The sequence below is a fragment of the Ostrinia furnacalis genome, unplaced genomic scaffold (genome assembly GCF_004193835.3).
Source record: "Ostrinia furnacalis isolate ACB-3 unplaced genomic scaffold, ASM419383v2 OfSCF7044, whole genome shotgun sequence".
NCBI lineage: Eukaryota > Metazoa > Arthropoda > Insecta > Lepidoptera > Crambidae > Ostrinia > Ostrinia furnacalis.
Window position 1 is genome coordinate 187,830 of NW_021137283.1, and position 122,574 is coordinate 310,403.

The following is a 122,574-nucleotide window of genomic DNA, read 5'->3' on the forward strand; positions in this document are numbered from 1 at the left end:
TCAACGTAAAATTATTAAAACATTAATGTTTCGCAAGTTCGCGTCAAAAATGACCAACAAATAGGATTTGGGTCCAAATTGCTATCACGTGATTGCTCAACCTTACTAATTTCAGTTTAATTCTTTGGACATCATCCCTAAATTTACAGGCACAGGGTGACTGTAGAGGGATGGATTTAGGTTTTTTATTTATACAGGGTGCGATTGAACATCCTTGTAAGGGATTATGGTACAGGTAATTTGCAATCAATTTAGCTATAATAAGTGGATGTTCACTCGTTAAAAGTCACCCTGTATCATACTAGCTCTTGCCCACAGCTTCGCTCGCGAGAATATCGACTTGTCAAAAAAAGTATTTATCTCAGAAGTGTCGTATTTTCTAAACACTGCCTATTCTTTTACTAAAAATGAGTTTTTATATCGCTGCCATGAGAAATTATTAGTAATATANCTAATTTTAGTTTAATTCTTTAGACATCATCCCTAAATTTACAGGCACAGGGTGACTGTAGAGGGATGGATTTAGGTTTTTTATTTATACAGGGTGGGTGACGTATAACGATTGAACATCCTTGTAAGGGATTATGGTACAGGTAATTTGCAATCAATTTAGCTATAATAAGTGGATGTTCACTCGTTAAAAGTCACCCTGTATCATTCTAGCTCCTGCCCACAGCTCCGCTCGCGAGAATATCGTCTTGTCAAAGAAAATCTTTATCTCAGAAGTGTCGTATTTTCAAAACACTCCCTATTATTTTACCAAAAATGAGATTTCATATCACTGCCATGAGAAATTATTAGTAATATACGAGTAAACTTAAATTATTTCTTCGCCTTTGTCTTCAAGTTCAACGCCTGAATCTTTGATTCTGGCATTCCATATACCTGTGAAATGTTGCTGGAAAAAACGTCCAGGCATAAAAAATAGTCTTGTTCACTTAGTAGGTACTTTACTTATACTTAATTAAGTATACGTACTTCATCCTTTCAGCCATAGGACGTCCACTGCTGAACATAGGCCTCCTCCAATGATTTCCTTAATGAACGGTTATTCGCGACCTGCATCCAGCGCCTTCCTGCTACCTTCATGAGGTCGTCGGTCAACATTGTGGGTGGAACTTACTTTAAACTTATATTTACTTTGCAAATAAAACCCTTGTTTACCACCAATTCGAAATTAACATGACACCATGATTACCATGGCATTTCTCTTCAAACACATTCTATTCCAACCCTTCGTAAAGACAATGAAAACTTTTGATAAAATATCAACACGTTCAGCTCTATAGTTAGTCCAATTAGAACGTTTTTTTCATACCATAAAATTTACTACAGGTCAGTCGCATGAGAAGTAAAATAGATTTTTCATAGGGTTGGGGTCATTAAAAGGCACCTGCCTTAAAAATTCTACGTCTAAACATTTCAGTGAATTTAAGGGGAAAGAAGTAGTATTCCGACAATCAAGTAACATATAAAACGCGGTTAAGGGTGTCTTGTATGGTACTTTAAGGTTCCGTATGGAAAATAAGCATTTTCGGATTAAATACGAATACTATCTACGATGTAACTACAAATATCTTGCTATTAAGTAAATAATGTAAAACTCTACAAGAAAAATTTAACTTTACAATTTCCTTAATTATCTCAATTTGATCAATCAATGAACGTGTGATTTTATAAAAACCTTTTTTATATAAAGAATTTATCTATTATTTTTTATTGAATTTATATCGTAATACACATACATTTTGGGAACCAATGTCAGGATTTTTTTTGAGTTTGTTAGTTTGTCAGGAAAATAAATGTAATCAGTCTTTCATTGATACTGAAAAAAACATAATTTTGAGTTACAGCACTATTTTAAATCATCATCTCAGCCATACGTCGTCCATGCTTTCCATGTTGCCCGGTTGGTAGCGTCCTGCGTCCAGCGCCTTCCTGCTACCTTTATGATGTCGTCGTTCCACCTTGTGAATGGACGTCTCACGCTATTTTAAATATCTTGGTGTTATTTGTAAAATACCCACGTACCTAGCTACTATTGATATGATGTAACTAATGCCGTTCAGAAAAAGCCCTATAGAACCCTAAATAATAAAGGCAAGTTCCAAAGGTCGACCTCCAGTGTCAAGTGACATTTGCTAGGGACGGACCCAGTCGTGGGCGGCATTGAAATCGGGAATACTCCGAAATGCCTAGTTTTTAATTAAAGGTAAACAGAATCTGTTTAAAATGATCTACTTACTGAGACTCCGTAATGCCTTGTTTATAATTAAAGCCAAAAATAGATATAGCTACTTAGGCAAGATAAACTGTGTAGGTAGTATTTTTTAGAATTCTAAAAATAGTACAAAACAAGTTTTTGTTTTATTATGACCTGCTGTCTTCTTCAAGAAATGGTATTTGCTGAAACACTCACTTAATTCATCGATAATCTTATCATTTGAGGGATATAATTCCACTTAGAGCACCCGCCCAAATAGCACCTGGCCTATTCCACTTAGAGCACCTGTTGACATTTTGGGCAGGTGCAATTCTTGGCTTTTTTAAATCGCCCAAAAATATCGATAGGTGCTCTAAGTGGGATAGGTGCTATTTGGGTGGGTGCTCGAAGTGGACCCACTTAGAGCACCTATAGATCTATATTTAGGGTGATTTAAAAAAAAACACGAATAGCACCTGTCCAAAATGTCTATAGGTGCTCTAAGTGGATTAGGCCAGGTGCTAATCGTACAGGTGCCCTAAGTGGAATATGCCAGGTGCTATTTGGGCGAGTGCTCTAAGTGGAATACATCCCTCATAATATGTATACATCCAGTAATGCGGGATCCCGCAAAACGGGATTACCGTTGGAAAGGGCTCCTACTACAAACGTTAAAGTTAGAAAATTCTCATAAAACCCTATTTCACCGTGTCCCTGCAACCCGCAACCCTTCCTCGCCCTTTTTAATTCGGCAGGGGTGTTTTAGGCCCTTTATTAGCGGACATGCTGGGGCGTGTTTAAATTAGCAGCTGGATGTACTGGTAATTAGCTTGGAAACTGGAAAACTCTTTAATGTTTACCACACGTGAGGTTAACATGCAAGACCTGGGCCTGAAAAATTTTCGGCTGCAACGCGATTGGACGATGAACGAAATTCAACTTTTAGTAAATTATACATCAATGTTTTTTGACAAATCCGTATCGCGGTATCGTTTTGACAGTTAGTTCAAACGACGCTGAAACATAAACGGAGCGAACCTGTTACAGCCCTTTTACGTAAAAGCTGACAGACAGCTACTTTTTTCAAACGCAAGTCAATCTCTTTACGAACATTAATTTGCTATGGTTTAGTTTCAAAAATAAGGTGTACGGACTTTTAATGGAAAGGGCATAAATCTGTTGTTTCGTCTTTATTAGCGCGTGAACTTTACCGAATTGCACATCAGCTGGAATGTAATTGGAGCGCGACTAGAGATGAAGTGCGAATGGATTGGAGACAAATTACGAATAAATTAGCGTAATCTCTGTCCCATAATCCGATACATTATTTCGTCGTCTAAAATAAAATAAAAAACCATTGATGATAGGATTTAATCACGATGCGCATCCTAACCCTATATTGGTTGGATCTGAAAATATATGATTAAGATTTTTGCATTTAAAATGCTGTTTAAACTCATTTTAAACAATTTATTATTCAAGGATTTACCCCCGTTTCATCCCTACAGAGGGTGAATTTGGGAAAATCCTTTTTTCGCGGATGCGTCATAATAACTATCTGTGTGCCAAACAAGGTAATCCGTTCTGTGGTTTGAGCTGTGTATTGGTAAATCATTCAGTATTCTCTTTTATAAAGACTAAGTACATAAATCACATAATAAAAAAAACTTCGACGACAAAACATCATATTAAAATCCGACTGATCTAGTGGGAATTGAACCCACAATACTTCGCTCGACTGCTCTGACTGCTGAGCTAATCTAAGCTAATCTGATAGATCGCCCGGAGTNTTTCAGTTTAATTCTTTGGACATCATCCCTAAATTTACAGGCACAGGGTGACTGTAGAGGGATGGATTTAGGTTTTTTATTTATACAGGGTGCGATTGAACATCCTTGTAAGGGATTATGGTACAGGTAATTTGCAATCAATTTAGCTATAATAAGTGGATGTTCACTCGTTAAAAGTCACCCTGTATCATACTAGCTCTTGCCCACAGCTTCGCTCGCGAGAATATCGACTTGTCAAAAAAAGTATTTATCTCAGAAGTGTCGTATTTTCTAAACACTGCCTATTCTTTTACTAAAAATGAGTTTTTATATCGCTGCCATGAGAAATTATTAGTAATATACGAGTAAACTTAAATTATTTCTTCGCCTTTGTCTTCAAGTTCAACGCCTGAAGCTTTGATTCTGGCATTCCATATACCTGTGAAATGTTGCTGGAAAAAACGTCCAGGCATAAAAAATAGTCTTGTTTACTTAGTACCTAGGTACTTTACTTATACTTAATTAAGTATACGTACTTCATCCTTTCAGCCATAGGACGTCCACTGCTGAACATAGGCCTCCTCCAATGATTCTAAAATGACCGGTTAGTCGCGACCTGCATCCAGCGCCTTCCTGCTACCTTCATGAGGTCGTCGGTCAACATTGTGGGTGGAACTTACCTAATACTTACTTATACTTTATGTGCTTATATTAATTTACTTTGGAAATAAATCCATTGTTTAAGCACTAATTCGACATTAACGTGACACTATGATTACCATGACATTTCTCTTCAAACACATTCCATTTCAACCCTTCGTAAAGACAACGAAAACTTTTGCTTAAATATCAACACGTTAAGCTACACTTTATCATCATCATATCATTTCAGCCACAGGACGTCCACTGCTGAACATAGGCCTCCCCCAATGACTTCCACATCGCACGGTTGGTAGCGGCCTGCATCCAGCGCCTTCCCGCTACCTTTATCAGGTCGTCGGCCGTCAGTTCTGCGTACTATAAGCTATACTTAATTACTCCAATTAGAACGTTTTTTTTTCATACTATAAAATTTACTACAGGTCAGTCACATGAATAGTAAAATGGATTTTTCATGGGGTTGGGGTCATTAAAAGGCACCTGCCTTAAAAATTCTATGTCTAAACATTTCAGTGAATTTATGGGGAAAGAGGTAGTATTCCGACAATCAAGTAACATATAAAACTCGGTTAAGAGTGTCTTGTATGGTACTGTATGGTTCCGTATAGAAAGTAAGCATTTTTGGATAACATACGAACACTATTTACCATGATTTTTGTGATGACCAGTGTATTTTACTAAAGCAGAATGTGAAATTCTACAAGGAAATTTAACTTTATAATTTCCGTTATTATCTCAATTTGCAATCAATGAACGTGTGATTTTATAAAAACCTTTTTTAAATAGAAATTGCTATTATTTTTTATTGAGTTTACGAGTATATTACACATACATTTTGGGAACCAATGTCAGAATTTCTTCCAGTCTGTTAGTTTGTTAGGAAAATAATAATATGTAAGTCAGTCTTTCGTTGATACTGAAAAAGACATAATTTTGAGTTACAGCACTATTTTAAATATCGGTGTAATTAGTGAAATACCCGGTACGTCCCTAGCAAATGTATACCTAAAGTATCTTACTATTGATATTATAATAAAATAACATATAAACGTTCAGAAAAAGCCCTACAGAACCCTAAATAATAAAGGCAAGTTCCAAAGGTCGACCTCCAGTGTCAAGTGACATTTGCTAGGGACGGACACAGTCGTGGGCGGGCATTGAAATCGGGAATACTCCGAAATGCCTAGTTTTTAATTGAAGGTAAACAGAATCTGTTTAATATGATCTACCTACTGAGATTCCGTGATGCCTTGTTTTTAATTAAAGCCAAAAATAGATATAGCTACTTAGGTTGGATAAACTGTGTTGTATCTTTTAGAATTCTAAAAATAGTACAAAACAAGTTTTTGTTTTATTATGACCTGCTGTCTTCTTCAAGAAATGGTATTTGCTGAAACACTCACTTAAATCATCGATAATCTTATCATTTGAGGGATATAATTCCACTTAAAGCACCCGCCCAAATAGTACCTGGCCTATTAGAGCACCTATTGACATTTTGGGCAGGTGCAATTCTTGGCTTTTTTAAATCGCCCAAAAATATCGATAGGTGCTCTAAGTGGGATAGGCCAGGTGCTATTTGGGTGGGTGCTCTAAGTGGATTACGTTCACGTGTCGTGGTGATTAAAGAGTATTCAAGCTCCTAACTTCTTACAAGTTAATAATTACCAGTACATCTTGTTCACACGACAGTCCAGTTTTGCGGTATCCTGCATTACTGTATCTCGCTTAACTGGATTTCTGTGAGAAAAGGGCTATTACTAGAAACGGTAAAGTTAGAAAATTCTCTTAAAACCCTATTTCGCCGTGTCCCTGCAACCCGCAACCCTTCCTCACCCTTTTTAATCCGGCGGGGGTGTTTTAGGCCCTTTATTAGCGGACATGCTGGGGCGTGTTTAAATTAGCAGCTGGATGTACTGGTAATTAGCTTGGAAGAAGTTCGGAGCTGGAAAACTCTTTAATGTTTACCACACGTGAGGTTAACATGCAAGACCTGGGCCCCGATTGCGGTAAAAATTTTCGGCTGCAACGCGATTGGACGATGAACGAAATTCAACTTTTAGTACATTATACCTCAATGCTTTTTTTTGACAAATCCGTATCGCGGTATCGTTTTGACAGCTAGTTCAAACGACGCTGAATAAACGGAGCGACCCTGTTACTGCCCCTTTACGTAAAAGCTGACAGACAGCTACTTTTTTCAAACGCAAGTCAATCTCTTCACGGACATTATTTTGCTGTGTTTTAGTTTCAAAAATAAGGTGTACGGACTTTTAATGGAAAGGGCATAAATCTATTGTTTTGTCTTTGTTAGCGCGTGAATATTACCGTGATACCGAATTGCACATCAGCTGGAATGAAATTGGAGCGCAACTGGAGATGAAGTGCGAATGAATTGGAGACAAATTACGAATAAATTAGCGTAATCTCTGTCCCATAATCCGATACATTATTTCGTCGTCTAAAATAAAATAAAAAATCATTGACGATAAGATTTTATCACGATGCGCATCCTAACCCTATATTGGTTGGATCTGAAAATATATGATTAAGATTTTTGCATTTAAAATGCTGTTTAAACTCATTTTAAACAATTTATTATTCAAGGATTTACCCCTGTTTCATCCCTAAAGAGGGTGAATTTGGGAAAATCCTTTTTTAGCGGATGCGTCATAATAACTATCTGTGTGCCAAACAAGGTAGTCCGTTCTGTGGTTTGAGCTGTGTATTGGTAAATCATTCAGTATTCTCTTTTATAAAGAATAAGTACATAATATCACATAATAAAAAAACTTCGACGACAAAACATCATATTAAAATCCGACTGATCTAGTGGGAATTGAACCCACAATCCTTCGCTCGACTGCTCTGACTGCTGAGCTAATCTAAGCTAATCTGAATTCTTAATTACAGGCTCAACTTCTTAATGAACCAGTCGATTTTTTCTAGTTTCATTTGCAAGGAATTTGAGTTACTCATGTAATACGGGTTCATTTCCACCTCTTTACAGCTTGACCGCCAATACAAACCCAACTAATGAAGGTCAAGCGTATGCCATGGGAAAGTTAAACCGTCGGACCCGCATCGAAATTAATCAGAAGAAAAAAAGGACTTCCCTCATGACAAACAATGTTACTATAAGCACTGTGGACAGTAAACATTTACTTATGGGAACGAGTATTTTCCGGTAACATTAATTAGTCGTAAATCGAAAGTTTATGATTGTTTATTTTAATCTCAGTTTTGAAACTCTTTTCAAAACCTAATGTAGAGAAAATTGACAGAAAAAGTCCAAAAAAAAAACATACAGACGAATTGAAAACCTCATTTTATTTTAAAGTCGGTTGAAAAGGTTTGTTCCAAGCAATAGAATAAATATTTTAAAAAGTGCGTATAATTAAACTTTTTTCTTCTTAATTCAAAAACTAGCTGAATAATGTCACAAAAAAAAACAGTGTCACCTAAAAATCCACAGGAAAAAAGTACTGGCCGCATAAAATGTCATCAAAAAACAATGGCCGCAAAAGAAAAAGTTACCAGTTTGAAAATAGAATCGAAGAACCCGCCAGGCGTGTCGTGAACGTGCGGTGAAAAAGCTGATCCGTCGTCGTTAGGTGAGGTCAGTTACTTCGATTGTATACGCGCGATTTTGAGATGCTACGACCAATACTCACGACTAGATTCAATCCTAAGATTCAAATTCAAAAAGCTTCGAGGCAGCATTTTTTTAAACAGTCATCATTGTCATCACCGGGTTATTTAGTGTCCACTGCAAGAGCATGACGCTCAAGACTTGATTAAATCTTAACATAAAATTCACTCTTTGAATTTCCTGGACTTTTCTGCTGGAATTTTTATTACAGTCGAAATCGTCATCATCATAGGAATAGTCTCCAATGCAGAAGCACGACATTCTCTAATTACCCGACTGCGCCAGAAGGAGGGTTATGTTTTTCGAGTGTTGTGTGTATGTATGTTTCTTTGGCACGGCCTACAGCCTAAACGGCTTGACCGATTTTAGCGTGAGAGGTGTCGTTAGATTCGTCTTAATCGTGAGGGTGACACTGGCTATATTAAAATTGGAAAAATCAAAATGGCGGATTTTAGCGACATAATGTCTTAAAAAAATTTTTTTTTCTCAAAACCTATTGAGTGGTGTATCAAAAAAATAAAGGGCTTTTTAAGTAGCTTACAAAAATGTATGGTACTTAACTAAAAAGATTAAAATAAAATTATTATAGTAAACACAAAAAAAACCCAACTGCGTAAAAATGAACTAAAAAGAAAAAAACAAGACAACTCAGCCTTAGTGTTCACAAATGCAGTCGGAGGCATCAATATGTTGATACCATTTTAAATGCTGACTTAACACCTTATGTACACATGTTTGAATAAATAAATTTATCTTTATATCATGTTTGAACAAATAAATTTATCTTTATCTTTATCAATTAATATCACCAACAAAAGAATTAATCATTGTGGGCTTCATATACAAAATGTCCCATTGTTCTTTCGAATCATATTCTGAAACCATGATCAAGTAAGAATCTAAGCTGATGGAGGCTTAAGTATTGTTTTTCTCTGAAACTTTACGGAGTACTATCGCACATCTGTGTCGAATCAAAAACTTTGATCAGCAAGTGACAAGTGTGCGAGCGAGCGGCAAAACTTTAACGCTATGTTAGTAGGGGACGACAATATGCATTACATCATTGAGTCCTGCAACGCACTTGTTTTACAAATTGTGCGTAAGTACTTTTTTGACTACCATTATGGAGGTTTCGACCACGTAAATATAAATACATAAAAATAACCATGTTATATACTTGCCAAGTTTTCGTTAATTTAGCTAAAATACGTCTAATTTCCGAAAAAACTACTGGAAAAGTCACTCAATTTGAGTTGCAGCATTATTCTTCCAAAGCAACGAATCACCCAACTGATAGGGGCTAAGCAATAAAAAATAATGTTTCAAAAACGGGAAATATCATTCAAACTATTTTCACGCGTACGAAGTGGCGGGCACAGCTAGTTAAATATAAATAGGGCCCTATATTTTCCTTAGATACTGTGTACAATAGCAGGAAACCTTACACCGCCATTTTATCATTCCGAAGGATCTCTTAGCCAGCAATTTTTCGTACGAAAACAATGTTTCAACTTATTATGAAGTCATTATCGTATTTATTTTTCACGAAAAACGTAAAGCGTCTAAAAGGTGGTCGACAAAAGTCGTTTTTCTTTAGCAGAAAGTAATTAATCATATTTAATGAGATTTTACAGTCTGCCCGCCATTTTCTGGAAAAATAGGCGGCATTTAGAAGGTATTTTTATCTGAAGCATATTAATTTGACTATTTGGTACGGTCACCACTAAAATGTGACACTAATGCGTAGAATGAATTACACGAATACTTTAATTATTCTGACGGTTTAGATTTTAATGCACGTGAACAAAATACAAAAGTTTTGTGTTAGTAGGTATGCAATAACTGAATTTTATAATAATACCAGAAATATAGAGAAATGTACATTATTTGCCATCTTATTCATAAACATTGCTAAATAATTATTTAATTGTGTCTTTTAACAAAAGTCTGATGTACTGAAATCACAAGTTTTTATTTTGCCAATAGTTTATTCAGTACATAAGCCCTTTCCAGGGCACTTATGGGACTCTACTATTATCTTAAATTATTATTATTTCTGTTAACCTCAGTCTGGTTATCAAAAAACTGTATTACCTTAAACTACTACACTTATTATCACAGAAGTAAATGATGTGAATGATTATAACTGATAAAAAATTTCTTACAATNACTTTTCAGTTCATTTAATTAAGTTAACAATTTTTCAGTTTACACCGTCAACTTTTTAACTTAAATGGCAGTTTTATTTCAATGAAAGCTTTTCTTTCAATCTATACATCTATATATATAAAAGAAAGTCGTGTTAGTTACTCCACTTATAACTCAAGAACGGCTGAACCGATTTAGCTGAAAATTGTCAGGGAGGTAGTTTAGAGCCAGGAGAAGGACATAGGATACTTTTTATCCCGTTCGAAATTTAAAAAAAAGTCTGCTTATTTATGCCATTAAGGCGGAACAAAGTTCGCCGGGTCAGCTAGTAACTGATAAAAATTACTTTTCAGTTCATTTAATTAAGTTAACAATTTTTCAGTTTACACCGTCAACTTTTTAACTTAAATGGCAGTTTTATTTCAATGAAAGCTTTTCTTTCAATCTATACATAGTTTCTAAAACGAACTTGGCAATAAAATACAGAGTTAGTTACCACAAACAATAAAACTACAGTCCAGTTATTTTAACCGCGAATACCGAAGATTCTGCGAGTGCACACGGAAATATCCCTTCGAGGGCTGCGTGAGGACATTATTATGGAGTTATTAGCCTGCGGCCTTGGAAAAGCGGGGATTTTAATAATGCTACTTAATATGCGGAAAATCTGGATGCGGAAAGTGAGAGGAATGTGGAAATTCGTCGTGGAAAATTTTCAGGGAGTCATTTTTTGCGCAGGAAAGTGAAAATTCGTTGTTGTGTGAGTGCATTTTTCCAGGAGTAGGTAGATGTCATTTAGTTGGAAGAAAAAAATTAAAATTTCTTTAAACTGTTTATAAGATTAAAAAAAAAATGTAAATACTTAGGTATTTAGTTTTGTTTCTTAGCCAGCACATCATGAAAGTTCTACTAAACATCTCAGAACAAACATTATTTAGTGTGCTTGAGCATTATTAAGGTACCTACATTTGTTGATTTTGATAATCAAAATACGATCTATTAATTTCTCTCTTTCAAAATTTCAGTTTTAAATTCCTAGTTTTGATATCTGTGCTATTATTTTTCAGTAACTAATAATACGAAAACTCTTTTATGGGTCATTCCATAAAAATATTTTCGACGTCATTTTGNGAATAAAGCATATTGCGAGCTGTTATTTAACAATTTTGGAATAAAATATTAACAAATATTTCATGTGAAATGTGGCGCGGACTAAGAGTTGACATATTTTTGTGGAATGACCCTTATAAACCTTTATTTGATTCAAGCTTTTGTTGCCCGCTACGCTATGCTAAGGCCCCGGCTTTACATAGAACTTCACAACACAATCTATTATTAGACTGAAAGCACTGCAGTATCGTTAGAGCGAGATGCACTGATTGCGAGAGAGACGCAGAAATACTGCACATGTCACAATGACTTAGTATAGATGTGTTTATTTTAGAAATAAAGGTCTAGTGGGATTTATTTTTATCTGTACTGATGTTAGGGAGAGAATGGAGTTTGGAAGAATCCAAGTTGAGACGTAGGTGGTACATATTCTTTGCTTTTGTATATGTAGGTAAAAATACTTATACCTATTTGTATGCTATGTACCGACGATTGTACGTACATCAAACTAAATATTGTGACATCGTTGTTGTGTGGTAGATGTAATTTGACTACTGAACTGTATAAGTTAAGAAGTTATAGAGGCATCACATGCTCCTTATATCCTACTAGCTTTCCGCCCGCGGCTTCGCCCGCGTGGAATTTTGTCTGTCACAGAAAAACTTTATCGCGCGCGTCCCTGTTTCAAAAACCGGGATAAAAACTATCCTATGTTCTTTCCCGGGACTCAAACTATCTCTATGCTAAATTTCATCAAAATTGGTTACGAGGTTTAAGCGGGAAAGCGTAACAGACAGACAGACAGACAGACAGACAGACAGACAGAGTTACTTTCGCATTTATAATATTAGTTGGGATTAGAATAAAGAGTATAATAGGAAAAATAAAAAATGCTTTTCGCTCTCTAATCTTGGGCATTCTTGGGTTAAATACTCCATCCATCTCACTATAATATTTAACTTTACACAGACTTCTCTGAATCTGAAACGTAAAATTCATTACTTAAGTTTGATCATAGAATATTTTTTAAGTATTACCAATTTAATTCATAGAAAGGTGTACCTATTATCTTATAACATTCTGCCTAAATAATCTAGTCTTGTCTCCCAACAAGATTTTGCTGTCAAAACGTCGGCACACATGATAAATTTAATCAATGCACCTCTGTCCCTTTGTATGTGCGTTAATCTCAAAAAGCTGTTCACGAAAATGAACTTTATCTCTCAAAAAATACGGTGCGGCGGCATCTGTATGAAAAAACTCAGATCTCATTCGGTATTCGTCACCAGTAAACCATTTTCGCTGTCCAAAAAAAAGCCTTCAGGGGTAAATTCGGCTTTTAGGATGGCCACGACCCCTAGCAAATGGGGCGTCTTTAATGAACTCCTACAGTCGGGTACCAACCTCAATGCTACAATAAGCTGGGTTGAAACGTAGGGTAAATTAAACAGCCGGATAAAAGAGATACCTACTAATTAAAGGGAAAGTTTAAAAAAGTGTCAGTGGAAATACAGTTACTTCTTTATCAAATTTATCCAGAAATGCGACTCGAATTCGATATCTCTCAAAAGGGTGCGCAATGCAGGGACACCGGACATTATAACACGACGTGCATTTTAATTCGAGCTTTCTGTACTTCGTGCGTGACATAATTATTTTTGGTGTAACTGTAATTGCATCTTACTCCGCATTTTTTCCTAATGTTAAAATTAAGCAACCTTACAAGATTTCACGCAGCAATTTCTTAATTAAAGCAAAGATAAATAAAATGAATGTGATGCTGTTCTATTTGGACTATGTTTATTGTACGGCAATTCGAGGTTACGACAAACCAAATGTCGGCTTTGTTTTATGCATCAATAGTCAAGCAAATTATACTATAAAACATAGTATAATATTTTGATATTACCTTTATTATTGTCATAGACTTAAGACAAATTTTAAAAACATTAATTACTTAACTTTTTGTATTTTTTTTTAATTTTATAAGATCTTTCCTTTAATATTAAAAGCCATTATAATAATTTTATGTTACACTGGATAAGATTTTTATTTTTAAAAAGAAGTTCATTTAATCACACGAACAAAAGCTTACGAAAAGTATTTAAAACGCCTTACACAAAGTCATTACGTAGTCCTATTAGAAGCGATTTAAACATTATCAAATTATAATGTTATTAACTCAGAAATTGAGGCATCAAAGGTCGCGTCTGCAGGCGTATAATCTTTGCCACGAAGGGCGGGAAAACGTATATCGCCCTGACAGTTAGCGGCCAGCCTTCGCGCGTCGCGGTTGAGCGCGCGCTCCATTTCGAATTTCGAACGCGATTCGCCATTGTTTTGTTTTTATTTTTAATCTACGCCGATACACTTTTTTCTTTTCCCTGATATGTGATCCGAAAAGGTTTCGAGTTTTGACATTTAGGATTTTTATAAGCTGTGTTTTTTAATCTGTGTGCGATTGAAAACTGTTTTGGATTTTACGATGCTACAGATCGGTAAGTGGTTTTGTTTTGTTGAAAGTAGGTACTAACATAAATTGACTAAATTTTGAAATTGAAAATAGCAATTCTGCTAGCGATTTATTTTAATTCAATTGCTTTTGTAGTCATTGGACGCAATTTTGTAAAATTAATTAGCTGTTAAAAGATGTTTTTTAATGATAATAAAATATAGCGTTTTCGTAGAGCATTTAATTTTGATAGAGCTTTCAGTATTATAGCTACCTACATGAAATTACAATACATACATACATAGGTATTTTAATTACCTAAGTACCGTTAATACTTTTATGAAAGAGGAAGAAAATAGTATAGATGAGTGTAGAGAAAAGTGAGTAAAAACTTCGAGTTACTGTTTCACTATTATACACGTAGGTAGAGACTAAAGTTTTTCAGTAGCTACTTATTCAAAGCTGGTACATAGATCATTAAATAATTTTAAAACCAATTAGAATAGAATATACCTTGTAAGAGTAATTTTAATCTTAAGTTATAGGGTTTAATTTAACAACAATAGGTAGGTATACAGTTTTGAATATTATTATTATCAATGTTTTTTTTTATTTATTTTGAATTAAAAATTTAACATAGCTTAAATTTTACGAAGTCTATCAGTGTGATGGTTTTAAAAGCGTATTTTTTTGTTTGTGTATTTTTTATTTCTATCTACCTGAATTACCTTGACCGTATTATTTGCACCAGTTGACGCTGTTTTTTCTATAGATGGCGTTACGCGTCCATATTTCCAAGGAATATCACATTAAAAATATTTAAGCTGATTATTTTAAATATTTTACTCAACTGCGTCAGAAGGAGGTTATGTTTTTTGTGATAGTTTGCTTTGCAATTTATTTGGGACACATAATTTGAATTCCAGACGTCTCGCTAAAATGTTGTCCACTAAAATGTTATAAAATACATTTTAATACTTTTTGCGGCATAGAGGTCGGACTAGGTTAATAGAAAACGTAGGTAAGAAGAATATTTTATTCTGACGAAATAATTACTTTGGTTACTTATTATTCAGACCGCTACTTTTTATTTAATTGCCGATTTAACAGTCATTTTTGAATTAGTTACGTAGGAGTTAAATGATCATGAACTCTCCTAAGGATTCCAAGAAAATTAAATTTAAATACTTAGGTAATAAATGAAACGTGTCTTTTGTTAATTGAAGAAAATTTTAAAATGAATTTTTAGTTTGTTATTGTAATATTTATAAATTTTTGGTAAAGCTATTTTCGTATAACACATGGACAGAAGCAACTGGGTTTTCCTAGCGCTAATATTTTCACATTGACCCAAGGTTTTTAAATGAAAACGTTTTTGAAAGCTGACTGAGAGTCTGAGATACAAAAAGCATAGTTTCACATTTTATCCTTATTGTAAATGTTATTTATGTGCAGTACCTAAAGTTTTAAATTAAACAAACAATATTTAAATTAAGTAAGGCATCATTAACCGACGTCATACTTTATGATTTAATTTTACCGACAGTTTAACGCGCCTTTCAACGTCACAAAGGAAGTTTGTAAAGTTTTTTTCATATTAAATCACATTGGCCCTTTACCTTTACCACAATCTCGTTTAAAAAGTAAACAAGCAAAAAAAAACTAATTTCNCTAATTTCGAAATATCACACCAAAATCGATTTTGCCGGTTCCAAAATCAAAACAAACTCTTTCGTCACACGTTCAAAAACTCGAAAACACAAAAAGAAAGATTTTACGGTAGCACCTGTTCATAAGACCTTTCCCACCGAAACCCGTTTTTGGACAAAAACGCGCCAAAAAAACAACATGGCCGCCGCATTGGACCTGAATGGATTATTTTGTTTCTCATTTTAATGGTCGCAGGTGTATTCCTTGGATCGGTTTTTTGCCTGTTACGTGTTCACGATATTTTTATTGGATATTATAGGGATAACCTACATCGGTTTGGGGTCGACTGGTCAGATATGGCACCTTTGTATAGAATTCATTTGTTTGTGGCGCCGCAGATTCGAAATTTAAGTAAGTAGTTCTTGCTTTTCTTTTGTTCTTTTGAGTCTTAACATGTCTGATGTCACTTTTCAACCGACTTCAAAAAAAGGAGGAGGTTCTCAATTCGACCCGTATGTTTTTAGCGTCTTGGAGTTAATAGAAGCAGAGTGTGTACTTTTGTACAGTCAAGAGGCTATAAATTTTTGTCGCAAAATAGAACTTATAACAAGCACTTATGGTCTGCAGTGCTTGATGGGCTGTAATCTGTTCTACTAGTATAGCAAGTCTCTATTAGATGACTGAACTAGTACATACTATAATTAAATAAACGTTCATGAGTTCAACAGCAACGCGTAAATGCTCTTGCTTATTGAGAGTTTGCCCGGAGAATCGAACCCGCGACTGCAACTATAGCGTTGTGCAGTACGCGAACCCTCAGCCAGCTCTTATACAGGGTGTTAGGTAAATGGGTATATGAGCCGACACTAGCCCATGTTAACATGGGATATAAATGGTATGGTGAAGTCAGAAAATTGATATCTCTATTTTAATTATTTTAATTTTCATACAAATCAGATTTTATAAAATTTATTTTGTATGAAAATTAAAATGTTAGGCAGTTCGATTTTTTCAAGTTATTTATAATTTTCAAATAAAATGATGATATCAAATTTCTGACTTCACCATACCATTTATATGCCCATGTTAACATGGGCTAGTGTCGGCTCTTATACCCATTTACCTAACACCCTGTATAGGTATGTTTTCCTAATAAATAAAATTAAAAATTAAAAAAAATATAAAATAATTACAAAAAACTTAATCCGTGCTTTGGAGGATAAGGTTGAAAAGCATAAATATCAAACATATTAAGTGGCAAGATAATTTTAATTTAAACTTCATTATTGCACAAAGAAAGACAAGTGCAATAAGGTGGCTTAATGCCATACCTACAGCAATCCCAACCAGTCACCCTTTAAATACATCGTTAGCATTATAATTATCTATCAATCTACATTCAGGTAGTATATTTTTTTAATTTTTTGAATAAAAACTCGAGTTAGTTCAGAATTTTTACATCATTTTGATTTAATCTATTTCTTACAAAAAATCAAAATGACCTCATTCCTTCGGAAGAACAATCATGCGCAGGTAAACGGTAGCTTGAATATTACTTCTGAGAAATCATAGGAGAAATATGATACTAACATTCATCCAATATTCAACCTTACTGCATTGATTTAAGAACCATCGGAATTGTTTTTGTTAACCCGACTGTGCGACCTGTTGACGTTTAATGACTTCTGTGATAGAAAAATAACCACAAGCAATAATGGGCCTTAATTACGTAATTTTAAGGCAACTAGTAGCACAGCCGCTTTCAAATTCTTAACACGGGTTTTGTTTGGCACACTCCTCGGGGTTGGAGAGCCATGATGTTCTAAATTCAAAATTTAAATTTGAATTTAGAGTTAAAGATATTCGCATTTTTTTGTTTAGATTATGGCATCGTGCGACTTGCACATTTAAGCTAAGCGTCCACATGTCGATATCGTACGCATCGGACGTATCGCACGCAACGAATCGTAGTATTATTTATATGGAAACTCATATAAATGCGTCCACCTGTCCGCATCGTACGCATCGCACATCCGATACGATGTGTTTCGTACGATGCGTCCGTTCAAAATCAAAATCAAAATCAAAATCAAAATTCATTTATTTGCTTGATAAGCGGTACACAGCAGATGTCCATATAAAAATAGTTCGCACAAATCACCACAACTGGCATGCAAATAGCTTACAACTACTTAATCTACGCAATTTAATAGATACATGCAACAAAACAGGAAACATGTGGGTACATACTACTGAAACTTAAAAGCATCAAAGTATTCCTTAATGGTGTAAAAACCCTTCCCAATCAGCCATGATTTTAATTTTCCTTTAAAAATATTTAACGGCAAAGATTTCATTTCTTCGTCCAACCTATTATAAACCTTAATAGCCATACAGTACGCATTATTAATACATAAAGTTGTCGTCACGATAGGAAGGTTTAATTTATGAGGACGTCTTATATTAAAATTGCAAACGTCTTTTTTGGTTTGAAATAAGTTGAGGTTGCTTTTGACAAATACACATAGCNAACTGTGATTATTTAAAACTGAATTAGTCAAATTAATGTAATAGTTGTTGAAAATATTAGATATGTCAGTAGGATCATTAATTTCGTTATTGTCAATTAGCAATTTGTCAATATGTTTACCCATTACGTTATTATATGTCTTGTGTCTGATTAAGTCCCATGTAGCCTTACACCTACACCTTACGTTGCGTACGATACCGACAAGTGGACGCTTAGCTTTAGCCAGTGTCAAGTAAACGCATATTTTTCCCGCGCGTTTAACGACATCCACGAAAAGAGAGGAAATGATCTTCTATTCTGCCAGAACCACAAAGCAAACTAATAAAAGGTCTAACCAAAACTGACTCAGGGTGTTTTTGTGACGTCAAACGTCAGTGACACTTCAGATGTGATTCAGACTTGTATGCTCTGTCACGTCATATGCCACCTCTCCCGTGCCATTCCCATATCTGGCACTGACTCAGTTATGCGCTAGACCTGTAGTAAGAGTAGGCGCACACCGTTGATTTTTAGTTGGCCGATAGTTGTGCCCGATTTCAAATTGTATGAAGAATCGGCCAAATCGAATCGGCGTAGTGTCACAGAATAATAATAAGTACTACGTACAGAAGTTTTACTTCGCGAAATTATTTAAAAAAATGTATGCTCAATGTCATTAACAATATGGTGTAATTTAGCCTGTTTCAAGAGTCAAGCACCATTTTGTTGACAAACGTCAGTGATTGGCACTGCGCCGAAGCTATAGGGCTGACTTCGGTAAAATGATGTGACGTGAGGTGCCAAACTGCGGAAAATGGCGGAGGAAATAAATGATTTAGCATGAATTATCATGAATAATATTAACTACTTATTTACCTCTCAGTGTCTTGAGGCAACTTGAAAAAGTACATTCTGTATTTTTATTATTATTTAGGCAGTTAAATACTGCACAGTATTTAGTACACCATTTTCTTTATTTTCTTCCATCATACACAAGAATACGCGTGCGTGAGTCAATGTTCGCTCGTATGTGAGGCCTTGTCGAATAGTATCCTGTAGGTGGGCCATCGTGCGTGTTTTGTTTTTGATGTAAACTCGCGGAGATGAACAGGCCTGGTAGTGTGCGCACTCCCATACATGCCCATACTGATCAACTGCCCGACTAAACTATCGGCCGACGAAAAATCAACGGTGTGCGCCTACTCTAACTGACCAGTCTAGTACCCGTAAAAGTGTTTGTATCTCTTTTAAGTACTTTAAAGTTTCTTACAAGTAACAATAAAATCAAAATATCTAAATTATTCTGAGCTCTACATTAAAATGTATGAAAGAGATTTCTAAATTCCAGTCGTCATCAAATAGGTACGTAATAGCCCCGACCGTACCCCATGTTTTTTGTTAAAACTTTATAGTTTCCATGAACTATCGAAATCAGTTCAAACACCGGTAAAGAAACCGTGTCGACAGTTTAAAATAGGTTATTTTTAACTTTCGAAATAGGGAATAAGGGATGTTGGTAATTATTTAACGATTAGTTGTTGCTCAAAACCAACAATTTGTGCACTAGAATACAAAGAACTGCAGCCTAGAGACAGATGGATTTTGAGCTTTAGAATAGTCTTAAATCTATACTTCTATACTAATAATATAAATGCAAAAGTGACTCTGTCTGTCTTGCTTTCACGCCTAAACCACTGAACCGATTTTGATGAAATTTGACAAGATATAGTTTGAGCCCCGGGAAAGGACATAGGATAGTTATATCCCGGTTTTTGAAACAGGGCCGCGCTCAATAAAGTTTTTCTGTGACAGACAAAATTCCACGCGGGCGAAGCCGCGGGCGGAAAGCTAGTAATAAATAAGTAGACAACGAAGAGACAGACTTTCTTTCGCATATAGATACAAACATCGTAAATAACAGATTAAGTACTAATTAGCAAAAATAATAGTTCTGACACACGTCCAACTCCAACCAAAAGGGTCTGACCTAAATCCATGTAAAATCAACAAAATACTACTGCGCCATAAAAATCAACAAAATACAACAAAACTTACCTATAATTTACTAGCGGCCGCCCGCGACTTCCTACGCGTGGATCCCGTTTTACCTCCTTAGGGGTGGAGTTTTGTAAAATCCTTTCTTAGCGGATGCCTACGTAATAATAACATAATCTACCTGCATGCCAAATTTTTCAGCCCGATCCGTCCAGTGGTTTGGGCTGTGCGTTGATAGATCACTGTTAGTCAGTCAGTTTAGATTGAAAAATCTAGTAAAATTTATCGCCTAAATTGTGCGGTCTCATAAGTGTGTATTTCTTTCCTTTCTTGTTTTGTGTGGTGTTATTTATCTAAATACTACGAATACCTACCTACTGAAATAAAAATATATGTGCTCGTAACAGAATTCGGGCCTTTTCAGCGTCCAAAGGCGAAAATTCTAACTGGCCTGGCGAGTTCAATAAATTACGAACTCCACACGTGACCTGCGATGTAGTATGGCTAACTTTGTAAAACTGCTCCTGCAAGTTTTGGAACGTTTTCTAACTAAAACTAGTATTTTTAATACGTAAGTTAGATTGTATTTAGTTACTTAGTTAGATTTAGTCTAACGTTAAAAAGCAAATTAAATTAAATTTTCCCCTTTTTCTGTAGAAGATAGTAACTGTCATTTAAAACACAAATAATTTTACTCATCGTTTCATCCACGAAGACGCGCCCCACCAATTTTTGGTCGAGGTCGAGGGTGCGGGGAGTTTGATCCGAGCAAACCGAGCGTCATTATTGTAGTGTACGTGTGCTCTCATGGATTTAGCGTGTACCGATAACACTCAAACATTAGCGGAAGAATGGTGAGGCGCGTCTTCGTGGACGAAACGATCTTTACAGAGAATACTCGTACTTTTCCTACCAAAACGGGGGCGGCACCGAAATTATACAATGCCCATAAAAGTACCACCATTAATAACAACACCATCACATTTATTTGCGTTCCATTATTTTATACGCTCATCATTTTGATTTATGGCAACCCAGCCCCGCCTATGTTGCCAGGAACGTCTGCATTACATTCTAATTAGATTTTTTCATGGGTTTGTTTATGGCCATAAAGGTACATCACTTCAAGCTTGACACTGAAGTCTTATACAGTTGTGATAGGGATGAATTTGCAACTAAAATGTATTGTATGATGTGCTTTCATCTGTATTAGACGATGCGCTTTCTTTGACGGTTTGGACGAAGCATGAGACTGCAGTATTTGGGTACTTGACACCACCAATCCTACTAATATTATATCCGAAAGTTTGCGAGTATGGATGTTTGTTACTTACACGTGAAGCAGCAAATCGAACGCACAGCGTTGAATAGAGCTCTGTGATTGGTTCGTGTGTGGCCGTGTGCGTCCACGCGCACTATGAGACCTCATAGTAATGGTTGTAAATACACGCAAAATCTACAGGATGGATTTTGATGAAACTAAGTACTTATTATTCTATAAACATCAGAACGACAACGATCTTTGATCAACTGAATTGTATCGGCAAATAATAATATCTTGTATAATGTGATTTATGAAATTGCATGGCAAATATGACATTTCGGATCACTTTCATAATAAGCCACTCACATTCGTAACATAGTGAGTATCGAGTGACAGTAAGTGCGACTATGCAAAATAACAGGTGCGGTGTAACACTATACGTGTGACAACAAAGTATTGCGTTACTAAGAAGTGAGAGATATGAAGGTAGCATGCGTGTGGCATTGTACAGTCAGCCCCTGAATTATCAGTCGATTGCGGGTAATACCAACATACCCACATGCACGAGTCTTCCAGTGACTTGGCCCACTTTTAGCTTGGTCCACGGGCCAAGTCGCTGGTTTGAATATTTAAATAGTTTTTCTTTCAGTGACCACCTTCAATGTTTTATTAATAAATTAAACACCAAATCGACAAAAAACTAATCTACAATCTTAAAAGTGGGCCCGTTACAGTCGCTGGAAGAAAAATTATTAAAAATTCAAACCAGCGACTTGGCCCAAGCTAAAAATGGGCCAAGTCACTGGAAGACTCCCACATACTTCAGACTAGTCGGCCAATAGTTTGGTCGGGCTGTTAGTCAGTATGAACAAGTATGAAAGTACACAAATTACACCGATTTGGTATCAGTCGATTTTTCATTCAAATTCGTTCGTTCGTTCGTTTCAGCCAAATGACGTCCACTGCTGGACAAAGGCCTCCTCCAAGGTTTTCCACAATGCACGGTCCTGCGCTGCTGTCATTCAAATTAGAAAAAAATAAACCCTCATTCTGGCGCAGTCGGTAAATTAGAAGTCGAACGAACTGTCGGCCGATAAAGAGTCTAGTCTGTAGGATTCTAAAAAATATTAACTAGAGAGAACTTTCTCCATTAGTGGGAAGGAAATAGAAACATTTGATGTACCTAAGTATTTGTAAAAGTAAAATGTATTTTAGTAAAAGTTTTTCCTGATTTTTCTTACAATAAAGACGAAAAAAGATAACTCTGTTTAAAATGGAATTAATAACTATTCTAAAGTAAGTAAATAGAGCGAGCGAGTTAGGACTAAAGTATGACTTTCGAGTATTTTATTGTTAGTTTATCTGTTACAGACTGTACATTTTCTTTCAAAACAGTGTAAGTAGTTTAACCTCCACTAAAGTGTCAGTTTCCAACCATAAATTATCAAATAAGATCATAGCTTGAGAAAACTACTTTTAAATTAAGTTCCTTCTTTACTTTAATAAGTATTCTTATTTTTTAGCTTTTATACAACTTGATAAAAATATCAATTTTGCCTAATGATGTGAATGAAATTATCTGTTAAAGCAATAACAATTGTCCAACACTTTAATCGTATGTTAAAAAGAAATCCTGAAGAATAAGGTTTTTAGACGCCTACAGGCATCAGATCACATCAGATTTTATTTATTACTAAGCACATAATTATTTAAATGCTTAGCTTTACATGCCATTGCCTTTACAGTTAACTGAAATTATATTACTTACCTTTTCTAATAGCTTTGTAATTAAAAAATCTGTCATTGATTAGAGTTCGCTAACAGTATCTAAACTACTAAATAACGACCAGTAATCGTCGCGTCTAACTCAGAAATGTCTAAATTACTAAGAACTAACCGTTTTCTAGAAAGAATGTGCATTGATCTTACTAATCCTAGTGATCCCTAGCATCCTAGGCGCGGCAACTCGCCGGCGTCTTTGTAAGTGACAGGGCCGGCTGAAGGGCCTTTTGAGCCAAAAAATTACAAAATACTATTTGAGATGTTTGCCAATTATCACACGAACACTTTTATCACCGGAGCAATCTTCAAACTTCACCTTGTCTTTTTCACTAATCGACATTGAGTGGAGTAATTGTATTTAGGTCCACGAAGCTTGTAGTCGACAAACGTATACTCACATTGCTCAAGAGCTTGTTTACCTAGTACTCAAATCGAAGTGTTTGTTTTGAATCCCTATTTTTTGGCAAGGCTCAGGTAAACCTTATGAGGTTGAGGTGCTTATTTTATTTCAGTCGGACTGGTTTTCTCGGACCTTAATACAGTCCTGTGCGTATCTAGACTACGTAGTACTGACATAAGACCAAGCTTTAGTATTTAATGGATACGAATAGCGTTGTGGGAGCTCTAATGGTGTTTGATCTTTAAAAGGTTATTTTTCAATTGTTCCACGTTTATTGTAGAGTCCGTAAGTATTTGCACTAGCTTAATGAAGAAAGTTATATTTATAGCGTGAATGAACCGCTATATTCTAAGGACTAGCTGTGCCCGCGACTACATACGCGTGAAAATAGTTTGAATAACGTTTCCCGTTTTGCAACATTTGAATTTACTACTCCACCTCTATTGGCTATAGGGTGATGTTATTATAGCCTAAAGCTTTCTTCGATAAATGGGCTATCCAACACAAAAATATTTTTTGAAATCTGACAAGCAGTTCCTGGCTATTTCTCATCGCCACGGTTCTCATCGTCACCTTCGTGGCGAATTTTATTTCTAACTTATTTCAACTTTTTGTAAACAAAAATTGTAGCGCTTGATGTGAAGATTGTATTCTCAGTAAATCAGTCAAATAGTGAGTCTCGTTTGGAAGCTTTAACGTTTTGAATTTTTTGATGCCACGAAAGTGATTCTGTACTTCACAGCAATAATTTTTTCAAACTTTACTACTGTAAATGACTCTTAAGTGCTTATAAAACATATATTTTGTCTTATTTTCATAGATAAATAGCAATAACATAATATAAATAGGTACCTACTTAAATACAAGATAAAATTTTACCGATTACGTCACCTACTAAGTTACAAGATTCTACGCAATTGGTTTTAAGGGTGACACTGGTGGCATTCAGAAATNTTACGCATATTTTTCCGGCGTTTTTTACGACATCCACGGAAAGAGTGGAAATTAGTATCTTCTATTCTGCCAGAACTACACAGCAAACAAGGTTAACAGCGTTTACGCGAAGCGCGGCGTTTCAAGGGGCATCATTGGAAATGATTCGCGCGCGGCGTTTTTTAATAGTTTTCAAATGTTTATAGCAAAACAATAACAATGAATTAAATATCGTTTCAAAGTAAATATTTTAAAGAAGATGTTGTTTTATTATATTAAGCTGTTTTTATGTTGAATAAAGGAAGAATATTGGTGAAAAAATCACTTTGATTTTTGGGTATTTCACGTTCTTTTAATTTGTGATTTCTTATTGTAAAATGCTTAAATCTAAAAAATTTCTCAGATAACTATTTGCCCAAAGATCTATGCTATAGGATATAAATGTTTGTTAAATCATATTCACAGTATTTTTATAAAAATTTCAGCTTGTAAACTGACGCTAAAGTGGAAATTCGCTGACATAGCCCGACGGATCAGCAAGCTGAAGTGGCAGTGGGCAGGGCACATAGACCGATGGGGCAGCAAGGTTCTGGAATGGAGGCCATGTACCGGAAAACGCAGCGTGGGACGTCCACCCACAAGGTGGACCGACGACCTGATAAAGGTAGCAGGAAGGCGCTGGATGCAGGCCGCTACCAACCGTGCGATGTGGAAGTCATTGGGGGAGGCCTATGTTCAGCAGTGGACGTCCTGTGGCTGAAATGATGATGATGATGATCTGACAGTCCAGTAGTATAACCATAAAAGTATTTGTATCCTCTCTACTAATAATGACAAATTGTCAATTTTTTCTTAACTCTAGAGACTTCTAAATGCCGAAATTTTTATTAGAGATTTTTAAATGCCAGTCGTCATCAAAATACGTAATAACCCCGTCCGTACCCCATGTTTTTTGTTAAAACTTTATTGTTTCCATGAACTATCGAAATCAGTTCAAACACCGGTAAAGAAACCGTGTCGATAGTTTAAAATAGGTTATTTTTAACTTTGGAAATAGTGGATAAGGGATGTTTGTAATTATTTAACGATTAGTGTTGTTGTTCAAAATCAACTTGAACCGGACTTCAGTTTACCATGAAAAGATAAAGGATTTTGACCTTTGAGAGTAAGAAAAGGAGATTTATTTTTAAAAAACGCTTTTTCGTCTAAATGTGCCACTACCTATGACTTTAATCTTAGCAATGCTTAGTGCTGAGAAAAAGCAGCACAATAAACTCGAGTCATCTTTGGCGTAATAGACGCAATATGTTTCTATAGAATTTCTACTATATAATATTATTTAATAACAGATCACAATATAATAAAATATTTAATTTTATCAACTGAAAACCTCTCTATTCTTCACACATATTCAAGCAAAAAAGTCTGACATAACTCCGAGTAAAATCGACATCATAGACTAAGTACAGTGCCCCTGTTATTTCTCTAACAAAACTTCTTCTTCTTCTTTTCTTGTCGACAATAAACCTACACAGTGTCAGCCCAAAACTCTGCCACAAGAGTGGCGTTGTCAGTAGCACTCATCAAATCCTCCTGAGTGCAGTTGCTTGGGCACTCAGGGCACGACATCAGGTGCTTCATCGACTGGGGAACAAACACAAAACTTAATAATTGATTTAAAATGTACCTATTATTGTCTTTTATGTATTTATTTCCTTTATATTTCAACCAAATACTAAGAGTACCTATTGAAATAAAAATGTATGTGCCGTAACAATATTCGGACCTTTTCAGCGTCCAAAGGCGAAAATTCCAACTAGCCTGGCGAGTTCAATAAATTACTAACTCCACACGTGACCTGCGATGTAGTATGGCTAACTTTGTAAAACTGCTCCTGCAAGTTTTGAAACGTTTTCTAACTAAAACTAGTATTTGTAATACGTAAGTTAGATTGTATTTAGTTATTTAGTTAGATTTAGATTTAGTCTAACGTTAAAAAGCAAATTCAATTAAATTTTCCCCTTTTCAACCGACTTCAAAAAAGGAGGAGGTTCTCAATTTGACCCGTATGTTTTTTTTTTTCTATGTTTGTTACGCGATAATTCCGCCAATTATGAACCGATTTGAACAAATCTTTTTTTGGCGTATAGGTAATACCTCAAGGGTGGTCCCATTTAATTAAATAATAGAAAAAACAACAACAACTTTTTTATACGCAATATCTCCGCCGATTATAAATCAATTTGAACGATTATTTTTTTGTTGAATAGGTATTATCAAAAGGGTGGTTTCATGCGAATTTGAAGAAAATATTTCACCCCCAAGGGTGGAAAATTGGGGATGAACTTTTTTATACGCAATATTTTTAATTTTTAGTTTTTTTTGTGTTCACGCATTTGAAGTCGGTTTTATTTTTTTTAAAAGTTAATTATTCTGTAGAAGATAGTAACTGTCATTTAAAACACAAATAATTTTACTCATCGTTTCATCCACGAAGACGCGCCCCACCAATTTTTGGTCGAGGGAAGCGCGGGGTGCGAGGAGTTTGATCCGAGCAATCCGAGCGTCATTATTGTAGTGTGCGCGTGCTCTCATGGATTTAGCGTGTACCGATAACACTCAAACATTAGCGGAAGAATGGTGGGGCGCGTCTTCATGGATGAAACGATCTATACAGAGAATACTCGTAGTTTTGCTACCAAAATGTGGGCGGCACCGAAATTATACAATGCCTATAAAAGTACCACCATTAATAACAACACCATCACATTTATTTGCGTTCCATTATTTTATACGCTCATCATTTTGATTTATGGCAACCCAGCCCCGCCTATGTTGCCAGGAACGTCTGCATTACATTCTAATTAGATTTTTCATGGGTTTGTTTATGGCCATAAAGGTACATCACATCAAGCTTGACACTGAAGTCTTATACAGTTGTGATAGGGACGAATTTGCAACAAAATTGTATAGTATGATGTGCTTTCGTCTGTAATAGACGATGCGCTTTCTTCATTGATGGTTGGTTTGACTGCAGTATTTCGGTACATGACACCAATATTATTACGTACTTTTTATAAGCTGTCAAATCTTACCAATCTTTATAAATGCGATTTATATGGATATTTGTTACTCTTTCACACAAAAACTACCGAACGGATTTTGATGAAAATGGAAAGTATAAGGTATTATATAAACATCAGAACGACAACGATCTTTGACAAACTGAATTGAATCGGGCAAAGACGCGGGCAAAAACTAGTTCCATAATAATTTGAACAAAATAAAAAGAAAATAATTACTTGATTATTTAGATAAATATCTTGTATAATGTAATTTATGAAAATGCATGCAAATATGACATTTCATATCACTTTCATAATAAGCCACTCACATTCGTAACATAGTGAGTATCGAGTGACAGTAAGTGCGACTATGCAAAATAACAGGTGCGGTGTAACACTATACGTGTGACAACAAAGTATTGCGTTACTAAGAAGTGAGAGATATGAAGGTAGCATGCGTGTGGCATTGTACAGTCAGCTCCTGAATTATCAGTCGATTGTGGGTTATTACCCACAATTACCCACAGAATAATAATAAGTACTACGTACAGAAGTTTTACTTCGCGCAGGTATTTAAAAAAATGTATGCTCAATGTCATTAACAATATGGTGTAATTTAGCCTGTCTCAAGAGTCAAGCACCATTTTGTTGACAAACGTCAGTGATCGGCACTGCGCCGAAGCTATAGGGCTGACTTCGGTAAAATTATGTGACGTGAGGTGCCAAACTGCGGAAAATGGCGGAGGAAATACATGAATTATCATGAATAATATTAACTACTTATTTACCTCTCAGTGTCTTGAGGCAACTTAAAAAAGTACATTCTGTGTTTATATGATTATTTAGGCAGTTAAATACTGCACAGTATTTAGTACACCATTTTCTTTATTTTCTTCCATCATACACAAGAATACGCGTGCGTGAGTCAATGTTCGCTCGTATGTGAGGCCTTGTCGAATAGTATCCTGTAGGTGGGCCATCGTACGTGTTTTGTTTTTGATATAAACTCTCGGAGAGGAACAGGCCTGGTAATACCAACATACCCACATACGAGTATTCCAGTGACTTGGCCCACTTTTAGCTTGGTCCACGGGCCAAGTCAGTGGTTTGAATTTTCAAATAGTTTTTCTTTCAGTGACTGGGCCCATACAACGTTTTAATAAATTAAACACCAAATAAACAAAAATCTACTCTACAATCTTAGAAGTGGGCCCAGTCACTGGAAGAAAAACTATTTATAAAATCAAACCAGCGACTTGGCCCACGCTAAAAGTGGGCCAAGTCATTGGAATACTCCCAGTACTAAAGACTTTTGTCGGCCAATAGTTTGGTCGAGCTGTTAATCAGTATGAACAAGTATGAAAGTACGCAAATTACACCGATTTGGTATCGGTCGATTTTTCATACGAATTAGAAAAAAACATAAGCCGTCCTTCTGGCGCAGTCGCTTAATTAGACCGAACCGAACTGTCAGCCGATAAAAATTCTAGTCTGTTGGATTCTAAAAAATATTAACTAGAGAGAACTTTCTCCATCAGTGGGAAGGAAATAGAAACATTTGATGTATTTGTAAAAGTAAAATGTACTTTAGTAAAAGTTTTTCCTGATTTTTCTTACAGTAAAGACGAAAAAAGATAACTATGTTTTAAATGAAATTAATAACTATTCTAAAGTAAGTAAATAGAGCGAGCGAGTTAGGACTAAAGTACGAGTTTCGAGTATTTTGTTGTTAGTTTATCTGTTACAGACTGTACATTTTCTTTCAAAACAGTGTAGTTTAACCTCCACTAAAGTGTCAGTTTTCAACCATAAATTATCAAATCNAAGTGAGTGGATTTTACCTGAATAGCTCGCAATTATTACGTTTCATGTAAGCTAGAAATTACTGTATTGGATTGAAAAAGAGGCTGACAAAGTTGACTGAGTTTCTTCCGCCACTTCTTCTGAGCATCAGCAGCCCATAATTATGTTGTCCCGAAGTGGTGGTAGGGCAAGCTATATTTGGGACGTGTATAAGTGCCCTGGAAAAGGCCTACTATGTACTGAATAAACTATTTGAATTTGAATCTAACTTTCTTTTTAGCGTATGTGAAAAATAATAAAGCATCGTGGATGTATGAAAAGCAAAATAGCGAAGAATTGGAATGATATTTCAGTAGTTCTATCCTTAATAAGTAAAAATATTATTAGTCAGTAAAAACCGTAATACGGACAGTGAAACGTAATGTAGGTAGGCCACCAGGTGAACCAACGGTCTGATTAAGTTCGTGGAAAGCACCTGGATGCGGGTAGGGTAGTTATGGAAATTCATGAGGGATGACCTTATTTGGTTGAAAAAGGGAGGAAAAGAGTCATTTGAAACTTAATATTTTCTTTCTAGTAAGATGAAAGCTTAAAATGTTACATTTAATTTATTTCTTCTAGATCTCGAACAGCCAATAATTTCGAAATAGGTATTTAAAAAGTGTTTTATTTATCAGATTGAACCTTCTACATTCATGTTCTACTATGATTCAACACAAGGGTATCATTAGAAATGCCAGACCTTTGTGAACTCTATGGCGAAGAGAATAGAGTCGTAACTTCTGGATATTAGTTTGCGGTGACTCAAGGTAGTGTGGCGATGTCATATGTCTTACCGATGGTACTTCGGTGTATGATAGGAATGAATTTGTTGAAATGTGAGCGGAGATGTTACGGGTTAAAGAAAATTGATTAAAGATAGCTTGATATTATAAGGAGTAAACTATAATTTGTGCGTAGTGTGGGTAGACCTCCCATTAGGTGGTAAAGGTCGCGGGAGGTGCCTGGATGCGGACGGCGCAGGACCGGTCTTTGTGAAAATCCTTGGGTGAGGCCTTTGTCCAGCAGTGGACGTCATTCGGCTGAAACGAACGAAAGAACGAAACTAATATTTTCGATGAAATAGGAACTAGGGATTTCCATAACGACCGGTCCTGCGTTGCCCGCATCCAGGTTCTTCTCGTGACCTTTACCAGATCGTCGGTCCACCTAATGGGAAGCCTGCCCACACTACGTACAAATTTTAGATTACTCCATATAATTTACAGCTATCTTTAATCCTAGCTCCACCTAGTGGGGTAGGTTACCTAAACATTACACTATCGTTATGTGCATGTACACGTACCTACACGTAGGTACAAGTAAAGCTCACTCGCCTTCGTGAGTTGCAAGAACTATATCTATCTATCTAACCCTCTCAACTTTTAATATTCTGCGACCTTTGCCTTTAAATTTCTAGAAATTGTATGAAAACTAGCGCCACTGCAGCGCTTTCTCACTCCTCTAATTTGAAGGCACCCTTAAAATGTTTTCAAAAGATTTGCGCATCGAAATTCCTCAAAGACTTTGCTCCTTGAGACTAATAACAACATCCCATAAGCCTCGTTCACACTAGTCGAGTATTTTAGTAGAGTGAGTCGACTTTAGAAACTTAAATACTCGTTACTGATCAAAAAACCGTTACCACTTTTGCCGCGTAGAGTTTACAGATATTAGGCTAGTTTCCTAAAAAAAATTTTTTAGTCCGTCATGTTTAATATCAAAAAATTGGACACATATATTTTTATTTGTCAATCTAACAAATAATTACATAGTTATGGTGCGTTGAAGTTCCGCACGACGTCACAACGTTCGGCACTTTTATGCAAGCATTGACGTCACGGGCCTCTTCTTATGAACTTTGGCGCGCTTTATCTCTTTAAATATTCATTAGTTTGAAAAAGTGAAAAATACGTTTAGAGTATTTTTTGATAAGTTAACTGACGGACTAATTAAAACTCTTGCTTTTTGACCCAGGAAACATCCCTATTAGGTTTTTATATGAACGTCAACTAAACCATCCGGTTCGGGCTCGTTTAGTCTGTGAGTGAGTGACCAGGGATGCACCACGGACAATAAATTGATATTTATTTACCGTGGTGCATATCTTTTCTTAAAGGTTATTTAACCTTTGTTTGTCACCTGTCATCCGCTTTGTAATGGAGGGAAGTCGAACCTTAATTTCGAACTCCTATGTTCTTCTGATTAATTTCGTTGCGGGTTCAATGACAGTTTAACTTTCGCCCGGGACGAACTTGAACTTCATTGGTTGGGTTTTTATTTATTTATGGCGATCAAGCTGTAGATCCTGGCTACACAGGAGTTGCAGCGCTGGGAACGAGAGTTGGGAATAGTCCCTGACTAGGAATGCGCGATGGGAAGTGCGATTCGCCTGTCAAAATAGAAAATAGAATAAAATTGATTGGCTCGACTATTATAAAGTAAAACTAGGCAAACGTAGAACACCACATAACACTCGACAAAATTTTTGGTATTACACGTTTAGCTACTAACTTACTCGCCACTCGACTAAATTCCTCGACTAATTCAAACAAGGCTCTGCCATAACGCACCAGATCACGCCCTCCCCTCCGGGGTAATTATATCCTGACGGGTGATGCACAATAGGAAAGGAACAACATTTCCCCGGGGATGAATGGGGGAGGGATGCAGAAGAAATATAACGCTCGTAAAAATTCTAGGGCTGTAATTTTTTAGGAAGTTTGGCGCCTAATCTTGGCGACTTGATGAAACAGTAGAAAATGCTATTTATTAATAATTTAATATAAGTAATAGACTAGCGGCCGCTTGCGACTTCGTACACGTGGATCCCGTTTTACTCCCTTAGGGGTGGAATTTCGTAAAATCATTTCTTAGCGGATGCCTACGTCATAACACCTACCTGCATGCCAAATTTCAGCCCGATCCGTCCAGTGGTTTGCGCTGTGCGTTCTGTGCTGTAGGTATATCACTATGTCAGTCAGTCACCGTTGAGTTATATATTATTTAGATTAACTCAATTTTTGTTGATTCTCTAGCTTCCGGCAATTCGTGCCACCTATGTTCAACTGAAATAATGTGGCATTCTAATGGTGAAAGAATTTTTCAAATCGGTCCAGTTGTTTTGGAGCCTATACTATCTATACTTATATTAAGAAGCTGAAGAGTTGTTTATTGGTTCGATTTGAAAAAATCTTTTTGTATTGGATAGCCCATTTATCCAGGAAAGCTATAAAATTAAGCTATAAAACATCACCCTACAGCCAATAGGGGCGGAGCAGTAAAGAAAAATGTTGCAAAAACGGGAAATATTATTCAAACTATTTTCAAGCGTACGAAGTCGCAACGCAAGTATAAGTGTAGATATCTCACTAACTTAACCAGTAAGTCCTAAAACTCACTACTTATCGAGTGATTCGCAAGGCTTGAAACGGCCTTCGCATAGATGGCACGGTCCATATCGGGAACCGAACTGGGTATAAATAGGAAAACTCATAACCAGTACGCAACAGGCCCGGTAAATTGTAGTGGAGCGATACTATCGAGGGTTATCGGCATGTGGTCTAAGGCATAAGCGGTAAACGAAATTGGAGTGCCTTAAAAAACCTTAAAAAAATAAGGAGTCTGAGCAGTCACCCGAAGAGATGGGTTTGATTCAACTTTCAAGTTTTTAAAATAATATTTTTGTAGATCTCATTATTTTACAGACTACTAGCTTTTGCCTGCGGTTTTACTGCGGTCACAAATCGTCATAAATTATAACCTATATGTTATTCTGGGTTATAATCAATAATACTGCAAAGTTTCATCGAAATCCGTTCAGTAGTTTTTGCGTGAAAGAGTAACAAACATCCAGACATCCACACAAACTTTCGCATTTATAATATTAGTAGGAAGGATTTTTTTAATAACTACTTTAAAGGGCAATGTTGTATGAAAGATATTTCTTTTGATTGTCACTTTTTGTGAGGTGTGTCAGGCTGCTGTGGTTTTGGCAGAAAATAAAACCATTCTCACTCTTCCTTAGAATGTCGTGAATGGTAATCAAGGAACTAAATATGCGAACATCAGGTCAGGCCTCTACAACCCTGACTAATGTGAGAAGTTAGACTACCTTTTCTCTCGTAACTTAAAGAGAGTCGTGATAAATCATTAATTTTACTGGCAAATCTAATGCATTTAAACTTGTATTCTCTATGTTTCATGTCTTTTAAGATTTATTTTTGCCAATCGTCTGACATTCTCACAAACCGCATAAACGACTAAAATTCGTCAGAATTAGTCTACCAGTTGAAACGTTAAAATAATAACAGACAGAGTGGCTGGCTTTCCAATTACATTACTAAAGTAAGCTATCAGCGATTGATTCATAAGAACTACACTCATCAATCCGCTGCCTCCATGATAGACAGAGTAGCTTTTCCACATTACTAACTTATCAGCGTTTCATTCATAAGAATTACTCCTATCAAACCGCTGCCTCCTATCGCATAGCCCACCCACAAATCTACCACGCATTCCACAAAGCCAGGTGGTACGCCAGCTCGATTCACGTCTGGACTGCGGTGGGGACTGGGTTTTTGTACTGATTACCGAGAAGGTCGGATGGTTTGAATAATAATCTGGTATGGGACTGTAAGATTCCTAAATTGTTAAATAGAATCAATTATAAATGGTTCATATTAACCNAAAGTAACTCTGTCTGTCTGTCTGTCTGTCTGTCTGTCTGTCTGTCTGTCTGTCTGTTACGCTTTCCCGCTTAAACCTCGCAACCGATTTTGATGAAATTTGGCATAGAGATAGTTTGAGTCCCGGGAAAGAACATAGGATAGTTTTTATCCCGGTTTTTGAAACAGGGACGCGCGCGATAAAGTTTTTCTGTGACAGACAAAATTCCACGCGGGCGAAGCCGCGGGCGGAAAGCTAGTAAGATCATAAGCTTGAGAAAACTACTTTTAAATTAAGTTCCTTCTTTACTTTAATAAGTATTCTTATTTTTGAGCTTTTATACAACTTGATAAAAATATCAATTTTGCCTAATGATGTGAATGAAATTATCTGTTAAAGCAATAACAATTGTCCAACACTTTAATCGTATGTTAAAAAGAAATCCTGAAAAATAAGGTTTTTAGACGCCTACAGGCATCAGATCACATCAGATTATATTTTTTTTGTTGAAAAGTAGCCTTTATTACTAAGCACATAATTATTTAAGTGCTTAGCTTTACATGCCATTGCCTTTACAGTTAACTTAAATTATTTTACTTGCCTTTTCAAATATCTTTGTAATTAAAAACTCTGTCATTGATTAGAGTTAGCTAACAGTATCTAAACTACTTAGGGTGGGTTGCACCATCTTACTTTAACTTTGACAAACGTCAAACATCTGTGAAACTCCATACAAAAAGCAGCGGTTATCGTCATAGTTACCGTTAAAGTTAGGTGGTGCAACTCAGCCTTAATAACGACCTGTAATCGTCGCGTCTAACTCAGAAATGTCTAAATTACTAAGAACTAACCGTTTTCTAGAAGGAATGTGCATTGATCTTAGTAATCCTAATAATCCCTAGCATCCTAGGCGCGGCAATTCGCCGGCGTCTTTGTAAGTGACAGGGCCGGCTGAAGGGCCTTTTGAACCAAATACTTCTACAAAAAAACCATTACAAAAGCTTGACTATCACATACCAAAACACATTATCTCAATGAAGAAGGAAGGAATTTTTTATCACCGTAGAAGATTTGTCAAACCCCACTGTCTTTTTGAATAATCGACAATTTCTGCTTGCTCACCATTAAAAATCTAATTCATTCATATTAATTCGATTGCAAGATCGTGATAAGATTATGACTGTGCCACGAGGTCTACGAGGGCTGAAGTGAACAAAGTAATTTATTAATATAAAAAAAAAAATTCTAATGAGACCGAATGCGTACTCATTTTGTTGATAACCAAAGCATGTCCGTGAAGTGACTCAACTTTTAATAATTTACTATTAATTAGAAGTATTTGCTTTCAACCCCTACTTTTTGACAAGCATCTCGAAAATCTTAGTATAAGTTCAAACATTTCGCCTCAGCTGAATCTTGGGAATCTTAGGCAAAACAATTAAAATAATTTATTTTTCTTTTACTGTTTTTTTTTCAGTCAGTCTGGTTTTGTCGGATCTTAATACGGCCCTGTGCGTACCTAGACTACGTAGTACTGACATAAGACCAAGCTTTAGTATTTAATGGATACGAATAGCGTTGTGGGAGCTCTAATGGTGTTTGATCTTTAAAAGGTTATTTTTCAATTGTTCCACGTTTATTGTAGAGTCCGTAAGTATTTGCACTAGCTTAATGAAGAAAGTTAGGTATATTTATAGCGTGAATGAACCGCTATATTCTAAGGACTAGCTGTGCCCGCGACTACATACGCGTGAAAATAGTTTGAATAACGTTTCCCGTTTTGCAACATTTGAATTTACTACTCCACCTCTATTGGCTATAGGGTGATGTTATTATAGCCTAAAGCTTTCTTCGATAAATGGGCTATCCAACACAAAAATATTTTTTCAAATCGGACAAGCAGTTCCTGAGATTAGCGCGGTATCAAACAAACAAACTCTTCAGCTTTATAATATTAGTTTAGATATGAGCTTATCTTCATGTTTCATATTCATATTAATTTCTTGAGTAGGGTAAGCAAATAACTATCAGAAGTAATATCACAAATTCCAAGTATTTTAATATAGTCTTCTTTAAGGAAAGTTATCATATAAACAGTTAGAATATCCAATAATATGAAACCACGGCTTCCTCGAATCTGACCGTTGAACTTATATTATTACCATATTCTAAGATCTTATATCATATTCAAAATAAGTTGGTAGCTTGGTAGAGTGGCCACTATTAATAGATATTTATTGTGTGTGATGATAGCATATTGGTACGGGACTATTCCCACCTCACGTTCCCACCGCTGCAACTCCTGTGTAGCCAGTATCTACGGCTTGACCGCCAATAAATCCCAACCAGTGAAGGTCAAGTTTTCCCGGGGGGAAGTTAAACTGTCATTGGACCCGCAACGAAATTATTCAGAAGTACATAGAGGAGTTCGAAGTTATGGCTTCTTTTAATTCTTCGTACGCGTTTTACCCCCTTAGGGATTGAATTTTGCAAAATCCCGTCTTAGTGAGGAGCACTTATGTTCTAAAAGGAACCCACATGCAATATTTGAGACTCTTAGCACATTTCGTGTAGAGTGAGTCAGTCAATAACTGATCTTTCGCTAAGATATAGATATTATTGTTCGAGGATGATAAGCCGCATGGCATAAATCATTTTTTTCATCTGTTCCGGTGTTATTTGTTTAAGTTACTTACATACTTGCAGCTGCAGCTCGAATACTCCATTTTCCTAAACACGCATCATTTGAAAAGCATCAAGCGTTATACCAATAATTAAACTAGATGCAAACGGACTGGTTTGAAAATGACAGTGCGCTGTAACTCTAAGCTCCTAATAAACAGTTATTAGTGGCGGGTGACCGCATGTTAGGCTCGGTTTCCAGCAAGGCGGAGCGGAGAGTAGCGGAGCGGAGAAGTGTTTTGAATATCCAATCATTTCATTATTTCCACTTCTCTCTGGTCCGCACATCTCCGCTCCGCGCACTAGTATGATCACGAGGAAACGGGGCCGCGGTGCCACCGCTATCAAATTCTACAAAATTTGACTTCTCCGCTCTGATCCGCTCTGCTCCGTGTTGGTGCAAACCAGGCCTTAGGGTCGTAGCACTCGTAGCATTATGATACTCGCGTCGAAGAGGCGCGGGATATGTTGCTGCTACTTTATTGAACAATGTGCTTACCATGAGTTTACGTTAGGTGTGCTCGCTAGTGACTACGTAAAAAATTACATTAAATGAATGACAAATTGTACAGCACCCCTAGCGGCTACTTTTAAGAACTAAAATCTTTGTAGAATTTTTTTACGCACTCGCTAGCGAGCACACCTAACGTAAACTCATGGTAAGTACAAAGATGTTAGCTTGCTGGTGGTTTTAGTACTATAGTTAGTACCCACAAAGTTGTAAAACATCCTGTTTTGAGCATTGTTGAGCTGCATCCACAGTTAAAGACACAGAGCAACGTTGAAATAACAATTTGCAACTGTATTATTAACTAAAATATAGTTAATTATTTTACAAAACACAAAAATACGGGGTCTTTGGTTTGTAAGGGAACATGTTTGTTTAGCCTTTAGCGATTGCACCTCACTAAAACTAGTAAAATATTTTAAACCGCAATAGTATTCGGTTTAGTAAAATACACACGTGGTTAAATTAGAGAGATTAGATACTAACTTTGCTGCAGTATGCTGCATTGCGTGGAAAAGAGAATTTCAGATTTCATTTAACTTAACTAAAGTACGATAACTAAAATTTCACATTTGAAACAATCTCATGGATGGAATTATTTGAGTAGGTATAGTTCTTGCAACTTACGAAGGCGAGTGAGCTTTACTTGCGTGTGTACGTGTTCGTACAGTCGCGGAATGAAAAGGTTCGTCACCTTAGTGTCGGTTTTCGCTTGCACTATTTACTGTAAGAGTCAATCCTGCCAACATAACAGTCCAAGAAACAGTGCTGCTAACATTTAAATAAATATGACGTTTGCTAACGAATAAGGTTTTGCTTGTTTATTTTTCTATCCCATCAGTGCAATGCAATGATGACATTGACCAATTAACAATATTTTTTTTTATTTAATAGAAATAATAATGGCAGGTTGAACCAACAAGAAGGTTTTAGTTTATCAATCATAATAATCTTCTTGACAAGATAAATCGTCAAACAGTTTTGATCTGAATAATTTTGAACTTTACTGACGAACAGTTAAAGATTATTTTCTCTAACTCGAGATTATTCTGAAACATAGTTTCAAAAGGTAATATATTATGTGCTCGCGATTCGTTGAAGGAATCAATTTGAAAACTGACGAACCTTTTCATTCCGTGACTGTACAAGTGTACATGCACATAACGATAGTGTAATGTCTGTCAAAACTTTTGAAAAACGAACAGTAGCGAGCCATACACATGTAAAGCTCACTCGCCTTCGTGAATTGAAACAACTATACGTTGATAGAATTTTATCGCTTATCATATTATTAATTTAACTGTACGTTACATAAATACTGACAAATTATAAAAAATAGTATTCTACTAGTATTGTACTAAATTGTTCCTTATCCTATTTATTGTTTATCAGTTACATCATGTAAAGTTTTTTCACATGGTCTTTCTACGAACTGTCTTATTACTTTCAAAGAATCATACACAGTCAACACAAAGTATAGCAAATTGCTCACAATCATCTCTACATTACATTTCCCATCGGTTACTATGTTTACAAGTGTTTAGTAGCACGAAAGGTTTCGTCGTTTTTCTAAAATGTTAAACTAACAAGACTAAAACTACTAACAATTACTATGTATTATGATAAAAAAGAAGTTTTCTTTGCCACCCGCGAATTCGTACGCGTGGATCCCGTTTTACTCCCTTAGGGGTTGAATTTTGCAAAATCCCGTCTTAGTGATCACCTACGTTCTAAAAAGAAACCCCATGCAAAATTTGAGACTCATAGCACTTGTAGTTTCTGAGATATCGTGATGAGTGAGTGAGTAAGTGACCTTACGCTTTATAAATATAGGTTACAGATAAAAATGCATTTAATTTTTTTTCAACTTTAAAGTAAATTGTTAAACAAGCCGTGTGGTTCTGGCAGAGTAGAATAGAACCACCACTCCTCCCATAGATTTTGTAAAAGGCGACTAAGGGACAAATATGCGAAAATCAGGTCTTCCCAGTTTTTGTTCCCCAGTCGATGAAGCACCTGATGTCGTGCCCTGAATGCCCGAGCAACTGTACGCAGGAGGATTTAATGAATGCTGCCGCCACTCTTGTAGCGGAGTTTGAGCTGACACTGTGTAGGTTTGTTGTCGACACGATAAGAAGAAGAAGGCTTCCCCAACTCCCATTGTGGGAAGTGTATGCCAATTCCTCCATTTACCTCCGTTAAAATGGAGTCATGTTCTTGCTGTGGAGACAAAATGACCTGATGACGATGATTCAAAATCAAATTAGGAGCCATTTTGTCTGGCTGTAAAAAAGCAATACGAATAACTCTACTATAAAAATATCTTAAATTACCACCTGTTTTGTCCAACTAGGAAAGAAAATTACATAATTTAATTGCAGAAACAAAACCAACCTAACTAGTCCGGCGTAAATGTCGAACCAATAATAACTGTCATTATTATTTCAAAAAGTGCCGCGAGAGGCACATTGTAATGATTTCACAAATTACCTGTAATTATTACGAGTTATTGAAATAATTATAGTTAAGGACGATATACACTTTTCCGCAATTTTTCGCTGTCACGAGTCATCAAATTTATTTTTGGAGCTACATTTTGCTGTCTTCCTTTGTTTGTTTAGAGCTCACAGGATCATTCAGTCTGTCTGTCAGGGTAAGCATTGCAAGGCTAAACCCAAATTTCATTCGCCCAAGCGATCGGTTAAAGTTTTCATTTCAGTTTTCTCTGGTGATTTAAAGTTCCTTCAAAATGAGAGGATAATAAAATTAATGATAATTCCTTAATTAATATTAGTCAGTCTAGTAACAGATCTGAATCCACACCAAAAAACGGAGTCTGATCTTTATTAAGATTGTCTATATAAGTTAGTGCTAGTCAGTTTTCGTAAATACAATGTCCCATAATAATAATATTATTTTCCTGAGATACAGTCAAAGTTATATTGGGACGAATTTTTTACTCTCTCATTATCACAATTATTATAATACTAGCTTTCCGCCCGCGGCTTCGCCCGCGTGGAATTTTGTCTGTCACAGAAAAACTTTATCGCGCGCGTCCCTGTTTCAAAAACCGGGATAAAAACTATCCTATGTTCGTTCCCGGGACTCAAACTATCTCTATGCCAAATTTCATCAAAATCGGTTGCGAGGTTTAAGCGGGAAAGCGTAACAGACAGACAGACAGACAGAGTTACTTTCGCATTTATAATATTAGTTGGGATCCAATGCATTTTTATTCTACTTCTTCAACTTATGAGTATCTTTTTCTTAAATTGGCCGCGATTTGTACATATTTACTTGTTGCCAACTTATACTTATGTGCCACAATTTACCAGTCAATAGCTGTCAGTTACTTCTCAATGTAAAAGGCCCTTAACGCCACCCTTTAATTTTATCCGCGACCGTTTTGCCAAGCCTTCATTTGTATGACAACTATAAAACTTGAAACAAGGTTTTTACCTATAATTATTGTAAATTAATGTATTTAAGTGTTAATTTTGAAATAAAACAACGTTTAAGGGAGTTATGGAAAAGGCTAGCAACAATCTCAGATTTAAAAAGAATTTTGAAGCTTTGTACTAAAAAAATAAACTTATAAATATTCATTAAAAGTTTGCTTTGTGCATGATTTTTTTGTATAATTCATGAACTGACAATGCCTTTTTTATTGCTTTTAACTCATAACTCACTTATGATGTTAACTTTTGGCAACATTTGCATTAAAGGGTTAAATGGAAAGTCGCTGTCTCTATATAAATTTAAGTTTTGCATCATTTCATATAATACTAGACTGATTTTATACTTTATTACTCATCTCATTATAAACTCAAATTGCTAACACACTACAAATTATAAATATTAAAACTCTATTCCATACATTGTTAATTTATTAGTTAGAAGCTTTATTATAAAAACTCAACGTCAATTCTACGAAATAGTCAAAGCTCGTAATATTATTAATAAAACAAACAAGTTATTAAACAAACAACCAAACCGTCAGTTGGACCCATCACTAATCAAACACAAAATAACTCCACGCAATCATATAAAACCACAATTAATACTAAAAAACTAGTTTAACCGTTAATAATGACCCGTACGTAACTGGCAAGTCTATCCAGTTAGGGGTCTTATTAAAGTGGGTATCTCAATACATCAAAAATAACATGAGCTACGATTCCTAACACACTTGAGGGTAGGAGAGATCTCACGAAAGTGGACGGTACGGAGCGGGTATTTTTTGTAGAGGTTAACAAACTAGTGCGAGCGAGACAACGTTATCAATTACCAATACTGCATGGCGCTAGAAGGTACAGGTTGCTTTATTTTTGAAATTCAATCCTTTTTAGTTTTAGTTTTACTAGTAATTAGCTGACCTGGTTTGAAAAGTTTACCGCCAATTAGTGGTACTGGGAATTACCTATTATCGTGTACTTTGCGAAAGCTGGACTGATAGTAAAATAGCTAATTAGCCTTATTAGAACTAATTATAAATAAATGTGAGAAGAATCGTTCATGTGGAGTTTTAGTATAGGGGAGCTAATGATAGAGAGATGATTTCAATTAAAATTTCAATTATTTGTCCGTCAGACAGATAATTAGAAAATATTAGACTCATATTTTTTATTTTCTATAACAGTGCTACAGCGAGTTGAAATGGCGCGATACGTCACGCTTGAGTAGAATTTTTACTCAAAAGTGACGTCACGCGACATTTCAACTCAAAATAATACTGTAATTATTCGATTATGGAAAAGAATAAAAAATATGAGTCTAATATTTTCAAATTATTCTGTCTGACGGACTAAATAGAATTTCGATTTCATTACCCAGTCATCATCTATATTCACGAAGGCGAGTGAGCTTTACATGTTGGTGGCTCGCTACTGTTCGTTTTTCAAGTTTTGATAGAGACACTATCGTGATGTGCATGTACACGTACACACACAAGTAAAAAGCTCACTCGCCTTCGTGAGTTGCAAGAACTATTACAACTTGTCTAGGGAAGTGATAGAGAGATGACACATGCTTACGGTTAACCGTTTTTACTGTTTTTAAATAGTATTTTATATTATCACTAAGATGTCGTAACACCCTGTATAGCCACATACTAGTTTCAAGAGCGGAGCGGTCCATATCCGCACTAACACCTGTCTCTCCCTGCCAATAGATACTTGGCTATAATGCAGTTAGATTCAGTAGGTATCTCTATGAAAATTCTTATGAAAAAAGGATACTATAAAGTAAACGATTTATTTAAATGACAAGAGTGCGTGGATTTTACCTGCCTAGCTCGCACTTATTTCGTTTCATGTAAGCTATAAATTACTGTATTGGATTGAAAAAGAGGCTGACAAAGGTGACTGAGTTTCTTCCGCCACTTCTTCTGAGCATCAGCAGCCCATAATTATGTTGTCCCGAAGTGGTGGTAGGGCAAGCTATATTTGGGACGTGTATAAGTGCCCTGGAAAAGGCCTACTATGTACTGAATAAACTATTTGAATTTGAATCTAACTTTATTTTAAGCGTATGTGAAAAATAATAAAGCATCGTGGATGTATGAAAAGCAAAATAGCGAAGAATTGGAATTATATTTCAGTAGTTCTGTCCTTAATAAGTAAAAATATTATTAGTCAGTAGAAAACCGTACCACGGACAGTGAAACGTATTGTAGGTAAGGCTCCCCACCAGGTGAACCGACGGTCTGATTAAGTTCGTGGAAAGCACCTGGATGCGGGTAGGGTAGTTATGGAAATTCATGAGGGATGACCTTATTTGGTTGAAAAAGGGAGGAAAAGAGTCATTTGAAACTTAACATTTTCTTTCTAGAAAGATAAACAGCATGCTTAAAAAGTTACATTTAATTTATTTAATCTAGATCTCAAACAGCCAATAATTTCGGAATATTTAAAAAGTGTTTTATTTATCAGATTGATCCTTCTACATTCATGTTCTACTACGATTCAACACAAGGCAAGGGTATCATTAGAAATGCCAGACCTTTGTGAACTCTACGGCGAAGGGAATAGATTCGAAATTGTTAAATGTTAGTTTGCGGTGACTCAAGGTAGTGTGGCGATGTCATATGTCTTACCGATAGTACTTCGGTGTATGATAGGAATGAATTTGTTGAAATGTGAACGGAGATGTTACGGGTTAAAGAAAATTGATGAAAGATAGCTTGAAATTATGGAGTAAACTAAAGTGCGTAGTGTGGGCAGACCTCCCATTAGGTGGACCGACAATCTGGTAAAGGTCGCGGGAGGTGCCTGGATGCGGAAGGCGCTGGACCGGTCTTTGTGAAAATCCTTAGGGGAGGCCTTTGTCCAGCAGTGGACGTCATTCGGTCAAAATGTTTTGCAATATATTTTGTATAATGTAATTTAGACATTACACTATCACTGTGGTTATGTGCATGCACACGTACACACACGAGTAAAGCTCACTTGCCTTCGTGAGTTGCAAGAACTATAAAATATCTATCTATCTAACCCTCTCAACTTTTAATATTCTGCGACCTTTGCCTTTAAATTTCTAGAAATTGTATGAAAACTAGTAGCCGCTGCAGCGCTTCCTTACGCCTCTAATTTGAAGGCACCCTTAAAATGTTTTCAAAAGATTTGCGCATAGAATTTCCTCAAAGACTTTGNGAGTGCGTGGATTTTACCTGCCTAGCTCGCACTTATTTCGTTTCATGTAAGCTATAAATTACTGTATTGGATTGAAAAAGAGGCTGACAAAGGTGACTGAGTTTCTTCCGCCACTTCTTCTGAGCATCAGCAGCCCATAATTATGTTGTCCCGAAGTGGTGGTAGGGCAAGCTATATTTGGGACGTGTATAAGTGCCCTGGAAAAGGCCTACTATGTACTGAATAAACTATTTGAATTTGAATCTAACTTTATTTTAAGCGTATGTGAAAAATAATAAAGCATCGTGGATGTATGAAAAGCAAAATAGCGAAGAATTGGAATTATATTTCAGTAGTTCTGTCCTTAATAAGTAAAAATATTATTAGTCAGTAGAAAACCGTACCACGGACAGTGAAACGTATTGTAGGTAAGGCTCCCCACCAGGTGAACCGACGGTCTGATTAAGTTCGTGGAAAGCACCTGGATGCGGGTAGGGTAGTTATGGAAATTCATGAGGGATGACCTTATTTGGTTGAAAAAGGGAGGAAAAGAGTCATTTGAAACTTAACATTTTCTTTCTAGAAAGATAAACAGCATGCTTAAAAAGTTACATTTAATTTATTTAATCTAGATCTCAAACAGCCAATAATTTCGGAATATTTAAAAAGTGTTTTATTTATCAGATTGATCCTTCTACATTCATGTTCTACTACGATTCAACACAAGGCAAGGGTATCATTAGAAATGCCAGACCTTTGTGAACTCTACGGCGAAGGGAATAGATTCGAAATTGTTAAATGTTAGTTTGCGGTGACTCAAGGTAGTGTGGCGATGTCATATGTCTTACCGATAGTACTTCGGTGTATGATAGGAATGAATTTGTTGAAATGTGAACGGAGATGTTACGGGTTAAAGAAAATTGATGAAAGATAGCTTGAAATTATGGAGTAAACTAAAGTGCGTAGTGTGGGCAGACCTCCCATTAGGTGGACCGACAATCTGGTAAAGGTCGCGGGAGGTGCCTGGATGCGGAAGGCGCTGGACCGGTCTTTGTGAAAATCCTTAGGGGAGGCCTTTGTCCAGCAGTGGACGTCATTCGGTCAAAATGTTTTGCAATATATTTTGTATAATGTAATTTAGACATTACACTATCACTGTGGTTATGTGCATGCACACGTACACACACGAGTAAAGCTCACTTGCCTTCGTGAGTTGCAAGAACTATAAAATATCTATCTATCTAACCCTCTCAACTTTTAATATTCTGCGACCTTTGCCTTTAAATTTCTAGAAATTGTATGAAAACTAGTAGCCGCTGCAGCGCTTCCTTACGCCTCTAATTTGAAGGCACCCTTAAAATGTTTTCAAAAGATTTGCGCATAGAATTTCCTCAAAGACTTTGCTCCTTGAGACTAATAACAACATCCCATAAGCCTCGTTTACACTAGTCGAGTAATTTAGCAGAGTAACTTGACTTTAGTTACTAACCCTTCAAGTACCCGTGAATCGAGACACAATATAAATTAATTGTTACCGCGGCGCAATGCGACCACTTAGGGTTTGATGGGCTAAAACTACTCGCTACTGACCAAAAAACCGTTCGCACTTTGAGTAGGATAAAGTAATTTCTGATTTTATATTATGAACTTGAATAAATCTCACTCATTTAGGTGAGCGATTGAGCATCCCTGCATGGTGGGGAGTAATACTTGCCTGTCGAAATAGAATATAATGGATTAGCTCGACTAGGTGTACGATGTAGCAACCTACTCGACAAAATTTTTGGTGTGTAGCTACTAAATTACTCGCCACTTGACTAAATTACTCGACTAAATTTTTGTTGTTCGATGTTTAGCTAAATTACTTCTTCTTTTCGTGTCGACAACAAACCTACACAATCGCCTACCTACTCGCCACTCGACTAAATGACTCGACTAATTCGAACAAGGCTCTACCCTATAACGCACCATATCACGCCCTCCCCCCCGGGGTTAATTATAGTGTGGAATTAATAATCCACTCGACTAAGTTACAAGTTTAGCTACTTAATTACTCGCTACTCGACTAAATTACCAGCCACTAGACTAAATTACTAGCCACTAGACTAAATTACTAACCACTAGAGTAAATTACTCGACAAAATTTTTGTTGTTCGGTGTTTAGCTAAATTACTTCTTCTTTTCGTGTCGACAACAAACCTACACAGCTAAATTACTCGCCACTCGACTAAATTACTCGACTAATTCGAACAAGGCTCTACCCTATAACGCACCAGATCACGCCCTCCCCTCCGGGGTAATTATATCCTGGCGGGTGATGCACAATAGGAAAGGAACAACATTTCCCCGGGGATGAAATGGGGGAGGGATGCAGAAGAAATATAACGCTCGTAAAAATTCTAGGGCTGTAATTTTTTAGGAAAGTTTGGCGCCTAATTTTGGCGACTTGATGAAACAGTAGAAAATGCTATTTATTAATAATTTAATATAAGTAATAGACTAGCGGCCGCTTGCGACTTCGTACACGTGGATCCTGTTTTACTCCCTTAGGGGTGGAATTTCGTAAAATCATTTCTTAGCGGATGCCTACGTCATAACACCTACCTGCATGCCAAATTTCAGCCCGATCCGTCCAGTGGTTTGCGCTGTGCGTTCTGTTCTGTATATCTCAGGCAGTCACCGTTGAGTTATATTTATTTAGATTAACTCAATTTCTGTTGCTTGTCTAGCTTCCAGCAATTCGTGCCACCTATGTTCTGCAGAAATAATGTAGCATTCTAATGGTGTAAGAATTTTTCAAAGCGGTCCAGTTGTTTTGAAGCCTATACTATTAAATACAAACAATCAAATCTCTCCTCTTTATCTATACTAATATTAATAAGCTGACAACTTTGTTTATTAGTCCGATTTCAAAAAATCTTTTTGTGTTGGATAACGCATTTATCCAGGAAAGCTTTAAGCTAATAAAACATCACCCTACCTACAGTCAATAGGGACGGAGCAGTAAAGAAAAATTTTGCAAAAACGGGAATTATTTAAACTATTTTCACGCGTACGAAGTCGCGGGCACAGCTCTTATTATTATAAGTGTAGATATCTCACTAACTTAACCAATAAGTCCTAAAACTTATCGAGTCATTCGCAAGGCTTGGAACGACCTTCGCATAGATGGCATGGTCCATATTGGGAATCGAACTGGGTATAAATAGGAGAACTCATAACCAGTACGCAACAGGCCCGGTAAATTGTAGTGGAGAGCGATACTATCGAGGGTTATTGGCATGTGGTCTAAGGCATAAGCAGTAAACGAAATTGGCAGTTATTTTTTTAGGTGGAAAAAGAAAAGGGTCAGAGCAGTCGCCCCGCAAGCAATGAGTTCACGTTCCACTGCCACTTTGTCATTTGTTGTGACGTATGCCAACTGGCAGATAATAAAATCCCTTCGACTTTTCCCATAGACATCGTAAAAAGCGACTAATGGACTATTAATATGGACCACTAAGCCTCCCCAGCCTGTTTGATTAACGTGAAAAGTTAGGCTTCCTTTTCTCTGGTAACGTTAAGAGAGTCGTGATAAATCATTAATTTTACTGGCAAATCTAATGCATTTAAACTTGTATTCTCTATGTTTCATGTCGTTTAAGATTCATTTTTGCCAATCGTCTGGCATTCTCACAAACCGCATAAACGACTAATATTCGTCAGAATTAGTCTACCAGTTGAAACGTTAAAATAATTACAAACAGAGTGGCTGGCTTTCTCATTACATTACTAAAGTACGCTATCAGCGATTGATTCATAAGAACTACACTCATCAATCCGCTGCCTCCATGATAGACAGAGTAGCTTTTCCACATTACTAACTTATCAGCGTTTCATTCATAAGAATTACTCCTATCAAACCGCTGCCTCCTATCGCATAGCCCACCCACAAATCTACCACGCATTCCACAAAGCCAGGTGGTACGCCAGCTCGATTCACGTCTGGACTGCGGTGGGAACTGGGTTTTTGTACTGATTACCGAGAAGGTCGGATGGTTTGAATAATAATCTGGTATGGGACTGTAAGATTCCTAAATTGTTAAATTGAATCAATTAGAAATGGTCCATATAAATTTAGTGTTGCATAGATGTCACGCCTATTAAAGAGCTTGGTTTTTTATAAGCAGTAAACTCATAAAACTCATTTATTTATGCAAGTAGGCTTTTAAAAAGCACTTTTACACGTCCCAGTATTAACCCTACCATTGCTTCAGGACAATAAATGGGCCAGTGCTGACAAGAAGCAGCGCAAGAAACTCAGTCACTATTGTCAGCCTCTTTTTCCGAAATACGAAAATACTTATCTAAACTACTAACCAAGCTGCAAGTTGCTCCTAATTAAGGATGAATTGCACCGCTTTATTTTAATCGTGACTATTATCATAACCGATTAAATCTTTACATACATACTACAAGTATTTATCAAACTCTTTTGACATGTTACTCCATGTCACTTCGTCTTATCTCAGTATTAAGATGTTTAATGTACTATAAGAGCCCTTTCCCACTGCAATCCAGTTTTGAGGGAACCAGTAATGTAGGATCCCGCAAAACTGGACGGTCGCGGTCGTGTGAACATACAAATATGTGTTTGAAAGAACGTATCAGTTTTTTGCGGCATACTGGAAATAGATTTAGGTTGGAACAGGATATCTCCTTTGGAAAGAGCCCTAAAATTACCAGTAAAACCATATTATAATGAAAATTGATCCCATACTCAAGAGGCTCTGTGCCAAAATATTATTTCCAAACACCTTTCAAAGCAACGCTTCAGCTCGACGAAATTTTAATTAATAAATCCATTTTTCCAAACCCGCGGTGGATGGAGTGCAAAATAATTTTTAATTAAAAAAGTTATTTTCACCGTCAATAGGTGGCGCCAGTGAGCCTTTTAATTTACCTCGCTTTATGTATAAATTACCTAGTAATTTGCTTGCAAAAATACGGCTCTGGGCCGTCTGGTATTTTGGCAGGTTCTTTGGCAAAACCTGTTTTGTTACGTCTTTGACATGCTTAATTAATTCTGGCTAAGTTCAGACTTACACTGAAACCTATTTACTCGTATAATACTAGGTTTTTCTACTTCCTACCTTTTCTATTTCTATTCTATTCTATTTCTATACTATTACTTGTGCTAGCTTTTTCTAACTAATATTCAAAATGTGTAAGTTTGTGAGGAAAGTGGAGGTTTGTCACTCTCTCACGCAAAAACTACTGAACAGATTTTGATGAAACTTTGCAGTGTTTTTGTTTAGAGTTCAAAATTTCTTAAAATGCCATAATTTATAGAGTTATGTAGTTAATTGGTCAAGACACAGTAGTATTTTATGTGACATGTAAATCTGTATTTCTTCGACAAACTGAATAGGGCGAAGCCGCGGGCAAAAGCAAAATAAATAAAATCTTTTTCTATTGGGTTGACAGTTTAAATTAGAAAAAGAATAGACTCATTCAATGCCATTTGTGCTCCTCAAAAAACGTACGAAAGCGTATTATTATTCATTGTTATTTCAATAACTTATATTTAAAGCTAATGACTGGCATTTATAAGGACAAAAAGGGATTGCTGTTGTGTCACAGTAAAAATGAAACAAACGGTTTTTTAGATTGCGAATAAATCCATCTATTTTTCGCTTCGTCTCAAACAAAACTTGCCAAAAAATGTTTGTAGCGAAGCGCTCTGTGCTGTAGAGCAAACAAAATGAGAATATTAAGGTTTTTAAGGACAAAATAATTTTTAAGCTGTTAGTTTTTTTTTCTATTTATAGAAAAAAACTATTACTAACGGTTTTCGACTTGACAAAAGTTTTATTTTAAAATTGTTAACTTTGACTTGGCGATTAACTCGTACTTTTTACCGTTTAAGAAGTGAACTAGGTTCTGGCGTTTGAATGATCCGGGAAACATAGAAATACAAACCATTTTTCCAAATCGTGCTGTTTGCGATTTGCCATTTTATTTTTTCACGTTTTTTTCCTAAACTTTCGTTTGAACTGAACTGGCTGAACTACCTACACTGTGCGTTGGTTTTATTTAGTCCCGATACTAGAGTAATTGGTGCTCCAGCGTTGTATGCCACTTGAGCCATTATGACTGGTATAATGCTATTGTACAGCGAATCAGGCTATATGTCGCAAAATAGACCCTATCACGAATACATAAGGTGCAGTGTGTGATGTTGACTGTGCAAGANTACAGGAATGGAGCCAAGGGGAATTATTTTATGAAATTCATTTGAATCGACGAGTACTGATTTATTAAAAAGTATTTATGTACTCGCGTGGGCAGTAAATAATGAATGCAGGAGAGATTGTTTTAAATAAAATAATAACAATCATAATGGTTTACACTTTTATGGTTTAATCTATGGTGTTAGGCAAATTAAATTTGACATAGAAGATGAGAAGTAAGAAAGGAGCTTTGTCTTATTTCTTGTCTTATTCTTATTTCAATTTTACGGAAAATGAAAACTTTAAGGTGCCACTTTATTCTTTTACAAGATTTTTTGTATCAAAATCAATTTCTAAAATTAGTTTCTCTAAAATTAGTATACAACATTGAATTCTACTAATCCAATGTCGATCTATTTTTGGCAGAACTAAAATAGTTCAGCTAATGCTACTGACTTAACTACTTCAAATCCATGGTAATGTTCTGTGTAATTAATAGTAGGTACAACTAAATTAACACCTATTGACGTTGACACGTGTTTGTTGCCAGTGATGGTTTATGGATCTGAAATGTGTTTCCTTACCATGGGCCTCATAAGAAGGCTCAAGGTAACCCAAATGGCGATGGAGCGGGCTATGCTCGGAGTTTCCCTGCGTGATGAGGAGACCCGCAGAGGAACCAAAAGTGACCGATATAGCTCGCGGAATTGCAAAAATCCAGGTGCTTCCCGCGACTTTCACCAGATCGTCGGTCCACCTAGTGACAGGCTTGCTGCGTCTTACGCCACTCGAGAACTTTTCTGTCCCAACAGCCATCAGTTCTGTGTGTTCAATATAGAGTCTCTATTTGTGTCTATCTATCTAACCCACTAAAGTTTTAATATTCTGCGACCTTTGCCTTTAAAATTTAATTTCCCAAATGCAGGTAGGTTTTCATTTTTGTCTTGGACCCGATCCAAGCGGTTGGCGCATGCAATAGTTCTATCAAAACGGAATTACGGATCTTTCCTTCATTATTCTGCTTCTTGACTTATTATTTGCAGTGGTAGTTAGTTTTATTTGTTGTAATAAGTTTTGTAACCTATTAACTGGTCATTGTTAATGAAATAACCAATACCAAAAAAATGATCCGATCGTTTAATTATGTAACTATTTAATATTTTATATGGATATAGATAGATACGAGACTATTCCCACCTCTCGTTCCCATCAATGCAACTCTTGTAGAGCCAGGATCAACAACTTGATTGCCAATATGTAGATAATTGTAGATGATAGATAGACAAACATAAAAACAAGGAGCTGGCACAATATAGGCGGTCCTGTGTTTGCTATAATGCGATCTCTTCCAGACAACCTACGGACAGGAAAGTTTTGTTTAAAATAAGTAAAATAAGTAAAAGTGCAATTAGGAACTTTTTGGTTACTGTGGGTACCTACCCAATTTTTTGTAACTCACTGTTAACCCCTCCAGCTATAATACTTATGTTAGAAGTCGAAAACGAAGAACCACAATAGTCCAGTCAGCATAGTTGGAATTTTGTCGCACTCATTATGTCCCACCCTGTAATGATTTACTTTGCAATTGCTTTACGCTAAGAGAACCTAGTATTTCGGAACGCATGAATAAAGTATTGTTTCATACATACTCGCCCTAAATGTCATCATCTGCCTCCAATAACTTATCCGCAGCCCAATTTCTCTAATTCTTTCCCATCATTAAGGACATGTTTTATTTTGGTCAAGTCATCTCTCCATTGGGATTTAAACCTTAATACAGCTGATTAAAGTTTCTAACAGCTTGTCAGTCACAAGTGTGAATATCCTGAATTAGAGAAACAACTGACAACAGATGTGACTCCTCAATGTGGGATGAATCGTGGAATTTTAATCCAAGTCCAAGTGATTTTAAAGTTTATGCACCAGTTTTAGGGTTCAAAATTGAATTGGTAGTTCTTGATGAAATTATAAATAGGGTAGGTACTATTTTTGTTTTAGCTAAAGCTGATGCTGAATGATCCGTGTATGAAGTTTGTACTCAAAATGAAAGGGATCAGAAAAGAGTGTAAATTTACTTACGCCCGTATTCACAAACGATGCTTTCTTAAGTGAAGTAAAAAATCGAACGCACAGCACAGCAGCTCTGTTATTGGTTCTTGAGTTACCCTGTGCGTCCCCGTGCACTGTGAGACCTCATAGTAATGTTTGTAAATACGGGCGTTAGGGTTTGATCCTGAAATGAGATTTCCCTGTCATTGAAATATCTTTCTTTTTCCCTTTTCATACTTACACGAAGACAAGATTTTTCTATAATTTGATACATTTAACATTTATATGGGTATTGATGCCAATGCTTACTGACATTGATGTCCATACTAGGTGACCGATGATCTGTTGAAGGTCGCGGAAAGTGCCTGGATGTGGGCAGCGCAGGACCCGTCGTTGTAAAAAGCCTTTGTCCAGCAGTGGACGTCATTCGGCTAAAACAAACGATTGTTGTTGAATTTGATGTTTGAAAGTCACTTCTAACTAACACAAGTTCCTATAATTATTTACTGGTTTTATATTATTTTATTTTGTTATTTAGCTAAGTAAGTACTAAAAAGCAGTATCCTGCCATATTTATTTCATACAAAAAAGTAAGTAAACGGCTTGGGAAAAATATTCTAGTCCTCGTAAATAGCCTTAGACTAGGATCTAGACCTTATTGGTAGACCCATCCCTTTTTATGTGCAAAGGAAACGGAAAGTAGGAGCTAGTAAACATCTCAATATTACGACTACTTATCTGCGATATTGTTATACAGGGTGTGCTAAAAGAGAGTGCCGAAATAAAGGAATAGATAGAAAATCCTTTTGTATGAAAAATCTAAACCGTTTAAGTTAGACGCTTGAAATTTGGCATGCAGGTACCTTAGTAAACTTAAAGCTTAGTTACGACAGGATATTGCAAAATTCCCACGGGAACGGGAGTTAGCGGGAATAAAAATTGTATGAAAAAATCTAAACCGCGTAAGATAGATGAAGGGGTAAAACGGGATCCACGCGTACGAAGTCGCGGGAGGCCGCTAGTCCTATATAAAATCTTTTTCTGCAATTTGTCTCAAGTTTATTCCTCAACAAATCACAAGCGTTTATAAAACGATTTCAGTGTCCGCGTAAATTTTTAATAGCGCTAAACGGCCGGACGTTAGAATTACGAGGGTCGATGCAAATTGACCATCGGCAGTCGCAGGAAGAGCTGGCTAAGTGTATAACTGCGATAGCAATTAGAGCTGGTGGTGCCACAGGGAAGTTAAATGAGCCTCTTAAGTTGCTGAGAATGGAATATTGAGAATTTTATACGAAAACGGGCAGCGCAGTCTTCTGTCAGTTCTTTGTCCAGCTGTGGACGTCATCTAACCGCTCGAATACCGGTGGTCCAAGGTGGTTAGTTAGTAGTTTAGTAGTTTTCTTTATTTTATTTCGTGAATTAATTAAATCCAAAAGTTGAGGTAATAAAAAAGGCCTAGTCCCTTTTAAGTTACACGGAACCCTCCTTTGTTTTTATTTCAATTTGTCCGTTGTTTCAAAGGAATGGTTAAGATGTTTTCAACGCAAAGTGGGCTGGCCGTTGTCTTTAGCTTGTGGTATAGNGTGCAAGAATGGAGCCAAGGGGAATTATTTTATGAAATTCATGTGAATCGAGGAGTACTGATTTATTAAAAAGTATTTATGTACTCGTGTGGGCAGTAAATAATGAATGTAGGTTGTACATGAGAGATTGTTTTAAATAAAATAATAACAATCATAATGGTTTACAGTTTTATGGTTTAATCTATGGTGTTAGGCAAATTAAATTTGACATAGAAGATGAGAAGTAAGAGAGGAGCTTTGGCTTAAGAATTCTTCAATTTTACGGAAAATGAAAACTTTAAGTTGCCACTTTATTCTTTTACAAGATTTTTTTGTGAAACGGATGTTGTTTGTATCAAAATCAATTTCTAAAATTAGTTTCTTTAAAATCAGTGTAAAATCATTTAATTCTACTAAGCCAAAGTCGATCTATTTTCGGCAGAACCAAAATAGTTGAGCTAATTGAGTTCAGCAACTATGGTTCCAAGTCCATTGTAATCTTCTGTGTATTTAATCAATCTAATAATAGGTAGGTTCGTTCGTTCGTTCGTTAGTTCGTTTCAGCCAAATGACGTCCACTGCTGGACAAAGGCCTCCCCCAAGGTTTTCCACAATGAACGATCCTGCGCTGCCCGCATCCAGGCTCTTTCCGCGACCTTTACCAGATCGTCGGTCCAACTAGTAGGAGGCCTGCTCACGCTACGTCTTCCAGCCCGCCCCAGCTGAAATAGGTAGGTACAACCAAATTAATACCTATTGACGTTGACATGAGTGTGTTGCCAGTGATGGTTTATGGATCTGAAACGTGTTTCGTTACCATGGGCCTCATAAGAAGGCTCAAGGTAACCCAAAGGGCGATGGAGCGGGCTATGCTCGGAGTTTCCCTGCGTGATGAGGAGACCCGCAGAGGAACCAAAAGTGACCGATATAGCTCGTAGAATTGCTAAAATTCAGGTGCTTCTCGCGACTTTCACCAGATCGTCGGTCCACCTAGTGAGACAGGCTTGCTGCGTCTTACGCCACTCTAGAACTTTTCTGCCCCAACAGCCATCAGTTCTGTGTGTTCAATATAGAGTCTCTATTTGTGTCTATCTATCTAACCCACTAAAGTTTTAATATTCTGCGACCTTTGCCTTTAAAATTTAATTTCCCAAATGCAGGTAGGTTTTCATTTTTGTCTTGGACCCGATCCAAGTGGTTGGCGCATGCAATAGTTCTATCAAAACGGAATTACGGATCTTACCTTCATTATTCTGCTTCTTGACTTATTTGCAGTGGTAGTTAGTTTTATTGTTGCAATAAGTTTTTTAAGCAATACCAAAACAATCATGATGATATGATTGTGAAGGTGAAGATAGATAAATAAACATAAGACACAAACAGCCAGATGTCACAATAAGGCGGTCTTATCGCTATAAAGCGATCTCTTCAAGACAACCTAGGATGAGATTTTAAACTTTCGCGTTCCATTTCAACTAAAGTTGAACTAACGTTAAGTCGCGTTGATTTGAGACGCGTGTCTCTATATTTTAACCTCGGAAGAGGACAGTTGTTTAAAGTAGGTACTTTTTTGGCCTAATTTTTCGTAACTAACTGTTAACCCATCCATGTAAGCTATAATATTTATTTTAGGAGTCGAAAACGAAGAATAAGCCAACTAGCTAGACTATTTTTGGTAAACCCACCTCAATAGTCCAGCGGTTATCTTAGTTGACCCCGTATGTCCCACCCTGTATAGCTGTAAGCACTATTACCAGAGTAAATACAAATGAGTAGGTTATCTTCATAGAAACGCGCCGAGCGAGCGCGGTTTGTTCTACGACTGGCTCCCCGCTAATCCACGCTAAATTTTGTCAGTGTGTGCGTGCACGCCGCATACGTATTGGCGCGCTCACATACAAACTGCGTCCGGTGCGTTTCTATGAAGATGATCTACTCATTTGTATTTAACTACTCTGCTATTACGCTTCTCCTAGTATTTCTGTACGTATGAATAAGTATTGTTTCATTCATACTCGCCCTAAATGTCATCATCTGCCTCCAATAACTTATCCGCAGCCCAATTTCTCTAATTCTTTCCCATCATTAAGGACATGTTTTATTTTGGTCAAGTCATCTCTCCATTGGGATTTGAACCTTAACACAGCTCATTAAAGTTTCTAACAGCTTGTCAGTCGCAAGTGTGAATATCCTGAATAAGAGAAACAACTGACAACAGATGTGACTCCTCAATGTGGGATGAATCGTGGAATTTTAATCCAAGTCCAAGTGATTTCACAGTTTATGCATTTGGTTTTAGGGTTCAAAATTGAATTGGTAGTTCTTGATGAAGTTATAAAATTAGTATAGGTATTATTTTTGTTTTAGCTTAAGCTGATGAATGATCCGTGTATGAAGTTTGTACTCAAAATGAAAGGGATGAGAAAAGAGGGGAAATATACTTACACCCGTATTCACAAACATAACTATGAGGTCTCACAGTGCGCGTGGACGCACAGGGTGACACACGAACCAATCATGGCTCTATTCAACGCTGTGCTTTCGATTTGCTGCTTCACTTAAGCAAGTATCGTTTGTGAATACGGGCGTTAGGGCTTAATCCTGAAATGGGCTTTTCCCGTCATCGAAATATCTTTCTTTTTCCCTTTACATACATTATACTAATTATGAAGACAAGGTTTTTCTATAATTTGATACATTCCAATCCAGAGCCTGCTTAGGGATGTGATCGGGGTCCCTTCGGAGAGTGTGGCCAATCCAGTTCCACTTGCGGCGCTTGATCTGCTGGTCGATCGGAATTTCGTGGCAGCGTTCCAATAGCTCGACGTTAGAGATTTTCTCGGGCCAGTATATGCCGAGAATTCGGCGAAGGCAGCGGTTGATGAAGACCTGCAGCTGGTGCGAGATAACCTTGGTGACCTTCCACGTTTCACACCCATAGAGCAGAACGGATTTAACGTTGGACCCGAATATACTAAGTACCAAAAAAGCTGCCATTTATTTATTTCATACAAAAAAGTAAGACAGTTTGGGAAAAGTATTTTAGTCCTCGTAAATAGCCTTAGACTCGGATCTAGACCTCATTGGTAGACCCATCCCTTTTTATGGGCAAAGGAAACGGAAAGTAGGAGCTAGTAAACATCTCAATATTACGACTACTTATCTGCGATATTGTTATACAGGGTGTGCTAAAAGAGAGTGCCGAAATAAAGGAACAGAATAGAAAATCCTTTTGCATGAAAAATCAAAACCGTTTAAGTTAGACGCTTGAAATTTGGCATGCAGGTACCTTAGTAAACTTAAAGCTTAGTTACGACAGGATATTGCAAAATTCCCACGGGAACGGGAGTTAGCGGGAAATAAAATTGTATGAAAAAATCTAAACCGCGTAAGATTGATGAAGGGGTAAAACGGGATCCACGCGTACGAAGTCGCGGGAGGCCGCTAGTCCTATATAAAATCTTTTTCTGCAATTTGTCTCAAGTTTATTCCTCAACAAATCACAAGCGTTTATAAAACGATTTCAGTGTCCGCGTAAATTTTTAATAGCGCTAAACGGCCGGACGTTACAATTACGAGGGTCGATGCAAATTGACCATCGGCAGTCGCAGGAAGAGCTGGCTAAGTGTATAACTGCGATAGCAATTAGAGCTGGTGGTGCCACAGGGAAGTTAAATGAGCCTCTTAAGTTGCTGAGAATGGAATATTGAGAATTTTATACGAAAACGGGCAGCGCAGTCTTCTGTCAGTTCTTTGTCCAGCTGTGGACGTCATTTAGCAGAAACGAAAATGCGATATTAAATACTCTGTTTATTGGTTATTTATTTTAATTCAATAAGTAGTAGCCGCGATTTTGTATCTACACGTGAAAGAAAATAGTTTTCTTTATTTTATTTCGTGAGTTAATTAAATCCAAAAGTTGAGGTAATAAAAATAGGCCTAGTCCCTTTTAAGTTACACGGAACCCTTCTTTGTTTTTATTTCGATTTGTCCGTTGTTTCAAAGGAATGGTTAAGATGTTTTCAACGCAAAGTGGGCTGGCCGTTGTCTTTCCCCTATGGTATAGCTTAGAACGAGTCGGTTCAGTCTCAGAGGAAATTAATAGATTAACCAAACGGTCTAACATGGCCTATGTACAGTTGACATCACATCAGATTATTGTACTTACATTTTTATTGCAAAAACGTACTTAATACAAATACCTTAGATGCCACAGTATTTCGAATGGTACAGCCAGCGTCAAATAGTTGGTGACACCCAAAGTAGCCAAAAAGATTGCGACACGTCTTTGTTACAATTGAAATACGATTGAGATATCAAATTAGGCATTTCGGCCACTTTAGGGGTGAAGTTTCGTAAAATCCTTTCTTAGCGGATGCCTACGTCATAACATCTACCTGCATGCCTTTCAGCCCGATCCGTCCAGTGGTTTGGGCTGTGCGTTGATAAATCACTAAGTCAGTCAATCAGTCAGTCAGTCAGTTTAATCACTTTTGAGTTATATTTACATTATATTTAGATTACTTGTATTAAGGTATAAATATCACGTTTTAGTTTCACCAAATACATACACTCGCATCACTTCCAGACATTTCCTTGTTATCATTTCATACATTAAAATACGTTATATACAATATGAATTCACATTACCCCACATATAGGGTTTTCGCCGAGTTTTCCTTATTGAATAGAAAAGGCAGACACGAAAATACCTTTTTAACCTCCGTAAAGGCGAAATAAAGAAATATTTACCATGCAGGAAAATGGAGGAAGTAATGTTAGATTACCATTAAATCTAATTGCTTTAATAAGAACGTTCCCTTAACTAAACCTTTCTTATAATTTCTAATTTATGGTTCCAAATGATGTAGTATTTGTTCGTTTCAACCAAAAGATGTTCACAGCTGGACAGAGGCCTCCCTCGACTTTCACCGGTAGGCCTAGGATGCGTTTCAAGCCATTTCATCGATTAATTATTATTAACTAGCTTTCCGCCCGCGGCTTCGCCCGCAGTGGAATTTTGTCTGTCACAGAAAAACTTTATCGCGCGCGTCCCTGTATCAAAAACCGGGATAAAAACTATCCTATGTCTTTTCCCGGGACTCAAACTATCTCCTTGCCATATTTCATCAAAATCGGTTCAGTGGTTTAGGCGTGAAAGAGAGACAGACAGACAGACAGACAGAGTTACTTTCGCATTTATAATATTAGTATAGAAGTATAGATTATTATCGATAAACCCATACGTTTGTCGTCTAAAATCATGGATAAGATTTTATCACGGCGCGCGTCCTAGCCCGGCAGATCCTTTAACTACTGAGTAAGCCCATTGCGTCTTTCGGTCGGTGGTCGACACAAAGATCACCGTTCCAAACTTATTTGTACTTATTTCACCAAATTGAGTCTCTTCTTCTTCTTGTCGTGTCGACACCTACACAGTGTCAGCCCAAAACTCTGCCACAAGAATGGCGTTGTTAGTAGCATTCGTTAAATCTACCTGCGTGCAGTTGTTTGGGCACGCAGGGCACGACATCATGTGCTTCATCGACTGGGGAACACAACCACAATAAATTGAGTATTTGACAATATTAACAATAACTCCAAGGTTACAATACACTTAAGTTTAGCCCTGAAAAATCAAACATTGATGTAAGTACTTATCTAAAAGTTAGATTATGATAATAGCTTTGAAAAAATAAATTGATCAATTCAATCACTTATTGGTTGCTATACAAAATATATTGAGCCATAAAATTTTGATAGTTGACGAAAATTGTGCCGATTGCTAAAGTGTCAAGAGCTGGCTTAACTCAGATTTTAATGATAAAATATTTTTTTTTTATCCCCAACGAGGAAGCTCTTGACCTGTATCTCACCTGATGGTAAGTGACGATCAAATCGATTTTCAAATCGGTTTGGTAGGTAGTTTAGAAGCGTATTCAAAACAAACAATCAAATATTTCCTCTCTTTATAATATCAGTGTGGAAAACTCAATTTAGTTCACGAACATGCACTGAAAATAAAATACCTACATAAAACAAACTCTACACAAAGATCAATTAAAGGCAGACACCATGTTAACTTCAGCCAAAAGAAACAAAACGAAAGCCTAACGTTGATAATGAACGAAAATATTTAATTAAACTACCTTCGGAAAGTTTGTAAGTTTGCGGAAGTCTTCCTTTGCGCACGTATGGCTTGCGCGAAATAATTGGTACCTTCCAGTAGCTGAGCAAATTAACTGGAACTATTCAAAGAATTCAAGAAAGGCAGCGAATTATGCTACGCGAAACTATAATGGGACACACGGGTGCTGAGAATGATGCACGTTCAATTTGAGGTAGTAATTTAATCCTTCAAGCTCCGCGAACCCAGATACAATAGATAATCAATTGTTACGTGGTAGCCGGCTACCGATTGGGGGCTGAGCTGAGAGGTTAATAAGTCAGTTTTTGGTAATTCAAGTCGTATTATTTGTTTTAAAATGTTACTTTTTTAAGTTTGTACCAATTCCCAGCAGAAAATAATAGAAGGACACTCCTACTCGTCCTGTGGATGTCCTAAAAGGCGACTACGGGGCATATTATGCGAAAATCAGGCCACTCCAACCCGATCAGAAAGTGTAAGCCTAATTCTCCATTAAGACTCAATAAATGGCATTGACCGCGAGTTTTGAGCACCACCCTAGAGACTAAAAGTGAAAACCGCGTCTAAGAGGTTTGGTGTCAATATTATGAAGTAAAACTCGGTTTATAATGCTAGTTACCACTTCTACAAAATATTCGTTTACATTTGGACTAATTTGAAATGAAATTAAGTTGATTAAAGCAATAGTCAATTTGTTTTTGCTTCGTCACTCCGTTTCATGAATTGCTTGTCATTCAATTACTTAGCTAGGAATTATATTTGTTAATGTACGAGTACAATTTGTATCCGTATATCAAAATTACATTTTGAATCGTTAGGTGAATAGCTGTAAGAATATTAATTTGTTCAAAAAAATTGCGAGATATTACTGAAATTATTAACGAGTAATTATAGTGTTAGTTACTTACTGATAACAAAAACTGATATTTAAAAGTTTATACTATTTTTTTTCCTGTGTGATCGAATCAGAAAGAAAAGATGTACAGAATAAAAACGAAATAAGCAACATGGCCTGCAGAGTTTTTTTATTTACAACGAGGAAGCTCTTGGCCTACGTCTCACTCGATAGAAAGTTCGTTCGTTCGTTCGTTTCAGCCAAATGACGTCCACTGCTGGACAAAGGCCTCCCCCTAAGTATCGATAGAAAGTAAAAGTTTCCAAATATAAATGGCAATGAGCAGAAAAGTTCACAAGTGGCGACCATTGGAAGGCAAGCCTCCCACTTGGTGGACCGATGATCTGCTGAAGAAAGAAATTAAAATCTAAAATATTTTATTCAATTTTGACTACTGGTGACACTTATGAATGTCAAATGCAGTAAAAAAGGTAGCCCTTATGGGGCACTTTACATGTCTTGAAGGATCTGGATGCAGGCGGCGCAGGACTGGTCGTTGTGGAAATCCTTGGTCCAGCAGTGGTCGTCATTTGCCTGAAACGAACTAATCCAAAGCTGACCGAACTCCACGACCGTGTGTCCCGCCAAAGCTAGCGCCACTATGTTACGCCCGTTATCTTTTCTTCTGAGTATGGCGTGCTATTCTCGGAATTTCCCTTCGTGATCGAATCAGAAATGAGGAGACCCGCGGAAAAACCAAAGTAACACCACAGAATAAGTAANACCTCCTGATAGTTATTTTGAAAATATACTTCATGTACAGAATTGACCTCTCTACAGATTTATTATAAGTATAGATAACTCCAAGGTTACAATACACTTTTCTTTAGCCCTGAAAACTTAAACATTGATGTAGGTAAGTACTTAACTAAAAGTTAGATTATGATAATAGCTTTGAAAAAATAAATTGATCAATAAATTCAATCACTTATTGGTTGCTATACAATATTTATTGAGCCATAAAATGTTGATAGTTGACGAAAATTGTGCCGATTGTTAAAGTGTCAAGAACTGGTCCAGCGCTTAACTCAGATTTTAATGATGAAATATTTTTTCAAATCGGTTTGGTAGGTAGTTTTGAAGCGTATTCAAAACAAGCAAACAAGCAAACAATCAAATATTGCCTCTCTTTATAATATCAGTGTGTAAAACTCAATTTTGTGCATGAACATGCACTGAAAATAAAATACATAAAACAAACTCTACACAAAGACCAATTAAAGGCAGAAACCACGTTAACTTCAGCCAAAAGAAACAAAACGAAAGCCTAACGTTGATAATGAACGAAAATATTTCATTAAACTACCTTCGGAAAGTTTGTAAGTTTGCGGAAGTCTGCCTTTGCGCACGTATGGCTTGCGCGAAATAATTGGTACCTTCCAGTAGCTGAGCAAATTAACTGGAACTATTCAAAGAATTCAAGAAAGGCAGCGAATTATGCTACGCGAAACTGTAATGGGACACACGGGTGCTGAGAATGATGCACGTTTAGTTTGAGATAGTAATTCAATTAGTAAGTTTTTGACAATTGAAGTCAAAATTTAGTTCAAAATCTTACTAATTTTAAGTCTGTACCTCATTTCCAGTAAAAAAATAATAGGAGGTCACTCCCACTCTTCCTGTAGATGCCGTAAAGGCGACTACGGGGCATATTATGCGAAAATCAGGCCTCTCCAACCCGATCAGAAAGTGTAAGCACAATTCTCCATTAAGTCTCAATAACTGGCATTGACCGCGAGTTTTGAGCACCACCCTAGAGACTAAAAGTGAAAACCGCGTCTAAGAGGTTGGTGTCAATATCTGAAGTTAAACTCGGTTTATAATGCTAGTTACCACTTCTACAAAATATTCGTTTACATTTGGACTAATTTGAAATGAAATTAACTTGATTAAAGCAATAGTCAATTTGTTTTTGCTTCGTCATTCCGTTTCATGAATTGCTTGTCATTCAATTACTTAGCTGGTTTCAAAGAAAGGAATTATATTTGTTAATGTACGAGTACAATTGTATCCGTATATGAAAAGTACATTTTTGGATCACCAGGTGAATAGTGTAGGAATATTTGTTAAGAAAATTGCGTTAAATTACTAAAATTATGATACGAGTAGGGTAGAATACGAACAGGGTGACTTTAATATTGTAAAGAAAACAGATTTTTAAGTTTTTACAATTTTTTTTTCTTCGTGATCGAATCAGAAAGAGGAGATTCGCAAGAAAACCAAAAAAAACCGACATAGCCTGCAGTTTTTTTATCCACAACGAGGAATCACTTTGCCTGTAATCTCACAGCAGAAAAGTTCACAAGTGGCGACCATTGGAAGGCAGGCCTCCTAGGTGGATGGATGTACTGGTGAAGGTCGCGGGAAGCACCTGGATGCAGGCAGCGCAGGACCGATCGTTATGGAAATCCTTGGGGGAGGCCTTTGTCCAGCAGTGGTCGTCATTTGCCTGAAGCGAACTAATCCAATGCTGGCCGAACTCCACGACCGTGTGTCCCGCCAAAACTAACGCCACTATATTACGCGCGTTATCTTTTCTTCTGAGTATGGCGTGCTATTCTCGGATTTCCCTTCGTGATCGAATCAGAAATAAGGAGATCCGTAGAAAAATTGAAGTAACCGTACCTATGTAGATGCGGGCAGTCCAGGACCGGTCATTATGGAATCCTGGGGGACGCTTTTGTCCAGCAGTGGACGCCATTTGCCTGAAACAAACTAACCCAAAGCTGTCCGAACTCCACGACCGTGTGTCCCGCCAAAACTCGCGCCACTATATTACGCGCGTTATCTTTTCGAGTGTCTCGTCTGCACATTTTGAAAACACTTTGACTGGCTTTTCGCATCCGTCAAACTACTTTCGTCATAGAAGTTTCGGGAGTTCCCTAATTTGTTCCGGGATGAGATGGCTCCGGCATTGTGCATTAGCAGAGTTTAATTGCTGTTGTATTGTGAAGAACTGTAACCCGAATTGAGAATGAGAATGTTCTATTCTTACTTCTGTGTAATAAAATGCCAATGTGATCTTTCAGAAAATAAATAGATTTTTTATCGAAATCTTGAAAATGCGACGATTAAAGTTTGTAAAATCTTTATTCTGACTGCGTATTTTCATTAGGACCACCTGGCAGGTTTGCCATTTCAAACAAAAAATCCAAACTATCCAAGTATTTTCTAGAAAAAAATACACAAAAATATAGAGGAATTGAGTCCCTCCTTCTTCTCTTCGCCTTCGGTTAAAATCTGTAGTTAAAATCATCACTTTGAATCAAACTTTTTCTTCAGTTAACAATAATATTTTTACAACCGTTTTAAAATGGGTTTATATCATTCATAAAGTTATTGTTATGAAACTAAAAGACAGTCACACTGTGATGATTCTCAAACTAGGAAATCTCACAACCGTCTCTCAGTTTCTACTCGTACTACGAGAAAATTCAACAAAAAACTGCAAAATGGATTCTACTCTAAACCTGTGAAACATTGTTACTTAATAGGAAGGAGGAAATCCACAGGGAAAGACGCGACAAAAAGTTGTATTAACACTTGTGTAAGAATGCTTGAATGGAATGTATGAGATAAAGTGCTTTGTCTTGATGTAAGTGATACCATAAACTATAGTGATAGCAAAAAGGTCACCGTAGCGGTTAAATTTTAATTGATCCGATTAAGTATAGTTTCTACCAGATAACTCTTCCCGTGGATGTCTTAAGGCGACTATCTAAATATACCTACAGGGTGGAATTTTGAAATGCCACCTGGAGGGAATTACTCTTAATACTGTAGACAATTTAACTGTAAGAAAACATTCCTTTATTTTTGAAAAGAAAGAGAACTGCATTCAAAGTTTTACAAAAATTTGCTTGCCACACCCGGGAATTGAACCAACTAAAATCTGTTAAAAATTACACCCTGTATTTTTATTTGCGATTGTTAAGGTTAAGTTTATGGATGAAATATCTTTAACAAACTTGATAAATCAAAAGATAGGAAAACCATGAAATCTTAAATTATTTTAATCATGACTACAGAAAATTGTATGGTATGGTAGTGAATTTTCGAAAAACTTAGAATGCAGTTCTCTTTCTTTTCAAAAATAAAGGAATATTTTCTTACAGTTAAATTGTGTAGACAATTAAATTGTAAGACAAGTACTTATTAAGTTTCCCTCCAGGTGGCATTACAAAATTCCACCCTGTATATTTAGATAGTTGCCTTTACGACATCCACGGGAAGAGTGGGAGTTTTCCTATTCTACTCTGCTATGTATATATTATGGTAGTACCTAATAGAATTTAATTTATCATTTAGAATCTAGATAAAGTATAGAGGATTGCAAAAATAATAACTTTTAAGATTGCATACAGGATATTGGCTCGGTTGATCTCCGCTCACTTCATCACTTGAGATATTTTTTCTTCCTCTAATTACAATATAACGGTGGATAACTTGTTATCTAACAGCATCGAGTATGAAAACGTTAACGGTACAGCAAAATGGAACACATTCCTCGATTATCAACTTTATTTTCATGACCTAAGATCTAGATTACGATATTTTTGTGCCTTATACTTAGCCTAGTAGATTATCAGTGATTAGGGTTGTAGCCACATCCTACTTTTAGCATAGAGATTAGCAATAAATTGCGATTGTATCGACGCTGTTGGCAATCCGATTTCGATGACATAGCGATAAGATATATTTTTCGTGGCATCGATTAAAATACCAAAGGATTTCTGCTACGTATTTATGCAGTAGCTTGTTCAATTAAGAGGTACGTACACTAACGTAAAATTAAGTACTTTAAAACCTTCCTAACTTTCACATTTCAAAATTATCTTGAATTTCAGACCCCCAAGACAAGTTGCACTTTTTGATCGAATCAAAAATCGAATCCATCATCATCAAAAAAAGGTCTTTCGACCATTTTTCGACTGGTTTGCGATTATAATGAGCACTTTGTCTAGACCCACTGGACTATCTAATGAAATTCAACCAATCGATGGTTTAGTTTTATCTATGCTTCAGTTTGAATCGAATTGAGACCGTTACAGACTCATTCTGAAACCAATCAAAGGCTTAAATTGTATCTATACTTTGGTCTGAATTGAATTTTGAGGGCGCTCAATATGTGGATTGAATTTCAATATTAAGACCAATAACTTGACTCTATGCTAAGTTTCAGTCTAGTTTTAGGTATTAACTATTTCGTATTAATTAAGTATTAAAGAACTGCAGGCAGCGCTGGACCGGTGTGGAAATCCTTGGGGGAGGCCTTTGTCCAGCAGTGGACGTCGACCCTTAAAGCATTATTGAACGTTGATTTAGAATTTATTCCCTCAAACAAAGGTTTGTCACCTGTCATCCGCTTTGCAATGGAGGGAAGTCAAACCTTAACCCTCGCTGTACGAGGTGGGGTGTGACACATCCCAGTCCTTTAAAAACAGCCACAATTTTAACAATTTTCAAGTGCTGAATTTGAAATTCTCAGTAGCTGGAATTATGACACTGCTGCTTCGATCAGCGTTGCAAAATCAGTCCAGCGGTGACTACCAACTGAGTTACATGCCTTTAAAGTGCGTGTGGGTGTCACACACCCCACCTGGTACGGGACGTTGTTAAAAAGTAAAAAAAAAAATCTAACAGTTTTGGTGTCACTTATATATTTTTAGCTTTGTCAATTGAATAAAATTCAATACAAATATTATTTTTCGTGATTTTTACGGTATCTGAAATTTTCAAGCACTTTTAGTCAAATGAGATGACTTTTAGTGCAAATCTGGAAGTTTAGTACTGAGATCCGAAGACGTATGTGAACATACACTTATGGGCTACAATTTATACTTGCTGTTACAACTTATGGGCTACTGAAATGGAATAACATATTTTATAAATAAATAAAATTGTTACGCTCCCATTTTATGCATTGAGCATACTCATTTTCTTTCATCAGAATTGTGGTAAATTGAAAACCGATGATCAAAACAAATTTATACCCTTCCAGTTTTTAATTTACTTTTAAATTATAAGTAAATACTTGTACTTTGTTAAATAAAAACGGTTGTCATAATTAAAGGCACTAATTAAAAATTATACATAGGAAACTGATTCCTAAATTACAAGAACAACGGAAATTGTGTCTTTTTGTTTTTTTATGATAAAAATGTTATAATACATATTTTCAGCTCAGAGCATTTCTTAAACCTAATTAGCATACGTAAATAATCAATATTAAATATTAAATTCCACCTAAAAAATGTTGAATGAAAATTTTATCACTTTGTATTTTGGGGTGTGTCATACCCCACCTGGTACGGGGCGTAACTTTTAGTCACCTCGTACACGGAGGGTTAACTTCGAACTTCCTATGTTCTTTAGATTAAGTTCGTTGCGGGTCCAAAGACAGTTTAACTTTCCCCCGGGACAAACTTGACCTTCACTGGTGGCTTTTATTGGCGGTCAAGCCGTAGATCCTGGCTACACAGGAGTTGCAGCGGTGGGAACGAGAGGTGGGAACAGTCCCGTAATGAACTAGAAATTATAATTGTGATCACGATACTGAGTTATATTGAAAGCAGCATCAAGTAATATCTCTCTCTATACCCGTTAGAGGACGGGTTTTCTCACTTCCTCTCTCCACGAGGTTCTTGAGACCTCACTTTATTTATATATCCGCACCATAACTGAGACTGCTAAAGACATATTTATGATACCAACGCTTCTGAAATATAGGGTGTACTAGTATAATTTTTGAGAAAACTAGATTTCATATCTACCTTTACTAAAATTATATTGTGTGGTTGAACGCGCTAATCTCAGGAACTACTGGTTCAATTTGAATTTTTTTTGTTGTGCTTGATAGCCTATTTATCGACCCTTACCCTACAGCTAATAGGAGTGGAGCAGTAAAGAAAAATGTTGCAAAAACGGGAAATATTATTCAAACTATTTTCACGCGTACGATGTCGCGGGCATAGCTATTTAGATAAAGTGGATTAATAAAAATCCGTACTATATTAAAAATACAAGGAAGTCAACTGTCTAAGCAGTTACATTCTATCGGAGCATGAACTATGTCGACTAGATCTCACATACTCAATTGCGGTAGGGTAAATTTACCGTCGGAAAAGTAGAAGGGATTAATTTTATAGTAGCGAAAAAGTTAGAGCTATATTTTTTAAACTTGTTGGTTTCTTATTTTAAACTTAGCTTGACTTAACTTTAACTTTTGTACAGCTCTTGACACCCTGTATTTATGTGCGCGAGGTTTCACCCTGAAATATTTATGTCTAGAATGTGAACCTAAGTTTGACTTCTTTGAGAAGCATTTTGATTCACAAGAATTTTAGAAATTATTATAAATAAATAGGAATATGTATATTGTTTCGTGTAATTTGTCAAAAACCTCTTCGTTTTTATTTCTTTTTTATTCAACAGCCATTAAGTTTGCTTGAAATTATTATCAAATTACTTCACCTTCAGTGTTTGACTTCAACGAAGCTATTCACTTAAAAGTGTTTTAACATTATTAAAATTACCCTACATTATGTTTTGCTTGTTTAATCTAAACTAAAGTGTGTCGGTTAATTTTTCACGGTTTTAAGCCGACGGAATAATTTTCATGAATTTTTGAGTAAAGATACGAGTATATTTGGAAAAGGAGACTGGCCATTTTTTGTCGCAAAAATAAAACATGGTGAAATAGGAGATAAAAATTGGTATGAGGGTTTTTTATCGTTTGTCTCAAACTCAGGAAATTAACAATCATAATATAAAACACTTGGACGAAGCCATAGGGCGAAACTAGTTGTTTTATGTTAATTTTTATTTCTCTCTTTGTTTCAGATGTGTTACTAGCGGATTCAACAAACACAGATACGTGGTTAACATATGGCTGTNATGAGCACTTTGTCTAGACCCACTGGACTATCTAATGTAATTCAGCCAATCGAAGGTTCAGTTTTATCTATGCTTCAGTTTGAATCGAATTGAGACCGTTACAGACTCATTCTGAAACCAATCAAAGGCTTAAATTTTATCTATACTTTGGCCTGAATCGAAATTTGAGGCCGCTCAATATGTGGATTGAATTTCAATATTGAGACCAATAACTTGACTCTATGCTTAAGTTTCAGTTGAGTTTTAAGTATGATTTCGTATTAATTAAGTATTAAAGAACTGCAGGTTGCGCAGGACTGGTGTGGAAATCCTTGGGGGAGGCCTTTGTCCAGCAGTGGACGTCGACCCTTAAAGCATTATTGAACGTTGATTTAGAATTATTCTCTCAAACAAAGGTTTGTCACCTGTCATCCGCTTTGCAATGGAGAGTCGAACCTTAACTTCGAACTTCCTATGTTCTTCAGATTAAGTTCGTTACGGGTCAAATGACAGTTTAACTTGACCTTCACTGGTTGGGTTTTTATTGGCGGTCAAGCTTTAGATCCTGGCTACACAGGAGTTGCAGCGGTGGGAACGAGAGGTGGGAACAGTCCCGTAATGAACTAGAAATTATAATTGTAATCACGATACTGAGTTTATATTGAAAGTAGCATCAAGTAATATCTCTATACCCGTTAGAGGACGGGTTTTCTCACTTGCTCTCTCCACGAGGTTCTTGAGACCTCGCTTTATTTATATATCCGCACTATAACTGCGACTGCTAAAGACATATTTATGATACCAACGCTTCTGAAATATAGGGTGTACGAGTATCATTTTTGAGAAAACTAGATTTCATATCTACCTCTATACTAAAATTATAAAGCCGAAGAGATTGTTTGGTTGAACGCGCTAATCTCAGGAACTACTGGTTCGATTTGAAAATATTTTGTTGTGCTTGATAGCCTATTTATCGACTCTTACCCTACAGCTAATATAGGAGTGGAACAGTAAAGAAAAATGTTGCAAAAACGGGAAATATTATTCAACCTATTTTCACGCGTACAATGTCGCGGGCATAGCTTATAGATAAAGTGGATTAATAAAAATACATGCTATATTAAAAATACTTTAAGGAAGTCAACTGTCTAAGCAGTTACATTCTATCGGAGCATGAACTACTTATATCGACTAGATCTAACATACTAAGGCTGGGTTGCACCATCTTACTTTAACTTTAGCAAACGTCAAAAATCTGTCAAACTCCATACAAAAAGCACCGGTTATCGTTATAGTTACGGTCAAAGTTAGGTGGTGCAACTCAGCCTTAATTGCGGTAAGGTAAATTTTACATTCAGAAAAGTAGGGATTAATTTTATAGTTGCAAAAAAAGTTAGAGCAATATTTTTTAAACTTGTTGGTTTCTTATTTTAAACTTAGCTTTACTTTACTTTAACTTTTGTAGAGCTCTTGACACTCTGTATTTATGTGCGCGAGGTTTCGCCCTGAAATATTTATGTCTAGAATGTGAACCTAAGTTTTGAGAAGCATTTTGATTCACAAGAATTTAAGAAATTACTATAAATAAATAGGAATATGTATATTATTTCGTGTAATTTGTCAAAATCCTCTTCGTTTTTATTACTTTTTTATTCAACAGCCATTAGGTTTGCTTGAAATATTTATTAAATGACTTCACCTTCAGTGTTTGACTTCAACGTAGCTATTCACTTAAAAGTGTTTTAACATTATTAAAATTACCCTTCATTATGTATTGCTTGTTTAATTTTTCATGGTTTTAAGCCAACGGAATAATTTTCATGAATTTTTGAGTAAAGATATATTTGGAACAGGAGACTGGCCATTTTTTGTCGCAAATATAAAACATGGTGAAATATGAGATAAAAATTGGTAATGTGGGTTTTATCATTTGTCTCAAACTTAGGAAATTAACAGTCATAATATTAAAATGCTTTGATAACAATTCGAGATCCACTTGGACAAAGCTATAGGGCGCGAAAGTAGTAGTTAAATTCTATACTTACTATAACATTTATGTTAATTTTTATTTCTCTCTTTGTTCCAGATGTGTTACTACCGGATTCACCTACGTGTTTAAATGGCTGTCCATGTGAATAAGTGCAAAAAACCATGGGGAATAAAGAAAAATATGACGAAATCAACGATTTTATACATAAAAACAATAAACTTGCTCTCGATGATAAACCTAAGGTGATAAGTGATGAACCGAAAATGATGAGATTAGATAAAGTTGTGACAATGAAAACTAAAGTTACCAGTAGGAGTAGCAATTCATTGTTCCTTTTGCTGAGGATGATAAATGGAGTTGCTATAGTGAAGTGTTTAGTATTGTTTTGTGTGGTGTCAAGCGTGAATGGACATAAAGAACAGAGATTTGCTATCGAGCCTCAAGATCAGGTGAGTTAAATAAGTAAAAACATATTCTTTATTACCAAAAGACCTCTACCAAGGTGGACAGACGATATTATAAAGGTAGCAGAAAGGCGTTGGATGCAGTCAGCTACCAATCAGCCAATCTGGAAATCTTTGGGGGAGGCCTATGTTACCTACCTAATAATGGCTGAAACGATGATGATAATGATGATAAATTAATCCTGCGCTCTCCGCATTTTGGTATGATGGTCTTATTCTACTCAAAATCATCATTTTCAACCATAGNAGCCATAGGACGTCCACTGCTGAACGTAGGCCTCCCCCAATGATTTCCACAATGGCCGGTTGGTGGCGGCCTGCATCCAGCGCCTTCCCGCTACATTTATGAGTTTTACCACTAAATTAATAACATTGATACAGGCTGTTCTAGTTGTTTTAATATGTTTTTTCATTTTAAAAGCTGGCTAAGAGCGAAAATGCTAAAAAAAATATTTTATCTATATATATAAAAATGAAACCCGTTTCGCGTTGTCACGGCATCACGTGTGAACGGCTGAACCGATTTCGATAATTCTTTTTTTTAAATGTTTGTGGAAGTCCAAGGATGGTTCTTACGGAAAAAAATATTAAGAAAATCTCTACGCTAAGGCGGTACGAAGTTCGCCGGGTCAGCTAGTTTTAAATAATAAACCGTTCATTGTTTACTTAAAATGCAAATTTACTTATCTATTTTAAAATATAAACGAGTGCGAATATCCTATGAAACTCTCGCTTAATTTTTTTAGTTATTCGACATTTTATCGTAAAAAGAATAATCCATTTTGAACAATGAATTAATTTAACTCATCGCTTTGTGTGAGCTTAAACTGCGTTAATGGACTGGTGAAAACAATTTCACTAACGTATAGATAATTTATTCAACTGTATAAAAAGTACTTAATTAAAGCTCTTCTTAGTTTGATTGTTATAATGGAAACTTTAGAGGTTTGAGCAAAAGTAACTCTTTCTATGTGTATTTTCATACATTTTCACGCATAAAGTTTTCCTTTCACGCTTAAAACGCTGAACTGATTTTGATGAAATTTGGTATAGAGATAGTTTGAGACTCGCAAAAAACATTGAATAGTTTTTATCCTGCTTGTTAAAGGGGAAAAGCTTTTGTTTGCCAAATTGAAAGTCACGTGCAAAAGCTAGTTACCTATTTAGAATTTAAAGCAACTTTTCCCGCTCCATCAAACATAAAAATAAAATTAAATTCTGAAAAGTAGATGTAATAAGTTGACCGACCAGCTAAAACGGTAGTTTGTCTTTAGATAAAAAGTCTAGCTCAAGTTTTCAGCGCACTTGTTCTTACTTGGTTCATAAAATAATTTTCTTATGGAAAAACATAGTGATGCTTTGGAAGGTTAAGATAAAAACGGAGGAAGGACGTTTGCTTAACATATTAGTGCACTCGGCTTCGCCCGTGTGAATTTTGGTAAGTCAAATCATCAAAAAATGCGTTTAAATGCGCATAATTTAAATTAAATGCGTTTTCTATCAAAAATATGCTTTCCAGAAAGCACTCTCTGTGCAAATCGGAAAATGTCCCGCTGGCAACAATGTCACGGATAGGACAGTTCAGTATATTGGGGCTATAGATAGTGTTTACATAATGTTATGTCACATTACGTAGTCACATACATATAACAAATACAATTAATTGTTTAAGCCATAATTATGATGTCCACTGCTGAACATAGGCCTTCCCCAATGATTTTCAGTATTTATTTTAATGGTATCCAGCGCCTTTCTGCAACCTTTGTAAGGTAAGGTTTGTAAGTGAACAGATTACTGTTCACTTTGTGGATGTTAACACATTAAGAATATTACAACATACATAAATCTTCAATTTCCAAATGAATTAACAATCAGTGTCAACACCTGCTTCTGAAATTATCTTCCCAATGACCTTAGTTTCATTTTTATTCGTTCGTTTTAAGATAATAATCTGTCATTTTCAGCAGATGTTCACACTGAAGGTTAACCATTGATTAATCTTTTGTGTGGTCCATCTCTGGCAAAAAAAATGGAGTCTGGACTTGCAGCAGCTGTTTCAGAAAGATTTTTAAACATTATACTACATATAATTACTTCCAAATTTAATTACAGGATTTTCCTAAAAGTTAACCATTGCTTAAGTAACGCATTTTGCTGACTAACTACACCAATTTTGGTGTACCTTTGAAAAGGCAGGTACATTAGCGACAGAGTTTCTTGCGCTACTTTTCAACATTATGTTGACAATAATAGGTTTAATTCAGTACTTACTAGCCGAAATAACTAGTGACTTATGTACCTACCTACCATGAACACATAATATAAGTACCTCAACATCAATTCCCAGAAAGCACACCTATGTAATAAACTTCCAATTTATACTGTCGGGTCGTTATTTACCTCAAAATATTTACTGAATAAAAACGTTTAATCCGAGCACGAATTCCGGAGATATTAATTTAAGGTCTCCATAAATCAAATGTTCCCAAAATCCCCTGGAATAAGGGTCAAGACACACTCCATACTTTCCGATTAAAGTAGGCGATTTTGTCGCTAAAACTTGACGCAGCTTTGTGTCTTATTGGACATACTTTATGATTTGTAACCACTTCACAATAAAGTGTGTTGTGTATTTTCGAATGAACCACCAACAGCGTCTGATATCAATCCATAAAAGTAACGGCTCTTTGAAGGATAACAACATTAATATTATTTTTCAGAAAATCATTAACTTGCCCTATGCCCAATCTGAAAGAGAGCGTAATTTTAACTTATGACAAAATCTTAATTTAAAAACTGCACAAAGATTAATTTAGCAAAAATAATTGTAATTTAAATTCATACAGATCCAAGGCCATCTCTGCAGCTGAATGCTGCGACTTTAATGTCAAACATACATCAAACAGTGCCATAATAATATGTCACTACCTCCAGCTGCTCATGTTAATAACCGATTTTGGATTTACACAACTGAAGCACCGACCGTAATTTCTCTGGTATTCCTGATTCCAGGGTCGAATGTAAAATCATCGAAGCAAGAAAAGACATGATTTTAAAAATAATTGTGTACTTAATGTTCTTAATCTCATATAACAAAGCCATGGTAAGCTTTCTTTCTTTCTAAATATAAAAAAATAGATATTTTAGCGCCAACTACTTGGCCCAATTCGACAAAACTTTAATCCAAGAATAACTCCTGGTATAACTGGCACATTGACAGTTTCAGTATGGGAAAAATAACAAAATGACAAGTTTATCCTGAGATTAATATTGAAATTTACTCTTATTTGGTCAAATCCACCCTCAGAAAATTCATATTCCCTAACTTAGCTGAATTACGTAGAAGGAGTACGAAATCAAATGGATAATGGTTGTAGATGAGACAGTAGGTAGATTGTTGATGTGACAGTTCTAGTTTTCATCATCATTTAGTCTGCAAGAGAACAACTCTCCAATTTACCAGAAGCAAATGGACGATTTTATCCACAATTACCATGCTGGTCAAGCGGGTCTGGGAGGATTGACTAGTGGTATCTTTTTTACTGGTTCCCATGCTGGTCAGACGTAGACGTAGATACTTTTTTTACTGGCTGTCAAGCTGTAGATCCTGGCTACACAGGAGTTGCAGCGGTGGTAACGAGAGGTGGGAATAGTCCCGTAGTGTATTTATTAAACTTGCAAAATCGATTATAACATCAGTCAGTACATATCGAGTGTGAGCTAGCCCTTACACACCCAATATTATTCTTTCGCTAACTAAAGTTGACACAGAAAAGGCTTGTATTGACGACGATGATATTAAAAATTCCTTGCCCGAGGCACGGTTGGATAACGTCTTCGCTATTACCGTTATTTTTCTGGAGGAATCTGTATCGTTATCGTTATTTGGTACCATCTTAATTTCTGTTTAGTTACATATACAGGGTGATTTTGTTTAATAAGCTCTATGGTCTCAATGTGATCAAAATCACCCTATATAACCGATGTAAAAAAAAAATTCTTTTTAACTTAAAAATCAATTTATTTTCAATAATTTGTTCTGCACTGGGAAATAAAGTACAAAGGTCCTGACGACAAAAATTTAAGAGAAAGCTTTTAGTATTAATTTCAACTGGAGATAAGTATTCATGTATTTTTACCTAACTGCGCCAAAAGGAAGGTTATGTTTTTGAAATACAAACATAGAAAAATAGAGTTAAAAGGCTTCATTCTTGATTTACAGTACCCTGTACTAAATTGTAATGGGTGGGTTTTATCAAAGAGTATAATTATATCTTCCCACTTTTTCTAGGAAATTTAGCTATTCCAACAGGAAACATCTAAATAAAGGGCCTGAGGGAGGTAGCCATTGTATAAGGTCTATTTTGGTTTGACAACTAGTTAATTATTAATTTTGCTTGAAGCAATCATTATAAGATAGCGGGCATTAGAATAGTTAATGATGACAATATAAATTACTCGTTTCCTAATACTTAGTTAAACAATTTTATTTCCATAAATATTAAAGCAAAATACTTAGTGAAACAATTTCATTTCCATAAATATTAAAGCAAAATAAGAGTGTATCAAATGCTCAACGAGTTTTCTCATAGTTCTTCTTCTGGCATAGTTGGATAAACAAAAGTTTTTATTTTTACTACATAATATTTAATGTTTAAGGTGAGTAATATCAATAGGCTACTTTCCTATAAAATAACTTTTAGTCCGTCAATTACATTATCAAAAAATATTGGAGATGTATATTTTTATTTATAAATCAAACAAGTAATTACGAAGTTACGATGCGTTGAAGTTGCGCGTGACGTCACAAAGTGCTACACTTTTATGCAAGTCTTGACGTCACGGTCACGGGCCTCTTCTTTTGAACTTTAGCGCGCTCTATCTCTTCCCATTTTCATCAGTTTCAAAAAGTGAAAAATTCGTGTCAAATGTCAAAAGAATGTGTTTTTTATTGCAGAGTGCGGTGGTAGGATCCAGGGTGACTCTCCCTTGCAGGGTGGAGAACAAAGCTGGCCAGTTGCAGTGGACTAAAGACGACTTCGGACTCGGCACGCATCGGCACCTGAACGGATACGAGCGGTATAAGATGATAGGGAGTGATGAGGAAGGTAGGATTTAGAAACCCTCTTTATGTAGAAATCAAAATTGACTAGTACCTTGTTTCCTACTTTATTTATCCTTGGTATAAAATTCAAAATACGATCACAATTAAGTCACCACCATATAAATGGCATAAAAATACAAAACTACTTGTCTGGGTATTGAAATGAATCTCAGACTCAAGCAAAGCAAAATTAACATAATTTTTTTATTTATGGTACTGTTATTATAAGTAATAGAAGTCCACAGCTGGACTTAAACCTCCCTTAGTACGCCTCCTTGTCTTTTGTCGCATCCAGCTTTTGCCAGAGAAGTTTCGAATACTTACTTGTGTACTACCTACTTATATTATTTATAGAGATGTACAAGCATGTTATAAGCCAAAAATAATATCATGACACTCGCTAAAGCCCTATAGAGCTGGTTATTTCACGGTATGATTTTAACTCAAACGGTTTTACTTGCATTAACCGCATAATAACTTACAATATTATTCCAGGTGACTACTCGCTGGACATCAAAGAAGTGACTCTGGATGACGACGCGGTCTATCAGTGCCAAGTCAGCTCGGGACCTAGGGGTAAGTTGGGTTTAAGTTTTTCTAAATATTTGCCTATAAACTTCATAATAGTATGCTAAGGATGTGATTAGTGAAATCTACACTTAACAGGGTCTGCGTTTTCGTTTTTTTTTTGTTTTTTTTTTTAAGGAAGCAGTATGTAATTATACAAATTACCAATAACCCCGTTAACCCCTTAGTGGTAAGCTAAAATATGTTTGTGTTACGAGTGGGCTCACCACAATAGTCGAGCGGAGGCGGGATTCGAATTCAGTTTTTCCGTTTAGATTACTGAGTAGCGCCTAGTGGATATAAATAGTACCTAGAAAAGGGATGTATTACCATCCGTAAAAATAAATATTGAAGTGGGCGAAATAGGGAAACTAAAAATAGGAAACCAATACCAATCCCCAAAGTATATTGAATAAGAAATACGTTTATCAATTCATATATGCATTAGCCTTGGTTAAACAAAAGGTAGTTTTAGGAACAGCTCAGTAACATTAGTGCTAGCGCTGGGCTATTTAGGCCCAGGCTCTTTTGAGCCACCTCTTTGCAGAAAGCAGAGGCCCGCGATGTATATACGTGTGGATGTGGCATTATGTTACAATAATTTAAATCAAGAGAGAGATAATAAGGATAATAACAAAAAAAATAAGATATTCTAAAGTCCGGTCGCCGAGCAGATAGAATTTCGTACAATGACCCCAAGCTACCCATCCTTATCGCTCGCGCGTAATTATATTGCTGTCGCGCTCGCACACTCACTGCGGCCGCCCGTCGAACAGTTGGGGTCATTGAACGAAATTCTATCTGCACGGCCGACCGGACTTTCCAACGGATTGTATGCTGTCACAAAATAAAATTACAGTTCTACGATTACTATACAATAAGAAGAGTTAATCGTTACTCCAAGTACTGAGGGCTTAGTGTGAGTTTACATCAATAGTCGTCACTAGTGAGCGCGTCAAATAAATAATTTTAGTTCTTGAAAGTTTCCGCTAGGGGCGTTGTACAATCCGGCATACATTTAATGTCACTTTTTTACAGTCGACATCGAATAGGATGATGATGATGATGACGAAATATACAGATATAGGTTGTTTAGGGAATTTTACTATGTACTTCAAACTTCAAGCAAAGGGTCTTATTTTTGTCAATTCCCTTTATTTAGATCCTGTCCACATTCGTACTGAAATGAAGGCATTACAGGCTTACTGCTAAGTAATCATTGCCCTGGAATTACTTATTTGGATTCCAGCAATTGAAGACAACTAGCTTATATTTTATTAAACTTACAGTATTACAACTAGCTACTTAATATTTTATTCGCGTAGCACATAAAATTATTATTTTTATTTACCATTTACGACTTCATACAAATAGGGAGTTTTCCAAAATAGAATTTGTTTAGAAATTATCATTTCGTTCGAATCAAGTAAATCTTACTTGGACCATTGACTTGGACAAAAATTCCATTGAAACGCTAAGAGTTAATGTATTTCATCAGCTTGCTCCCTTGTCTGGGCAAACTTTTCGAGAAAATCTTGTATTACCGCCTTCGACTGGCCACTGAGCATATTCTGATTGATGAACAGTTTGGGTTTCGTGAATCCCACTCAACTACCCAGCAGCTAGCTAGAGTGGCTGAATCGGTGTCTCATAGCCTTAATTTGCAACAGTCGACTGGCATGTTTCTCCTCGATATTGAGAAAGCTTTTGACACGGTCTGGCATGAAGCTCTTATTCATAAACTGTTTAAAATTGACGTCCCTTCTTCATTAATTAAAATCATAAAATCGTACTTAACCGACCGTTCCTTTAGAGTTCGTGCGCACCGAGCGCGCGCGTCATGCGCCCACTACCCGCGCTCTGCGAATTATCGGGGACATTCTTGCTCGGCACTATGAAATCGATCTATTTGCAGATAGTTTAGGACATCTCTTAAATCAATTTTGGATTAAATTAAATGACTTTTATACGTATTGACAATTTGACATTATTTTATTGTTTCTATTTTGACTTTATTTGATTGATTATTAATTAACTACTTTATTATGACATTATTTTTATAATTTATTTGTAATTTTAAATTTATTGTTCTATTGACATTCGGTAATTTGATTTAAATCTATTGTTTTTATTTAATTGACTTTATTATTATTATATTGACATTGAATTAATTATTATTATATTGACATGCATGATAACCTATGTACAATTAATCTTATAAGCGCTTTGGAATATATTCTGTTAGCTTGTAAGATGTTTGAATAATAAATAAATAAATAAATAAATAAATCTTACGCGTTTTATATTATTTATTTTTTCATACAAATGTTTTTTCCCGCTAACTCCCGTTCCCGTGGGAATTTCGCAATATCCTGTCGTAACTAAGCTTTAAGTTTACTAAGGTATCTGCATGCCAAATTTCAAACGTCTAACTTAAGCGGTTTAGATTTTTCATACAAAAGGATTTTTCCGCTAATTCCCTTTACCGTAGGAATTTCGGGAATTCTTTGTTGTAACTAAGCTTTAAGTTTACTAAGGTACCTACATACCAAATATCAAGCGTCTAACTTGAGCGGTTTAGATTTTTCATTCAAAAGGATTTTCCCGGTACTTCCCTTTCCTGTGGGAATTTCTGGAATTACTTATTGTAACTAAGCTTTAAGTTTACTTAGGTACCTACATGCCAAATTTCGTCTAACTTAAGCGGCTTAGATTTTTCATACAAAAGGATTTTCCCGCTAATTCCTGTTCCCATGGGAATTCCTAAGTATACTATAACTTGCCCAGGAGTATGAAGAATAACTGTACCAAGTTTCGATAAAATCCGTCGAGTAGTTTTTGTTTCTATAAGGAACATACAGACGGACAGACAGACAGACAGACAAAAATTTTACTGGTTGCATTTTTGGCATCAGTATCGATCACTAATCACCCCCTGATAGTTATTTTGAAAATATATTTCATGTACAAAATTGACCTCTCTACAGATTTATTATAAGTATAGATTTCACTCGTATCTTGCTTTAATATGCAAAACGAATAATTGTTTATCAAAAACATAGCCCTTCTTCTGGCATAGTTGAGTAAACGATAGTTTTTTTGTTTACATAATTACTAGATCACAAACTTGGTCTTTAAAGTGAATACTCAATTGCGAAACACAGCGAAATTCACTCGAATACACATTTCTGATGTTTTAGTAGTTTTTCTAGTTTTTCTGTAATAAATGAGTAGAATTTTATTTCGATTTAATTTAATTTAGTTTAAGACTAACTTTTGTCCGCGGCTTCACCCGCGTGAAATTTAGTTTGTCACAGATCGTCACATTTTATAGCCTATAGGTTATTATGGGCCATAAACAATAATACCTAGCTACTATAAAGTTTCATCAAAATCCGTTCAGTAGTTTTTGCGTGAAAGAGTAACAAACATGTTAACATCCAGACATCCATACATACAAACATCAACTGAAATTAATAATAGATGGCAAAGTTACTCTGCCAACCCGCAACGAAATATAAAGTCTCAAGACTCCCAAATTGACTTCAATGTATTTGTTGTGTTAAAGGAATGTGTTCTTTATTGCAGAGTGCGGTGGTAGGATCCAGGGTGACTCTCCCGTGCAGGGTGGAAAACAAAGCTGGCCAGTTGCAGTGGACTAAAGACGACTTCGGACTGGGCACGCATCGGCACCTGAACGGATACGAGCGGTATACGATGATCGGGAGTGATGAGGAAGGTATGATAGAAGTTAGGCAAAATATTTTATTCATGCATCTATTCTTAGAGTTTAAAATACAATGGCAATAATTTTGTCAACACCACAGAAAGGTTATAAGATACAGAATGACGAAAGTGGGTATTATGAAACGAAGTTTAAACTCATTTACCTCAAAATTCTTCAGGGTATGGTGACAGAATCTCGAAACTCACTTCTTCTGTTGTACTGTTAACCAATTGTTGATAATTACTTATTTCCAGAAACCCTTTCTATGAGAACATAATATCTATCTTGGTAGTCCAAGCCCTGAACTTCTTAGTCTATGAAAACTATTTATTCAAAAATGTCTATGATGATGTTTTAAGCCAAAAATAACATCTTGATACTCACCAAAGCCTTAAAGAGGATGGTTACGATGTCACGATGGCCGTTGGGGCAGGAAAGTTCTCGAGTGGCGACCACGGGCTGGAAAACGTAGCGTGGGCAGGCCTCCTACTAGGTGGACCGACGATCTGGTAAAGGTCGCGGGAAGAGCCTGGATGCGGGCAGCGCAGGACCGTTCATTGTGGAAAACCTTGGGGGAGGCCTTTGTCCAGCAGTGGACGTCATTTGGCTGAAACGAACGAACGAATAAACACATACTAATTCATAATATTATTCCAGGGGATTACTCGCTGGATATCAAAGAAGTGACTCTGGATGACGACGCGCTCTATCAGTGCCAAGTCAGCTCGGGACCTAGGGGTAAGTTGGGTTTAAGTTTTTCTAAGTATTTGCCTATAAACTTCATAATACTAAGGATGTGATTAGTGAAATCTACCCTTATTAGGGTCTGCCTTCGTTTTTTATGTTTTTTTTTTAAAGGAAGCAATATGTAATTATACAAATTACCAATAACCCCGTTAACCCCTGGTGATAAGCTAAATATGCTTGTGTTACGAGTGGGCTCACCACAATAGTCGAGCGTCGGCGGGATTCGAATTCGGTTTTTCCGTTTAGAGTACCTAGTGGATATAAATAGTACCTAGAAAAGGGATGTATTACCATCCGTAAAAATAAATATTGAAGTGGGCGAAATAGGGATACTAAAAATAGGAAACCAATCCCCAAAGTATATTGAATAAGAGATACGTTTATCAATTCATATATGCATTAGCCATGGTTAAACAAAAGGTAGTTTTAGGAACAGCTCAGTAACATTAGTGCTAGCGCTGGGCTATTTAGGCCCAGGTTCCTTTGAGCCATCTCTTTGCAGAAAGCAGAGAGGCCCGCGATGTATATACGTGTGGATGTGGCATTATGTTACAATAATTTAAATCAAAAGAGAGATAATAAGGATAATAACAAAAAATTTAAGATATTNATAACAGTACGACCGATCCTTAGGGGTGGGCTTTGTCTAGCACTGGAAGGCATTTGACTGAAACGAAATAATAGCTAATTTCATCAAAACCTTATTCCAATTCTAAATAGTAAACCTGCGCAATACCCCAGCTGCAACCAACAAATCACTTAAAGAACCTCTAAAAATATCAATTACTACCCAGAATGAGTGGAACAAGCGTTCATTCGAGTTGGCAACACATAAATTACTCCTTAAGCCTACGTACCAATAAACGGATATAGGAAAAAGTAACGAAATAAAGAAACAGATGGGGGAAATCCTACCGCAATTTTTGTAGGCGGGGAATTTTTGCTGATACGGACTTGGAGTTGCCCAGTTTAGGTTGGCCTGTGCAGCTTGCGGCTACGGCCTCCGATTTATCTTTGAGTTATGGAAGACTAGCTTTATCCCTCCACTTCGTCTGCTTCAAATTTGTACCTAGCCTGTCTGTTGTTCTGATCCATAAACAGTGATACTGAAAAATTTCATGAAAATGCGTTCTGTGCTTTTTGGGTGCAAGATAATCAAACTGTATTATGTCAGCTATTAAGATCTTTTTACATAATAAATAAATTAACATCCTCACAATTTTCACATTTGCCCGCGGTTTCATTCGAGTAAAATTCTATTTGTCACACTAAGACCGACTTATTCGTACATGATCCAATTAACTCAATACCTATCGTTATAAATATAGCTTATATTATGTTATGTTGATGTATAATCAATAACACTGACAAGTTTCATCAAAATCCGTCCAGTAGATTTTGAGTGAAAAAGTAAGAAACATCTCCACAAATACTGCTTGTGCTAAGTACTTTTTCATCTTCATCAGCTTGGCATTGATCAGTAGGTTCCAAGTTCCAATTTCTTCAGATTATTTTTCGGTTCGGGTCCAATGACAGTTTGACTTTCCCCCTAGACGTTTTAACCTTCACTTGTTAGGTTTTATTGGCGGTCAAGCTGTAGGTCGTGGCTCAGACAAGTAAGTGGGGAATGAGGGGTGGTTTTAGCAATTATTTGCTTGACATGTCTGAGAAGGGACTTAGTTACGTCTCTATAAATAATAAAAAGAAAATAGATTATTTTGGTATCAAAACAACAAATGAAAAAATGGATTCTAATTTTGAACTAAAGAAACCACCAAAATAATTGGCTCAAGATGAGGCCTTGACGTAGAGAGGCAGTTCTATAAGTACTCTAGTACTCTTTCACCATTATTAAAAAGGAGCGCGTAGATANAAAGCGCCCCAAAGTTCATAAGAAGAGGCCCGTGACGTCAACGCTTGCTTAAAAATGCCGCACGTTGTGACGTCGTGCGCAACTTCAACGCACCATAACTATGTAATTATTTGTTAGATTGACAAATAAAAATATACGTGTCCAATATTTTTTGATATTAAACATTACGGACTAAAAAAATTTTTTTAGGCAACTAGCCTATTACTGTTTCGGACCATTTCCCCTAAATTAATTAAAATTTCGGAAAATCTAAATGCTGGCTCTTTCCTTGCACAAAGGCTTAGTATTGCCATTCAGCGAGGAAATGCAGCCAGCATTCTCGCCTCTTTGCCTCACGGACACACTTTTATTTTTGAGTAATATACATAAGTTTATATTTTTATTTTGTTTAGAGTTAAGTTTGCCTTAATTAAAAAAAAAATCTGTTTATTGTAAATAAAATACATTAGACAACTAGCTTATATTTTATTAAACTTACAGTATTACAACTAGCTACTTAATATTTTATTCGCGTAGCACATAAAATTATTTTTTATTTCATTATTTACCATTTACGAATTCATACGAATACTGAGATTTCCAAAATAGAATTTGTTTTGAAATTATCATTTCTTTAGAATCAAGTAAATCTTACTTGGACCATTGACTTGGACAAAAATTCCATTGAAACGCTAACAATTAAATGTATTTCATTGAATCCCCGTGGAATTTATTTTCGCAGACGACATATTATACAGGCTGTTGATTTCAATCCTCGCCATTATTTAGGGGATCTACTAAGACTTATATAAACGCATTATCTAACAAAAAATAAATTACAAACGAAAGTGGAATTTTTAGCGAATATTTTCCGTGCAAAATCAACTGTACTGCAGCTTGCAATATGCAATACGTTTACACTGCGGCGCCCATCGAGCTACGCGGATCGCTCGCTTATCATGTCAGATAGCCTACTGAAGGAGTCCACGTAAGTAGGTAGTGTAAATAGGTATTTTTCTTTGACTAACTAAAGGTGAAGTTCGTTGTAAACTTTTTCGAAGTCCATTTTTTTACTGATTTGTGATCAGAATAAGCTACTTAATCAACTCCTTAAATATGGAGAATTGAAATCAACATCCTGTATTTATCGAAAAATTCCAGAACAAAATGTGCCTTTACTTATTTCTGTATGCCTACGCAAGTGAATGATTAATAGAATATATTTTTAGCCAGACAGTCTTATAGGCATATACAAAGTAGATCTACATTTATGTTATTCTGAATTCGCGTGGGGGTAAGTTTGATAAGGGATTTCACTCTTTATTTGTGGAAGGATAAGACTTATTATAAATAGTTTGTGTAAAACTGAGAATGAGATCTTGAAATTCTGATAGTATACATAAAATTTAGTATTGTCTTTGTACGTATTTAAAATGACGTGTTAGTTGTATGAGCCGCCAAAGTTGTCAGACATACGAGTATTTATCATTTTATTTTGCCTGTTCCATCTGGGAATCAAACCCAGCACTTTTGAATCCAGAAAGTAATTTTGACAACAAAAAGACCTGGGCATAGGATACCTACACACTTCAGTTATAACAACCCTGTTGTCAAAATGAGAATCTACAACTCACAGTTGTAAGGATTTCGCTTTTCTACCTATCGCTCCCATCCTTGACATTGACGCAAACGTTTAGAAGACGTTTTGACGCTCTGACGTCATCGCAGTAGGCACCCCCTACTTGACTTCTGCGGTTTGTAGCATCTTTGTAAACAAAAAACGATCAATATTTTACTGAACATAAAGCACCTATTAAACATCGTAAATTAATAACGTCCATAACAACTCGAGAGCAAACAATTTAAATTCGAATTCGTCGTTACTGTTACATTGTTTTATTACAGTCGTTACAAAACCTGTGTAATTTTGTAATTACCGTGAAATATGGATAATTATCTCAATACTTATGCTTTTTCGTTGCCATATTTTGCTGAATGGAAAGATAATGGGCCGTATTTTCAATGCCAAAATTTACGGAATACTTTACGAGCGATACTTGGCTTGCTGAGTTTATTTTGTGAAATAATATTTTTACTGTATTTGCCCTCAATTAAGTACTTAATAAAAAGTTATGTGAATATTTTCTTCTTACTATTTAAATGTAATGATTATGAGTTACATTAAAAAGTTCTAAACTAAGGAAACTTTGACTCCCGTCTAGCCAGCATGGGGAGTGAAGGGAATATCCTCTATTTGCTTTGGTAAACTAGAGCAGCGGTTCCCGAAAGGTGGTCCGCGGAACCCTGGGGTTCCGTGGAAAGGCCGCAAGGGTTCCGTAAAAAATATTATCCCACGTTTCGTGACCGACGTTGTTCGCTCGCACCGACTTGTTTACGCACAAGGGAGGGGCAGGGCGTACGGGCGGAGTAGTACGGGGGTTCCGCTAGGAAAAGTATAATCAATTAGGGTTCCTTGGCAAAAAAAAAATTGGGAAACCCTGAACTAGAGGGTCGTGCTCCTACAGTGGAGATTGAATGACCTGACGATGATGATAATGAAGAAGAAAAGTTTGAAAAAAAAGAAAAGAAAAAATAATTATGGCACCTCCGTTACTATTTGAAAAAGACATCATAGTTAAACTAATCTACATCCCAACTAATATTATAAATGCGAAAGTAACTCTGTCTGTCTGTCTGTCTGTTACGCTTTCCCGCTTAAACCTCGCAACCGATTTTGATGAAATTTGGCATAGAGATAGTTTCAGTCCCGGGAAAGAACATAGGATAGTTTTTATCCCGGTTTTTGAAACAGGGACGCGCGCGATAAAGTTTTTCTGTGACAGACAAAATTCCACGCGGGCGAAGCCGCGGGCGGAAAGCTAGTCTTAAATAAGATCTTTTTATAGGTGCTTAAGAATCAAGCAAAATTATTTACAACAATATTTCTCAAGCAATGCCAATCTGAAAAACTGAAAGCATTTTAAGTAACAATCCGAACATTTTCAGCACTAAATTCTTGAACTAATAACTCGTAAACAAAATCAATTTATACAAACTATTACACAAGCATTTTATTTCTAATCTCTTCAGAAAATCGACGAAAACTTAGAAATTCGAGACGAATCAAATATCACAGACGAGTAGCTTAATAATCCAATTACAAATCCAAACTTTGAATTGATCTTTCTTGCTTTTATAGATAAATTGATGAGTTATTAATAGCTTTTATGAAATGCTTATAATAGACCTTAAAATAAATATTGACTTACTTGACTTATGGTCCTATGTCTCCTAGATGGGGCAGAGGGCGTCCACAACAGTCCTCCATCTCGTTCGGTCTTGAGCTTCTCGCTTGATCTCGCTCCAGGTCTTGCCGATCTTCTTCGCCTCGTCCGCTACAGTGCGCCGCCAAGTTTTCCTGGGTCGACGACGTTTCGGAAATAAATATTGGAATAAGGCAATATTTATTTTAAGGCCTCATAAAGGTAGCAGAGAGGCGCTGGAGCAGCCGCTACCAATCGGCCGATGTGGAAATCATTAGGGGAGGTCTATGTTCAGCAGTGGACATCTTATGGCTGAAATGATGCTGTGTGCCTACCATGAGTTTACGTTAGGTGAGCTCGCTAGCGAATACGACAAAAAATTCTATGAAGATTTTATTTCTTGAAAGTAGCCACTAGGGGCGCTGCACAATATGTCATACATTTAAATGTCATTTTTTTACGCAGTCGCTAGCAAGCATACCTAACGTAAACTCATGGTAGGCACACTGACGACATTTAATATCTCAACAGCACATTTTAGTTTTAGTCATAAAGGCAACGGTATATACAGCTAAACTCTGTAGCACCTTCTTTAGTGGTAATATGTGCTATTTTCCAACAAAACTGTATAGCTTCATGTGCTCTACATTATTTATACAATTCTCAACACTCAAGAGAATCTGAAAAACGAATAAATAAAAATAAGCATGACAATACCCAATTATCTTTGAAGAGCTTTTATAGCGACTATAATAGTCTTTATTTATGAAGGGGATATTGGAATATATTGAATATATTTTATTTAATGTGAGAGTATATAGAGAAATATTTTCTCATATCTTTGTGAAAATTTAAATTAATAAAATTTTCTCCATATTCGGCCCAGTGCAGTGGCAGTGGCAGGGGCAGGCAGGCTTTACGCCCGTATTCACAAACGATGCTTGCTTAAGTGAAGCAGAAATTCGAACGCACAGCGTTGAATAGTGCTCTGTGATTGATTAGTGTGTCACCCTGTGTGTCCACCACCACTGTGAGACCTCATAGTAATGTTTGTGAATACGGGCGTAAATCATAACGCATTAAAACAGTTACTTAATGGAACCTTAGAATTCACAGTCCTTAATTAAATGAACCCTTTTCGAGTATAATAGGCTGTAATCTATCTGTCTAGACGTTTTAACGCCTAAACCCTTTGTCGCTTAATACCTAGGCTGAAAACTAGCTCGATAACAATAACTGTAATTTTGTGTTAGATAAATGATGAAAGACTAACTGTAATTTAAGTGGCGTAAAGGTATTTAGTTGTATCGTCTATAGAATATGGAGTTAAAATCACATAAAGACTGGTTCTGCTGTCAGCTCTATTAATTCAAATTTCAAAATGGTAGTTATAACATTTTTATTTCTTTCAATCGGTTTTAATTTTGAACAAAGTTTTGCCCGCGATTTAATGGGATACGATCTCTCGCGACTTCCCCCGCTGTAATAATAGTCTGTCATAAAAATACTCTATTGCACTCGTTCCCTTACTACATTTTTTGCTTGACAAATTTTACCTAAACCTTCCTCATGAATTACCTACTCTCTGTAATTAAAATCCGTTCAGTACTTTTGAGTATATCGCAAACAGACATACAAAGGCTGCGGGAGACTGTTATAAATAAATAATATGTAGTGATATTTCAGTAAATAGGTACAACAGAAACCAAAAACACAGCCTAGGCGCAGACCACCGACTTTCAGTTGACCGACAGTTGGGTCGGGCTGTTGATCAGTATGGAGATGTATGAAAGTGCGCACATTACACCGATTTGGTATCGGCCGATTCTACATACAAATTAAAATGGGTCAAAAGTTAAAGGTTAAAGACTAACTATCGGCCGACTAAAATTCGTAGTTCTGCGCCTAGGCTAGGCACCTTCAAATTAAAGACGTGTGCAATGGAGTACCTACTTAATGGCACCCATTTATCGATAGTTATAACCAAACGATCGATCGCCAACCCGCTGGATAGACGCCATCACGAAGGCCATGGAGTCCACCATGGTCCAGTGTACTCGCGACGCCTCCAACCGTCAGAAATAGAAGCACATCACCAGGAGAGCTACCCTCGGAGATGACATCACCCCACCATGTACCTCGTCAGCGCAACCACGACCACTCTGACAAGAGTGCCCGACTAAGAAGTAGAACCAAACACGTTTCTTGTATGGCTAAACTTCGCTTTTTGGCAAATCGTTAAAAACCCTTAGTCAACCTTTCCCCTGCTAGGTTCATATATCGCCCGCGTGTGTCACATTAATTTAAAAAGCCCTTTTATTACTCATATTCTTTCAACCCTCGGCTGGGAAGCCCTTGAGAACATTAACATCGAATCCTTACAAATTTTAACGAAATTCTCATTGCTTGAGCGAAAGCGAGGGCTTGACTGGCAGCGAGAGATATGGTACGGGACTAAATACCTGCCTTGTTATGCATAAAAATAAATCCCACCTCTCGTTCCCACCGCTGCAACTCCTGTGTAGCCAGGATCTACAGCTTGACCGCCAATAAAAAACCCAATCAGTGAAGGTCAAGTTTGTCCCGCGGAAAGTTGACCGAGAGAGATGATAGTGAATTTGCATTACATGTGTATTTTTCAAAGTTTTAGCGTTGTTTTGTAATAGGGCTTTTACGAATAGATGCTCTAAAGTGGTATTCAATGGAGAATTTTTAAGATGACCATTCAAAAATGAGCAGTTCGAAATAAATTTTATTCGTAGTAGTTCTTCCAAAGCATAGTTACAAAAACTGCTATTATTTATTTTCACAGTACGTGTAATGTTATTTCTACTTTACATAGCTCACCAATAAACTTGAAATCAAGAATTCATGAATAATTTTAATATTTACAGGGGCATAATAAATAACTTATGCAAACAATACATAACGCTTTTATTTGTATTAAGAACTTGTTTTGAGCTGGACTCATTTCTTTCAAGAATCATAAAAAAAAATTTTAACTACCTTTTTACCAATTTCAATAGACCTTTAAAAAGGCTTGTGCGTGAAATGTTCTGTATTATAATATCTCATTATTCGACTACCTTAAAAGGATAAGGATGACACTTATCGAATTCCACTTTCTCCTCGCTCGCAGTTAAGCCGCGGCCTTTAAATGTCATATCGTTTGAAACGAGATAACTGGAGCCGTTATCATTTTGAATTATTCAGAAGTCAATTGATGGCGTCAGTGTAGTTGCAAAATAAGAACGGTTTGCACACAATCGTATAAATGATGTATACTCGAATATTTGGTATTAATTCGAATACTAAGTACGAGCTTTTGCTCGCAGCTTCTTCATCATCATCATCATTTCAGCCATAGGATGTCCACTGCTGAACATAGGCCTACCCAAATGATTTTAACTTAGCTGACCGTGAATTTTTGTCAGTCACAGAAAATCTTCATCACAAATGAGAAAGTATGCGTGAAAGTATACAGGGTGATTTGACAAAATTTCTTACTAATGATTTCTAGTATAACACCTTTCAAGGAATAGGAAGGGTGGAGTATCTACCACCCTGTATTTCTTACTTTTTTAGCCTTAAACCAATAAACTGATTAAGGTAAAATTTGGTATTGAGATTATGTAGTTTGAAACTCGAAAAAGACACAGGATAGTTTTCATCCCGTTTTTTATACACCGAAATTTTTATTGGCGTTCAAGCTGTAGAACCTGGCTACACAGGAGTTGCAGCGGTGGGAACGAGAGGTGGGATTGGGAATAGTCCCGTATGTATACGCTAAAATCATGCCTATTCTTACGTAACTGGAAATCTTTGGATATAATTTTCCCAGGGGAATCTAACTCATGACCTTTGGATTGATTGAACTCTATACCCACTCAGCTTTGTACTTTATGTTCTTAATGTATTACGCCCGTATTCACAAATATTAATATGAGGACTCAAAGTGCGCGTGGACGCACAGGTTGACACACGAACCAATCACAGAGCTCTATTCAACGCTGTGCGTTCGATTTGCTGCTTCACTTAAGGAAGCATCGTTTGTGAATATGGCTGTTAGTATATCTACCTTTTTTACTATGCCTACGAGTATATTATATTTTAATTGCCTCGTGCGTGCTAAGAATCCCAAATCGCGTTAATTTTAATGAGGCTCCTTAGTTTGCGTCAGATTTGTGTATACGTGTGCGAAATATTATACAGGGTGTCTGGAAAACGAGCGAATCTTTAAACCTATTTAAGGTGTGTTTTCACGGTGACATCCAATTTGGAGGAACTGTTTTTTGCAGGATCCCGTTTAGTAGAATACGACAGGTCGCTGTGGAAATCCGTGAAAGAATATTTTTATCCAGCAGTTTCATTCAGATTGAAAAGAAACGAAGATCAACTAATATAATATAATATAACTATTGAAACAAAAACTGACTGGATATTTAGTCAGGACTTACAGAAAGCACATCAAGCTGAATACGATAGCGTCTTAAGTCGTTGGAATACATCTACAGGCTTTAACAAAAACTGTTAGTGCTATCTTTATTTATTTATTTTAAACTAGTATGCACATAAATAGTGTACATAAGGCGGACTTAATGCTTTTCGGAATTTTCCTCCAGCCAACCTTAGGGCCAAACTGAAAAAAAATAATTACTTTATGGGGTGTCTCTGATACCTACTGAGGATTCACCAGTCACCCTGTATTTAAACTGTCTAAATGCAAATTGTAATAGGTTTTAGAGAATTTTGATTAAACACAAGCGAGACATGAATATATTAAAATTCTTTTGTAGTTATTAGTAAGGCGCTATTTAAGCATCTTTTGATAGACTGAAATTCGTAGAAAACTAACATAGTGGATTTGAAATTAAAATAAGACATACCTACTCTATTCTCTACTACTGAAATTAAGAAGGTATTACAAAATGGTTATTTTGTTTTGCGATTTTTTAACAATAAAATTATCTTCATGTATTGAGAACTGATACTGTCCTTTATAATAGTTGTAAGTTATACTTAGACATTAGTCAAAAATAATAAAATAAAGGAAAAGAGACACCAAACAACCATAACCAGTAGAACGTCCACCCACAAGGTGGACCGACGTGCTCATAAAGGTAGCAGAAAGGCGCTGGATGCAGGCCGCTACCAACCGGTCATTAAGGAAATCATTGTGAGAGGTCTATGTTCAGTGGACGTCCTGTGTCTGAAATGATGATGATAAAAGAACCATACATTTTGAGTCTGTAAAAAAATTATCATGCGTCAAAATGGAACAATATTTTTTGAATTCTGTTCAAAAGATCTTTCAGTTCAGTATCCTTTAATCCATTTCATTTATTTACAAACCGATCCAATTGTCGAGTTTTTCACCTCTCGCCAATTTACCTAGGTATGTACCAGATAAGAACTTCAAACAAGAATCGTAACTTTATCAGCAAGTTTAAAGTTTAATCCGAATTTTCAGGAGTTGTACAAGCTGACATAGAATTATGATACATAATAAATTCTTGTATTAATCTTCAGAGTAAACTCCGAGTTTATTCTTGGCCTCAAATCTTGAGAGTTAGGGGGTTGTAAATAGATGGCTTATCTTTGTTGTTAGGGATTGAAAATAATAGGCTCCCGCGACTTCGTACGCGTGGATCCCGTTTTACCCGCTTAGAAATTGAATTTGGACAATCCCGTCTTAGTGACCTACGTTCTAAAAGGAACCCCCATGCAAAATTTGAGACTCCTAGCACATGTAGTTTCTGAGATTTCGTGATTAGTGAGTGAGTGAGTCAGTGACCTTTCACTTATCAAGATAATATACAGGGTGGAAACGATAAGTGATCTCACTCGATTAAGTATGTCTAAACTATACAAGAAGAAAAGCATTGATTGATTTGATAATGCCAAGGCTACTGAAATGTGAGAAATAAAAAACCTTGCATATTCCCTATTGGAAAAAGGTAACGTTTAATTTAATCTAATCACGGAAGCATATTGTTTTTGTTAGTTAACAAATACAAAACGATATTGTATTACTATCCCCAAAAAATTCCTGAACGTTTTACAAAAACTTAGTTATCTAACCACATAATTAATTAGCCCTTCCCGGAAATTCCCGAATATTATTCCCTATTAATTATGAAAAACAGCCGGCAAAGGAAAGGAGGTAATTTCATTGGACGGTCAAAGGAGAACAAACACGCCGCAAATTGTCTGGCCACGAGCTTTGTTCAGGTTTGCGGGCCAAATCAAAGGCTTTTGATCTTTTGATTCCGCTTTCGAAATTGGACGTTCATATTTAGCCTTTAAAGGCTTCCACAGACCAAACGCGGGTCAGAAGCAGTGCGGGTCAGTTGCAGCGTGGCTGAGGCACACTGAAAGCAGCGCAGTTTCAAAGCAGTTGCAATGCGGGCGGTTGTCAAAAATTTAAATATTCGAAAACCGCTTTCAACGCGCTGCTACCGCCCTGCGTCCGGTGTGTCATGCTAATATGGCCGCCATACAACAGCAGAGGTCATGTACTTGCAAGCATAGTGTAGGACGTATATATCTATAATGTGAATAGATATAAAGATTGCAGGAACCTATAATAATAAATGCCTGTTATAGCAAATTTCATACAAAATGAATGGTGGGAAACATTTGGCCGCCAACATTTCTTCCTTTGGACCAAAAGCAGACCAGAGACGAATTTAAACAAGCACTAGCGAAACTTGTGCCATTTTGTACGGTGACACAACTATCGCCTTTGATGGTTAGAAGTGCTTTTTCAATATCGTTTTCAAGTATGCACTCGTGTGATACTTATTAACGTTTTCTTATAGTTATTGATAAGTAACAAGTGAACCGTTGTAGTTCACAATATGATTCGAAAAGGATAGGGAGAAAACTATACAATAATAGTAAGTAGTCTGGAAATCATTGGGATTTGGAGGTATATATTCAGCAGTGGACGCCCTGTGGCAGAAATGATAATAAAATAATTAAATCATATTTCTAATAAAATACATCGTCAAAATCTCCACAATTTTAATACAAATTATCTCTTTAAGTCTCCAAACATACACCCTAGTAGTGCAATACTTTAGCTACTTAACTACATCACAAATTTCAAAACACAACCAACTAAAAAAACAACAACCTGAACACCATAATCCCTNAAATCCCTTCATAATTCCGCTAGAAAGCAAATTACCTGGCAACATTATTAAAGAAGGAATCCCGAAAGAATTCCCAAAAACAAGCTGACAGAGACATCTGGCAACACTAATCAAGACTAAGTTAGCAACTGATTACCAAGGATTGTGTTTCTCATTTATAATTTGTGGGGTAAACCCAGTGGGAGCAACGGGAGATGCTATTCCGAGTGACTGAGAAAAAGGTGTTACATTTTGTTTGCAGTCTCAAAATTGTTCAATAATTTTGCGATTCAGGGTATCTTTTAATATTTACTTGCGACTCATACGATATCTAAATTATTAATTTCTTACTCATGTTATAATCTACATACCTACAGGGTGGAAACGATAAGTGATCTCACTCGACCCATTATATTTTTCTAAACTATTACAAGATATTGAAAAACTGGTTACATAATAATATCCTGAAAGTATGTCATACTGACGTACGTCCATCTAAATTAATAACTTCTTACTCATGTTATCATTTACATACAGGGTGGAAGCGATAAGTGTGATCTCACTTGATTATTTCTAAACTATATAAATATCGAAAAACTGGTTACTGATCCTCTCTTAAATTCATGTCAGCATTTAAATACAGGGTGGAAAAGACAAATGATCTCACTCGATTATTTCTAAACTATTACAAGATATTGAAAAACTGGTTACATAATAATATCCTGAAAGTACTTCACGAGCTCTATCAAACGATATCTAGAAGTTACAGAATAGACTAGATAAATCCGAAAATTAAATCTTAAATTGTAAATTACTAAGAAGCATTATTGCTACTCATATTATAATTAATCATTCTTATGAAATACTATCATTGTAAATTGTAATGTTCTATTCCCAAAGTTTCCACATTAAGCAGGTAGCGTTCACAATTATAAATGTATTTGTCAACTTAGAATTACAATAAACTTGCTGAATCTCAACACAGGTCGGATTTCCAAGCAACTTGACTGAGACTAAGCTCGGCTATAAATTCGGGTCCCTTGATACGAATTTGATGACAAACAGCTCACAACAGTGTGAGCTGTAAGCGGATGTATTGAGCAAATTTATTGGGGCCCTAAGAACTGGGTACTGAATGGATAGCGTACTTCTGTTATGAATATATTACTGAGTTTCACAGTAAAAATTATCAAACCTTTTTTGTGTAGTAGACACTCTATACTGCAGTGCTGGCCAAATTTTAATAGGCTGAAGAGGTCTGTGTTCGCATAATATAAGTCTGGTAACCAACTTTACGACATCTGCGGGACGAGTAGGAGTGCCTATGTTATTTGCCTTTGCCAGAACCACATGATCAAACTTTTGTTCATAATCATCAACATCATCAACAACATTGCCATCATCATCACCATCATCACCTTAAAACTTTTACTAACCATCTATTACCAAATATAGATTTCAGTCCTTTATAAATAATTTTCAGATTTAGCAATTACTAGAATTGTTACATTATTATAGATAAGTACCTATCTATCACTGTAAAAACTTACACTGTCCATGATTTTTTTCCATCTCAGTAACAATTAATTAACAATGCGTAAGCTATTGTCCAAATATTTGTTCAACTAGCCCAAAAACACTAAAACGTGTATGGACGACATCATTATAACATCAACGAGCATTCCCAACAAAAAGCGCCCTTCGGTTGTGTTTAAAACTTCGTCTACCCGCACGAAGTTGTGAATGGACTCGTTAACTCTTTATATATTACGAGCATAGTTGGTGGTTCTGATTTATTCTAATAGTTTGAAACTCTGGGTTAATGGTTTTGGAAGGGGAAGTTTGGGATTTTTTCCCTGTCCGTTGGAGGGTAGTTTGGGTTTAACTTTAGGCGATTAAGTTGCTTACTGACAACTACTGACGATTGCTTCGTTTCGTGGGATTTTTCAAGGCTAGTAATTAGTACAGTGTAGTAAATTTTACGACTCTCTTTAAAGTTAAGAACTCTGGTTTGAATCAACAATGTATTGGCACTTTATTTTACTTAGTTTGAGTAGTAAGAAGTATTGAATTGTATAAAGTAATGTACATTGCTTCACTGTTTGTCTAATCTAATGAATCTATACTCTGTCTGTCTGTCTTGCTTTTACGCCTAAACCACTTAACCGATTTTGATGAAATTTGGCATAGAGATAGTTTGGGTCCCGGGAAAGGACATAGGATAGTTTTCATCCCGGTTTTGAAAACAAGCCGCGGGCGGAAAACTAGTAAAGTAATATGTAGATAGACAGATGATTTAAGTTATTTAGTGGCTAAGTTGGATTTCATGCAACCACTTTGTATTTTGAAAGTATTTTCTTTCTCTATCTCTCTCTGTAGAAATACTTTTGAAGTAATTTTAAGTTATACAATCATTAGTTTTGCAGTGTTCATTAGACAATTTACTTTCTTTAATCTATTATTTACTTGTTTAACATTTACCTCCAACCTCTTTATCACCTACGGTTGTTAATACAAACAACGTACTAACACCATAAAAATATGTTTCTATAAAACTTACTCCGTATTTCCTTGCCACTTAAAATACAATGGTACTATAAAAGCGCTATAAAATGTTCCTGGACTGTAAACCTATTAAGATCTCGCATTCGATAAGAATTTAGCGAGGTAGGCCTTGCTGTAGCATAAAAAATACATTAAAATGGCGACTAGCTGCGGCTTCTATCCTCTTTTCTTCCTGAAATACTTATTTAGATTGGTTACTTATTTTGTACGATGCAGCAGGAAACGGGTCTGTTTTTCTTTATTTGTTTGCCAACGTGGTTGTGTGCCAATTTAAAGCTAGCTTTTATAGGAAGAAAACGTAGTTCTTTGCAATTATTTGCTACATTGTTGTATCATTGAAATGTTGAATTTAATTAAGAGGTACTTACATATTTGAAGTAATTACAAAGCAATATTTGCTTGTTTCACTCTCGTAAATGAAATGATTAACAAAGCGACAAATGTATGAACATCAGGCCCCTAAACCTAGGGACTGATAAGAGAGGGCCGTGCTACTGTAGTCGAGACTAAAGGTCATAGCACACTTATCAACCCGGAAAGGGATCAACACCGTATCACCTTTCGCCTTACGGTGCGAATAAGACTGTGTGCGTTGCAGTACGGAGTTTCATACAAAGAATACTAACCGCCTTGAGTTGATACGGTTACGATCCATTTCCGGGTTTATAAGTGTACTTCGTCCTTAAATGTCCTGATGAAGATTTTGATGGTGTTGTTTCTTCTACAGGAGAACCAGCTATTCGTTCGAGGTATGCTCGTCTGATTATCCTCACTCCTCCTGACCCTCCGAAGATCCTGCAAGGTTCGGTCCTGCAAGCAGTTGAGGATAGCGAAGTCAATTTGGAATGCGTCTCTGTTGGTGGGAAACCAGCTGCTGAGGTAAATATTANAGTCTCTTAATATAGATCGTTTCATCCACGAAGACACATCCCACCAATTTTTGGTCGAGGGAAGCGCGTGGTACGGGGAGTTTGATCCGAGCAATCCGAGCGTTTTATTGTAGTGTGCGTTTGCACTCATGGATAATTTAGCGTGTACCGATAACACTCAAACATTAGTGGAAGATTGTGGGGCGCGTCTTCGTGGATGAAACGATCTATAGGTACACAAAAAAGTTGCTTTTCATTTCTGCCTATTTTATTACTATCTTCTCTTCAAATGAGTTCAGCAGGAACACTTAAAAGTGAAAAAAATTGTGTGCTTAATATTAACAATCATAGAAACATTAAACAACATTTGGTGCTTAAAATAAGAATGAAAATTACTTGAAAAATGATGGTAGATTCCCATCATATAGATTTTCCTTGTAAAAAGCTTAAAGTGAGCACTTAGATAGACTTATTATTTTTTTCTAGATCACATGGGTGGATGATGATGGCGGTGTTCTGACTCAAGGGGTCACGTACACTGCAGAACCTTTGGCAGATGGACGAAGATACACAGCCAGGTAAGAATAATATATTACAGACTAGTTATACATGTTTGTTGCAAAGTAGCACGTATTGCAACTTCAGAAGGTTATCTGCAAATCATAAAATCAACATCAGAAACCTTTAGTAAGTAGACCATTGAACATTAGAAATTGTGATAAGAATTTAGTTTAACCCTCGCTGTACGAGGTGGGGTGTGACACACCCCAGTACTTTAAAAATAGCCACAATTTTAAAAATTTGCAAGTGCTGAATTTGAAATTCTCAGTAGCTGGAATTATGACACTGCTGCTTCAAACAGCGTTGCAAAATCAGTCCAGCGGTGACTACCAACTGAGTTACATGCCTTTAAAGTGCGTGTGGGTGTCACACACCCCACCTGGTACGGGACGTTGTTAAAAAGTTTAAAAAAAAATCTAACATTTTTGGTGTAATTTATATATTTTTAGCTTTGTAAATTGAACAAAATTCAATACAAATATTATTTTTCGTGATTTTTACAGTATCTGAANAAATATTAATAATAGTATTGAAAACATTTTTATAGTTTCAAGTGGATTTTATGGTAGGTATACAATGCTGAAGATGTCACTATTTAGCCAAAAAAGACGTTATTCTTTACCTATTTCAAAGTAACTAAAAGCGATTGTAGTCAAATACCTGCCTTGTTATGCATAAAAAAAACTGATAAAAAAAACTTATAAATTAGTCTAAAACTAAATGAGTATTTAATATCAGAATGATATTGTGTTCTTGAAAACGTGTGCTTTAGAATTAGATAAACTGTTTCAAATACCTAATCGTTTGCAAGATAATGACTACAATAAATGTCTTAGATTCTATCATTACTTTTTATTACATGAACTCAGTCAGTTTAGATTAATTAATAAATAAATCAAAAAATAAATATCTTTGGACAATTTCACAACGTCATCTAGCCCCAAAGTAAGCAATTAATAATGCTTGTGTTAGATTAATTTATATTTTTTTCAGATCACATGGGTGGATGATGATGGCGGTGTTCTGACACAAGGGGTCACGTATACTGCAGAACCTTTGGCAGATGGACGAAGATACACAGCCAGGTAAGAATAATAGATTACAGACTACTAGTAGTAGTAGCAGGCCTGTTCATCTCCGCGAGTTTACATAGAAAACAAAACACGCACGATGGCCCACCTACAGGAGACTATTCGACAAGGCCTCACATACGAGCGAACATTGACTCACGCACGCGTATTCTTGTGTATGGTGGAAGAAAATAAAGAAATTGGTGTAATTAACTGCCTAAATAAAAATAAAAACACAGAATGTACTTTTAGGGTTCCGTAGTTTTAAGTTGCCTCAAGACACTGAGAGGTAAATAAGTAGTTAAAATTATTCATGATAATTCATGCTAAATCATGTAATTTCCTCCGCCATTTTCCGCAGTTTGGCACCTCACGTCACATCTTTTTACCGAAGTCAGCCCTATAGCTTCGGCGCAGTGCCGATCACTGACGTTTGTCAACAAAATGGTACTTGACTCTTGAGACAGGCTAAATTACACCATATTGTTAATGACATTGAGCATATTTTTTTTTAAATACCTTCCCGAAGTAAAACTTCTGTACGTAGTACTTATTATTATTCTGTGGTAGTAGTAGCAAAGTAGCACATATTGCAACTTCAGAAGATTATCTGCAAATCATACAATCAACATCAGAAACCTTTAGTAAGTAGACCATTGAACATTAGAAATTGTGATAAGAATTTAGTTTAAGTTGGCCACTTTGGGTGTCACGAAATATTTGACAGTGACTGTACATTCGGGAAATGTAGGATGGCACTGGATACAGGTCGCTGCCAACCGGGCAATCTGGAAATCATTGAGGGAGGCCTATGTTCAGCAGTGGACGTCCTGTGGGTGAAATGATGATGATGATGATGAATAGGTCCTACGTAGCCTTATGAGGATGATCACTGATGTTTCTTTCTAGATCGATTCTCCATCTCCGGCCTAGAAGACATCACCACAACCAGACCTTCACCTGTCAGGCTCAAAATACAGCAGACAGGACGTACAGATCCACAGCTATAAAGTTGCAGGTAAGACTTAATATTTTAAGAATATCTTTAAGAATTTTTTATTATAAAAGACAATCCATATCAATATCTAATATATAGCTCTGACTGACGCACTTGTTTAAAATACTTTTTTAAATGGAACTCCACTCACAGGGTGTACCGACGACCTGATAAAGGTATCAGGAAGTCGCTGGATGCAGGCTGCTGTCAACCGTGCGACGTGGAAGTCTATGGGGGAGGCCTATGTTCAACAGTGGACTTCCTGTGGCTGAACTGATGATGATGATGAAATAGAAAGCGTTCCTTGCACGCGTATAAACGTTAGCCTGACATCGCGCGAATTATTTGTATAAGATATTTATTGCCTCGTTTTATTGCATCTTCTTTTTCATCTATCGTGGAGTTATCGTCGTTAGAGATTATCTCGATTCTCTTAACAGAAAATTAGGTATTTTCAATCCTTTATATCGTTAGTTGTGCATCTTTGCAAGTCATGTCTGTGGCATTAGAACTAGCCATGTAATAACAAGATATGAAATAAATATAGCACAAAATTTTAACTCTCCATCAGACATAAACAGCACAAAATTTAACCCTCCAACAGACATAATCTTCAATTTAACACTAACATACTCCGACCGACACAAAGTGGGATGCAAAGTTTAAACTGTCGAGATTCCCGTTCATTTTCGGAAATTCTGGCACAAGTTCGTTAACTTGCCTTAACCTCTTAAAGTCAAGTCTATAAATAACTACAACTTAATGTTTTAATACCTTAAAGGTTATTTTGGAATAGGGTTATTTGGGTAAAGTTAATAAAGCATCAGAATAACTGGATTATTTTCCAAAACAGCACCCCAAGCTTAGGCGCAGACCACAGACTTTGGGTCAGGCTGTTAATCAGTACAATCTATACTAATATTATAAAGCTGAAGAGTTTGTTTGTTTGTTTGTTTGTTTACTTGAACGCGCTAATCTCAGCAACTACCGGTCCGATTTGAAAAATTATTTCAGTGTTAGATAGCCCATATATCGAGGAAGGCTATACAGGGTGTTAGATAAATGGGCATATGAGCCGACACTAGCCCATGTTACCATGGTCATATAAATGGTACGGTGAAATCAGAAAAATATCTTAATTTTAATTATTTTATTTTTCATACAAATCGGATTTATAAAATTTATTTTGTATGAATATTAAAAAAATTAAAATGTTGATATCAAATTTCTGACTTCACCATACCATTTATATGCCCATGTTCACATGGGCTAGTGTCGGCTCATATACCCATTTACCTAACACCCTGTATAGGCTATATACCATCACGCTACGAGTAAATGGTGCAGAGCAAAAATGATTTTCAAGCGTACGAAGTCGTGGGCACTGTTAGTAAAGTTAATTTACCTAGCAGAATAGAGCAACAAAGGACTGAGCGAGCAAGATGTCACTAGCAGCAACACTGTGCTGTGATATGATGATTTGATGAGATTTCGTTGAAAACTGCTTGATAATGGTAACCAATTATTATGACCAGAAACGCGTGTCAGCATATACACCAAAATTAATGCAAAATTGTTTCTCAATTTAGGAATTGAATAGAATTAACAGTAATTTCGTCGAAATCTTCTTGACAATGATGACTAATTAAGACCAAAATCGTGTGTCAACTCAAAATTAACCCAGCACCTCATTAACGTGATCTAAACTCAAACCCATTACGGGAAACTTTGAACTCGTTTATACTAACCCAGTTAAGATGCCACAAATCTTCGGTACTTACTAAGTCTTAATTTACCAAGCCGTTTGGCAAACAGTATTATCGTTTCCAATGTATTAAAACGTAAAAGTCTGTTACCTTGTAATGGCCAATTTATTTCCATAACTGTTGCAGAATAGACTAGAACTGAGTAGGTTCATTACAGTCACGTTCAAAGTTAAAAACGTGACAGTTGTAATTCCGAAATTGCTTCGGTCCGGTATTTCTTTGTATCTAGTTACTTCGCTCCGTTGAAGCGATTCCGAAATGAAGACTCAATGTTATTGTTTAGATCCTCAGGTGTCATAGAATCCTCCTTTTCAACATACAGCCCAAAGCTGGACAAATATCTTCCCTAAGGATTTTTCCAAGACCGGTGTTTCAGTAATTTTCTAACTTTTTCTTTAGTCGGGTTTTGTATATCAACAAATCAAGGACGTAAAATATGTACAGTAGATACTGAATCTTAGGAGAAACAGTGTGAGACCTTACGATAATTAGAAGCTATATTGCAATGAAGTTTAGCATGATGTTCTATCAACTATACATACAATAGCTCATCAGATTGTACATATTTTTGTTGAAAATTGTCCCCTATATCAACTACATAAGATCCCATGGCGTTTACTTTGCGTTTACCATCATCTGTACTGTATGAAATGACCCTACTGCATGTATTTAAGTTGTGCTTGTTCCCTCTATCCCCAAAAATGAGATAATTTGATGCGACGATTAAACCAGCGCCTATTCCAGATTTTATGGTGAAACTTTTCCTTGGTGGCTATTTTGTCTGCATAATTTCTATATTAGAGGTAAAAATGTTGCCTTTGTGAAATCACCAGCAGCGTCTAAGACTGAGCCTTTGGCACAAATTGTTTTGTTTGGTTCGGCTACGAGTTCGAATACATGTGGGGACATTTTTTTACAAATGCATGCAGATTTTGTAGTCTGTTTCTAGCTTATACTTGAATAATTACCAGTATCTGTGTTTCGTTAGTTCCTTCCTTAGTTCCTTCGATTACCTGATAAGTTCAAAGATCTACCTTTGCTGTCTTTTAAAAGACAAATACACGCCTGGCTATTAACTAAGTGCTATTATTCAGTCAGGGAATATCTCGACGAACAATAGAATTTTAATCAGACTAACGAACAACAATTAATTTTTATTTATATAGATGACATATTTGATTTGATAATTTTTGTAAGGAATATTTTAATTGGCGACATTGATAGGTACTATTGAAATTAAAAATGTCAATGTAAAATTAAATATTTTACATTGACATTTTTTTTTAATCATTTGACATTTATATTATTGAATCCTATAATTTTTGCACGTCTGTGATCAGACTAAACACATGATCCTATTTTAATATTGTCACCCTGTATTACTGTGTTTTTAGCAAGTAACGTTTTGAATTTGAATTTGAATTTTTGAATTTGAATTCGTTTATGCTAAAAGCTATTCACTGCTGAACAAAGGCCTCCTTCAGGATTTCCAAAACGATTGGTCCTACGTTGCCCGCATCCAGGTGCTTCCAGAAACCCTCACCAGATCCCCTACCATGGATCGGAAAACGAAGTGTAGGCAGGCCACCATTCGGTGAACGGATGATCTGGTATAGGTAGCAGGAAGCACCTGGATCTATGTTTAAAATGACCAAAAAATACTCATAACATCTATGTTTTTGCAATGGGTGCAGGCAGCGTAGGACCGGTCTTAGTGGACGATAGATAGATAGATAGAGACTCTTTATTGAACACACAGAACTGATGGCTGTTTGGGCAGAAAAGTTCTCAATTGGCGTAAGACGCAGCAGACCTTTCACTAGGTGAACCGACGATCTAGTGAAGATCGCAGGAAGCACCGGGCAGCGTACGACCGATCCTTAGGGGTGGGCTTTGTCTAGCACTGGAAGGCATATGGCTGAAACGAAATAATAGCTAATTTCATCAAAACCTTATTCCAATTCTAAATAGTAAACCTGCGCAATACCCCAGCTGCAACCAACAAATCACAACCTCCAAAAATATCAATTACTACCCAGAATGAGTGGAACAAGCGTTCATTCGAGTTGGCAACACATAAATTACTCCTTAAGCCTCCGTACCAATAAACGGATATAGGAAAAAGTAACGAAATAAAGAAACAGATGGGGGAAATCCTACCGCAATTTTTGTAGGCGGGGAATTTTTGCTGATACGGACTTGGAGTTGCCCAGTTTAGGTTGACCTGTGCAGCTTGCGGCTACGGCCTCCGATTTATCTTTGAGTTATGGCAGACTAGCTTTATCCCGCCACTTCGTCTGCTTCAAATTCGTACCTAGCCTGTCTGTTGTTCTGATTAAACAGTAATACTGAAAAGTTTCATCAAAATCTGTCATGTAGTTTTTGAGTGAAAAAGTAAGAAAGATCTTCACAAATTTTCACTGCTTGCGCTACTTTATCATCTTCATCAGCTTGGCATTGATCAGTAGGTTCCAATTTCTTCAGATTATTTTTCGGTTCGGGTCCAATGACAGTTTGACTTTCCCCCTAGACGTCTTATCCTTCACTTGTTAGGTTTTATTGGCGGTCAAGCTGTAGGTCGTGGCGACAGACAATTAAGTGAGGGGTAGTTTTAGCAATTATTTGCTTGACATGTCTGAGAAGGACTTAGTCACGTCCCTATAAAATAATAAAGAAAATAAAATACATTATTTTGGTATCAAAACAACAAATGAAAAAATGGATTCTAATTTTGAACTAAAGAAACCACCAAAATAATTGGCTCAATATAAGGCCTTGATGTAGAGAGGCAGTTCTGTAAGGACTCTAGTACTCTTTCACCATTAAAAAGGAGCGCGTAGATAGGGGCACAAAAAACGAAGACAAATAATTATTTCCTACGTTGCAACTTTGACCATTTTAAAAAGTAGTAACTGAGTCAATTAAATAAGCCATTTCATTGAAGCGACAAGTAGCCTAACGGTGTCAGTGTAGTTACTACCGATTAGATATTGTGGTAATCCACTCCTAAAACAACGAAGTTAACGAAGTTTCGTAATTCGTGTGCAATACTCATTCTGCTAAAACATCCCCAATGCTAAAAATCGCGCGTCTGTCTCGCCCCTTATTGGCACGACGCGTGTCAGGGCTGGCTGGCGGTCGCTTGCCCCTGGAAAAAGTGAAAATAAGGGCCTTGTGAGGCTCTAATTTCGCGACGTTTGGGTGTCAGCAAATCGCTGAGATCGCGAGAATGATTCCGGGGCCAGTAATGAATCTGTGTTTGTCTTTGGTAATGATATAATGGATTCGGTTACTAAAGATCTATTTTATTTACTTTGACTGTATATTCGCTCGAACCCTTTCCATGGACGTCTTAAAAGGCGACCAAGGGAGATAATATGCGAATATAAGATATCAATCCGTCTATACCAGTCTTTCCCAAAGTGGGCGATAACGCCCCCTTGTAGGCGCTGCAGGCTTAAAGGGGTCGGTAAGAGACCCAGAAAAAAAATCGGGACGTTGTGTAGAGGCTTGGGAGGCGTCATTTACTAGGAGGACTCTTAGACACCGACTGAACACTCGACACTCGACTACAAATGGGGGCGCTAAAAAGAATTTATTCTCAAAGTGGGCAGTAGACAAAATAAGTTTGGGAACCGCTGTTCCATAGGTTCTATGGCTGAAATGATGATGATGATGATGAATCCGTCTGGCCAGCGTGTAGCCCAAATTCTCCATTCCTCTGGTAAATTAGAGGGTCGCGCTCTTGCAATAGACATTAAAGACCTGATGATCATCATCAATAGATCTTCTATCCATCATACAGTAGACTGCAGTTCATCATCAACAGCCCTTTACAGTCCACTGCTGGACTATGAGCCTCCTCCACTATAGTGGAGGGTTTTGCCATAATCTCCACGCTTGGCAGGCGGGTTGGAGATCGCAGTTTGAAAGATTGATGTTTTTCAGAGAGCGCTGTCCCTAAGTCGCCTCTTACGACACCCGCGGGAAGAGTAGGGGTTGGTGACAAATGTATTCTACTCTGCCGTCACCACACGGCAGACTGCAGTTATGCGATCATTTCTTCTGATTGGAGAATTTGAATATTATCGGCCCACCAGAACATAGGTTCACTGAGTGGTTTGATAATTAAAAAGTTTAAAAGCAGCCAATTTCGCAAAAAACAAGCTAAACCATATTAGTAGAAAACAATACGAGGGCCAAGAAATACTGGATTCAAATCTTATCCAGTTCAAAACAATCGGGTGAGGATTAACAATACTTTCCTTGAAGGCAAAATAAAAAGGCAGGGCAAAGCAATCGAAGTTGTCGACTGAAAATGCTGCTCGACACGGGCAAAGAATAAAGGACATGTACAGTAGGTACAGAAGGTGTAGTTTTAAAAAAGTGAGATGAATATTTTTAGGCAGCGCAGTGTACCTATTATTGTGTTACAGAGCAACATTACATTGACATTGATCAGTAGCTTTTGCCCACGAGTTTACATTTTAAAAATAAAAAAATATATTTAGTCCTTAAAAATAACCGCTTAGGGAGCTGTACAATTGATCATATTTTCATGTCATTATTTAACGCAGTCGCTAGCGAGAACACCTAATGTAAAGTCATGGTAAGCAAATAAGTCTCCATTGCTGGAGCAGGACTCTCTAATTTACCAAGAGGCACATGGAGGATTGGCCCTCTCTGATTCACCAAGAAGCATTATGAAGAATTTGGCCTACTTTAAGACGGGTTGGATGGGGTGGTCTGATGGTCTCACTTCGCATATTTTTCCCTATTTGATTTTTAAAGAGAAAAATAAGTCCAATAATTAGTCATCCAGAAACGACATTTCAGTAAGTAACATGTCACTAACAATTATTATAATCACCTCACATTTTTATAAACCCGCTTATAAAGGCAATGCCTTTCACTTCCCGTATTCATAAACATTACTATGAGGTCTCACAGTGCGCGTGGACGCACAGGGTCACACACGAACCAATCACAGATCTCTATTCAACACTGTGCGTTCGATTTGATGCTTCACTTTAAGCAAGTATCGTTTGTGAATACGGGTGTTAGTTTTCTGCCTAACCATTAGAAGTGCAAAGCCAGTTATTTGTTTTCTCTTTATCCACCATTGTCTTTTCTATTTAGAAAAATGTGGTTGCACATGGAACTTCTCAAAGATACTAAGCTGCAAGCGAAAGATCTTCAAATAATTCAAGACAGTAGAAATTCACTGGATTAGATCGCTGCAAGTGTTTGAAATGAAACTTTGATAGAAAAAGCTAAAAACCAAAGAGTAAACAACAGAAGCGTTAGTTTCAAGATGTTGAAACTATTTTACCTAGCATTTTGCATTCGTTTTGGAGTTTCAAATAGTTTAGAAATTTATTTTAGGTGCTATTGCTGTTAGGTGAAAAATAATAAATCCAGTAAAGGATGGTACGGCAGTGTTTGCTTCGCGCTCGACTTGGCGGGGGCACTGCCGTGCCTGTAATTGTATGTCAATAGTCAGTACCACATTTTTTGCGAGACGGAAGCCCCCCACTAGATGCACCGACGATCTGGCGACAGTTGCAGGAAGCACCTGCATACGGGCAGCGCAGAATCGGTCGTTGGGGGAGGCCTTTGTCCAGCAGTGGACTTCATTCGGCTGAAACGACCTTGTAGTTAGCATGGGGAGAATGCCAAGTTGAACTAATGGATAAATTGATAAAAGTTGGAGAGAAAATTGACTGTCATGAACAATCTAAAATATTCAAACACTTATATCATTGGTCTAGCTAGAGTTTAACTTAGTCAGTGCCTGAGGTATAGTAGCGGCACATGACGGGTGACAGTGACATATCTGAAGGCTTAAAGTCTTCTTCTTCTTCTTTGGTTTATGGCGATGAACTTGCGTTTTTTCGCCACTGAGGGCACACTATTCCACCAATGTCACGTGCGCAGCTTTTACACAGTGCAGTGGTTATAAAATAAGTAAGCTTAAAGTCTGAAACACATTTTATTTTGAAGTCTCGTTGACGTTTGACGCCCCAAAAACCCGTGCTACTCCCATATCTTAGGCACTTTTTTTTTATTCACAACGAGGAAGCTCTTGGCCTGTATCACCTGATGGTAAGTGATGATCAGGCCAGATTCCTCAACCACGGAGGAACTGGCTATCTTACCTCTAACTGTCGGAACACAACAATGCTGTTAACATTGTTGTTATGGCGACAGACTTAGGCAAGATGGTGGTAGCTAGCCAGGCGGACTTAGAACAAGCCCTACCACCAACCAAACCGAACAGAAAAATCTGCCCCCACTGGGAATCGAACTCGGGACCTCTGCGTCTGAAGCAGGTGGTCTTACCACTAGACCACAGAGACACTGACTGAGTTCTAGACCTATCTAAAGAATTAAGTACAAGTAAGTAACATGAAACCATCTAGTTTGTAGACATACAACATATCGTTTTGTCAATAAAACACACGGTTCAAAGGTTTTATCGACACTTTGTGTCTTCGGTTTAATTCGCTATCGTATGGCTTCGTCTAGACTTCAGGCTCGGGTGGAGACGGGACGTGGACTTATCGATATCGATAGGTCGATATAATGTTACTTAAGTCTTTATAAATAAGACAAAGACATTTTTTATGAGACATAATTGTTCAATTTGCTTTAATCGTCTGACAATTGAAGCAGGCTCGTGTGGAGACGTGGACTTGTCGATAGGTATCGATAGGTCGATAAAATGTTACTTAAGTCATTAAAACTAAGACTGGGAACATTTTTATGAGACATAATTGTTCAATTTGCTTTAAATTGCCTGAGAATTTGAAACTAGAACTTCACGTAAGTTCTAGAACTGGAAGGTCAAGAAACAAGCATGAAATTGCCCTTAACTTTAAACGATAGTCGTTAAAGCAGTTTACATAATTAAGTCCGTGAAAAGTCTGGGTACACCTGTCTTACTTTAAAAGTGTTTAGTAAGAGCACTAAATTATTCAAATTACGAGTATTTTAAGATATTTTCACGAGAATTGAAGCCATTTAAATAAAAAATAAATATTTCATGGTTAGATGTAGGGCCTTGCAGGCTCAGAGACTCGTGCATCTTCAACAAAATAAAATTATCGATAAGTTGACCGAACAACACTAGATCTAAGTCCCTTTTATCGCTAGTGTGGGCTTAAAAATTGTATCCAACTCTGTTTGTTGAATAAAGACCTTTGCATACTCTTGAGTGAGGTTGTACGTGTGTAAAGCATCGGCCAAACCAACGCGTGCAGATCGCGTCAGCGGTGGCGATGGCGATCACTGCGTGTGTATAGATTGCCGCGACCAATGACAGGACGCGTTGATGTGAACCACTAACCTGTAATATTACACACTGGACAGGCTGTATCCATAAAAATTACAGCTAATTTTGTGTCGCAATTTGAACCGCCTATACGATTGTCCCTAGAACTAATTTTGACGTACATTACATGAGTAAGCGACATAAGACATCACAAATTTTAGTTATATCAGGCCTGTTCATCTCCGCGAGCTTACATCGAAAACAAAACACGCACGATGGCCCACCTACAGGATACTATTCGACAAGGCCTCACATACGAGCGAACATTGACTCACGCACGCGTATTCTTGTGTATGATGGAAGAAAATAAAGAAAATGGTGTACTAAATACTGTGCAGTATTTAACTGCCTAAATAATAATACAAACACAGAATGTACTTTTTTAAGTTGCCTCAAGACACTGAGAGGTAAATAAGTAGTTAATATTATTCATGACAATTCATGCTAAATCATGTATTTCCTCCGCCATTTTCCGCAGTTTGTCACCTCACGTCACATCATTTTACCGAAGTCAGCCCTATAGCTAACATTTGTCAACAAAATGATGCTTGACTCTTGAGACAGGCTAAATTACACCATATTGTTAACGACATTGAGCATACATTTTTTAAATACCTTCGCGAAGTAAAACTTCTGTACGTAGTACTTATTATTATTCTGTGGTTATATGGACAATCGTATGGCCTACAGCGGCAAAATGACGAAACTCAAATAGGCACAAAAATATTATGACAGAAGCCAGTCCAGTGTATATGACAGGTCTGTGATGTGAACTCATCGCTACAAATTTATACACGACATCTGATCGCCATCGCCATTGTTATCGCGCGCCGGCTGCACCCGTTGGTTTGGCCGAACCTTAAGTTGTTTGAGAAGAATAATCTGATTTTGCTAGCATTAACAAAATGTGATTCAAGAATTGAAACGCGTTAGTGTGATCTAGGATTTGCAAATAGGGTTCAATGTTTGCTGAATCTTTTTTGTTTTATTTTTAATGTTACATTAGATGCCTTCGTGGAAATATGTGTGGAGGAGAGGAGATTATGCCATTTTAAAAGTTAAAAATGTAAAGACGGTAATAAGTATTATAGGTGGATAATACCTAAGCTCTCTTAGGATTTTTATCTACTGCTTTGTGGTCTTCTTTTGATTTTCAGGAGCTTACAATCTTGAGTCTACTTAGATATACGATGAAATTATTAATCTAAGAAAGGTCAATCCAGATAATCATCAGATCATATTCAGTCTCCACTGCAGGAGTAGGTACGGCTTTTTCGAATGAGATAGAAGATTAGGTCAACTTTCCCCACCCTGGCTAGACCTAATCTTCGTATAATGAACTTAGTCGACTTTTCTTCTTAATCTTCTTATTCGTTTCGCTCTTGGCAGAGCGGTCGTGGTCATGTTGAGGTGTTGTTCACCTCGGTTGTAGAGGCGGCTAAAACTCTCCGCACGATCTCCCTCCATCTCTCTCTGAAGGCAGACTGTCTGGTGCAGTCACATACGCCGTCTTCCACTGCCGATTTCACTTGATCGGTCCAGTGGATAGTCGCCTTTTAGGCATCCATAATTAAAAGTTTTATTTGTTTCAGGTCCAATACGCACCAAAGGTCCGAGTGTCCCTCAAATCCGGAGTGAATAAAGGTCGAATACAAGAAGGAGATACATTGGTTGTTGGTAAGTTTCTTTATAATAAATCGTTTCACACATCCTATTATAGCATCAAGTAATTGGAGACAAAAAGATTTCATCAATTTCAGGTAACATAACATAATTAACTGGTATAGAACGGTTTATGGCATTAATTTCTCATTTATTTTGATAATTTGTCTGTCAGTCTCACAGAAAAACTATATCACGCGCGTCGTTGTTTCAAAAAGCGGGATAAAAACTATCCAAAGTCCTTTCCCGGGACTCAAACTATGTAGAGCTAATTTACGACCCAGGGTAAACATGGTCGCTTACTATGGGCCTCATAAGAAGGCTCAAGGTCACNAGGGTCACCCCAAAGGGCGATTGAGCGTGCTATGCTCGGAGTTTCCCTACGTGATCGAATCAGAAATGAGGAGATTCGTAGGAGAACCAGAGTGACTGACATAGTCCGCAGAATCGCTAAAATAAAGTGGCAGTGGGCGGGGCACATAGCTCGTAGAGCTGATGGCCGCTGGGGCAGGAAAGTTCTTGAGTGGCGACCACGAGCCGGAAGACGTAGCGTGGGCAGGCCTCACACTAGGTGGACCGACGATCTGGTGAAGGTCGCGGGAGGTGCCTGGATGCAGGCGGCGCAGGATCGTTCTTCGTGGAAATCCTTGGGGGAGGCCTTTGTCCAGCAGTGGATGTCTTTCGGCTGAAAAAGAACGAACGAACGGTAAAACATATTATACATAGTTTTCATCACAGTTTTTTTCCCATCAAAGTATTTCCAGTGAAAGTCCAAATTCGCGCAAATCTGCGTGCAAAAGCTAGTTCAAACATCGCGACCTCGGTTTCGAATGCTCACTCTATTCCCATACAATATTAAAGCGTCTAGCGTTGCTTGAAACATTTTTATTATTATTACAAGAATGAAAACAGTTCCCGTATGAGATGATGCATGTTCCAAGCCGGAAATAAAAATAAATCTCACGAATGGTCTGTGTGAGGGTGAGTTATTGTTCGGAGACTGGGTTTTGGTGAACGGAAATGTGGTAGAAGGAGCATTTCCGATTATATTTTTAACCGACTTACGCTGTAAAGGAGGGCTGTGGTTTTGATCAATTTGCAATTTTTTATGTACATACAAGCGGAAAATGTCTTTTATTTAATTTCCGATATTTCTCAAAATAAAGTTACATAACACGTCAATACCATTCCAGTCACAGTTAAGTTTAGATTGTTGGTTTTCACTTGCTTAGGCTGATTTGCAAACCAGTGCTTTTTGTACGGAATTTTACCTATTTTTTACATTTTTTAAAGTCAAAGTAAGATGGTACAAGCCAGCCTTATTGCCTTAAAGTTGTCATCGACACATAAAGGTGATATAGAATAATATTAAAATACTTGTGTGTATACTTGTAGTAATTGGATGCGGGCAGCGCAGGACCGTGCATTGTGGAAAGCCTTGGAGGAGGCCTTTGTCCAGCAGTGGACGTCATTTGGCTGAAACGAACGAACGAACGAACTTGTGCGTAAGGAGTGCCACAGCAATAGCTATGACGGGGACTGAACTAGCGATTGCTCGAATTGGGCAGTCCGATGCCTCACGCGTTGAGCTATTATCTGCCTTTTGTAAAAATCAATCATCATCATCATCAACAGCCCTTTACAGTCCACTGCTGGACTATGAGCCTCCTCCACTATAGTGGAGGGTTTTGCCATAATCTCCACGCTAGGCAGGCGGGTTGGAGATCGCAGTTTAAAATATTGATGTTTTTCAGAGAGCGCTGCTGCCCATTCTCTGTTTGATGTGTAGTCCCAAGCCGTGTGGTGACGGCAGAGTAGAATACATTTGTCACCAACCCCTAATCTTCCCGCGGGTGTCGTAAGAGGCGACTTAGGGACTACACATCAAAAAAAATATTGCCACTTAATTAAGTATTCTTCATTCGGTCTTCTTCTGTGATTTTGTCGCTTCTTGTTGGATGCAGTAAGTTCAACTGGGAGTTCATGATAAATGAGTAATTAAATTTTTGTTACATCGCTGACAGTGCATTTTTGATAATAAGTTGGTGGTTAATTAATGATTTAATTTAATTAAAACATGGCTGACACCATATTTGGCAATTACGAATCAAAGATATGGAAGAACTCTGTACCTATTCTAAACAAAATTAATGTTATTGTGGATTAGTTTGGTGCGATTTGACCTTGCAATTTGATGACCTTTTGTAAGTTGATTTAGGATTGTAGAAGGACTTAGGTTAATTTTTCCATAAAAACCGTAATATTCAAGTTAGAAAAGTATTTTTATGCTTTTGTTTTTAAACTATTAGTAAGATTAGTTTTAATAATACATAAAAAGTGTAACACCTGTGTTTTTGTTTTTGACTGCATCTCCACAGCTGTTGTTACGTATAAAACTGACTATTTTTCTAACAACAGAACTTTTTTACAGGCTGTCAAGCATCTGCCAACCCTAACGAACTCACATACAAGTGGTACGTGAACAACGATCAGATAGTTGGTGACAGCAGTGAGCTGGTAAGTCATTCTTATTCATTAAAGTTCATCATCACCATTTCAGCCATTGGACGTCCGCTGCCGAACATAGGCGTCCCCCAATGATTTCCATGGACCGGTTGGTAGCGGCCTGCATCCAGCACCTTCCTGTTACCTTTATGAGGTCATCAGTCTAACTTGTGGGCGCACGACCCACGACGCGCTTTCCGGTACGTGGCCTCCACTCCAGAATTTCGCTGCCCCATTATTGAGGTTATTTTTTCAAAATAGAGAAAAATATGAACTGCAAACTGCACAAAATGGTACTTATGTGTCCGTAAATATATTTTGAAGAAGTTAACTACCAAAACATCTTTTTTAAATTAAATATTACAGCTTTTATTCTTTATAGTTCGCTAAAAATGCACATTATTTCCATTGTTAAAAACATTTGCCTAACGCTCATTTCCTGCATCCATAAAGTAGCTTACTTAACAATTCATTTAGCTCCACATAATTTTGTTAGCAGGATGCTCTGTAATAAAGACTCCCATATATTCCCTCCGTATTAATTTTACAGGCTGCATTTGCATGTACCAGAGAGCATTTCCTGCCGGAGGAGAATTTTCAAATTTCTTCTTGGCACACGGTACACCTGCAATATACATTTTTCATTAGGTGTGTTGAGGGGGTTTTCAAAACTATACCACGTCTATCCTTTCGCCTGGCGAGGGTATATTTTGTTTGAAAAAAATTGAAACGAGTTTCATGAGTCTTGGTCGTGTAAATATTTGAAATCGTGGCTTTATAAAGTTGTTTTCGTGATGAACAACTGTTATACCTATTAAGAAGATTCGAAAAGTCATACTCCTGCTTGACTTGACTTAAGGTCCTATGTCCCCTAAATGGGGCAGAGGGCGTCCACAACAGTCCTCCATCGCGTTCGGTCTTGAGCTTCGCATTTGATCTCGCTCCAGGTCTTGCCCGTTGGCTTCGCCTCGTCTGCTATATTGCGCCGCCAAGTTTGCTTGGGGCGACCACGTATTGTACGCGTCATACTTCTGATGATGATGATGATGATGATGAGAGGCTGTATATCGAAACTATCAAGTTTAAATTAGCTATGAAACTTTCACAGACTAGATAGGTACGTTGTATTCAATAGAATGATGCTTCAGTATAATGTATTTTGTTATAGGTACTGAAGAACATATCCCGGTCATACAACGAGGCTACAGTCAAGTGTGAGGTGCACAATATCATTGGAAAGAGTGCCGATACGAAGACCTTGGAAGTGGCATGTAAGTATTATTTTTTAGCATTAGGAAGCATTAGGTCAACTGCACGCAGGAAGATTCAATGAAGGCTACTGACAACGCCACTCTTGTGGCGGAGTTTTGGGCTGACCTATTGTGTCTATGTTCTCCCATCACTAGTGCTGAGCTCTATTGTTCGCTAATTTATCGATATTGCCTCAAATTCACATGTCGATAAACCCGCATTACAGTCAATGACTTAACGGACTTCCAAGGGATTAGTACCCCATTAGACCGGTGTTATGTTAATACAATGTCAACATGGACGGACATTAAAGCACTCTGTATTTGGATGCAAGTTTATGACCCTGTTTCCTTCCCTCGAGTTTGTCTTTCTGTTAATTATTATTAATGGATTTATATTTTACCATTTCATATAAAAGTTACCTTTTGATTTTTTGCCATAAAGCTTTTAAAAGGAGCTATGATGTCTCAAATTCATTGTTTGATCCTAACATTTATTTGGGAGAGTAAATGTAGACTAGTGTTGAGAAAAAATATCATCTAGCTAGATAATACTTATGTCCAGATCAAAGAGTGAATAAATTCATTATTTGATTAAACATTTTTGTATTTTATGATACTGATATTATAATTTTAAGACGATAAAGATTGACATAAATTGAACGAGAAGCATGGTGTTGGTACCTTTATGTTAGTAGGGACGATTGTAAAGTTTTAGTTGATGTAATTTTAAAGTTAGATTCTTTCACACGTATTCACAAACAGTACAGCAAACCAGGATCGCTGGGCCAGAAAGACCCTGGAGTGGAGACCCCGCAACAACACCCGCGGCAGGGGAAGACCGCCTAAACGATGGACAGATGATATCCGACAGCAGGCTGGAGTGAACTGGATGCGTGTGGCCAGGGACAGAAAACGGTGGAGGGTTGAAGAGGAGGCCTATGTTCGAAGGCGAACCCAAAGGCTGACATAGATAGATAGATAGATAGACAGCGTTGAATAGAGCTCTGTGATTGGCTCGTGTGTCGCACTGTGAGACCTCATAGTAATGTTCGTGAATACGGGCGTTTGCCTTTAGTGCTGGCTATTACGTTAGTGCTCTTCAACCTCACAGTTTTTCGATAGATGGCGCTAACTCTATGTTTCAATACTTTTTTTTGTCTAGATGGACCAACCTTCCTAGAGCGTCCCAAGAACGTGGAAGTGGAAGCTGGATCGCAAGCTACCCTCAGCTGTAAGGTTGATGGCCATCCATCCCCGAAGGTTCTATGGCTGCGCTATGAAAACGACCGGGTTATAGTAAGTATTTTTGGACTTACGGTTAATGTAATGGTGATCCAGTGCAGTGATTTTAACTCAAGCAGACCCGGGTTCTAATTACCCAGTAAGGTCAAGTTGTTTTATTCAATTAATCCTCATGTTATATTAATATGAGACAACTATGTTACCAAAACATTTAGGTTGAAATGCACCATATCTGTCGAACTCCTTACAAAAAACACCAGTTAATTTTTTAGTTAAGGTTAAAGCACCTAAGTTGATGCAAGTCAGCCTTAGAATCATACATTAAAATTATTATTTTTTTGTACACAGAGAGTGGGCAAATCTCAAAACTTGACCATCACGGTGACAGCCCAGTCTGCAGGACAATACTGGTGTAAAGCCACCATCGACAGCCAGCAAGACATTGAAGCACCCGCCATGATTTTTGTAAGAGGTAAGAAGTATACATAATAATAGTAAATAATCCTCGGATATTTTACACTGCGCCTTTTTAGCCTCGAACTAAGCAAAATTTGAACTAAAATATATCTACATACAGGCTTCGATCAATGGATATCACTATCGTACATCATCACCTGTCATTTACTTTCCACTCTGACACTAAATTTCACGCGGGTGAAGCCGCGGGCAAAAGCTAGTCTGTAGATATATTCAATTTGTCCTTGGCACATCATTAGCAACAGTATCATAGCCAAAATCACCCTTATTACCGTGACATCTTTGACATGAAGCTGAGTTCACTGGAATAGGGACCCCATGTCAACTCCCTAATGAGTTGTCGCGTACAACTGTACGTCTACGTCGCAATATAATTTCAAGGTTTTCCGTCCTTTTTTCTTTCGTACCAAGGTTGTAGGAGTGAAAGAGACAGAAGCAGAAATACCGAAGTTAATGTAATATTCAAATGAGACGGTAAGAAAATAAATTCAATATTTACTTTGTTACTGTCTCATTATTTTAATTTTATTTTTATTATAATGTTTGAAACTTTCATGGTCTAAAAACTCATGGAATAAGTACTAAAAATGAATAAGCCCCGATTTAGAAAATTCTTTCACCAGTTAGAAAACCATATTACCTAACAGAGTAAATACAAATGAGTAGGTCATCTTCATAGAAACGCACCGAGCTCGGTTTGTATGTGAGCGCGCGCCAATACGTATGCGGCGCATACGCACACACTGACAAAATTCGGAGCAACTCACCGCTAATCAACGCTAAATTTTGTCAGTGTGTGCGTCCGCGCCGCATACGTATTGGCGCGCTCACATACAAACCGCGCTCGGGCGTTTCTATGAAGATGACCTANAGCTAGTCTGTAGATATATTCAATTTGTCCTTGGCACATCATTAGCAACAGTATCATAGCCAAAATCACCCTTATTACCGTGACATCTTTGACATGAAGCTGAGTTCACTGGAATAGGGACCCCATGTCAACTCCCTAATGAGTTGTCGCGTACAACTGTACGTCTACGTCGCAATATAATTTCAAGGTTTTCCGTCCTTTTTTCTTTCGTACCAAGGTTGTAGGAGTGAAAGAGACAGAAGCAGAAATACCGAAGTTAATGTAATATTCAAATGAGACGGTAAGAAAATAAATTCAATATTTACTTTGTTACTGTCTCATTATTTTAATTTTATTTTTATTATAATGTTTGAAACTTTCATGGTCTAAAAACTCATGGAATAAGTACTAAAAATGAATAAGCCCCGATTTAGAAAATTCTTTCACCAGTTAGAAAACCATATTACCTAACAGAGTAAATACAAATGAGTAGGTCATCTTCATAGAAACGCACCGAGCTCGGTTTGTATGTGAGCGCGCGCCAATACGTATGCGGCGCATACGCACACACTGACAAAATTCGGAGCAACTCACCGCTAATCAACGCTAAATTTTGTCAGTGTGTGCGTCCGCGCCGCATACGTATTGGCGCGCTCACATACAAACCGCGCTCGGGCGTTTCTATGAAGATGACCTACTCATTTGTATTTACTCTGATATTAATGACTTATCAACTCGGAAAGGAATCAACACCATATCGCCTTTCGCGAGCTGTCATCGCCTTTAGCGCGCTGTCAACCGCGAGGCGAGGCGTTTATATTACGGTGCGGATAAGTGTGCTTTGCAGTATGGAGTTTCATACAAAGAATACTGACCGCCTCGAGTTGATACGGCCACGATCCTTTTTGCGGGTTGATAAGTGTGCTACGTTCTTCATTTTTGAATGGCATCAGTCCATTCTATGACAACTGTAGACAAAGCCGCGGGCATAAGCTAGTTCAAAAACAAATGGGCTTCAAACTTGTCGGAAACTACAAAGCCGTTACGTCATCAAACTGGCATAACGACGGTAATATTTCGAAGTGATACAGGGTTACAAGTTTCCTTAGGTAGTCGCAAACTCCAGCTCCGAATGACCTTCGAGCGACCACCTGACAGATAGGGGTGCCAAAAGGCTGAGTCCAAAATGTATTGCTTTTTTAACACAAAAATAAATTACAAGATACAAAATTACAATAAAAAGGTAAAAAACAAAAACAAAATGGAGGTGGCTCAACATGTGCTGCCAAGGACTACCTGCCCTAGACAGCGCTGGTTTTATTCACAATTGGTAGGTAGATCTTATTTCATCAAGACTGGACTGGACAGCTTCGATATGTACTTAGCGTGCACTTATAGGTATCTCCATAGTTATTTCGCAACAAAACTACAAAGAAATAGAAGTAAATGACAGAAATTTTATAGATTTTTCACATAATTATGCGCAATAGCAGGAATGGGATTATACTGCCCCCTTAATTAACTTCTTTGGCGTGATCAAATCTACGCAGAAGAAGTCGTGAGCAAAAGCGAGTCTAAAAATTAACAAAAAATGGCAATGGTTACAATAAGAATCTATTCGATTTTACACTAAAGAGAAACTTTGTTCATTAATAATTGTTTCTTTTTTATACAAAGAGATTTGTCGCTTTAATAAGTTCCATTTTATTTCCCATTAAAGATGGAATTTATTTGCCTTTTTCTTTAGATGATTAATACAAGTAAAAGTAACCCTTCATTTCTCAACTCCGAAAATATTTTGCAAGCTGGCGCCGCGTCAGCCCTAGAGACAACTCGTTAGGGAGTTGACATGGGACTTGGTATTCCGTCTATTCCAGCGAGTTCACCGGGGTTACCCCGAAAAACGTCATCCGAAGTTTCGAATGCTGCCATCCCTCTCACTCAAAGCGAAATGCCAGCATGAGCGATAGTGACAGATAGACCTAGAACTACGTAAACACGTTTCGGAGTAGACCTGCAGTTTATTGGCTCGGATTATTTGTGCTATGTCAAAGATGGCATGTTCTAGACAGTTGCTTTTGCTATGGATATTGTTTGATTGTTAGTTTAATAAAGGAATCAGTTGAATGCCAGGAGACTAATTTTATTGACTACCGAGATTTCGTCGCTAAAATTTGTTAAAATCCACTTATGTAGTTTTTTTGTAGGGGTTCAAAAAGATATAGGTATAGATCGTGACATCCACGAAGACGCGCCTCACCATTCTTCCGCCAATGTTTGAGTGTTATCGGTACACGCTAAATTCTATGAGTGCACACGCACACTACAATAATGACGCTCGGATTGCTCGGATCAAACACCCCGCACCCCGCGCTTCTCTCGACCATAAATTGGTGGGGTGCGTTTTCGTGGATGAAACGATCTATAGTCAATTCGATTTGGATTTATTTGTTTTCACTATTGTCTGTTTCTATTACCGTTGTCCACCTATAATTAAACAGTCATCATTGCTAGATAAAGGATTCTCTCTTGTGGCATAAATAGTGTAGACACTCTTAGATTTTGTTAAGTTACTGTATTGGTTTAACCACCAAAGGTTTTTTTCAGGGCCTCCAAAAATAACGTCAAACAGCACCCAATATGGAGTTGAAGGGGACAGCGTGAGGATAGAGTGCGTCTCCTTCTCAGTTCCAAAGCCAGACTACATCATGTGGACCTATGAGGGGAGTGAGATCAATACCTTCCACAACCAAGTAAGTTTTGTTACTACTACCTAAATTCGCAGCGTAAGACGTCCTTGCACAAGGTGGACAGATGACCTCAAAAGATATGGGACTATTTCCACCTCTCGTTCACACCGCTGCAACTCCTGTGTAGCGGGATCACCGCCATACAGCTTAACCGCCAATAAAAACCCAACCAGTGAAGGTCAAGTTTGTCCCGGTAGAAAGTTAATTGTGTGATTGGACCCGCAACGTAATTAATCAAAAGAACATAGGAGAAGTTCAAAGTCCTCAAAAGGTAGAAGGAAGGTGCTCGATGTAGGTGGCTACCAACCGGCCAACCTGAAAATCATTGGAGGAGGCCTATGTGCAGCAGTGGACGTGTGGCTGAAACAATGATGATGATGATTTAAATTTGCCTTAAAGTTGCCAGATATTTGTTGCCAATTCATAACTAGATTATAATCGTATTAAAAACCTTGATTTCTTTTAGGAATACGCTTTCCTGGAAGAATCACTGGCAGATCGTATGACCAAATCCACGTTGATCATAAGGAAGAGTGAATCGAGGCACTTCGGGTCATACAACTGCACTGTAACCAATCTGTATGGGATGGACAGCATTGAGATAAAACTGGTGGCTGACAGTAAGTATGAGTCATTTTTATAGGCCAACCAAACGATCTTGATATCAATCTCACCCGGGAAACAAGTGAATTGAATATCAATTCTGAATGAAAAGAGACACAGTCTACATCCCCTTTTTCACTGTCGATGGGAAATCTCTCTGAATTGACGAACTGGTCTCTTTCTTTTCTTTTTGACAGAATATTTATCTGAACTAAGGAACTGTGAATAAAGATCCCTTGCTAGTAATAAGACTGCCTAAATTGTCGATTTCTAATTTATTGTTTTTTTGTACGTAGCTGTTAGATCTGGAGTAACTTACCCTCAAGAGACCATCAATCTATTTAAGAAGTTACAGCTGATATTTTTTTCCAGAAACCAACTCCCTAATCCTGATAGTTTCCGGAGGCGCCTCAGCAGCGATCCTAGTGCTCATCATTATGCTGATCATCATGCTGTGCCACCGGAAGACTAAGAAGTCAGACCCTTCGGTGAAGAAGCCCGACATCACGGATATTGGGAAGAACTGCGCTGACCAGTACAAGGATAGCGATAGGAGTTCCAATATCAGTGATCTGAAGCTGGAACTGAGGCAGGTGGAAGGTAGCTGTGACATAGTAAGTATAGTTAATTCGTTAACTACGAGTATGTTTTATATTGGCATATTCCCGGTTTGGTTGAAATTGGATACAGAAGTATTTTTAGGAAATTAATCATTTATTTTCATTCTTATAACTTTTGTACCTCTTGTTATTGTCAATTTTATCAATATTAGCAAAATATCAGTATCTTATCAAAAGAATACATTAATGTGGATGGAGTTAACTAAATACAACTACTTATTGAGCTTGTCATGTCTCGTGATTTTTTTCTCCTACTAGCATTTCGAGACAAACTTGGCAGTGCTGAGAATATACAAACTCAGTCATCCTGTATAACGGTGTCCCCTCCTTTTTAGGACAACTCAAACGCCGGTTCTGAAACGGACCTGCACCCAACCCTGCATCTAACGTCAAACATGGGCCTTCCCCTGGCGGGACCAGTTCCTCTGCCCGAGGGTTACGACAACCAGCTGATGAAGCAGTACCAGAGGTACAGCGGGGACTTCAATCAGCCCATAAACAATTTGCATTTTAAGGTGAGTTTTGTGTCTTTTTTAGGGTTCCGTAGTCCTGACAAGGAACCCTTATAGTTTAGATATGTCTGTCTGTCTATTTGTCTGTCTGTCTGTCTGTCCAAGGTTTTGCTTGGAAACAGTTGGCACTAGAGAGCTGTAATTTTTTGTTACAATAACCCTGAGTTGCACCATCTTACATTAACTTTAACAAACGTCAAAAGTCTCTCAAACTCCATATAGAAACACTGGTTATAGTTAAGATGGTGCAACTAACGCCCGTATTCACAAATATTACTATGAGGTCTCACAGTGCGTGTGGACGCACAGGGTGTCACACCAATCACAGAGCTCTATTCAAGGATGTGCGTTCGATTTGCTGCTTTCGTTTGTGAATGCGGATGATGTTTATAGATCGCGCGAAGAAAGTTGAGGCCTTCAACATAAGGAACGATTTGTATCTGTCTGTATACGCTGTCTACGCTGACGTTTTGCATAGTCAGACTGACTAGTGCTTTCTGTCTCGCTTTCAGATATTTAACAGGAGTGAGGTAGATGTGTTGTTATTGTTTTGTATAATATTACATCAGTGTGAGTAAGTTTTCGCCTCAACTTTCGTTGAGCGACCTATATTTTACTTTAAAGTTTAATGATAAATATTTTTTCTTAGAATTATGTCTGTGTGTACCTTAATACCTTTTCTAAAAACTAAAAATTTAAATTGGTTTTAGAGAGAACTTTTGAACTATTAGGCAAACTGTATTATTTTGTATGGAAATTTTTTCTAATGAAAATTTTAAACATAACATCTAACAGAAACATTTTAAACTTTGTTTCAGCTCTAATTTTTCTATTGTGATTGCCTTTATAATAAGAAAAGTTCTAAACAAAAAACTAAAACTTATTTTTACAAAACCGACCAATTTTTCAAAGTTGTGCACAAAGCACAGTTATCTAAATAAAGGTGCATTCACACTAAAAGCGCTCACGTGTAATTATTTTCCATCGAACGTTCACGGGCTGTGAACATTATAAAGTACCACTAACTTCAATTTGAATATTATTTCCAATTGCTTTTGCCGCTGAAAATGCATGATACGTTAACGTGCATCGGCACTTGGTAACAATGAAATTTACATGTACTCGTATGTTCTACTTGCTATTGTTGTGATAATTTATTTTACAAATTATACAATGAAAAGTTTTACTTTATGATTAGCTAGCTTAGTCAAATTGCTGTTTGAAAAGTCTGTGGCAAAATTATCCCATTAACTTGCTAAACGACTGTGATAACTATTTAATGAAGTATTTTAATGTCGTCCCAGTCGTCTTTCTACCATCTGCTATTATCTTTATTAAAAAAATCAATAAAAACGAACACAAAATGTTAGAACGGCTTTTTGGAGGAAGGGATATCTTCCAGAAAACCTAAGAAGGGGCAAATA

The 122,574-nt window shown here is 36.8% G+C and overlaps 1 protein-coding gene across 1 annotated transcript; it reads left to right on the forward strand.

The window, feature by feature from the left end:
- Positions 1 to 70,784: 70,784 nt before the first annotated feature.
- Positions 70,785 to 121,153, forward strand: LOC114363251 (irregular chiasm C-roughest protein; the record flags this gene model as incomplete). The annotated part of the gene is made up of 15 exons (XM_028318926.1): positions 70,785 to 71,104; positions 76,077 to 76,227; positions 76,719 to 76,799; positions 96,808 to 96,959; positions 97,436 to 97,527; positions 99,490 to 99,598; positions 110,269 to 110,353; positions 112,770 to 112,855; positions 114,012 to 114,114; positions 115,259 to 115,392; positions 115,687 to 115,810; positions 119,273 to 119,418; positions 119,882 to 120,035; positions 120,391 to 120,632; positions 120,974 to 121,153. Coding segments are annotated over exons 1-15 (2,127 nt in total), but the record flags the coding sequence as incomplete, so codon positions are not given.
- Between the last annotated feature and the right edge of the window lie 1,421 nt (positions 121,154 to 122,574).